The sequence below is a fragment of the Sarcophilus harrisii genome, chromosome 2 (assembly GCF_902635505.1).
Source record: "Sarcophilus harrisii chromosome 2, mSarHar1.11, whole genome shotgun sequence".
Classification (NCBI taxonomy): Eukaryota; Metazoa; Chordata; class Mammalia; order Dasyuromorphia; family Dasyuridae; genus Sarcophilus; species Sarcophilus harrisii.
In genome coordinates this window covers 359,933,181-360,064,483 of record NC_045427.1, presented here as the reverse complement: position 1 = coordinate 360,064,483, position 131,303 = coordinate 359,933,181, and the positions used below count along the sequence as shown (strand labels likewise).

General features: G+C 35.6%; 1 protein-coding gene across 2 annotated transcripts; it reads left to right on the top strand.

The window, feature by feature from the left end:
* Positions 1-9,861: 9,861 nt before the first annotated feature.
* On the top strand, positions 9,862-49,998 carry DLK1 (delta like non-canonical Notch ligand 1). 2 transcript variants are annotated; one of them, XM_031953245.1, is made up of 6 exons: positions 9,862-9,925; positions 10,919-11,020; positions 12,179-12,239; positions 14,558-14,688; positions 30,473-30,614; positions 47,729-49,998. In XM_031953245.1, exons 2-6 carry the CDS (start codon positions 10,951-10,953, stop codon positions 48,477-48,479), a joined length of 1,155 nt encoding a protein of 384 aa, XP_031809105.1. In that variant the 5' UTR covers positions 9,862-9,925; positions 10,919-10,950; the 3' UTR covers positions 48,480-49,998. The 2 variants fall into 2 exon arrangements, with proteins under 2 accessions (XP_031809105.1, XP_003756597.1); XM_003756549.3 differs by lacking the exon at positions 9,862-9,925 and adding an exon at positions 10,639-10,825.
* The last annotated feature ends 81,305 nt before the right edge of the window (positions 49,999-131,303 follow it).

The window sequence follows — 131,303 nt, the reverse complement described above, 5'->3', positions numbered from 1 at the left end:
TCTTGAGCCTCATCTACAAAATGAAGAGGTTGTATTAGATGATCCCCAAGACCTTTGCCAGCTCCAAATCTATGATTCTGTAGCATGATGATCTGGAAAGTTATTTGAAAAGCTAGTCCAACACTAATACATTGTTCGTGAAATTGTGAATACATCCAGCCATTCTGCAGAGCAATTTGGAACTATGCTCAAAAAGTTATCAAACTGTGCATATCCTTTAATCCATCAGTGTTTCTACTGGGGTTATATCCCAAAGAGATACTAAAGAAGGGAAAGGGACCTGTATGTGACAAAATGTTTGTGGCAGCCCTGTTTGTAGTGGCTAGAAACTGGAAAATGAATAGATGTCCATCAATTGGAGAATGGTTGGGTAAATTGTGGTATATGAATGTTATGGAATATTATTGTTCTGTAAGAAATGACCAACAGGATGAATACAGAGAGGCTTGGCGAGACTTACATGAACTGATGTTAAGTGAAATGAGCAGAACCAGGAGATCATTATATACTTCAACAACGATACCATATGAGGATGTATTCTGATGGAAATGGATTTCTTCGACAAAGAGATCTAACTCAGTTTCAATTGATCAATGATAGACAGAAGCAGCTACACCCAAAGAAAGAACACTGGGAAATGAATGTAAACTATTTGCATTTTTGTTTTTCTTCCCGGGTTATTTTTACCTTCTGAATCCAACTCTTCCTGTACAACAAGAGAATTGTTCGGTTCTGCACACATATATTGTATCTAGGATATACTGTGACATATTTAACATGTATAGGACTATCTGGGGGAGGGGATGGAGGGAGAGAGGGAAAAGTCGGAACAGAAGTGAGTGCAAGGGATAATGTTGTAAAAAAAAGTTACCCAGTCATGTGTTCTTTCAATAAAAAGTTATAATTATTAAAAAAATGAAAAAGACTAAAAAAAAAAAAAGCTAGTCCAAAGCACTGATCTATGACAGATTTGATCTTTCATCTTCTCTATAATGCTTACAAAATTTATCACCTTTACCTCTTCTGTTTGAAAATACAAAATAATCCAATTACAAGGAACCTCAGAGGGAAGAATAAGGAAGTAACACATCAAAATACAGGACACAGCTAAGGCAGATATAAGGAAAATCTCACTTCTGGATAATCATAATAACACTAGAGAAAAAGAGAAAGCTAATAAATTTTATCTGCAATTTTTGAAACTTAGAAAACGAGCAAAAAATACAAAATCATTTTCATGACATGGAATAATAAAAAACATAATTGCACATGGAACTACAAATCGATCATGTACAACTTGCTATTCCTTTTAAATATACAATAAAGTTATAGTGTAAATTCTTTTTTTCCTTCTTTTTTCCCTTTCCCTACTTTAGAGATAACCACCATTAGAAACAATGTGTGTGTGTTACACATTTATATATATGTATATATATATATATATATCAGTTCTTTCTCTGGATGGAGATAACATCTTGTTTCATGTATCTTTTATAATTAATTTGGGTATTTGTAATAGTCAAAATAACTTATTTGCTCAAGCCTTTAACATTATTTTGCAATAAGAGAGCAGAACTAGATTAATAATATGAAAACAGAAAACTCAAAAAAATTGATATTAGGAAGATAATCAGATACTACTATACCAAATTACATGGCAAATAGTCTGAAAACCTAAACAATATAAATGACTATAAACATACAAAATGCAAAAAAGAACCAGAAAAAAATAACTTTAAAAATTTGATTGAATGAATGAAAGATCATGAAGTGCTTTCTATGTACAAAGTGTTTGTGTTAAATGCTAAGGATAAATACAAATGAAGACAGTCTGCTGAAATAGCTTATATATAAATAAGTGGTAGTCAAGGAGCAACATTTTGTTCCAGAAAGTTAAAGAGATGGTATGTGAGACCATAGATTAAGTAGACTGAATAATTACAGAGCTGATTTGATCATAGTTATATGATCTGTTATATATTACTGTGAGTAAGCTTCAAGTGTCTGGAGTTGGATTTGAATTCAAGTCCTTCTAATTCCAGAGCTAGTGCTCTATCCATATGAGTGAATGTAAAAAGTAATTGCCATTGTTTTGGCTAGAAATCTCAAGGGTCTTCCCCTCTTGGAGGGCTCCTTTTTTTCTTTTTCCTAGATCAAAAAGCTATTTTGCCTCATTTCTTTCTTATCTAGCCTTAATTACTGAGTGGAAATTTTCTTAGTCATACTAAGACCTGTTAAAGACCTTATCTTACAAAGTTCTCCCATTGCATCCAGAGCCACCTCTAATCATTTTGATCTATATCTGGCCACTGGACCCAGATGGCTCTGGAGGGGAAAGTAGGCACAACCCTCCCTCACTCAAATCCAATTCATTTGCATGTCATGACATCACCTCCCTCTTGTCATGATAGACTTTGAGAATGAAGAACAAACAACACTAACAACAACTACTACTACTATCACTACCACTACTACTATTACTGCTACTACTACTAATGCAACTATGACAACGTAATTTATGAGTAGGGAGTAATGGGAAGGTTCATGTATTTCAGCAAAGTGACTTGGAGTATATGTCCAGGAAGTTTGGAATAAAGTGAAACATGGCTGTGGTCTGGCTGACAGAATGAAACAGGTAAGGCATTCACTGATCAGGACATTGGGACTTTTGGTCACATGTTTTAAAAAAGAAAGAGTTAAAACCTCTCAGTCATGGTCTTTGATCCAGGTGTTAAGGCAGCTGTCAAAAAGATAGCTAGGGAATAGAAAATAAACTGAAACATGGCCAGTGCCTTCCTGAAATAGTTGGCCAGGTGAGGCACTAAGCTAATTTCAGAAAGATAAATTCAGCATTCTATATATGAATGCCCATGGGAGACAATTACCCAAAATGTCAGATCAAGTTAATTCTATCAAACACTTAAAAAAAACTCTATGCAATATAAACTATTTAAAAATTAGCGCAGAAAAGCATTATTCATTCAACCACATTTATTTAATAGACATTGTTTTGAATAATGCCTCTCTGTGCTAATTTTTAAATAGTTTATATTGCATAGAGATTTTTTTTTATTTAAATGTGGTTCTGATACTCAAACCAGGAATAGAGTACAGACCAATAACAGGAATGGATATTAAGGCAAAAATATTGCATGAGACACTGGCAAAAATTATAATAATTAGCTAAAATTATTCCTTATGATCAAGTTATATTTATTACAGAAATGTAAGGATGATTCATCATTAGGAAAATAATTGACATAGTAAATTACATTATCAATAATTCAGTAAGGTTTTATTAAGAATTGTTAACATCAAATTAGGACAACTAGTTGGCTCAGTGGACAGACCATCAGGCTTGGAGTCATGATGACTCATCTTCTTGAAATCAAATCTGGTCTCAGCCACTCACAAGCTTTGTGATCCTATTTGCCTTAGTTTCTTCATTTGTAAAATGAGTTGGAAAAGGAAATGGCAAACTGCTATAGTACTTTTGCCAAGAAAATCCTAAATGGGGTCATGAAAGTAGAACGCAATTGAAATGACTTAACAACAAGTATGTTGAGTACTATACAAAGTTCTGGGGCAGAAAAACAAGAAAGTAATAATTCCTCTTCTTAGGGATTATTATTCTTTGGAGAGACATATGTATACATGTAAGAGTATACAAAAATAGATGTTAAAAAGATACTTGTAGCAAGGAAAGCTAGCAATAACCTTGGAAATAACAATGACTAGCATTTCTGTAGTACTTTAATGTTAGTGAAGTACCATAATATCTTATTTCATATAATCCTTACAACAAACCTGTGAAGTAGGTGCCATTATTATCCCTCTTCTACAGATGAGGAAATGGAGGCATTCAATGATTATGTAATTTGCCCAGGGTTAGATACAATTTGGGGCATAGTTTTACATTGTTCTCTAGAATGGTTAGACTAGTTCACAACTCCTCCAATAGTATATTAATGGTCCTATTTTTCCACATCCCACTCCAGTACTTATTTTCCTTTTCTATCATATTAGCCAATCTGATAAGTGTGAGATGGTACCTCAGTTATTTTAATTTGTATTCCTCTAATTATTAGTGATTTAGAATTCCCCCCACCCCATATAACTCTTGGTAGTTTTAGTTTATATCTTTTAACTATGTGTTGTTAAGTGGTTCATTTTCTTTTCTTTTTTCCCCATTTTTCTTTTCTTTCTTTCTTTCTTTCTTTCTTTTTTTTTTTTTTTTTTTTTTTTACAAATTTGGATAGTGTCTAAAAGAAAATGTTAAATGAGTAAATGAGTAAAACTATAATAATAGGAGACCTTAATTTAATCCCTTCAAATCCTGGTTTTAACAACAACAAAAAATAAGAAATAAACAATAAAAGAGGTTAAAGACATGAAAAGCATTTTACAAAAAGTGGATAAGATAAATCTCTGAAAAAATACCCATTGGGAATAGAAAGGAATATTCTTATTTTTCATATACAGTACCTTCACAAAAATTAACCATGTAGGAGAGCATAACAACTTCACAAAAAGTACAGATAAGAAGAATTATTAAGTGAATTCTATTCTGATCAGAGATGCAATAAAAATTCTTCTTTTTTTTATTTTTTATTTTTTGCTAAAGCAATTGGGGTTAAGTGCTGGGGACTTGCCCAGGACCATACAGTTAGGAAGTGTTTAGTGTCCGAGGCCAGATTTGAAGTTAGGTCCTCCTGACTTCAGGGCTGGTGCTCCATCCACTGTGCTACCTACCTGCACCACAATAAAGATTCTTTGAAGCAAAGATTAAAGATCATTTGGAAGCTAAATAATGTCATCATAAAGAAAATGTGGGCCAAAGAATAAATTATAGAAATAAACATTACTTTCATTAAAATAATGACAACATTAAAGCAACATAACCAAAATTTGTGGAATGCAGCCAAAGCAGTATTTTGGGGACAATTTATTTCTTTAAACTCTTTTTATTAATAAAAGTAAAAAAGGTGACATGCTATTAAAAAAAGAAAAAAAACAATTAATAACCAAAATAGAATAGAATATAGAAATCCTGAAAATCAAAGAGATTAACAAAATAAAAAACCACATACATTAGATTCATTAATAAAAAGGAGGTGTCTTTTGAAAAAAAAAAGAAGCTAGATAAGCCATTAGGTAATTTGATTAAGAAAAAAAGAAGATAATCAAATCACCATATCAAAAATGAAAAAAAATTATTGGGAGCTATTTTACCAAACCATATGGCAATAAAATTAGTAGTCTGACACTGATTGATATTTTCAAAAATATGAACTTCCCAGTTTATAATAAAAAGAAATGACCCCATATGGGGGGGGGGGGAGAAATAGCACAAACCATAAATGAATTTTAAAAGGGAAAACAATCATAGGAAGATGGATTTGTGAATTATATCAATCATTTAATTTTAGTATTAAACTCTTTGAAAAATAGATAAAGAAGAGATCCTTTCAAATTCTTTCTGTGATGCAAATTTGGTTTTACTCCCTAAATCAGGGAGAGTCAAGACAGAAAAAAAAATCTAACCAATCAAACAATTTTCCAAACTATAGAAAGGATTGACAGATAGGAATGGGGTATAAGATGGTGGAGGGAAGGGCAGAGAATAGAATTATTGAAATAGGTCATATTAAAATACTTTAAGCAAAAATAATTCTATAGACAAGTATTCTTGGAATAGGAAAAGACTTTAAAAAATACTAGAAACAAATGGGGAAAACATAGATTTCCTCACTTGAAATGTGAATGGAACAAACAACCCAATGATGGATATGATAAATTGAAAAAATATTTAAAAGTAGAAGCTGATTGGAGTATCAGATAGAGATCTGGTCTAGAGCCAACAAAAATTGCATTCAACTCCCATCCCAGATATATACCAGCTCTATGACTCTGGAAAAATCATTTAATCTCATATGGTCTAAGCAACTCCAAGACTATAAATTTCAGAGAATGTGCCTAAAATGCATTAGCACCAAGTTTCTTCAAAAAATAATTCTCTAAAGCAATGAAATCACAGGTCCAGTTCCTAAGAAGCTATTTCTTCCTATTTCTTTCTAGAGATGAAGGACCATGGATGCATAAAATTCAGATCTTTTCTGTATATTAACTTTTCTGAACTTTTTTCCCTTCTTTTTCATAAGGAATGGCTCTTTGGGGCAGGATATAGGAAGGCTTACAGTGAGAAATATAGATGATATAAAATATTAATATATTTTATATCAATAAAATCTTATTTTAAAATGAATCATGACAAATTAAAATGCAAATGGCCAATTAAGGCTTTTGGTTTTAAGGCAAGTGGGTTGGTGGTTCACCTTGGACTGAGTAAAACCAAATTATGAGAAGCTATTGTTTGTGTACTAAGAGAATCCAATACTTGATTCTGTTGAATTCTTCTTTGTGCATTGATTGAGTGGCTGTTATTCCAAGCATCAAGGTAAGGCCTCCGGAGAGAAGGCATACAAAGAACATCACCATAGGAACTGATGCCTGAAAATGTGGAGGCACAAATGCCAAGAAGATCTAAAAGTAGTGACATATTTGCTGAGTGACAGAAGGGTTGAAGAGCATTTTTAAAACTCTGAACATTTTTTGTGATTCTTAGTTTGCAGCAATGGTAACCTTTAGGTAACAGGGTTGATAGGGAAGAAAGGGTAGAGAGGAAAATTACTTAGCTGCTCATTTTAATTTCCCCTGGCTGAGGTGGGGATGTTAATATAATATTCACTCATAAATGCTTAAGTACAATCATAATTTGACACAGTGGATTGAGTTCTGGGCCTGGAGTCAGGAAGACTTTTTCTTCTGTTCAAATTCAGCCTCAAACACTTCCTAGCTGTGTGACCCTGGGCAAGTCACTTAAACCTTCCTGCTTCAGTTTTCTCACCTATAAAATGAGCTGGAAAAGAAAATGGCAAACCACTCCAGTATCTTTGCCAAGGACACCCCAAACAGGATTATGATGAGTTGGACATAACTGAAACAAATGAATTTCAACAATACAATTATAATTATGGAATGTTAGGGTTGTATGAGTTTTAGAAGTTATTGGGTATAATCTTCCCATTTTTTTCCAGATGAAAAAGATGACTTAATTTCAAGGAAAATTAAATCATTTGCTCGAGGTCATAGGTTAGATAGCAGTAATACCAAGACTTGAACCCAATTTTCTCAAAAGTTGGTAGCTTTTTTTCACTATAACATAATTGCAGACTTATGTCTGAGAGTCTGAGAATGATTGTCTTATTAATGTTAAAGAATGCCTAATTTTAACCTGAGAGAATCTCTTAGGTCCCTATCTATTGACATTCTATTATTTTAAGTCTCTTAACCTGAAGAGATTATATTTCATGATCTTGATGATCTCTTAGCCCTAACACTGAGATCTGTGATTCTATTCTACCTTATTCATTCTGTATTTATCTGTTGTTGTTCAATTATCACTTTTGAGGAATTTGATTGTTCCTTATTAAATTTTGAAGTGCATTTTGAGGCACAGAAGGCAGGTAATAACATAAGGAAAAGCTTAAAGTTCATAATGATAACTCTGAGTCATAGAGAGAAGGTTGTGATGCTTGATATATTAAATAAGGCAGGGAAGTATGATAGATTTTAGAAAGGTTTCCATTAAAATTTCTAAAACAATGCCATATACATGGTGTTTAAACATGTTGGTTTAGGTTATTTGCAAGATCTATTTATGTGGAACAGGACATTTCCCAATGATGCCAGACAAATTAAGCATTACAATATTTATATTTAAAATATATTAGATGGACAAGGGATGATTAGATTTTTGATCTCTTTCTATTTTCTGTATCTTTCTCTAATGAATTTTCCTTGTTAAGGCATGTAAATAAATTTTCATAGGATTTCCTAATACTTGGTATCAGCAACTAGATCAAAAAAGTGACCTTTTAAAATTGCAATGATCACTGTGTAATTATACTTGTGAATTTGACATTAATTTCAACTCCAATGTCAAGCAACAAAATGAGAAATCTAATTTTGACTTCCATTGGTTGAAGCCTATTTTGCTTGAAATCTCATGAAAGTGTAACATAGGAAGTTCAGAATATAAACTTGTTGAGATGATCCTTCATTCTTCAACTCTAGAATACTATCTTTTTTTTCCTTTCTTGAAACTTTCTGGACAAGCAAGAAAGTGGAGAGTGTATGGAAATCAACACAATTGATCCTCCCCAGTTTCAAATTCATTTCTCCACAAGGAACTGGGTATGTCTAGGAAGTCAGTAAGAGGGGCACTTATTTTTTTGTACCCTAGGGAACTATTCTGTAATGCATGCTGATGGTCTATGATTCTTCCCTATGAGAATTTGGACAAATTTATATCCATATACACTTTTTTCATGTCATTTCAAACTTAAATGGTATTTCTGTTTGAACTGCTAATTGAATGCTCTCAAAAGGTGAAGCCTAAATTTACCCAACTGTCCAGTTTTTTCCCCACTAAGGTGCATGTCCCTATTCCCACTCTCCACAACACTCCATCAAAAATTTCACTTACAAATGCAGTCTTTGGACTCTGAAGTAGATCTCTCTGGTCCACATCTTTCTGATGGAGACAGCTCTGGACCCTGAACCCAAAAAGCCTTGGGAATAGTAGTGCTTTCAGCCTAGTGCCTCAGCCATCATCCTGGGAAGCAACTCCTGTGGAGATGCAATCTTACAACTGCTGTTGCAGGAGCTACAGCTACATCTACTGAAGACCCAGCAAAAACAAAAAGTTCTTGTCAACCAAGATGATGGCATTGTCAAATGATTCAACATCAGGAAATGTTATGATTTTTATCAATGAACTTCTCAATAAAGCAGTATTAGCATCTACTTTGGTGTTGCAACCAAGGGCTACTAATGTTTTATTTAACTTGCAGGTGAAATCTGTTGTCTTCCCATTAGAATAAAAGTTTCTTGAGAATAGAGGTATTCTATGCTTCTATTTATGTATCCTGTATTTAGGCCAATTCTTCACACATAATTAATGCTCAATAAATGCCTTTTTGGATAAAGGATAATGCTTTATTTGTTAATTAAACAGCTTCAAAGTATATCTCCAATCTGGGCACTTGAAAAGACATTGAGATTAGTTACCCACAGGAGACATGAGATAGAGTATTTTTTGAAGAAAGGAGTTATTTGTTGTTTGTTTTCCTTTTTGTTTTTCCATTTCTTTCTCATAATCACAATCAGAAATTCTACCTCTTTCTTTTTGATACCTGCAAGTCTGAAGTCTCCTACTCTTAGAATTGGTAATAAAGAATACGTACAATCTAGATACCTCTTGTTTGAGTTCATGTAACTATTATACAATAACAGAATTTCAGGTCCTTTTCAACTGTGACATTCTATATTGTATAATTCTGGGGTGCCTTTCAGCTCCCACGATCTCTGCCTCAAAATACTCATCCCCATCCCACCTTCACCTATCTAGAAGGTGCCTGGAGTAATTCTAGTTGCTTTTAGCATTGTTTCTTTGGATCCTCTTTCAAAGTAGAAATCTCTCTCTGTCTCTCTGTCTCTGTCTCTGTCTCTGTCTCTCTGTCTCTCCCTCCCTCCCCTCTCTCTCTCTCTCTCTCTCTCTCTCTCTCTCTCTCTCTCTCTCTCTCTCTCTCTCTCTCTCCTCCTCTCTCCTCCATTCTTCTTCTCCCTCTCCTTTCCCTTCTTCTTACCTCTTCCCCCTTCCTCCCTCACCCCCTTTCTCTCTCTCTCAGTTATTCCAACATAACTCAGCTGATCAAATCAGCTAGGAAAGTGATTTCTACTGGGAGAAGTTAAGAGAAGGATAAAGTATCCTGAAGTGCCATTGTGTGCCTGGACGGTGAGAGGGGGAGAGATAAGGGACTATGAGGTGGGCACTAAGGAGAACAAAGAATCAAAAGCCAAGGTAGGAAAATGCTTACAAATTAAATTTTCCCAACCCAGCTTCATAAAACTGACCCTGAACACATTAACACATCTAAGGGCTTCAGGTAACTGGTAGAAGGGAAGAGAATCCAGGTTAAACAATTAAGGTGTGTTAACAATTAAGGTATGTATCTGAACACATCCTAGCTTTTGGGATTCCAGACTAAATTCCGTAATCCTAAGGATTAGGGAGAAGTGCCTGGGCACCAAATGCAAAATACATTTTTTGTATGTGGGAAGGCAGGAGGGATCACAGATACTCAGGAAACAAGTGTGGACCCCCTGCAGGGGCCGGAGCTTCTCTCTAATTCTAGGGAAGACGATCATTAGGAAGCGGAGTTTACACAAAAGTCGAATTCCGGCTCTGCTCCTGCGTGCCTATGGGTCTTTGGACAAATCCTTCAACTTTGGGCCTCAGTTTGCCCATATGTGAGATTGTATTGTTTCCGAAGCTTAAATTTTCGATGTTTTGATTTTAAAAATGAGTGTTGAAAGCGGAAAGCTTTAAGGTCCTGGGGCACTCAATCCGGACTGGCCCACATAGTTCCGCCGGCTTCCCCAGACTGAGGTATGGCAGCCACCTTCTTGCCCCGGGACCGAGGGAGGAGAACGGAGTGTAAACTGGGGCTGGGCGGGGGCGGCTCTGGCAGCGGGAGGGCGACCGGCGGGTGGGGTTCCCTCAGCTCGCTCTGCTCCATGTTTCTCTCAGTGCAGGCAGACTCAGTTTGCTAGGCTGGGCGCGCCACTGCACCCTGGGGCGGTCGCGGAGGGACCCGGGTGATCAAAGGTGGCTGGGACGGCAGGTTTTATACTGACTCAGGAAACTGTGTCCTTCGGGAAGAGGGATCCTAGAAGGCTGGACAGCGCCAACCCCTCGTTGGTAAAAGCATCTGGGAGATCGGGTGGCCGTTATTAGCTACTCGAGAAGGTGGAGTCATCAGGCTCATCGGATACTCTTTTTCCCCTTCCGCAGCCAGTGTCCAAGCAACCCCCTCTGGTGCTGTGATGTTCGCCCCGGAATCCTTGCTGCTATTGTGCGTTCTTGGGTCACCTTTTTGCTTCTTCTCTGCTCTAGGTAAGGCATCTCTTCCAGCCTCTTCTGCTTTCCCTTCTGCTAAACTCCCCCAGTTTAGATCTCATCTCATAATTTCTTAGGTGCAGAATTTGTGCGCCCCGAGGGGAAAGTACTCTTTCCTCTGCATTTCTCTTAGGGATGTGCCTCTCCTTCCCCAGTACTCTTTTGGCGCTATGCTCTCTTCACCTTCTGCTGGTCTGGAGGGCTTCCTTTTGGGAGGGCACCACTCTTCTAGAGAAAGTCTTCCTGGGGAGGGATGTGTAAGGGTGCAAGGTATAGGTACTATCAAGAAATTTGACGGCTAAGAATGAATTCAAGGCCCAGGGCCCAGGGCTTGAAGCTTTAGGCTTGGACAATTCTGCTGGGACACGCATCCCTAAACATCAAAACTTTGCAAACATATCAGGTTCCTGACATGTAACATTCTAATCCTGAGCAGAATGGGGATGCAATATTAAGTCCCAGTTCTTTGAGTGAGCCTTATTTGTCTGTTTGTGAACAGCTTTCTTCCTCCCAAGGCTATAGGTACTTTGAGATCTCTAATCAATATAGGTATCTATATTTTCTGTTTTATCCAAAGGAGCCAGGTTTGGGGTGTTTTTCAAATAATAGGAACATATTATGTGCAGATCATTCATGAATGTAAGAAACCCCTCAAATAAAACAAAGGAAAACAAAATAAAGTGCTTTTGTCTTACAATAACATTGTAAATTAGACCATGTGTAGATTTTGCAGACCTCCATTTTACTGATGAGGAGATTGAGGATCTTAGAGGCTAAAAACAATGCGTGATCTGGTGATCTGGGACTCTCACCTACATTTCCAGGTTCCCAGATTATTGTGATGGTTGCATAGTCAAGTCATGCCAGGGAGCCCAGCAGACAAAGGCCCATCATGGATTTTATAGTGACATAATGATATTTTTAAAGCACCTTTGGGGACCAATAGAGGGTTTTTGAAAGTTAAATTTCATTATTTTACCAGCTAAAAATAAGGGTTTTCCTCTGATTCTGTTTGTGGACTATTTGACCTTTTTAAGACCCAAAGGTAATGTTTTTGCTGCCTTAATGAGACCTATCAAGCTCCTCCGATAAAAATGCCAGTTTTCTCTATCTCTTTTTGTTTTCTGGAGTTCATGGGTACTTTCTGTATTCTAGGCCTGGAATGTGAGGTCAGCTGTCACCCGGACAGAGGAATCTGTGACAAGGACCAGTGTAGGTGAGGAGAAAGGGATTGAGACGTGGGTGGTCTTTGGGGACAATATTGAATATATGGTTAAGATTGAAAATCAAAGATTTTCTACAAGGGTTCCTCTACTCCCTGCTCCCTTTTCCCTTCCTCTAAATACCTAGTTTCCCTCACTGAGTGGTATATCACTCAAGGATAAACTGACTATGAGGTCAGTCCTTAGTGGCTTGATGATACATTTTGCAGATATTTATATATGGCTAATGTTATTTCCCTTGATAAATAGCACGTTAGGTTCTTGAGGTCAGAGATGTTTCATTCTTGTCTGCATTCCCAATATAGTGCCTAGACATTGAAGGCATATAATAAATGTTTGCTGTTTGATTGATTAGTGATTGGCAGGTGAATTCACCATTGAGAGTTGTCTGACACACTAGAATGGGGGAGTCCCAAAGCTGCTGCTCTCAAAATAATCTCTGCCCCTTTTCTGGCAACTAGAAATGGCAGTTTAATGATTCCAAGTGTGGGCTCATATTAGACAAAGAGCTATTAGGTATGCACAAGTTCTTCAGTTAAAGAGGAAAAAAAAAAGGCTTTCCATTTTGGCATTTTGCCTTGGGTTAGACTAGATATTTTAAGCTTCTTATGGGTCAAATGGTTTTTCCTCCCACCCCAATGCCTCATTTTAGTATGGATGTGACCCTTGGTTTTTAAAGTCTATACGTGCAGAATTAAAGCTTGTTTTTTTTTCCAAGTTGGATAGTAAGGGCTTTTAGCAGAAATATATATCTATCCTGTAAGGACCAGCCTTATTTAGAGAGGCTCACCATCATAAAATTGGGCACCAGGTGCTGACTTTTTTAGTGGGACAAAGCCATCAAGGGAGTAAAGGGATTCTTATCTACATAGCTGGAGACAGCACCCACAATGAATAAAATCACTTGTTCCTCAAGTATTTAAGTATTTTGAGAATATGCCTTTTTATTTATTTTTAAAATGTTTTACTGATTTTGGTTTTGTTTCCACCTTAGTTTCAAAGTATATCCTTTCTCTTTTCTCTAACAATGGAATTATTCCTTGAAACAGTGATTTAAAAAGAAAAAGATATATATACTTCAGCAAAACTAGCCAATATCTCAACCAAATCTAACAATATATGTAATATTCCACACCCATAGCTCCCCACCTCTGCAAAGAAAGGAGTGAAGTTCATTTTTTTTTTTTTTACTTTTTCTGTGGGGACAAATTTGATCATCATGATGACACATATTTAATTATAGTTTTTGTTCTTCTTACATAGATTTTTGTAGTCATATAGGTTGTTTCCCTGGTTCTGTTTACTGTGCTTTGTATATGTTCATATATTTTGCCATACTTATTTGAATTATTCCTATTCATCTTTTGGCACAACAGTGCCACATGAATTATGTTTGCTTGTTTTTTAGCCATTCTCAATCAATAGGCTTCTGCTTTTCTATTATTTTAACCCAAAAAGTATTGTTATGAATATTTCTATGTATATGGAAAATACATTTTTATCTTTGGCTTCCTGAGGATATATAACTAGTAGTAATTTCTAGGATTGATCAAAAATCAAAACTCCAGATTGCTTTTCAAAAAAAAAAAAGGCACATTCTTGTTCCTTTTATTCTGGAAGGATTAAAACTACATTTCCTCTCTTCTTTTTTATTTTTGCTTTCAAAATGGAAGTTGTATTTATTTTATTTAAAAATTAAAATGGATTAGAGAAAGAGCGATTTGGGAGTCTTACAGGTAACTCAATTATAAGAATGGGTCAGGAATCTAAGAGAAGAGGTCATAAAGTAGTAAGATAGTTATATCTAGATAGGAAGCATTGAGAGGACCAAGTAGAGAAGAGTGAAGTTGCCTTTGGACAGACCTAAGACAAGGTAGCAAGCGATGGACACCTGTATTTATCTTCCACTTTCTATTTTATAACTGGGACTTGTGTCAAGTCCCAGTTTTTTAACTTCACTATCTCTTGGGATCCCCATTTACTTTCATCATCAATCAACAAGCATTTATTAAAGATACTGTGTTGGCCCTATGCTAAGTAAATGCTATGCTTTCAGAGGTACTCCTGTCCTTAAGGATCTTATTATTCTACTCATAATGACAATAGAAGTTTTGATCTTCAGTATTTTTCTTTTTTCTCTATATTTCTATGATTGCTTAGATGTCCTCCTTTTCTCTTCTTTCTTTCTTTGCCAGTTATCTCTTCTACTTTTTTTCCTAAATGCTGAGCTGGATGGAATTTCAGCTTAATTATATCAGGTAATGTCTTGACTAATTTTGCTTTCATCTAAATAAACCCTGGATTCTTGCAGGTGTCGACCTGGTTGGCAGGGACCCCTGTGCAATGAGTGTGTTTCCTTTCCTGGCTGTCTACATGGAATCTGTTCCCTGCCATGGCAATGTATCTGTGAGGATGGCTGGATCGGAAGTCTCTGTGATATAGGTTTGTGAATGCAATATTTTTACTTTTTCAACCTGATAAAGGCAACAGTCTATATAGTTCTTCATGATTTAATGGACAAGTTCGCCATCTACTGATCCAAGTGAGCTAACAGTTTTGTAGGAGATGACCCACTTCTGCTTTGCATAGGACTTTGTTCAACATCACTGTGTGCCCAGGACTGTGCTAGATATTCTGGATAAGACAAGAGCATTTTTAGAATCAAGCAGTCTTCTTTTTGAGGAGCTGTTATTGAGGTGTTGATAAGGCTGATTTTATAAATGATAAAATTATGAAGGTATGTGAATGTAAGTGGGGTAAGGGGGTACATGAACATCTAGGAGCAGGAAAGGATGGGGGAGATGACAGAGATTCAAAATCATCAGGCAAGACTCTATGAGGACACAGATGAGGTTTGGATCAGTTTAGGTACTTATGAATACCTACAGAAAATGGCAGAGGTGACTGTATTAGATGTAGCCCCTGGGTAACTGGATGTAACAATGGATAATATTATATTTGCAGTCAGGAAGACCTAATTTCATATTCCTACCTCAAACACCTAATAGCTAGCTATCTGACTTGGACAAATCAGTTAACTGGTCTGCCTCAATTTTCTCAATTATAAAATGGGGATAATAATAGCACCTATGTCACAGGGTTGTTTTGAGGATCAAATGAGATATTTGTAAAGAGTTTAGCACAGTGCCTGGCATATACTATTTAATAAGTTTGTTCCCTATCCTTTTTTCTTTCTCTTCACTGCCTGTATGAGTTTGGTTTAGTCATTCAGTCTCTTAAATGATGAGCTGGTCTTCAGGACCCTTATTAAATGTTACCTTGTCCTTGATTCCTTCCTAATTTATTTGCAATGGTTCTCCTCTTTTTATAACTTTGTAACTCACTTATGCACTTACTATGTTCTGTTTTGTATTATACATGCATATATTGTCCTTCCCTCTTAATAGATTGTAAGTTTAATGAGGCAAGAACTGTCTGCCTCCTCTTTGTATCCCCTATAATCCTTTTCATATAGTAGGCACTTAATAAATGTTGTTTGTATTTCATTTTCAACTCAACTCAAATCAAATACTTTTTCTAAGATGCATTTCCTAAAAGAATAGTCTTCTTTAGTTGAACAAACTAAAATTATTAAACATGATCAAATCAATTTGAACTAACAGTGTCAGAATTGTAAAAAGACTGCTACAGATATTCAATTTAAAAATGTTTGTTATGTATCTCTTGTGTGCTTGTCCTATACATAGGAGGTACCTAAGAAATGTAAGGCAGGGCAAAAACAGCTCAGGGATTAATTAATTAATGTTGCTTATTTTTCAGTCATATTTGATTCTTCATGATGCCCTTTGGGGGTTTCTTGACAAAGATATTGGAGTCTTTTGCAACTTCCTTCTCTGGTTCATTTTACAGTTGAGGAAACTGAGTCAAACAAGGTTTAGTGACTTGCACAGGATCACACAACTATTAAGTATCTGAGGCCAGATTTGAACTCAGGTCTTGACTCCAGGCCCAGTGCTCTATCCACCATGCTACCTAAATGCCCTTCTGTAAACCTATCAGGAGATGTTAAGTTCTAAAATGGTAGTTCGTTTCTTTGTAGAAAGACAAGGCACTGAGAGATGTTATTAGGACAATCACTCGGTCTCAATTTTCCTATCTGTAAAATAAAGAGATCACAATAATTTCTAAAATTCTTTCTTCCCTCTCCTGTATTCTATAAGAGTAGTCAACTAATGCGTAGGCATGCTCCAGGGCAGTAGAGTGATGAACAGTAGGTTACAAAATGGCCTTTAGTAAACCTATCCAAACAATCAATTGAATTTGTGCCCATAAGACATTGAATGCTGGAGTTAGAAGAGACCTTTGACATAATGTCAGAGCTGAAAAAAAGGTAAAAATAAGGGGAAAGGGAGGAAACATGCATGCATTAAATGTTTACTATGTGCCAAGAACTGATAAATACTTCACAAATGTTATCTCATTTGATTCTCACATCAACCATGCAATGTAGGTCCTGTTATTATTTTCATGTTATAGTCGATGAAATTTGAGGCAAGAAGGAGTTGTGACTTGTTCAGAGTCAGTGACTGAGTGAGATGGGGTTTGACTCAGGTATTTCTGACTTCAGACCCATTGTTCTATGTACTGAGCAACCCAGATGCCATAGAAGGTCAGAGCTAGAATAGACTTCAAAATAGGAGAAAAATAACTAGAACAATAAAAATAGCTCTCTTTTCAATAGCACTTTAAGTGCTATTGAAAAGTATTTTCCTCACAACTTTGTAAAGTAGGTGGTGTGAGTATTACTCTCCTAATTTTACAAATAAGGAAATTAAAACTCAGGCTTAATATGACTTGCAAAAATCACAGAGCCAAGAAGCTATAGAAGGGAAATTAGAACCTAGCATTGTTTCTATTGCACTACAGTTGGGAAGGAACTTAGAAAACAAATTCGCAAAGCTGGAAAGGACCTTGAAGGTCCCTGGTTTTCTAGAAGAAGAAACTGATGTCCAGAGAGGGGAATGCCATTCATTGAGTTATGTAGAGAGATTCATTATTAGTATCATAAGTATCATTCATTACTAGAATGAATGTTTCCTGAATTCAGAATCTGAAGCTTTTTTCATTCATCTGGCTGCATCAAGTGATTGGTTTCCTATTGCTGGTTTCTGGATGAGGGAGAATAAGAAAAGACTTCATACAGCAGTAAGGTAGTACCTGAATCATTGTTGCTGTTCATGCCTCTTTCTTGAAGAGACCATTGACATCACAGGGGTAATGTCTTTAATTGTTCATTAATTGAATTTCATTGAGCAATGCCATCAGCCTTACTCTGTCCTCCAGAATCACCAGAGTCCAGAACTTCTTCTTGAAGAATGAGAGGCACTCTTTGAAGCACAATAGAAGAGGGAGAGGTGGATAAATGTCCAGTATAAAGGCAGAAGATGCAATGCCATGTGCTAAGAGTATCATTTTTCTTTTTTATGAATTTGATGGTTTAGTAACTCATAGGGTCATGGATACAGAGTTGAATTGATGTTAGAAACCATCAAACCCAACCTGTTTATCTTCCAAAAGAGCAAACTAAGGACATAAGTGTCTGAGGTAGGAATCAAATCAGTTCTTCCTTACTCTTAGGCCAGGATGCTATCCATTCTACAATGCTTCCTTTCAAATGCAACCTTTAACAAAATTTCCCATAAGGATGAAGAATTGTTCTTGTCAAGGTGATTGTTTTAGAGCTGGTCTATAATTCTCTAATTATTCTATCTTTAATTAATTCCTTTGAATATGGGAGTTTGAAAATGCACTGTGCTCTTTGTGACTCAGATCTTTCCAGAGTGAAAACAGCAACTAAGGTTGGTATACTAGATTAAGTTGCCATGGTTGTATTGGAAGTTAAATCAAAATTCTGTTAAAGATCTGCCTATGCGATTAAAATCCATTTCCTTGAGGACATTTTGTTGATGATCACATCAGCAAATATTTCCTAGATAGCAGTTTCACAATTAAGCAAATGTATTTTCTTTTTCCTTTTTTTGTTTATTGTTTTTGTTGTTGTTGGGATGGAAGGCGAAGTAAAGATTGTCACTGTAATCCCTTCACACTCTGATTCTGAATCGAAGACTCTAGGACTATGAGTGTAAATACTTCTAGGCTGAGTAGGGTATGGGGGGGCAAAATCTAAGTTTTGGGGTCAAAAGATTGTGGTTTAAATCTCAATTCTGTGACTTTGGATAAGCCCCTGAATTTCTCTTGGCTTCAATTTCTTCATCTAAAAAATGAATAAGTTGGAATCAATGATGTGAGAGATTTCTTCCTACTCTAAATCTATCATCCATTGATTTATGATTCTAGCACCAAATAAAAAACTATCCATTTGATTTGCTATGGTATGTGATAATCATTTGAATTAAACATTTGTTTAATGAGCAACTAAGACTAGATCAATTTACTTTAGGAGTTTATCCACAGACCACTTTTGGCTTATGTGCCACCCTTTCCTTAAGGGTGTTGCTTTTTAATAGCTTGGACACTCTTATAAGCAGCACTAAACATACAACAGAATCTTTTATTCTCTGCATTTCTTAGTCAGCTGTGTGACACATGAATCACTGTAGACAAATTTTGTCAAAAAATTGGCTGTTAAATTCAGAACAGCCCATGGCACTCTAGACCACCTCCCTGCTTTATCCCCAAGTAAATAGCCTCTGTGTTCATTCCCCCCCACCCCTTTTTAGCTCCCTTTTACATATATACTGTCTTCTCTCATTAGAGTATAAATAAGCTCTTTGGGGCCAGGAAATAGATTTCTTTTTTGCTTGTATTTTTATTTCTGGCTTAGGAAAGTACCTGACATACAGTATGCAATTCATAAATGCTCTTATGTTGTGGTTGTTCTTGTTCATTCTTCATTTTTGAAGAGGACCAATGGTACCACTGGATGATGTCTTGATTCAAGCATGAATTGGATTTAAGTGAGGCAGAATTGCACAATGTTGTCAGCCTCACTCTCTCTTCCTGAGTCAATAAATAAAATCTAGTGGTAAGACAAAATTCCATTTTATCTGTCTATTCGTCTTTCTATCTATCTATCCCTCTGTCATCTGTTTTCACTGAGATTATTTTTGATGCATGCATGAAAGTGTCAAAAAGATTTTATTTTATGGCAACAAGAAATCATGTGTATGGTTCTGCAGTTGCTTATGTCTTTTCAGTCTTTCCTTCCTTTCTTCTTTCTTTCCTTCCTCCTTCCTTCCTTCCTTCCTACCTGTTCTTCATATTAGCACTGCTTTACACGGTATATTGGGTATAAGGGTGAATTGAGTCCAAATGTTGTAACTCTTATCTAATTTAAGAATAAATCTGCATAAAAATGCTGAAGGGTCTGTTTTGTTTTGTGTTTATTTGTTGTCAGCATGAATGAATAACTGTTTTCAGAATAATCTAGTTTAACTCTCTCTTATACACAGCTTTTTACAGGCTCACATTCTTCCTAACAGCCTTTTGAGGTTTGAGGAGTTAATATTGTTAATAATCCATTTTTCTTCCTATTCTGTGTTTTGTAGATGAACTTGTAATGTAAATTCACACTGCTCTTGGTTACTACATCTTTATTCCACATGGACATGGAGATTGTTTATTACTGTTAAAGTGTTTTAATAATTCGTTCTGCAACAATTTTATGTAACAACCATTTTTTGCATCAATCAATTTCTTTTGGAATTGTTAATAAAGTTTTTTTTTTCTTTTATCTACATTTCAGTTTTCAAAAGCAGGTCACCTGCTATAGTCACACAAGTCTCTTCATCTCACTTTAATCCTTTCTTCTATTTTGGTATTTACTTTGTCCTTTCCTCCAATGAATAGATAATCTGATTGCACAGAGCCATGTCATACTGAAATGACTGTTATATGTGTAGCTTACTGCTTCTGGTCTGTTAAAATATCGTTTATCGACTTAAGGAACTGTTTGACTAGAGCAAAATGAAACCTTAAAGGCTTTCCTCAAAGTGCCAGAACTATATAAGATTCAAAGATAGACGTGACAACAGAGATTACTCTATTCAACAATGTGTCAAGTATAGCTATCAAGAAACATATCAGACAGGGAGCTATTTATTTGCCAAAGGCGTTCACTAGTTTTATGGAAGAAATCCTATGGAAATTCCAAATTAAAAAAATAATAATTTTCTATTCATGCCAAGGTAATCTGGAGAACCTAGCTCTACCTAGCTAACCTTGTACTAATTGAGTTGAGCCTCTAAATGTGACCAACTTTTCTTTGTGAAATAGACACTAATGTCATATATGATAGGAAAAGGCTTGCAGCCCAGATTGTGACATGTAATCTATAGGTAGCATGCCAATTTGGCCCATCAATATGCGTTTCAGGAACTGCAGATGGATAATGAATAATGAACTGGGCCAAAAATTAAGCAGAAAGAAACTAGATTAGATCCCATTTGGGAGACTGTACAGCATTCTGAATGGTCCCAAGCTTCTCTTTGGCATACAAATCCATTTTTAAACACTAATATGTACTCTTTTCTTGGTGACCCAAAGGACAACACGGATGTATGTATGTGTGTGTGTGTGTGTGTGTGTGTGTGTGTATTATAAAGCAAGAAATGTATACAAGAAATGGTATAAGAGATATCATCAAAAGGATGTATAGCTAGAAGGAGAGGAAGGTGCCTGTCCATGCAGTAAAAGTGAGGGACTGACCGTCTATGCACTCCAATTACAATCACAGAATAGGGAATGACCCATAGGATGACTCCTAACCAAACTGGTTAGACCTACAATGGAGGATGTCTGGGAGATGTAGAAAAAAGTTGACTAGGATTGGCAGTTATGTGTAGACCACAGATTCATAAAATAATCAGTTTAGAAATGGAAGGGATCTTAAATCTAATTTCCCAGTTTTACATATAAGAAAACTGAGGGATAGAAAGGTTAAGTGATGTTTCTAAGACCCCATATGTAATATATATCTAACATGGGACTAGGAATAAGGTCTTCCTCATGCCAAATCCAGAATTCTTTCCACTATCCATATCACCTCTGGCCTGTGATCTTTACTATTTTGGGGGATTACCTACAGTATGGAAGTATTATATACAGGGATGTAATAAAACATGGCTATTATGTGTAAGATAAAATTTATGAAGATCAAACTTGGATTCCATCCAGGGGAATTAATTACCAATGTCTTAATCTTATTAGAAGAGATTTTTTTCTTCTGCAAAGATTGTCCATAGCAGGTGTTAGAATTACAGAATCATAGAAGTTTTGAGTTGGAATGCCTAGCATGATGCCTGGCATGGAATAGATACATAAATGCTTATTGATTGATTTATTGATTGACTATATAATCCAATCTATGTCCAAGAAATGTTTTTATGACAACATACATAACTAGTCATTCAATCTTTGCTTTAAGACTTTCATAAATCTCCAGGGAAATCCATAATAATGTTATCCATATTAGAAAAATTCATATTACAGGAAGAAGAACTTTTTTATTTTCTCAGGCAGACTATTGCACTTTTGATTACCTTTAATTGTTAAGAAATTTCTTTAATAATGAAGCCTAAACTGCTACCCATTGCTTCATCTTTTATTCTCCTCAGTCAAAAAAATAAGTAGATTTGGCATGATTATTAAACTAATGAGAATTTGATAAGGCCACTAAAAGAGTGTAGAAAGAAGAGAGAAGAATTCAGGATAGAGTCTTGCTTTATAGCCACAGTTACAAAGTGGGATATGGTTGATGATTCAGCAGAGAAGACTTAGAAGGAATATAGGAGACAAACTAAGTTAGAATGATTTAACTAAAAAAAATCCAAAAACTCCACCCTAAAATAGAGAGAAGACTTCAGAGTAATTAGAAATTTTAGAGAAAATTCAGAAGAGAATAATATCAAAAAAATGTAGAAGAAAGAGTGGTCAGCAGTTTCAAATTCTGAAGAAAGATGTAAGAATTGAAAATAGGCACTAGATTCAACAAGTAAGACATCACTGCTAACTTTGTTTTTTATTTTTAAAATATGTTTTATTTATTTATTGTTTTCCCCAGTTATATTCAAAACAGTATTTTTTACATTTGTTTTTAAGATTTTTGAGTTCTAGGTTGTTTATCCCCACCCAAAATTAAGAAACAGCATGTGAAGTTATGCAGAAAATTTGCATAACAATCAAGTTGTGGAAGAAAATATAGATCTCCCACTCTAATGAAAATAAAAACCTTCAAGAAAAATTAAGTTTAAAAATAAAGAGAGAGATAGAGTACTAGAGAATGCTTCAATATATAATCAGACTCAATTAGTTCCTTTTGTGAGTAGGATTTTTCATCATAAGTACTTCAGAGTAGTGTGGATGATTGTACTACTATTTACAACTGATCATTTCAGACCATTGCTGTTACTTTGTAAACAGTATATTTCACTTTGTCCATGGAGGATTTTCCAGGTTTTTTTTTTTTCCTAAGAGCATCGTGTTTCTCATTTTCCAGAGAACAATAATATTCCTCAGAGAAACTTGCTTCAAATTTTTTTACAATTACAATTGCTAATTGTATTTCCCCCCCACTTATTCTCTCTGTCCTTTCAACCTGTCCCTCCTCAAAATTGTTTCGCTACTGATCACTACCTCTCACTACACCCCTATTGAATATATATATTATTTCCTAGTTGAACCACTTCTGATGAGGGTAAGGTTCACTCACTCACTCTCTCCTTTCCCTCTTTCCCTCCATTGTAAAAGCTTTTTCTTTGCTCTTTTTCATGGCAGATAATGTGCACCATTCCACTTCTCCCTTTCCCTTTCTCTCAGTACATTCCTCTCTTACCCCTTATTTTCATCATTAAAAAAACCAAAGATGTTTTCCTTTCATATTCAATTTACACCTGTGCCCTCTGTCTATATATACTCCTTCTAACTGCCACTATAATGAGAATGTTCTAATGAGTTACAAATATCATCTTCCCATGTAAGAATATAAACAGATATAATTTATTATATTACTTTCCTGATTACCTCCTTATTCTTCTTCAGAGTCCTGTATTTGAAAATCAAATTTTCCATTCAATTCTGGTCTTTTTTTTTATCATAAGTGCTTGAAACTCCTCTATTTTATTGAATGACCACTTTTTCCTCTGAAGGATTATACTCAGTTTTGCTATGCAGGTGATTCTTGGTTGAAATCCTAGCTTCATTGCTCCCTGTAATATCATACTCCAAACCCTCCAGTCTTTTATGTAGAAACTGCTAAATCTTGCATTATTTTGACCATTAACATTGCTGCTGATTCAGAGGTCTAACCTTGCTGAAGCTGAGGTCTGATATGGAGCTGAGGGCAACTTGCATTGGGATTGTGCTGCTGGGGTCTCAAACTGAGGTCCCACTCTGGTTCCACAGACCTTTTCTGCTGACTTTCCAGCTCCTCTTTGGTATTTCTGGGCTGAGAGGTGTGGAAGCCACCAGTACTGCACTGATTAGGTCAGGCCCAGCCATTTATTCAAATTTATATCTGAGCAGGAATCTTCTTTACATTAACCTTTGCAAGTGATCATCCAGGCTTTGCTCAAAGACCTCCAAACGAGGGGAAACTCAGTAGCAAATGAAATAGATCTTTCCATTTTCAGAGAACTCTACTGTTTGGAAATCATTCCTTACTTTAAACCCCAATCAGCCTCTCAGCAGCTTCTCCTCATTCTTCCTATTTGTATTCCCTAGAGACAAGTAGAATATCAAATTCCTCATTCACATAATGGTCCTCCAAATAAATATATAAAAAAATTCCCCTCTCTCATCTTCCCTTCTCTTCTACATGCTTAGCATCATTAGTTCCTTCAGTCAATCACTTAATCAATTAAGCAATAATTAATTATTAATAATTAAGAAATTAAGGCTTTTTTCTAGGTCTTGGGGCTACAAATATAAAAATAGATAAAAAGGACTAAAATGCATCAATAGCATGAGTTGGATGTCCAGAGAAGTGTGAAAGGCATCATCAGGTAGAAAAATAATCTAAAAAAGATATAGACTGGTTATCCAGTGAGAGTCAGAAATGGCAGGGGTCCAACTGTTACACAGCACTGCTAAAATGAAATCAATAAAACATAACAAAATGGAACAAATGAAGCAAAGGGAGGTGTTCAGCATTATAAGTAAGTACTATGTGGAGGATTTATAAGAAGACATGGACAAAAATTTCAGGAGGATAAGGTATGACTAGGTTGTAATTTGTTCTTGTGCTAATTATAGATCAATTGAATTATTCCTGAAATAATATAATTGTTTGGTTATTTCAATTATATCCAACCTTTGTTATCCCATTTGGGGTTTTCTTGATATAGATCTTGGAATGATTTGCTTTTACTCATTTTACAGATAAGAAACTGAGGAAAATGGAGTTAAGTGACTTGCCCAGGGTCTCAACTTAGTGTCTGAGGCCAGATTTGAACTCAAGAAGATGAATCTTCCTGACTCCAGATGTGGTATTCTATTCACTGAACTGCCTAGCTGTCCTGAAATAATATTAAATGTGTTTAACATTTAAATAGGGATTTGACAAGGTGAAAAAAGGGAAGGTGATTGAAAGTTTATTAATCTAAATTGGAAGGTTAGTGGCTTTCAGGAAACTGACTTCAAATTGCATTTAGATCAGAACTCTTGGAGGGACATTCATTCATTCATCCATGTATATATATATATATGTGTGTGTGTGTGTGTGTGTATACACAAATAAATGTTTATTTGTTTATTTACACATATTCTGTCCATCTGCACCTAAAAGAAGAAGTTCTCAAGTCATTCATTGCATTTCAGAACTTAGAGATTAATAAGATAAAATAACTTTTATATTATGAAATTACTCCAGGGGATGATTTTAGGTTAAAATTTTGAAAATAGATGGAACAGAATATAGCAAATTGTTTTAAGTACCCTTTTAAGATGTATACATTATTCCAAGTCTTCCATCAGCACAATAAATTACAGCAATGTTTAGATCGACTTTGGTTGCTGGGTGAGTGAGCTGTTACCCCTCCCATCCCTACTCTATGTTTACCCTATAACTGACCAGATATGATACCTATCCATTTTGTTTCCACAGGAAATAATCCCCAAGTAGACAATACAGAACACAAGGCTTAACTGACCATAAATACGACCTGTTTACTTGAGCCTGAAGGGCTGATTTCCACAGAGAAATGGATAAATAATCATTATATTTTCTTGTGTTGAACACTTACTCAACCTGCCATTCAACTATGCTTTTATTGATAATTTTGCTCCCTTTTTGAGAAACAAATGTTTGTGGGAAGATGCAGTCATGGAAGTATGGCACAATATTGCCTAGTAAACTTTAGCTTTCCCTTTGCCAGCACAATTTGAAAAGAGAAATAAAAACAGCAAGCAAAATGTGTCAGATAGAGTTGTTTCCCATATCCTTATTTTTCAATTGTTAACATCTTACCTTTCCTGTCAATGTTACTTAGTTATATATTTTGTGTTGATCTTTCTTGGTAGGTGTTGTCTACTCTTTCTCCTTCAACTGACTTAAAAATGATGCAAGTCTTTTAGAATAGAGAGTGTTTTGCTTTTGTTATTATACCCCTAGCTGATAGCATGATGCTTAATAAATGTTTTTTTGAATTAATATCTTTTAGGGAGTTTTGTAAACAGTTACAAAGTTCTTGTTAATAGAGTTGCACATCCTCAGTTTAACTGACATGGAGCCTCCTTTACTGACTCACCTGACTTCTAGTCTTAAACTAGATAAACTTCCCCTTTCTTCCTTCCTTCTCTTCCCCTTCCCCTTCTCTTCTCCTTCCCTCCTCCCTATTCCTCTTCTTCCCTCTCCTCTTCCACTTTTCCTTCTCCTTTCTCTTTCCCCTTCCTTTCCCCCTCCCCTTCCTTTTCCTCTTCCTTGTCTCTTATTCTTCTCTTTCCCTTTCCTCCCCTCCCCTCCATTTTCCTCCCTTTCCTTCCATTCTCCACCTGCCCCTCCCTTTTACCTTCCCCACATCCCCACAGAAATACCTGCAGCTCACAAACTGCAAACTCTCCATGAAGATATAAAGAATTGACTTTTAAAAAATAATTTTATCTTTATGGTTACCTTTTGTTGAACTTTTTTTATTCTCTAGAATGTCCCTCTCAGACCTCAACTTGGTGATGTATTCCTTGTAACAAAGATTAAGAAAAGAAAGATTAATTAATAAAATTAATGAATGAATGAAAATTAAAAATCACTTCAGCAAAACTAACATATCAACCATGTTTGATCGTTTGCACAGTATTGCCCATTCAAATTTATACCCCCAGAAATGAAGGGGAGTTTCATTTCCCCAACTTTCCTCTAGTACCAAACTCATTTATAATCGTTCTTGTTTCACTTCATCTGTTTCAGTCATGTCTGACTCTTCATGACCCCTTTGGGATTTTCTTGGTAGAGATACTAGAGTGGTTTGCCCTTTCCTTCTCCAGCTCATTTTAGAGATAAGGAAATTGAGGAAACCAGGATTAAGTGACTTGTCCAGAGTCACACAGCTAGTAAGTGTCTGAGCTTAGATTTGAACTCAGAAAGACCATAGTGGTTCCCATGCACTTTGTTGCCACCTACCTGCCATCATTAAAATCAGTTATACAGCATTCATTCAAATATATGTGTTAGTGTGTACATACATACTTTCTGTTTGCATTGTTATCATTATATATAGTTTCTTAATTGTGTTTACCTCAGCCTGTATCAGTTTGTATTTTGGCAGGACTTTCTGAATTTTCAGATTCATTGTTTCTTAATGGTTCAGTGATATTTCTTTATATTCTCTTACCCATAATTGTTTGACTCTGCCCAACTGATGGGCACCTACTTTGTTTCTAGTTCTTTGAGACTGCACAAAAATGTGTTACCTTGGATATTTCAATGTAAATGGGGTAATTCTTTTGTCTTTAATCTGGAGGAGAGCAAGAATGTCTGTTTTTTTTTTTTTTTTTTACTTTATTTATTTTAAAAACAAAGCTTATATTCCAAATTAGATCCCTGGAAGGTTGACCCAATTCTTAATACTCATGATAGTATATTAGTTTGCCTATCTCCCTGCAGCTGCTCCTTCCAACACTGACTCTCAATAAACATTTATTAAATGCCTACTCTGTGTCATGCACATGCTAAATGATTCTTTCCATCTTTTGTCATCTCTCCTCTTGTCATCTGTGTAATCTTGTGCATTTCTTTTTTTATTAGTGATTTGGAGTAATTTTGCATTTGATTGTCAATAGTTTGCTATTCTTCTTTTGAGAATTATGTAAAGCCCTTTACCATTTTGTTATTGAAGAATGGCTAAATCAACTTCCATATATTTAGCTATTTTCTTTCCCTACCATTCACACTGACTTCTCAGCACCAGATCAATCATTCTGACTGCTAGGGCAGCTCAGTCCAACTTGTTCCTTTATCATCTCTAGTGGTAAATTTTTAACCACCATACTTCCCATGAGTATTTGCACTAGGCCATTTCTTAATTCATAACCAGTAGCTCTATGACACACTCTAGCTTTGGGCAAAATCCATTTCCTCTTTCCCAGAATTCTCAGACTTATCAGAAATAATAAATTTAAATCCTATGAATAATATGATGATATGACTGAGAGAGACCCAGATATTATTTAGTTCAGTCTTTTCACTTTATAGATGAAGAAAATGGGACCGAGGGAAGTAAGTAACTTTCACTGATTGCTCAGTGATTTCATGGCAGAATTGAGCCCAGAAACATTCAAAGAATGTCAAATCTTAGAGTTTATCTAGCTCAACTCTTTATTCTACAGAGGTGGGAGAGGGGGACACTGGGGCCCAAATAAGGAAAATATCTTGCCCAAAATTCAAATACAAGTCTTCCAGTCCAGGACTCATTCCATCCCACAATGCTAAATTTCTCATTTTAAAAAATATGTTTATTGATTGAATGTTTCTATATTTTAGGCTATTTTGCTGGCATTTTTATGGGGATGGGGTGGGAGGGGTGAACTAAATTTATGAATTCAGTGGTTTACAGGTACTCCACCAATTGTTGTAGGCTTACAGGGTTGGGGGGGGGTAGAGTAACTGTGGTAGGTACATTGAGAAGACAATAAGTCTTTTGCATTAGGAGACCAATGAGGCAGAGAGAGCATCTGGTGTATGAAACCTCTAGACATTATAAGAGAATGTGAAAAAAAAATTCAAAAGAAAAAGGAGGGAGAGGGAGTGGGGGGAATTTGGAACACAAGGTTTTGCAAAGGTGAATGTTGAAAACTATCTTGCAAGTGTTTGGAAAAATAAAATATTATTTAAAAATCAATAAAAAAAGAAAAAGAAAATAGGTCATAACAGTGGTAAGAGAGAAAATTAACACGAGAAGAATTAAACAACAATGAAATTGTAATTGCCAGCTCAAGTCTACCTGTGCCAGATAAGTTATTAATGGGAAATTCAAATGGATGGGATAGATTATAAAAAATAAGAAAAGGAAGAAGTTAGTATAAACTGGATTTATCAGCAAAAGTTTCATGGAAGGCACAGCTGAACCTTGCATCGTCAAATCTCAGTGGTCCATATAAAGCTTATACTGAATTGCTTGCTTTCTCAATGAGGGAGAGTGGGAAGGAAGAGAGAGAATTTGGAACTCAAAGTTTAAAAAAAATGTTAAAAATTCTTTTTGCATGTAATTTGGGGGGGAAATAAAATCCAAAAAATCAAAAAACAAAACAAAACAAAACAAAACAAAACAAAACAAAACTCAGTGGTGGTTAGGTCCTTATGGGTCATCAAGTCTGACTCTTACCCATATCAGGAATGCTAGCATGAAGGGAAGAGAGAATTTGGCTTAGTAGAAAGAAGAGGGGATTGGCCTTTGAGATTTTTAAAGTAATTTGAACTCAAATTAGAATGCAGGATAATGGAATATATTTTGAAGATGGTGTGTAAATAACTTTAGCTAGGGTAGAAGGCAAGACAATTTTATTGATCTGATTATCAAAAAAAAATTCTGTATGGAAATGTCTACTTTCAAGACTTTGCTGAAGGTAGAAATCCTGACTGCAATGAATGATTGCCTGATATTAGTTTATTTTTAGTTTGTTCTCTTAGTTCTGTCTCCAGCTCCTTTGTTCTAGCTTCTACTGTTTTTCCTTGAACTCTGTTCTTTTTTTTCTAGTAAATTTATTTATTTTTAATACACATTGCTTTATGGATGAGAGAAAAATCAGAGCAAAAGGGAAAAACCATGGGAAAGAGGGAAAAAAAAAACAGAAGTGAATACAGAATTGACATATTCCAGTCTCCTTAATTCTTTTTCTGGATGCAGATGGCATTTTTGGTCAAAAGTCTATTGGGATTGCTCAGTGATTTCGTGGCAGAATTGAGACCAGAATCATTCAAAGAATGACAGACCTTAGAGTTTATTTAGTTCAGTTCTGAGAACCAAGTCTTTCATAGTTAATCATTGCATGTGCTCACTGTTATTGCATTATATTGTACAATGTATTCCTGGTTCTGCTTGTTTCACTCGCATCGCTTAATATAAATCTTTCCAGACCTTTCTAAAATCAGTTTGTTCATCATTTTTTTTATAGAGCAATAATATTACATTACCTTCATATACCCCAACTTGTTCAGCCATTTCCCAATTGGTGAGCATCTACTAATTTTCCAATTCTTTGCTACTACAAAAAGAGCTGCCATAAACATTTTTGTACATGTGGATCCTTTTCCTTCCTTTGAACCCTGTTCTTTATGCATCTCTTTCTGCTCTCCCACACTTGCTGCTTCCTTGTTTTGGGGGCTGCTTCCTTTGGCACAACACAAACTCGAAAGCCATTGTTTTTGATAAGCCTTGGACAGGTTGTTTTTGTTTATATTTTGACCTTGAAGAGGCAATGACATCAGGGAGGTAATGCCATGACATGCAAATCAATCATTTGATTGAAGTGAGGAAAGGCTGTGCAAAATTACCAATCTTACTTTTTCCTATGGAGCCATCTGGGTCTATTGGCCAGATATAGATCAGCAAGACTGGAAAGGATCCTGGATGCAGTGGGAGACCTTGGCCTAAGCTTTTTGAGCTTTGAATAAAAGTATAAAGGAATCACCCAGAATGGGGAAAACTCCATAATAAGTGCGTAAAAATGAACAGCAGGATGGTGGAGCAGAGCTTTTGGGTGGGAGGATTTTCCAGATGAGAGGGAATAATATTGAATATGTTGAATATTTCCTTAGATCTCCAATTGTGTGCTGCCAAATCCTGCCACAAGAATGGGACATGCACTGGCTCTGAGGAAAGTGGCTCCAGATGTTCTTGTGCCCCAGGCTCTTCAGGAAGAAACTGTCGTTTTAAGGAAGGACCTTGTGTAATTAATGGGTAAATCTTCACTTTCAGCAATTTATGAATGTTCTAGGTAGTTTTCATTTCTCATTGCATAAAGCTCTTTTTAGTAAAAACCTGTTTCAGATGGCAGGAATTTCTTTAGGGACTTCTTTTCTGAAATAGGAGAAACAGGGTTAAAGGTATTTTGAGTCACAGTGTCTTACAATGTCAGAGGTTGACGACAGTAAATAATCATATAACATAGAGTATAATAAAGCCAAAAGGGACTTTGGAATGTCAGGGTTTGAAGGGAACTTAGATTATGAATATTAGGGATCAAAATAGCTTTAGAATGATAGAAAATGGAATATTATAGCCAGAAGGAGCCTTAAAACCACAAAATATAGAATGTCAGAGTTGGAAGGGGATTTAGAACAGTGGTTCTTAACTTGGGGCCTATAGATTTCCATGTTCCACATATAGATTTTAAGGGATACATGAATTTGTATGGGAAATGATTACATCTTTACCAATATAGTTGATTTTCTTTGTAATTCTAAGTTCTTTATTTCATGAATATAAAATATTAATCTGAGACATCATCTATTGACTTTACCAAGGTGTCAAAAATGTTCATGCTGCACAAAATGGTTAAAAACCACTCATTTAGAGGATAGCTCATAGACTATTAGAACAAAAAGAGGCTTTGAATTATTAACTCTTAAAACTAGATAGAGCCTTAATATCATAGTATCTGGAGTGTGAGAGGGCTCAGAACTATAGAATTTTTAAGATGGAAATTTCCTCATAATCACAGAATTATATGTTTTAGAATGAGAACAATTTCACTTTCATTGTACAGTTAACAAACTTGAAGACCAAAGAGGGGAACTGATTTGTCAAAAGTCATATTGTTAGTTAATGAAAAACAGATGCTAGAAATCCAGCTGTCCTGATTCCAAGTTCACTGTTATTTCTAATTCACAATGCTTCTGAGTGACATCCAGTTTCCTTTAAAAACCACACACACATATACACACACACACACAAAAAAAAAAAAAAACCAGGTGAATTTTGCCTTGCTATGACACAGCCCAAGAATATCAAGAATATTAATATCCAGTGTCTTTGCCAAGAAATCTCAATCTGAGGTCCCAAAGAGTTAGATTATATACAACTAAAATGACCAAACAGCAACAATCACAACAATTGGTCAGACTATTTTATCCTATTCAAAACCATTGTTGTGATCAGCTTAATGTGGTTGACAGTGGAGTGAGTATTACTTTTTCTTGTTTTGTGTCCTCAAGTAAATAAGATATATCAGAACAAATTAAAAATGATAATACTCCATCTGCTGGTAAATGCTTAGGGGCAGATGGTGTTGACTAGCTTAACTAGCTAAAGTGAACAAACTCTGAATGTATGTGAAATGAACTGAAGCTATGAGTGCTTTTATTAGACATTAATTCCACATCATAACAAAACTGGAAGCAGATCTTTCCAGCTCTAGGCAAGGACTTCATCTTACTTCTTGTTAGCTCCAGGTTACACAATAATACTGCATATCACTGTAAGATAATTGTGAGAAATTGTTTCATTTATGAACACAGGTTAAATCAAAGAAGATTGAGAGTTTAGGAGTTATTTAATATCAAAAGAGTAAAAAGCTGAAAAACTTGAAGACATTAAAAATCTACCTAATAATTAAATGGATGGCTACTATAATTCTGGTGACCTTAATGATTTTGAATGGGCATACTTGGTATCTCACTAATAAAGCAACCATACTGAAACAGAATAATTATTGTCTTCAGTTATCATGAATGAACACATAAGGTATAGTTGGTACTATAGTTGTATCTTTTTCCTTTATTTTTAAAGAGGACCAGTGATATCACAGATGACATTTTTGACTTGTGTGTGAATTGGATTTGAGCAAGGCAGAATTATAGTTTCCATATTCACTCTCTCTTCCTAAGTCATTAAAGACCAGTGGTAGAACAAAAGTAAAGGTTCTGGGATACTGTGGATGGCTTTGGTCTCTTCAATGTCTGACTAAACTCTATGTACACCAGAGAGCCTGCTTAAGCTGCCTTCATGATCACTGGAATAAATTGTTTTCACTTGACCCATTTTATTAGGGAAACTCTTCATGTACTGGTTTAGACGTCCCTCTAATTCACCGACAGGTTTGAGACTTGCCAGGTACCCTGAACCTGATTTAGCCCTTCTACTATAATGGTTTTATCATGGTGAGGCTACTGAGCATGTTACAGCTTTTTGGAGTTACAAATGAAAGTTGGGTGGTGGATACCAAAGATGGATGAGCAGCTCTTAGGAGAGCTAAGTAAGCCCTTAAACCACAGGCACTAAGAGTGTGTGTTACAATAGAAAGAACTATAGGAAAAAATGGTATAACTATCTAGGAATACTACTCTTTTTAAAAAATAGTATTTTATTTTTTCAGCTACATGCAAAAATAGTTTTCAACATTCACTTGGCAAAACCTTACGTTTCAATTTTTTCTCTCTCTTCTCCCCGAGGCAACAAACTGATATAGGTTAAATATGTGCAATTCTTCCATAGTTCCACATTTGTCACGCTGCACAAGGAAAATCATATTAAAAGAAAAAAAGAAACATCAGAAAGAAAAAGAAAACAACAAAAAAGAATAAAAATAATTCAATACTTCAGTCCACATTCAATCTCCTCAATTAAATCTGAAATTTTGATAATTTCAAAAAAACCAAAGCAGAAAACTCTTCAAAAAAGGAGGATGGGGATAATTTAGGATCATCTCTCTGATCAAAAGAAGCTGGATATAATAGATGAGTGAGTTGTGTCAAACACAAAACAAAAAGCTTATATGTTGTAGGACCATAGATTGTGAGCCAGAAGGAATTTTAGTGATTATATAATCCCACCCTTTCATTTTATATTTTCATTTTATAACAGTGACCCTAAGGCAGGTCCAGAGAAATTAAATAACTTCCTCATTGTCACATAGGTCCCAGGATTCAACCCTATGTCCTCTGAGACCAAATCTAGACCTTTTGTCATTATACCATGAGAACTCCCTGGGAATTTTAATAATAATAATTAGTTGTATAAATTATAGGGATGTGGACTTCTTTGAACACCTAAGAAATGGGAACTAGTGGTCACCATACTTTCCCCCAGATATGTTTTGGCCACACCCTATTCCAACTCCCAAGCACCCAAACTAAACAACAGCACAATGTCAAGATGAACAAATTATAACTGTTCACATCAATCAGTCAAGTCAATCAATCAATCAACAAATATTTTTCAACACCTTACTATGTACCAGAAACGGTGCTAAGTTTTGGGGATATAAAAAAGAATGAAATATAATTTCTACTATCCTACCCTCAAGGAGCTTTTATTCTAATTGGGGAGGGAATATATACATGTGTAAGAATATATACGATATATTAAAAAGCAGGCATCCATCTTCAAGTCTAGTCTAACATTCTACCTTCTACAAGAAATATTTCTTGATCCTTTTTAATTCTGGTGCTTTTCCTGTGTTGATCATTTTTTATTTGTCCTTTATATAGCTTGTTGGTACCTGGTTAATTGCATATTGTTTCTACCATTAGAATGTGAACTTCTTGAGATCATAGATTAGGTTTTGCTTATCTTTGTACAATGCCTGACATAGAACAAGTACTTAGAAAATTTTAATTTCTGAATGAGTGACAAGGTCATTCATTCTAGAGTGCTAGGCATGAATAGCTAGGGTGGACAGAAAAGGCCTTTTGCAGAAGGTAGTGATTGAATGAATCTTTAAAGGAAGCTACAGTTTCTCAGAAAAGGAGATAAGGAAATCACAGTCAGTGCTCAGGCAGGGAGACAGAAGATGGACGCTGATATGTAGCAAGTATGGAGTGAAAAAAAAACTAGAAAGAAAGAAAGCTTTTAAAAAGCTTTATATTAGGGAGTGACAAACTTTTTGAATAGGGGGACAGTATGGTCAGATGTACACTAGAAGAAAATCACTTTGGCAACTTTATAAAAAATGGATTGGAGAGATGTGAGATTAGGAGATTAATTTGGAGGCTATTGCAATAATCCTGGTGAGATGGGATGATTAATTGAGGTTATGACTTTGTGAATGGATGGAAGGGGACAAAGATGAGAGATATGATAGAAATAAAAATTATAAGATTCATTAACAAGTTTTATGTGTAGGGTGAGTGAGAGAAGGATGACAATGCCTTCAAGAGTAACAAGAAAGTTCAAAAGAGGAGGGTTTTTTTGGGGGGGAGGAGAAAATAATGTGGTCTGTTTGACACCTGTAGAGTTGGAGATCCCTGCAGGACATCTTCTTCTACATATCCAAGAATCAGTTGATCATCTGGTACCTAAGTTAAAGTAAACAATTAGGACTGGATTTGTATATTAGAAGTCATCTTTATGGAGCTAATTAAACCTTTAAAAGCTGATGAGATCACCAAATGAGAGAATTTACAGAGAAAAAGGAAGATGGTTCCAGAATAGAAATTGAAAGTACTTTCACAATTAGTCGACATGACTAATTGAAAACCCAGTTAGGGAGACTAAGAAGAAGCTGTAGCATAGGTAGGAAGACAAGCAGGAGAAAGTAATATATCAAAATCCAGAAAGGAAGAATATATAGGATACTTCTGGGATGGGAATTTTAAAAAAAGGTTATTTAAAAAAAAAGATGTCAATTAAAAAATCCCTCGTAATTTTGGTGAAAGTGTTGCAATTTAATCATGAAAAAAACAGATTGAAAAGGGTATATAGAGGGAGGAGAAGAAGAGGAGGTACCAAGTATAGAGGACTTTTTCAAATTTAGATAAGGAGTGGAGAGATATTGACTAATAGCTAATGGATTGATTTTTTGGATCTATTTGGATATAAAGGTGATGTTAAAGCAAAAGATATCAATAACTTTTTTTTAAATGGAACAAAAATAGATTGTATGAAATTAAAAAGAAAATTGGACTTCCAAGCTTTATCCCCTAAATGGGAGTATGGAGGCAATTAAATGTTCCCACAACCTCATTCTGTTTTTTTAATCTTTTTATTTTCAAAATATATGCATAATTTTCAATATTCACCCCTTGGAAAACCTTATATTCCAATTTTTTCTCCCTCTGTTCTTTTTACCCCTTTCCTCATACAGCAAATAATTCAATATATGTTAAACATATACAATTTTTCTATATATATTTCCAACAATTGTCATGATGCTCAAGAAAAATCAGATCAAAAAGAAAAAAAATGAGAAAGAAAACAAAAAGCGAGCAAACATCAAAAAAGTGATTGTGATTCACATGTAATCCTCATACTCCTCTTTCTGGATGCTGTTGGCTCTTTCCATCTCACAACTATTGGAATTGGCCTGAATCACCTCATTATTGAAAAGTGATTGTGATTCACATGTAATCCTCATACTCCTCTTTCTGGATGCTGTTGGCTCTTTCCATCTCACAACTATTGGAATTGGCCTGAATCACCTCATTATTGAAAAGAACCATGTCCATCTGAATTGATCATTGTATAATCTTGTTATTGTGTACAATATTCTCTTGATTCTACTCACTTCATTTAGCATAGTTCATGTAAGTCTCCTCAGGTCTTTCTGAAATCATCCTGCTGATTGTTTCTTATAATATTCCATAACATTCATATATCCTAATTTATTCAGTCATTCTTCAACTGATGGGCAGCCTCTCAGTTTCCAGTTCCTTGCCACCACAAAAAGGGCTACTACAAACATTCTTGCACATGTGGGTCCCTTTCTTTTTTCATGATCTTTTTGGAATACAGAACCAGTAAAGACATTGTGGATCAAAGGGTATGCACATTTTGATAGCCTTTTGAGTATAGTTACAAATTGTTCTCCAGAATGTTTGATCAGTTCACAACTCCACCAACAATGTATTAGTGTTCTAGTTTTCCCACATCCCCTCCAACATTTATCATTATCTTTTCCTGTCATCTAAGCCAATCTGAGAGGTGTGTGGTGGTACCTCAGAGTTGTCTTAATTTGTATTTATTTGAATGATAGTGATTTAGAGAATTTTTTCATATGACTAGAAATGGTTTTAATTTTTTCATCTGATAATTGTCTTTTTCTGTTGTGACCATACCTGGTTTAGGTATCAGCACCACCTGGCCTCATTCTTAAATTCTAGAGATAGCATTTAAAGTACATTTAGAAAAAGTCATATTTGAAAGTGGTCCTTATAGCCCTTACATTTTATTTCCTAGACAGACGTCCATTCCCCATTCCCACTTTTCTTTATAGATAAATAATTTTTTAAGTAATCTGAGTGCTGTACAAACTGGTAGTATTAAAACAAGGTGCCTAGGAGGCAAGAAGACCACTGGTACTGAGAAATCCATTAGCTTCTTTCTCACTTTAGGGCATTCCATAATCAGTATAAAGAAGCAAAGAAAGTAGAACCTTTAAGACCTACATGTGCAAAAATGTTTGTGGCAGCCCTTTTCATAGTTGCAAGAAACTGGAAACTGAGTGGATGTCCATCAGTTGAAGAATGGCTGAATAAGTTATGGTATATGAATATTATGGAATATTATTGTTCTATAAGAAATGATTAGGAGGATGATTTTAAAGAGTCCTGAAAAGACTTACATGAACTGATGCTAAGTGAAATGAGAAGAACCAGGAGATCATCATACATGACAACATCAATATTATGGGACGATCATTTCTGATGAACATGACTCTTTCTAACAACGAGATAATTGATGTCATTTTAAGTGATCTTGTGATGAAGAGAGCCATCTACACCCAGAGAGAGAACTGTAGGAACTGCATGTGAATCACAACATAATATTATCACTCTTTTTGCTGTTGTCCACTTGCATTTTATTTTCTTACTCATTTACTTTCTTTTTTTACCTGATTTCTCTTGTCCAGCAAGAGAATTGTATAAATATGTTTATACATATTTTATTTAACATATATTTTAACATGTTTAACATATATTGAACTGCTTGCTATCTAGGGAAGAGGGTAGGAGGAAGGAGGAGAAAATCTGAAACACAAAGCTATGCAAGGATCAGTGTTGATCTAAGATCAAATCAGTCATATTGAACCATGCTAAATTAGATAATTATTGTCTCTATCAACCCTAATGGCTTAACACTTTGTAAAGATTCCAACATCTCTTTTCTTTTGATTTAGAACATAGGCGATCATAACCTCCTTGACTTCTTAAGGAGGTGAGAACTCCAAAAAGGTGATCACGCCTTCCCTGACATCTCAGGAAGGGAGATGAAAATACCAAAGGAATAGAAAATCAAATCAGATTAGGGGGTTTCTAAAGGGGCTCACTTGAAACAGGTGAATACAACAAGATATGAAACAAGGTGTACATAAATCCATCAATATGGGAGGCATTACACATAGTTACATAAGCACATAGCAATATAACACAGGATAGTAGTAATGTTAACAAATAACATGAATCAACATGAAGAATTTACACATGTCCATAAGTCCTAATCCAAAAGGAACCCATTGCCCATTAATTCATGTGCCAGGAATTCAATAATTCCTGTAAGTTTGAAGTAAACAATTTTTCATAACATGAATCAACATACAAAATTATACATCTCCATAACTCCTAAAAATGGTCCCAAAGAAATCCATTGTCCATTAGTTAATGTGCCAAGAATCCAATAATTCCTGTAAGCTCTGAAGTTCTGCAATAGTCTCATCAACAATTTTTCATCTCAAGGAATGCAATGATTCTTGCTGGTTTTTCAACACCTTGAAATAGTCTCATCTTGTGGTAGAAATCCAGTGATTCATGAAGATTTTAAAGTTATTTTAACAGTCTCATTATCAGCCATGCTCTTTCAGTTTCAGATGTTTCTTGAATCTTCTCCTTTGTTTTGAAGAACTTGAAACGGTCTCTTCTGTTTACCACTTTTGGGATTTCTCTTCATCACCTGGTAATTACATTGGATCTGTTTGCACTGGACACTGCCCTGTTGGGTTGAAAAATCTCTGTACTCTCCAACTGTAAGCCTGATTGCTTTTCTGTTGATTAATGACATCAGAGTCCTGAATTTCTAAAGACTCTTTGCATGTAAACTCAGCTGCCATCATGCCCCACCTGTCCTTTGATTGATACTTGGGAGCTGAGCCCTGCCTCTTACTTCTCTGGGTCAATCTACATTCCGAGGCCCAGTGAAAGCCTCGATTGCATTTTGGACATGGAGTTTTGGGTTTTCTCTCACCCTGTCTTCTCATTCTATCTCCATATCTACAATGAGCTCTCAAATGTCCAACTTTTCCACACTGAAAACATTGACGAATTTCTCTAGAAGTCCCTTGCCAAAAGGGACCCTGTCTTTCCATGTTCCTCATAGTTTGGGTGTAATAAGCATTTGTGCCCACTGTGGCACAGCGTCTTATGATCTCCTCTAAAGGACCATCTTTGTCTAGTCCCCATATAATTCTTTTGCAAATCTCATTGGCATTTTCCTTAGCCAGATGTCTCGTCATTATTTCTGTAGCAGCATTATCTCCAATGGTTCTGATTACAGCTGTTTGCAAACGTCCCACAAAATCTGCAAAAGGTTCATTGGGACCTTGCTCCATTTTTGTGAAAGCTTTATTTCCATCTTTCTGTCCAGGGAGAGACTTTCAAGCTTTTATTGCAGCCTTAGAAATTTGCTCAGACACTGTTATGGGATAATAAATCTGTTCTGAATTCTCTGCATACTGACCTTCACCAGCTAGTTGGTCAAAAGTGATTTGTCCAATAGTTCCTGTTTGCCTATTGTATTGGTCTTGAAACCTACATATAATTCATGATACTCTGAAAGCCACAACAGATTTTGTCCAGGTTCTAACCATGTTCTTGCTATGGATTTCCAATTATTTGGGGTTAAGATTTCATAGGACAAATTATCTAGTAACATCTTCACATAAGAGGATGCAGACCCATAAAGAGTGCAATCCTTTTTCAAATCTTTTAAGTTTTTCCAAATTAAAAGGAGTGTATTGTCTTTCTTTTTGACCTGAAGGGTCAAGCTTTTCAATCACAGGATATGCATGTATAAAATCAGATATATCTTCGCCTTTATTTTTTGCTTTAATTCATGCTTCTTCTAATCTTGTCATATTCTGCTTCACAGGAGAAGCTGACTGTGTTTCTGCTTCTCTCCCTTCCCCTTCTTCCTCCACCCATGAGGGGGGAGGGTCATGAGATGAGGAATGATCTAATTCCTCCTGATGTGAAGTATCACACTCAGAATTGTACTTAACTCCATTCTTATCTGAATTTTCTTGTTTATCACCTAGTTTAGTTAGCACTTTCTTCTTTTTCATTTTAACACTTAAATAACTTCTTATATCCAGTTGTATAAAATTATATGTATTAAATATGTCTTTAGAAATTGAGTTAGGGCCATTTTTATTACAGAATTGACAAAGATCCTCTCCTACTAAGTTCCATTCATCTAGATTCAATTTTTTCTCCAGAGAGAAGCAAGGACATGTGTTCTTAACAGTTTGTAAAAGTTCAGTGATCTGCTCCATAATTATAATCAAACCTTGGCTTTCCATAACTTGGCTGATGCTCTCTAACATTTTCCTTGTACAGAAACAGAAGGCTGTTTTCTAAACATCTGTCCCATCTTAGCTGAAATTCTACTTTAACTTTTTTAAACAAAATTTCTTTGTTGTACTCACCCTAATTTCTGGGTTGAGGAGACTTTTCCACTCGATCAGGGTCACAGGATTTTCCACTGAAATCAGTATCAGAGGCTTTTCTACTGAAATCAGGATCGGAGCTTTTTCCACTGAAATCTACTAAAGGGCCTGTCAGCCCCATGTTCAGGGCGCCAAAATGTTGGTGTTCTTTTTCCAAAACACAGCCAGGTGATAAAAGTTCAGATCTTTTATTGTGCCCTTCTATATAGCCCGGTTAGCTCAGGCCTATCTCTCTGCTTGGTTCCAAGAGATCTTGCAGTTTTGTCCTTGGCTTCTGCCTCTGCTTTCTTCAGCCTCTAGACAGCACCAAGGTAGAAGATGAAAATGAATCTTTTTTGCCTCGAAGATAGGGCTTGTGGGCTTCCTCCCAGAGTGCTCCTCTCCAACCCCAGTCAATGTTCCCAAGAAAACTCTCTCAAGCTCTAAGAGCTTCCTGTATATATATGATCTCCCAAAGGTTAACTCCTCCTTCTGGAGAGAGAGGGATTCTGGGTTATCTCCCAGAGTGCTTTCTGACCCTAAGGGAGGTGTGAATTCGGATATCTCATACTAAGCCATACTAAGCCCTGAAATCTCCCAAAAGTGGAGTTCACTCCATTGAGTAGTTAGATACTTATGAGCTCACAAGCATCATTTCTGTCAGTTGTTCTTAGTACCTTGTTTCAAGTTCTGGCCCAAGATATCTCCTTCTAAGATCAAATCAATCATATTGAACCATGCTAAATTAGATAATTGTTGTCTCTATCAACTCTAATGGCTTAACACTTTGTAAAGATTCCAACACAGTGTTATCAAAATATCTATGCATTTGTTTTGAAACTAAAAAGTTTTATCTAAAAAAGAAAATAGAGCCTTTATTCTTGGCTTTGGCCCTTTGAAAGACTCTCACAACTTATCACTAAATAGTGAGTAAGGACAGAGGAGGAGTATCTCTGGATACTGGACTATCAAGGGCAGTAAAACATCATTTAGTTAATCAAACTGAATTTATTAATCCCTTGCTTTGTTCAAGGTACTTCTAGGAGCTTCAGATGCAAAAACCAGTTGTGAAAGAATAATGTCACCATCAAGAAGTTAACATATCGAAAGGATACAACATGTTCACAGCTAAGTGAATAATGGGTATGTTTGGTAATTGGATATATGTAGAGTATATACAATAATTTCAGGGGTAGGTATGCAAACAACTGGTAAGTCATGAAAGGTCTCTTGAAGGGTGTAGAACTAGAGCTGAGGAGGGAGTGAGAAGAGAGCTCATTCATAAGAAAAAACCTATGCAAAGGCATAGAGGTAAGAAAAAGATTGATTTATATAGAGAACATCAAAAAAGATATTTTGTCTGGAATGCATGTGACAGGGAATGATTTGTAATCAGCCTGGAATAGTATGCTAGAGATAGGATTAGGAAAGGTTATGAAATAAAAGAGGGGATTTAGGTATAAATCTTGTCTCAATACTTATGCATATGACCTAAGCAAGTTATTTAATTTCCCTGGGTCAGCTGTAAAATGAGGAGGTGGACTAGATGACTAGGTGGACTAAGAGGAGACTAACTTCTGAGGGTCTCTTACTCTATGATATTAAATCAAAGTATCAAAGTAGAAGGGATGATAGAGATCTTGTCATACAACTCACTGATTTTTTGATGGAAAAAATAAAGCCAAGAGGAAAACTGATTCATGCAGAATTACAAAACATAGATAGAACTTGAACACAGGTCTCCTAACTTCAAATCCAATTTTGTTTTGTATTCTAATTCCCTGAAACTCAGTTCTTTATCTGCAAAATGGGGATACTATTTGTCAAGCAGGGTTCTTTATAAGTGATAATTACATAAATCATGATTTTTAATTATATTATTCATCAACTAGGTTAAGGCACCTGGCCACATGGATCCTTAATCTGTTGAATTTATAGTCCAAGTTATGATAACCATTCCCAAACTGGCTGATGCTTAGTAAAGGATACTTTTATGAAAGGGGTAGAGCTTTCTTTCTCTTCCCTAGGTTTTTCTTTTCCATTTTTACTTCTTTTGCTGAACAGCTACCATGAGAGTTTCTCCCTGAGGAAGCATAAATTGGAATAGATTTTTCCCCATGATCAATCCTTGTTGACTTAGCATCTTCCAGATGTGTCAATAATACAGAAGAATGACTTAAAAAATGATCTTGCCATGTAACATAGCAGGACCAGGACTGGGTCTGGACTCACAAGTTCTCTGTTCTGATTTTAATTAGATAAGTGTATCAGGAGAAATCACCTCTCTGAAATCTTACTTATTTTTTCAATTAAGTGAGGATAACAAGGTTTGCTGTGAGGAAAATATTTTATGAATCTTATGGGATTGTTTTTATTTCATTTTTGATTTTTCTATCGCTGATACTTAGGCCAATGCCTGACACATAGTAAATGTTAGTTGATGTGACTATAAAAATGTGATTGTTATATATCCAGTTCTTTCCCAGCTCTCCTTGCTTTTCCCTCTTTGCACTGTGCTGAGTAAATGACAGTCTGGAAATGAGGGGAAAATGCATATTCCATCCGTTTAGTTCACATTTAGCCAGCAATGGTGATCATGTCATTGATTCCCTCTGTGTCTACGTCTCTTCCCTTCTTCTCAGTTTCTTCATTTGTAAATTAGAGATAATAACTCCTATTCTCCCTTCCTTACTGGGGTTGCTATGAGGAATATATTTTGTAAGAATTCAAGTGGCATAGAAATATGTTATTTCTATTATTATGTATATATGCACATGTGTGTATGCATATATGTATATAAGTGTTTATATATGTGTGTGTGTATATATATGTATATATACACACACACACACATACACAGACATTGGTATGAACTAATCTGTCAAAATATAGCCTAGGATGCTTGAAATTCTTTAAAAGGACAATCCTTATGCAGAAATCATATTCCTTTCCTTTAACAACAATTTTCTTGTCTTATATGGGTATAGTTCCTCTCTTTTACAGAGCTTAAAGGATTGAATAGATAACAAAGGCAGGATGCCTTTTAAAGGAGTTATGTTAGACACTATTTGGGTTCTTTTAGAGAAAACAATTTCACTTTAAAACAGCACATTTCTCTCATTGGATCTTCTCTTTAATAAGTACCCTCAAAGAGATTCAGTATCTCATGAATTCACATAGAGAGCATTTTTTAATAAAAGGGTTTTTGGCTTGTAATTCTTTAAGAGCCTTAGCAATATGTTCATTAATGTATAGTAATAATAATCACTCCCTCCACCCCCATAGGGATAGGAACTAGACTGTGATTTCACTGATATATGGAAGTGCCAGATGGGGAAACTTTCTGTACTAGTGTAGGTTGGCAGCTCTCTACAATTTATAGTCTTTGAGATTTGCCTAGAGCATTGAGAAACAAAGTGACTTGTCCAGCCAAAAACAAAAACAAAAATAAAAAAACCCAAAACCACAGCTATAACAATGCCAGTACTATTGCTAACAGCAAATCTACTACTACCCACCATCAAATGATGGTCATAATATAATGTACTTACTATTCAGTCCAACACATAATTGTTAAATATCTACTGGGGTGGCTAGATGGTGCCATATTCATAGAGTTCTGAACCAGGAGTTAGGAAGACTCATTTTCCTTAGTTCAAATATGACTTCAGATGCTACATTCTATATGACCCTAGGCAAGTCACTTAATCCTGTTTGCCTCACTTTCCTCATCTGTAAAATGAGTTGGAAAAAAAAATGGCAAACCAGTATAGTATCTTTACCAAGAAAGTCTCAAATTGGATCATGAAGAGTTGGACATGACTAAAAAACAAGTGGAACAAAATGCAGTTCACTGGCTTCAGTACTCAAGATAAAAAGATGAAACATTAAAAAGCAATGTGGTATAGAGGAAGAAGTATAAGACTGACAGTTAAAACTTGGGCTCAGATCCAGACTGACACTTGTTAAATGTGTGACTATGTACACTGTGAGCCTCAGCTTCTTCATCTGAAAAATAGGGATAATATAAACATTCAATACTTGCCTCATAGGGATCTAATCGTAAGGTATTATGAAAATATAGTTATAATTCAATGAATGTGTGCTCTCTGTTCAAGAGAGTGAAAGGGGGTTGAACTGTGTTAGATTTGGATCCAAATCCTAACATTTGCTAAATGGTAATTATGGAAAAATCACTTAAGAAATTGTAGTTCAGTGAGTCTGTCAGATAAGAAGAGTGACAGCTATACTACCTACCTCAAAAGGTTGATAGAAGTATAAAATATATGTAAATATTTATTAAAATGCCTTACAAAGATTAAAGTACTATACATGTCAATTACTTCTACCCCTGTAATTTGTACTTAAGTTCATATTATTACAATATAGTTCTCCTCAAGAAACTTATACTTTGTCAAAGAACCAGAAACTGAGTGGATGCCCATCACTTGGGGAATAGATGAATAAATTATGGTATATAAATGTTATGGAACATTATTGTTCTATAAGAAATGATCAGCAGGATGATTTCAGAGAGGCTTGGAGAGACTTGTATGAACTGATGCTGAGTGAAATGAGCAGAAACAAAATAACATTGCACACAGCAATAACAAAATTATGTGATAATCAACTGTGATGGACTTGGATTTTTCCAATAGTAAGGTGATTCAGGGTAGTTCCAATAGACTTGTGATGGAGAGAGCCATCTGTAGCTAGAAATAGGAATGTGAATCACAACATACTATTCTCATCTATTTGTTGTTATTTGCTTGCTTTTTGTTTTCTTTCTCATTTTCTCATTTTTTACTTTTTAATCTGATTTTTCTTGTGCAGCATGATAATTGTGGAAACATATATAGAAGAATTGCACATTTTTTAAACATATATTGGATTACCTGCTGTCTAAGAGAAGGTTGGGGGGAAGGGAGGGAGAAACATTTGGAACACAAGATTTTACAAGGGTGAATGCTGAATACTATCTTTGCATAAATGTTGAAAATAAAAAGCTGTTTATTTAAAAAGAAGCTTATACTTTAATGGCTGGGAACATGACAGGTACACAAGTTTCTATGTTAATAGTTAGAATAATATAATAAGATCATAGGAGAAACAACCAAAGAATGATGATACGTTTGGGGAGAGATCTCTTTTACAGGTAAGTAATAAGTATCAGGAAAGACTATCCTGAGCAGGAAGCTTTTGAATTTGAATTTGAAGAAAGGTAGGAGAACTTTGGCAGAAAGAGCTATGGGAGGACTAGTCTTATTTAAGCATTTAGTAAAAAGCAATTGGCTTCTGTGATAAAATTCTGACCAAGCCAGGATAATATTGGTCATTTGTGATTCCCCTCTGAAGCCTTATTTTATCATTAGAAAAAAAAGAGAAAGACACACACACACACACAGATACACAGGTAGAGAGGGGGAGAGGGAAAGGGAGAAGGAGAAAAGAGAGAAAAAGAGGGGAAAGAGAGTAGGGAGAGAGGACAGGAAGGAGGGAAGGAGAGAAAGGGAGAGAGAAAGAGAGATAGAGAGAGAGAGAGAGAGAGAGAGAGAGAGAGAGAGAGATCACTACTAGAATGAGGAGGAAGCCTATAGTCTTGCAGTACAGCTTCCATATTGTTCAGAATTTGGAGCTGCAGTCATCAATCCAGTCTTTAGATCTGTGGCTAAATTCTCTGGGTTTGAGTTCTGACTCTAACACTCTCTCCCTGTATGTTGTTAATTAAGCCATTTCCCATTCATGACAGTGATTTGGGTTAGATATTCTCATTCCTCATGACTCTGCTCATACTAAACTTATAGTTCTGTTCTGCTCATCCATCTTCCAAAACTCAAACAACACATTGCCTGTTTACCACAGACCCATATTTCCCCTCCATTCCCTTGGAGAGAAGTATCTAAATACTGAAGAGGCTGAACATACTAAATTTCTCTCATAGGTACATGTCTATGTTTAGTATGGTTACTTTTGTCCTAACTCTTTTACTGTGGTTAAAAAAAGATGGGGGGAAGAAAAAACAGAGTCTAATATGATGGGAGATCTGGATTTTAATCCTGGTTATGTCACTTATTGCTTTTCAACCTTAGAAGAAGTTGGTTAATCCCTCCAAACCTTTCATCTATTTGTAGGCAATGCTGCCTGTTCCAGTTCCCTCCTTCTTTATTATAGAGTTAGCAGAATGTGAAAAGAGTGTGTTGAAATCATCTCGTATCAACTCTGGAAAGCTGATTGTTAAATCTTTAGAGGGGGCATTTGAACCTCAGAAATCAACAAATGCTACTAATCAGAATTTGATATATTGTTTTGTTTAGACTTAAAAATGTGATAGAAAAAAGGTAATGATGCAGGTTAAACTTAGAAGTATGTTGTGCATTTCCCTCCTCAAGAGACCTGGTTGTTAATTATTTACCAGAATACACTTGATTGACTATGAGTATGGAACACTGAATATAACATCAGATATTTTTGGGCCTGTTGGTAAGGTTTGCTGTGCTATTTCCCCGCTTCTTACGTTTTGGTTCTTTGTTATAAGTGATGGCATTCTGGAAAACTAACGGCTGAGGAATATATTGGGAAATGTAGGCAATATAAAAATAAAATTCTAATACATTGCAGAAGAGAACTCTAAATAAATCATGCCAAATTCTTTCTTTCCTCTCCCCTCAAAAATATCTGCCCTATATGTCTCTTGGAGAACATGTAACCAGGCCATAAGATGATTGAAGAAACTAGAGATATTTAGAATGGAGAAGACTTAGAGAGGACATGATAGTTTTCTGCAAACATTTAAAGTGCCGTCCTGTAAAAGGAGGATTATATTTTTTCAGTTTGGCCCTAGTGGACAGAATGAGGAATGATGGATAGATGCTGGAGAAAGGCAGATTCAAGCTTGATAAAGGAAATCTTTCTCACAGAGAACTGGTCTACTTCTGGGACAGTGAGTTCCCCCTTTCCTGGAGGTTTTTCAACAGAGATAAAGACTACTTGTAAGGAATTGTTGCAGAGGGAATTGTTGGGGAATTATTAAAGGGTTGAATAACTTCTCATTCTGGCATTTTATGATTATGTGATTCAGGGCAATCTCTGAAAAATGAAAAGAACTATTTGCTGTTGTTTAGTCATTTCAGAATGTGACTTCATTTGTTTTGTTTTATTTTTATTTATTTATTTATATTAGCAAAGGAGTTCCAGCTCATTTTACACCTGAGGAAAATGAGGCAAGTGATTGTCCAGGGTCACACAGCTAGTAAATATCTGAGGTCATATTTGATGCAGGTCTTCTCAACTTCAGACCAGGTTTTCTATTAACTAACCATCTAGCTGTCCTGAAAAGAACCATACCAACTTTCTATGTGATTGTTATTAAAATATACAAGATTTACTTTTCCTTAATATCTTGTAGCTTCCTTTCTCACCTGTTCATTTTGTGTTCTAGTTCTCCCTGCCAGAATGGAGGAGCTTGCATTGATGAAAATGGCCTTGCCTCCTATACCTCCTGCTTGTGTCCGGAGGGCTTCTCTGGCAACTTTTGTGAATTGGACATGAATAGCTGTGTCCCTAATCCATGTGAGAATGGAGGTGTGTGCACAGACATCGGTGGGGACTTTCGCTGTCGCTGCCCGCTGGGGTTCATGGACAAGACCTGCAGCCAACATGTGGTGGACCACTGTGCCAGTGGCCCCTGTGAGCATGGGGGTACCTGTGTCCCTCATGCCAGAGGAGGTTTTGAATGCCTCTGTAGACCAGAATTCTCTGGCCCTACTTGTAACCATGGCCACCCGAACCATAGCCACCCAGGAACCAAGACCAAGAGGGGTCCTGGGCTTCCTGACCAATTTTCCCCTGAGACTCAGGGTAGGCTTGCCGCTCATCAGCCCAACCACAGAATGCTGAAAATCACCATGAGGGAGTTGACTAAGAACAGTAAACCTCTGCTTAATGAAAGCCAAGCCATCTGCTTCACTATTCTGGGTGTTCTGACATGTCTGGTTGTCCTGGGCACCATAAGCATCGTGTTCTTCAACAAGTGTGAGATATGGCTCTCCAATGCCAAGTACAGCCGTCTCCTTCGTAAAAAAAAGAACTCACTTCTCAGGTACAGCAATGGTGATGAGCATACCATTAACATCATCTTACCTGAGAAAATGAATCTGAAATCCTACAGTCAGTGCCTGAATGAGATATGAGCCCTCCCCAAAGCCTTCCTCTGTGGAGTCTAGGACATATGGTTTATTTTAAAGCTTGTGATTGACCTTACTATCTTGTGTGCTGTGTAATTAGGAGAATAGCTTTGTATCTGTGTGCATATTGTATTTATGTTGTGAGGGAAAGTTTTAGACCCAAACAGAGATGCTCAGAGAATGGATCTGAATTTACTAGGGAGGCTATCAATGAGATTCTGCAAAAATTTTAAGTTATTCCTTTCTGACCAAAAGGGAAATGATACATTGGCAAATTATTGCTCTACCAATTACTGCCTCTGTCATCTCAGATAAATTATTTCTTCTCTCTGAGCTTTAATTCCCTTATTTTTAAAATAAAAGGAATTGGATTAGATGATCTATATGGCCTCTTTTAGTTCATACCCCTATTCTTGCTTCTTTTACATCCTTTCCAGTTCACCATTTAGTTGATTGGTTAGTGAAGTAGATCTGCTAATTCAGAATGAAGAATTACTTCATAAGTACTAAGAGTCCATTGAGGAGAATACACCTGGTAATCTTATTCTGGGCATATGTTTTTTCCCATGCTTATAATTTCAATAATTAAGGTGTTTATGATCTAAGTATATAGGAGTATGTAAAAGTGCATTTGAGAGTCTAGAATAATGGGAAGATTAAGTTCTGAAGACTTTGGTTCTACTTTCAGCTCTGCAGCTTACTTTCATGAACCAGCTCATCTTTCTGGGACCATTATCTCTTCACTTGGAAATTTAAGGAATTTAGATTAAAAAAACACTCAAACTATAAAATCCCATAATTTTGCAATTTTTCTTTAAATGGACAAAAGTATTTCTGACGACAATAGATTTAGTCTACATGAGAATTAAATATAACTCTTGTCAATTGTATTAATCCTTCCTAATTTTTAATCAAAATGAGTTAACACTACCTGTTACATAAGTTTGGCCCTCTCCTAAGAGACAAATTATTCTGCTTGTATCAGAATATGAATATGTGAATTTTGTCAGCAACTGCTGCAGTAGATATATTATTCAGAAAATAAAATGGGAGAACTTAGTTATTTATAATTTATAGCCATATCATCCCACTGCTTTATAACTTCCTTAGAAATACTTATATATATTGAGTGAAATGATGTTGTGGGAGTTAAAATAGTAAGATGAGTTTTTATCTGAACAGAGTCATAGTATTCTTTTATAATCATATAGAGGAGGTATGATGAGGTATTACTAAATGATGATCACTGGAACAAACTGTGGTAAGATCTCAATGGACATTTAACATACAGAGTACCTCAAGGAAATGCATACATGAAATTTGCAGCTCTAACCAATTCCACTAAGATCCTTCTAGAATATGATGAATGGATTCAATGCCTTTGTTTTCAGGGTTATATAGACTCTCCTCCTTATTTCTTGTTGTGTAACAAATAATATGTATATGTATTGTCAAGCAACCTTTTGAGTCCAAATATGAAAGTTCAAAAGACACTTCCATTGAACAAGATGATCATTTACTTGTTTGAGAAAAATCAATTCTTAATTTGTTTAAAAAAAAAAACTAATTATATTTTAAAATATCTTTTTGTTAAACTAAAAGAAATTATCTAATCTTCATCTATTTCAGATCTCCCATTAAGATGTCTGGCTAATAGAAGAATTACTTGTATTCAGATATAAATATTTCATCTTCAAGACAAATTTGAATATGAAGATTTAGTTTTATTGGTTAAATTTTTTCCATGCACTTTTTTTTCTCAGTAGCTCTAGTCTCTGTTATCTAAAAATTCAGTGAATATTTGAATAAGTAGGTCTAGAGATAGGGGTGGTTAAGGAATTAGAAGGTATGAAATCCAAGCCCGGCATAACACCACAAGTTTTGTGACCTTGGATGAGGCATGCTAGCTCTACTGAGCTGAACTGATTGCCTTACCTGTCAAATGCAGGGATTAGATTATGGTGTTCTGACATAAAGTCTTATTATTTTAGTAAAATACATACTATGATAAAGGAATCAGTTCATCTTGGAATTCCTCTTCACTCTTTTCACTTGGATTAAGTCTTCCTGCATTTCCCATAGGCTAGAACAATGCCAATTCTCTCTCCTTTTAATGACAAATTACTTCATCTTTATCCAAATCTGAGATTGAAATTTCAGCAGAAAAATTATTTTAAAAATAGTGAGTCTATTTTCCAAAAGGCCATCATCATTTAAAAAATCCTCAATAGGAAGAAAAGGGAATTTTCTGCAAGATTAACTTTACATAAAACAAAATCTAGCTCTAAAGAAGTAATCATAATAATAGAGTGTACCAAGATTTACAGACTGCTTTCCTCATAAAAGCCCTCAGAAGGAGGCAGTGTAATTTATTTTGCAATTGAGGAAACTGAGATCCAATACAACTTGTTCCAAGTTGCATAAATAAATGTTGGAGGCAAAATTCCAATCAAGCTTTCCTGTTGCACACCTACTCTTGGTATACATGCTGCCTCTAGTCTGAATGAAAAATAAGTGTTTTCCTAAGGTCGTCTAAATATTCCTAAATATTTCTAAAACATCTAAATATTTATGTTATTAAATACATTGCTGAACATGATAGGGAAAATTAGCATTATTAAAAATAGTGGGGGGGGGGGGGGCAAAGCCAAGATGGCAGAGAAGACACATGTGTCATTCTAGGCTTCCCTTCTATCCTCACTACTAATTACTATATTCAGCCTCAGAAATAATGCTTGACTAGTGAAATCCACAAATATTGGGAGTAGAGCAGATTACCAGCTGAAGGTAATCTGGAAGATAATGACCAGAAAAGGTTTGTCCTGATCAGCAGTAGTAGGCCAGCATAGGCAGGGAGGCAGAACCAGAGAAGACGGGGATAGGGATGGTCTTTGTGCAGGTGGAGAATTTGCAGGGAGGACTCTACCACAGGTTGGCTGCTCTGCTTTAGTCGCAAAGCTATAGATCAGTAGAGAAGTTAAAGCTAAAGGCAGAGTGTACTCCAAAAAATGCCAGAATCTAACAGGATCTGGCTACACCTACCCAGCACTGGAAGTGATTCAGCACAGACCACAGCACAGCTGTGCAGTTGCATTCTGCATGGGGCTTTTGCCTGGGGCAATCACACTTCTGATCACCAGGGAGGCTCTGACCAGAGCAGCCACAAATCTGCACAGCAGGAGGACTCTGCCTGGGGTAATAGAACTTCCACAGCAGCACAACTGTGCTTCCCAGGACAGAAACACTTCCGGTGCGGGGCTCTTCCCGGGACAGCCTCTGATCTGGGCATCAAAGTTCTGCCAGGGGCAGTGACACTTTCACTGCTCAGCTGCTAGTCCTAGGGCAGCCTCTGATCCACACAGTGGGGCTCTTCTCAGGACAGTAGTACTTTCACAGTGTGGTCCCTCTTCCCAGGGCAGTGACATTTCCGGTGCTGGGCCCTTCCAAGGGCATTTCTGCACCTCGACTACTCTTAGCAGCCCATTTGCAGGACAGCTATTGTCCATGTATCTATCCCTGTTCTGCAGAGGAAGCTGGTAACCTCCTTGCCCTGAAGGCAGACCCTAAGGGCTTAAAAAAATGAGTAAAAAAGCCAAGCATACACTAACCATTGATAGCTTCCATACAGAAAGAGAACAGGTTTTCAACCCTGAGGAGACTAATAGCAGACAGTCTCCAGACAAAACCTCAAAGGGGGATGTAACCTGGTCCCCATCACACAAGGCTCCGAGAAGAAATTATAAAAGATCTTAAAAGAGAGTTAGAAGAAAAATGGGGAATGGAAAGAGAAGCTTTGCAAGAGAGCACAGAAAAAGCATATAATTCACTTAAAGAAAAATTTGATGAAGTGGAAAAAAAAAAACCAATTTCCTGAAATGTGAATTGTAAAAAGTAAAGAACTCCCAGGGAGTGCAGGGAAACACAATTTGTGAATTGGAAAAGATAAAGAACTCCCAGGAAAGTAGGATTTGTGAACTGGAAAAAGAAAATAACTCAGTAAAAAAAAAATTAGTGAAATGAAAAAAAAATTCCATAGTAAAGCAACTCATTTAAAAACTCAATTGGATATATACAAAAAGAAGTAAAAAAAAAAAAAAAGCTAATGAAGAAAATAACTCATTAAAAATCAGAACTGAACAATAGAAATGAATGATTTGTTGAGACATCAAGAATCAGTTAAGCAAAACCAAAAAAAAGAAAAAAAAAAACAGAAAAAATGTTAGATATCTACTTGGGAAAAAAAACAGACCTGGAAAATAGATCTAGGAGAGATAATCTGAGGATTATTGGACTTCCTGAAAATTATGATGAGAAAAAGAGTCTAGACACTATTTTACAGGAAATCATCAAAGAAAACTGCCTAGAAGTAATAGAATCAGAAGGTAAAATAAGCATTAAAAGAATTCATCGAACACCTTCTGAAAGAGACCCTAAAATAAAAACTCCAAGGAATATTGTGTCTAAATTTCAGAACTATAAGACTAAGGAAAAAATATTACAAGCAGCCAGAAAAGGACAATTCAAAGACTGGGAAGCCACAGTAAGGATCACTCAGGATCCAGCTGCTTCCACATTAAAGGATCAAAGGGCCTGGAATATGATATTCCAAAAGGCAAAAGAACTTGGAATGCAGCCAAGAATAAACTACCCAGCCAAGCTGAGCATTTTCTTCCAGGGAAGAAGATGGACATTTTATGAAACAAATGAATGCCATCTATTTCTAATGAAAGAATTAGAGCTAAACAAAAACTTTGACCTTCAACTATAGGACACAAGAGAAACACAAAAAAGTAAAAAGAACTCTTGAGAACTGTATTTCTCTTAAGGACATACATAAAGAGTGCATGTATAATTTGATTTTACTGATATAATATAAAAAAGGGAAGTAAAAATGGAAAGGGGATAGTATCAGAAAAAGGGAAAATGGGAGATAAAAAGAAGGAAACTATATCCCATGAAAAAGCAAAGAAAACCTATCATATCTGAAGGAATTTAGGGAGGTAGAGGAACATTGTGTGAATCTTACTCTCATAAGATTTGGTCAAATAGAAAATAATTGACACATTTGGTTTACAGAGAAACTTCTCTCACTTCATTAAAAAGTGGGAGAGAAAAGGGAAAAAGAAAAAAGTAGTACGGGAAAGCTATAAGAAAGAGGAAGGGATTCAAAGGGGGTAGGCTGCGTGAGGCAAGTGGTGCCCATAAGTTTAATACTTTGGGCTGGGTAAGGGGGTAAGGAAAATAAAAGCATAATCTGGAGATAATAAGATGGCAGGAAATACAGAATTAGTCATTTTAACCATAAATATGAATGGGATGAAATCTCCCATAAAATGGAGGTAGATAGCAGACCGTATCAAAAGCCAGAATCCTACAATATGTTGTTTATAGGAAAAACACATTTAAAGTAGGGTGATACATATAGAGTAAAGGTAAAAGGCTGGAGCAGAATCTCTTATGTTTCAAGTAAAGTCAGTAAAGCAGAGGTAGCCATCCTTATCTCAGATCAAGCAAAAGCAAAAATTGATCTAATTAAAAGAGATAAGGAAGGAAACTATATCTTGCTAAAGGGTACTATAGACAATGAAGCAATATCAATATTAAACATATATGCACCAAGTGGTATAGCATATACCTTCCTAAAGGAGAAGTTAAGAGAACTGCAAGAAGAAATAGACATCAAAACTATAACAGTGGGAGATCTCAAAATTAGATAAATCAAACCACAAAACAAATAAGAAAGAAGTTAAAGAGGTAAATAGAATATTAGAAATGTTAGTTATGATACATCTTTGGAGAAAACTGAATAGAGACAGAAAGGAATACACTTTCTTCTCAGCAATTCATGGAACCTATTCAAAAATTGACCATATATTAGGACATAAAGACTTCAAAATTAAATGCAGAAAGTCAGAAATAGTAAATGCATTCTTTTCAGATCATAATGAAATAAAAACTACATTCAACAAAAAGCTAGGGGTAAATAGACCAAAAAGTAACTGGAAACTGAATAATCTTATTCTAAAGAATGAATGAGTGAAACAGCAAATCACAGACACAATTAATAATTTCACCCAAGAGAATGGCAATAATGAGACAACATATCAAAATTTTTGGGATGCAGCCAAAGCGGTAATAAAGGGAAATTTTATATCTCTAGAGGCTTGCTTAAATAAAATAGAGAAGAAGATAAATGAACTGGGCTTGCAACTTAAAAAGCTAGAAAAAGACCAAATAAAACCCCCCCAATCAAATACTAAACTTGAAAATTCTAAAATTAAAATGAGAAATTGATTAAATTGAAAATAAAAAACTATTGTATTAATAAATAAAACTAAGAGTTGGTTTTATGAAAAAACCAATAAAATAGATAAACCTTTGGTATATCTGATTAGTAAAAGGAAAGAGGAAAATCAAATTGTTAGTCTTAAAAATGAAAAGGTAGTACTTTCCACCAAGGAAGAGGAAATTAGAGCAATAATTAGGAGTTACTTTGCTCAATTTTATGCTAATAAATTCGAAAACCTAAGTGAAATTGGTGACTACCTTCAAAAATATAGGCCTCTCAGATTAATAGAGGAGCAAGTAAATTGTTTAAATAGTCCCATTTTAGAAAAAGAAATAGAACAAGCTATTAATCAACTCCCTAAGAAAAAAATCCCCAGGACCAGATGGATTTACATGTGAATTCTAGCAAACATTTAAAGAACAATTAATTCCTATGTTATATAAACTATTTGAAAAAATAGGGAATGAAGGACTCCTACCAAATTCCTTTTATGACACAGACATGGTACTGATACCTAAACCAGGTAAGTTCAAAACAGAGAAAGAAAATTATAGATCAATCTGCCTAATGAATATTGATGCAAAAATCTTAAATAAAATATTAGCAAAGTGATTACAGAAAATCATCCTTAGGATAATACACCATGACCAAGTAGGATTTATACCAGGAATGGAGGGCTGGTTCAATATTAGGAGAACTATTAGCATAATTGACTATGTCAATAACCAAATTAACAAAAACCATATGATCATCTTAATAGATGCAGAAAAAGCATTTGATAAAATCCAAAAATCCATTCCTATTAAAAACACTTGAGAGTTTAAGGATAAATGGACTTTTCCTTAAAATAATCAGTAGCATCTATTTAAAAGCATCAGTAAGCATCATATGTAATGGGGATAAACTGGAACCATTTCCAGTAAGATCAGGAGTGAAGCAAGATTGCCTACTCACCATTACTATTCAATATTGTATGAGAAATGCTAGCTTTGGCAATAAGAATTGAGAAAGAGATTAAAGAAATTAGAGTAGGTAATGAGGAAACCAAATTTGCAAATGATATAATGGTATACTTAGAGAACCTCAGAGATTCTACTAAAAAGCTATTAGAAATAATTCACACCTTTAGCAAAGTTGCTGGATACAAAATAAACCCATATAAGTCATCAGCATTCTTATATATCACTAACATCATCTGGTATTAGCTAAGAAATAGATTAATTGATCACTGGAATAGGTTAGGTTCAAAGAGCAAAATAGTTAATAACTTTAATAATCTAGTGTTTGACAAACCCAAAGACCCCTGCTTTTGGGATAAGAATTCACTATTTGAGAAAAATTACTGGGAAAATAGGAAATTACTATGGCAAAAACTAGGCAACTGACTCACACTTAACACTGTACACCAAGATAAGGTCAAAATGAGTTCATGATGTATCTATAAAGAATGAGATTATAAATAAATTAGAAGAACATAGCATAGTTTACCTCTCAGACCTGTGGAAGAAGAAGGAATTTGTGACCAAAGAAGAACTAGAAGATCATTATTGATCACAAAATAGAAAATTTTGATTATATCAAATTGAAAAGCTTCTGTACAAACAAAATTAATGTAGACAAGATGAGATGGGAAACAATAAACTGAGAAAACATTTTTACAGTTAAAGGTTTTGACAAAGGCCTCATTTCCAAAATATATAGAAAATTGACTCTAATTTATAAGAAATCAAGCCATTCTCCAATTGATAAATGGTCAAAGGATATGAACAGAGAATTTTAAGATCAAGAAATTGAAACTATTTCTAATCATATGAAAAGGTGCTCTAAATCACTATTGATCAGAGAAATGCAAATTAAGACAACTGTGAGATACTACTACACACCTCTTAGATTGGCTAGGATGACAGGAAAAGATAATGGTGAATGTTGGAGGGAATGTGGGAAAACTGGGACATTGATACGTTGTTGGTGAAATTGTGAATACATCCAGCCATTCTGGAGAGCAATTTGGAACTATATTCAAGAAGTTATCAAACTGTGCATACTCTTTGATCCAGCAGTGTTACTACTGGGCTTATAACCCAAAGAGATCTTAAAGAAGGGAAAGGGACATGTATGTGCAAAAATGTTCATGGCAGCCCTCTTTGTAGTGGCTTAGTGACTAATTAATTTTCATATAGTGCCAACTATGTTTCAGGTATTATGATAAATGTTTTATAAACATTATGTCACTTCACCCTCAAAACAACCTTGGAAGGAGAATGCTATTGTCATATCAATTTTACAGTTGAGAAAACTAAGGAAAGTAAAAGGTAATGATTTGTCCGAGATCACACAGCAGTAAGCATTTGAGGTCACATATGAATTCATGTTTTCTTGACTGCAGGTGCAGTGGTCTATCTATTGTGACATCTACCTGTCTATTTTCCTACTTTATATGTAACAGCATAGCAAAGCAGCAGCAATTATATTCCCATATTAAAGATTTGCAGTAGGAAATGTCTCATAATGAGCAAAAAAAGTCACTAGATTTCATGGATGTTCATAAGTACCATTAAATTGTCTCCAGGTTCTTCTTGTTAAGCAAGCATCTACTATTTCTGTAATTCCTCTTCATGTTCTGAATATCCACAGAAAGAATCTAGACTTGGAAGAAATCCCCAAAGCCATATAGTTTAGGCTCTTTATTTTACAGATGGGGCCCAAGGGTCCAGGGAGAGTAAGTTATTTGCCCACAGATAGTGTTAGAAGTGGGGTATAAGCCCAGCTTCTCTGAGTACTCCTATGTTATTACTCATTTACTGCCTATTTAAGAGTATGGATGGAAAGTGAATAAAAATCTAGTGTAGTAGGAGGGGGAAGCCCGGGCTCTAGATTCCTAGATTCTCATCCCAAGTCTTTCCCCATCAGCTACTATTAATTTGGTTGAGACATTTAATGTGTCTGGGGCCTCATCCCAATCCATCAAATGTACTGAATGGTTTTATAGGATCATAGTTTAGAATTGGCAAGAAATTTAGAGGCCATCTGTTTTAACCCCCCCTCTTTTTAAAGATGAAGAAACTAAGGTCCATGAGGAACTTGACCCCTTACCTCAGAAATTTTAGAATTATGTCTAATTTTACATCAAAGAAAAATCATCTGTTTTTTTAAACTTATACTTAGCCTTTGTCACATTGATTAAACCCTTCTGTATTTCCTAAAGCTGGGAGACAGCTCTCTTTTTTCTTAGTGACATGTGGAATGAAGAATGTGTGAATGAGGGTAGCAACTGCTTCAGTAGGAGTATCATTCAAAATAAAATACAGAAATATATTTTCATGGACACTTCTTGCAACCCACTAAAAGATAAAAAATGTGAGTCTTCTAGAAATTTTTTCTGTCAAACTGAAACTATCTCCCCTATTAAGTATATGAAATATAACAATCTTACAAACTTCCTGAATGTCCTTCTAAAATTTAATGGGAAGTTATTTTTCTTCCCTCATGGGTGCAGCATTTTTATATTTTGTGTTGAGGGTAGTTAAACATTCTAATAATACATCAAGTGAACATGAAGTGCTCAAGACTCAGTAAGGCCTTGGAGTCAGATCTTGATTTAAGTCCCACTTCTTACATATACTGACTGTAATCCTGGGCTACTTACTTAATTTATCAGTGCTCCCAGGGAATTTTTAAAGATTATATAAATTAGGGAAAGTAAGTGTCACTGTGGATAGAGCATCTCCAGGAGGAGCTGAGTTCAAATACAACCTTAAACACTTAACTAGCTGTGTCCCTGGGCAAATCATGTAACCCAGATTACCTCCCCCACAACCCTCTGAGAAACACTATACAAATTTCAGAGCAGATATGCATAGACAGAGGGATTTTTCTTTACCAATGTAAGCACACACATTCCAGGAACATTATCATTCAAAATAAATGTAGAAAAAAGAACTACTAATTTTATTTTTAATGAGTATATTTTTGAACTAAAAACAAAGTTTCCATTGAGCCACTTTGGAACGAATATTGACAAATTAATCAACTTTTCATATGTGCCTACTATGTGCTAAGCACTGTGCTAAGTCTTGTGAATACAAAAATAGTGAAAAAACAGTTTCTGTCCTCAAGGAACATACAATCTAATGGAGTAGACAACATATAAACAAATATACTAAGCAAGCTATACATAGGATAAATCAAAAATAAATAGAGGAAAGGTGATAGAATTGAGAGGTTAAGGGAACCTTCTTATAGAAGGTGGGATTTGAGTTGGGACTGAAAGGAAACCAGGATGGTCAGTAGATGGAATTGAGAAGGGAGATTGTTCTAAGCATGGTAACAGCCAGAGAAAAGGTCCAGAACCAAGAGATGAAATATATTGTTCAATGAAACAGACAAGAGGCCAAAGTCACTGGATTGAAGAGTTTGTGGTGGGAGTATCGTTTAAGAAGATTGGAAAGAATATAAAGGACTTTTAATGACAAATTGAAATTTTTGTATGTGATCCTGGAAGTAATAGGGAGCCACTGGAGGTAAGTGTGTGTGGGGGGGGAAGAAGGAAGGAGAGACACACAGAGAGAGAGGCAGACAGAGACAGAGATAGATAAAGAGAGAGAGAGAGAGAGAGAGAGAGAGAGAGAGAGAGAGAGAGAGAGAGAGCTCTAATCAGACTTGTATTTTAGGATAATAACATTTGTTACTGAATAGAGAGTGGATTGGAATGGGAGCACCTTGACACAGTCAAACTCACCAGCACACTCTTGCAATAATTGAGGTGTGAGGTGATGAAGGCTCAAATTAGAACGGAGAAAGTGTCAGAGAGAAGAGAGCTTATAGGTGTGGCAACAGATTGTATATGGAGGGTGAGAAATAGTGAATATCAAGGATGAATTCTAGTTGCAAACCTGAGAGACTGGGAGCATGACATTATAATTGAGAAAGTAGGAAGTGAGGAGAATTTAGGAGACATGATGAAGAGTTCCATTTTGGACATTCTGATTTTCAGATCTTTACGTAGAATTGATCATCAGTAAGGTCAGTGGATCTTGGAAATCTAAAATGAAGTTTTATTTGTCAAATAATGCTTGGTAATATGCTTGAGAATCAATTCTAAACTTCACTAAAGAATTTACTGCTTAAATGCAATAAATACACTTGTTTTTCTCAATATGTATCATTCATGTCTTCCTGCTGTACACATGTTCAGAAATCATATGGGGAATGGAAGTGGAGTCACCATTTGATAGAAGTGGCATCCTAGAACAGGAGAATTAGCATCCCATGGGAGGACTGCACTAGCAAGGAATTATGCAACATGGATGTCTTTCAGCTTCAGTTTCATTATCTGTAAAATTAAGAGGTTGGTTAAATTTAATGATCCTCCATTTCTAAAATTCTGTGATATATGAATAGAATGCCCATCCTAGAATCATATTTAACTTCTATCATTTAGATAAAGTCTTCATGCATTTCATTAAGCAAGGTGCATCTTTGGGCCAGTATATATGCTAATTTACTCAGTTTGTGATCAGTATTTTAACTAGCTACTAGAATAGCATTACAAAAAGGGAAAAATGGATCTCTTTTCAGAGGCTTGTGAGGATTATATATGCTGATTTTATAGGAAACTTAAGCTGAGTCCTTAAAGTAAGTTATTTGAATGAAATATGGGGGTTATATTTATAGATATTTACCATATTAAAAATAAAACTAATTTAGAATTTGTAGATACTCTGAAAGGGTTTCAGAAACCTCCAGGCTTCTTTGGATCACACTTTGAGAACCACTGAACTAAGCCAATTAAAGGAAGCCTTTTCAACTTTTCAAATCCAACTTCTAATCATCTCCTCCTACTCTCTCCTTTTCTTTTATCCCAAGTTCCTTAAATCTTACATAACATATTTTTGACTGAATATTTGTGGTGTGATCATTGCTATTGAATTGAATATATTTAAGATTTAACAATCAAACATTTTATTTTGTTGAAACTGGGTTGTGTAAAATTTTGATCTCAAATGAGAAAGCTCATCTAATAATCCAAGTAATCCATGAGAAGAATTAATTTAATACAAAATACTATTGTTGCTACTATTTAAATGGAAAGGAAATTTTCTATTGGTGCATTTTTTTGATCTCCTATTTGGGTGATTTATTACACAATATCTATTGTAATCATAGATAAAGTTTTGCTAAGAAATGCTATGTTAAGTACTAAAAGTTACTTGCTTTCTTGAAGTTCTAAGGACCTTCTTAGACTTATTCTATATACTCATAGAATTAGAGAATGTCAGATCCAGAAACAATCTTTAGGATCTTCATTTTACCAGAAGGAAATTAAGGCCTGGCCTGGTCAGTTGGCTTGCTTGAGGCCACATAGCTAGTAAATGGATAAAATCCAAGACTTTAAAATCCTAATCCTCCTTCCATTATGCCATTGGTTCAAGATTTCTCAAAATTAATAATCACAAGCACATGCATGGAGGGCAAGAATATTCAGGTGATATAGTCTAGTATATAGTGGAAGGTATGCTTAGAATACCTTAATTCTTTCCCCAACTCTACTCTAGTTGTCATTAACTCTCAGGGTGGGTTAGGGGTGAAACTCAATTTAATTTTCATGTATCAAGTGATAGCATTGAATTAAATGGCTTTCTGACTCAATTATTGATTCCATGAAAGAACTTGAATCTGGTCATTGAGATGAAGACTTCTTGGATTGTCTCAAAGCAAAGAACATTATAATATTTCTTGCCCCTTAATGAGAGATCTCTGGGTTTGTACTAGAAGAACTTGCTTCTGGATGCCATGTAGTACAGTGGAACAAATACTGACTTTGGATTCAAATCCTGTGTCTCCCATCCATATACTCTTAGGTCATTTATTTTTCCTTGGGCTATATTGTATTCCATATATAAAATGAGGACCATGGAGTAGGTGACTTCCAAATTTCTTTCCAGCTCTCAGTCCATGATTCTTTGGTTATTACAACAATAACAACAACAACAACAACAACAAAACATGGGGGCAGCTAGGTGGCGAAGTGGATAGAGCCCTGGCCCTGACCAGCAGGCGGACTTGAGTTCAAGTCTGGTCTTAGACACTTAACATTTCCTAGCTGTGTGACTCTGGGCAAATCACTTAACCCCAATTGCCTCAGCAAAAAAACAAAAACATGGACATCCCTTAGTTGGACTACTCTATAAAGTGTTGGGTCTACATTCAGGAAGACCTAATATGGCCTCAGACACTTATTAGCAATATGACCCTGAGCAAGTTAAATAACCCTGTTTGCCTTAGTTTTCTTATCTGTAAAATGAGCTGAAAAAGGAAATGGCGAACTATTATAGTAACTTTGCCAAGACAACTTTAAATGAGGTCATGAAGAGTTAGATATGACTAAAATGACTAACAGCAACTTCAGTAGAATGATTTTCCTCAAAGTCTGAGTCTTAATCATTGGAGTTAGGCTACAAAGTCCAAATAAAAAGCATGGTTTATTATCCTTGCTAAAGCACTTACAGAATTTGTTGCTTAATTTTTTTTTCAGATTTTCAGTAATCTTGTTACTATATTTCATGTTGAGTATGGCTAAAATTATATATAAAGAAACATATATGTATGTTTGTGTATATTTTGATTTATATTGCTGAAAAAACTTTCATGTGCAAAGAGGAGAATCATGGAACAGTATAAGTAGAATTTGGATTAAGCTAATTTGATATTTTTTAAAAGAAAAGGGTATCAATCAATTATTATGCAGAAGAAAAGTTATCATTGATGGAAGTGGATTTCTTTGACAAAGAGAAGATCTAATTCAGTTCCAGTTAATCAATGATGGACAAAAGTAGCTACACCCAAAAAAAGAACACTGGGAAATGGGTGTAAACTGCATTTTTGTTTTTCTTCTCATGTTATTTTTACCTTCTGAATCCAAGTCTCCCTGTGCAACAAGAGAACTGTTTGGTTCTGCACACATATATTGTATCTAGGATATACTATAACATATTTAACATGTATAAGACTGCTTGCCATCTAGGGGAGGTGGTGGAGGGAGGGAAGGGAAAAGTTGAAACAGAAGTGAGTGCAAGGGATAATGTAAAAAATTACCCAGGCATATGTTCTGTCAATAAAAAGTTACAATTAAAAAAATGAAATGTCATCATTGTCCTTTTGGACTCTCCCAATAGTGGGAAAACTTGGCAAAATAGCTCTTGTAAATTTAGAAGGAAAGTTTACTTTGCAAGAAGGTCTTTGTAAACTTAGATGCCCTTATCGGTTGTTGATGTCCCAGTGCCACCTTAAATGTGATTCTTCATTCTTTTCTACATGTTTATCAGGACAAAAATTCAAATATTCATAATTTAAATATTCAAGGAAAGAACATAGAGAATGCAAAATAGGAGGACTCATTAGGACCAAAATTGTAATCTCATTTCTAGTATTAGTTTATCATAGGACCTTTGGGGAGTCACTTTAAGTACTCCCTGTCTCAATTTGCCCAGTTTTCATAAGAGAAAAATTATTCTATGATCTCTGTAACTATTATAAACCTATGATTTTTTATGAAGATTTTTTATGACATGCTTTGTAATCAAGAAGGATTCATTCTTTCTTTGATTTACAACTAGTCCCTGTCATATGAATCTGCCAATCAGATTACACTTTCATTTATTTTTCACTGTTATTAATGCCACCAGCTGCAATCCTTATTAGGGAAGATTAGTTAATTTTTGAAATCTTAATTTGAGATTTGGTAAAGCAGTTGACTCTGTAGGATCTTTATGAAGAGAAAAGCTGCATTGAGACTTATGAAACAGCAGAAGCAACTCACAGAATAGAATACTTCTTTACAAGATGATTTCATTGCAAAACGAATTTGGTGCCTCATTTCACCTCACTTCACTAAAGTTTCCTATTTTAAAAAATGTGGGAGTTTAATTATATTATTTCAAAATTTCTTCTAGCTCTAAATGTATTCTTTGTCAAAATTCTGCCAGGATGAAATTTAAGAGGCAGGCTGGTACAAATGAAATATAACTAGTTCTAAATCAGCCATATACGTTCAAATTCTACTGTTAATATTTATTACCTGTGCAACTCATTTAACTTTCTTGGGCCTCAATTTCCTCATCTGTAAAAAGAAGAGTAGATTGTTTCTCAGGTCTCTTAGCTCTCATATACTAACCAATGATCCTGTAATAATTAATGTCACTGAAGTCCTTTCTGAGTCTAGGCCAGTAGCCTCAAATTCAAAAAGAAATGGATCTCTGTTGGTTGCATATCAATTCAAAAAACCACAAATTAACATTATCTATTTTATATTATATTTTTATTTCAATATTTCTCATTTACATTTTCATCTGGTTTGGGTTAAGGAATTTTTCTCAAGTTTTCTAAAATTTGACATTTATGTAGATAATTGTGGCCTTCCAACTCATTCTTATACTTGAAAGCTGATATCATCACTAGAGTTTTCATTGAAAATATAAAGATAGGGGCGGAGCCAAGATGGCGGAGAAGGCACACGCGACTTTCTAAGCTCTTCTCTTACCCTCTTTATCAATATTATATCGAGCCTCAAAAATAGTCTTGACTGCTACAATTCGTAAAGATAAGAAGTAGAACAACTCACCGGCCAAGAAAATCTGCAGTCTCGCCAAAAAAAAGGTTGGTTCCCGGGCCAGGGGGGAGATCAGCACAGACTGGGAGAGAAATTAGGTTCTGAGGAGAGCCTCAAACCGAAAGTAAGAGCACAGATCTCAGCACAAGCGCACAGCCCCGACCTGCAGTACGGGCTTTTCCTTGGGGCAGCTGTGATCCTGCACGGCAGGAAGACGCAGCCCGGGTTAGCCTCCAATCTGCGCAGTGGGGGGCTTGGCTTGGGGCCATAGAGCTTTTCCAGGGCCGATTTGCATCAGGCAGAGACGCTGGGCAGAGTTTGCGGCGGTCTGCAGTCAGCTGCTAATACTCACAGTCCCACAAGAGGCTCCGGCCTGGGGCAGTGACACTTTCACCCCTTAGTCTCTAGCCGAGGGCAATAGCTAACCCACACAGCCCAACTGGGCACTTCGATAGCTCGGTCGGCCAGTGCTGAATCCACTTCCTGTTGGGGGAAGGGAAGACTCTCACTCAGAGCACTCCCATACCTTGGAGCCAGAAATCTGTTTACATCTCTCCCTGCTCTGCAGAGGAAGCTGGTAACCCCCTTGCCTAGGAGACCTACCCTAAAGGCTTTAAAACATGAATAAAAAGATGAAAAGAACAATCGACAGCTTCTATGCAGAAAAAGAGCAGGTCAGCAAACCTGAAGAGACCTCAAACAGCAAAAATGCATCAGACTGTCCTCCTTTACATGATGCTCTCATAGAAGAGACCATTAAAAGTCTCAAAAGAGAGTTAGAAGATAAATGGGGAAAGGAAAGAGAAGCCTTACAAGAGAGCAACAACTTCCTGAAATACGAATTGGAAAAGTTAAAAAATTCCCAGGAAGTGCAGGGAAACAAAATTGGTGAATTGGAAAAAATAAAAAAATCTCAGGAAAGTAAGAATTGTGAATTGGAAAAAATAAAGAATTCACTAGAAAGTAGGATTTGTGAATTGGAAAAGACAAAGAACTCGCAAGAAAGTAGGATCCGTGAATTGGAAAAGACAAAGAACACGCAAGAAAGTAGGATCTGTGAATTGGAAAAAGAAAATAATTCACTAAAAAAAAAAATTAGTGAAATGGAAAAAAATTCCACAGACCAAAACAATACATTCAAAAACTCAATTGGACATATACAGAAAGAAGTAAAAAAAGCTAATGAAGAAAATAATTCTTTAAAAATTAGAACTGAACAAATTGAAACTAATGATTCATTGAGACAGCAAGAATCAGTCAAGCAAAAACAAAAAAATGACAAACTGGAAAAAACCATGAATTATCTACTTGCAAAAACGACAGACTTGGAAAATAGATCTAGGAGAGATAATCTGAGGATTATTGGACTTTCTGAAAACTATGATGAAAAAAAGAGCCTAGATACTATTTTACAAGAAATCATCAAAGAGAACTGCCCAGATGTAATAGAATCAGAAGGTAAAATAGGCATTGAAAGAATTCATCGAACACCTTCTGAAAGAAACCCTAAAATAAAAACCCCAAGGAATATTGTGGCAAAATTTCAGAACTATCAGATTAAGGAAAAAATTTTACAAGCAGCCAAAAAAAAACCATTTAAATACCGAGGTGCCACAATAAGGATCACCCAAGATCTGGCTGCCTCTACATTAAAGGAAAGAAGGGCCTGGAATATGATATTCCGAAAGGCACAAGAACTTGGGATGCAGCCAAGAATAAACTACCCAGCTAAGCTGAGCATTTTCTTCCAGGGAAGAAGATGGACATTTAATGAAACAAATGAATTCCATTTGTTTCTGAAGAAAAAACCAGAACTAAACAAAAAATTTGATCTCCAAGCATAGAACTCAAGAGATGCAGAAAAGGTAAAAATAACTCTTGAGAATTGTATTTCTGTTGTGGATATACAAAAAGAATACATGTATAATTTGATTGTACTGATATAACATAAAAAAGGGAAGTAGATATGGAAAAGGGATGATGGCAGAATAAGGTGGGAAGGAGGGATAAAAAGAGGGAAACCACATCCCACAAAGAGGCTAAGGAAACTTATCATATCTGAGGGAATTTAGAGAGGGGGAGGAACATTGTGTGAATCTTACTCTCATCAGAGTTGGCTCAAAGAAAAAATAATTGACATTTGTTTTAGAGAAAATTCTCTCTCGCCTCATTAAAAACGGGGGAGAGGAAAAGGGAAAAGAAAAAGAGTAATAAGGGAAGGAAGGGGGAAAGACTCAAAGGGGGGGAGGGAGGGATTATTAAGAGGGTAAACATCGTGATATAAGAGGGGTACATAAGTTTAAAAGGGGGAAAGAGGGTTGGGGGAGGCAAGAATAAGTAAAGCACAATCTGGGGTTATTAGGATGGCAGGAAATACAGATTTAGTAATTCTAACCGTAAATGTGAATGGGATGAACTCCCCCATAAAGAGGAGGCAGATAGCAGACTGGATCAAAAGTCAGAACCCTACAATATGTTGTTTACAAGAAACACATTTAAAGCAGGGGGATACATATAGAGTAAAGGTAAAAGGCTGGAGCAAAATCTATTATGCTTCAGGTGAAGTCAAAAAAGCAGGGGTAGCCATCCTTATCTCAGATCAAGCAAAAGTAAAAATTGATCTAATTAAAAGAGATAAGGAAGGAAACTACATCCTGCTAAAGGGTAGCATAAACAACGAAGCAATATCAATATTAAACATATATGCACCAAGTGGTATGGCACTCAACTTCCTAAAGGAGAAGTTAAGAGAGTTGCAAGAAGAAATAGACAACAAAACTGTAATAGTAGGAGATCTCAACCTTGCACTCTCAGAATTAGACAAATCAAACCACAAAACAAATAAGAAAGAAATTAAAGAAGTAAATAGAATATTAGAAAAATTAGGTATGTTGGATCTTTGGAGAAAATTGAATGGAGATAGAAGGGAATATACTTTCTTCTCAGCAGTTCATGGAACCTATTCAAAAATTGACCATATATTAGGACATAAAGACCTCAAAATTAAATGCAAGAAAGCAGAAATAGTAAATGCTTTCTTTTCAGATCATGATGCAATAAAAACTACATTCAACAAAAAGTTAGGGGGAAATAGACCAAAAAGTAATTGGAAACTAAACAATCTCATCTTAAAGAATGATTGGGTGAAGCAGCAAATTATAGATACAATTAATAATTTCACTCAAGATAATGACAATGATGAGACATCATACCAAAATTTGTGGGATGCAGCCAAAGTGGTAATAAGAGGGAATTTTATATCCTTAGAGACCTACTTGAATAAAACAGAGAAAGAAAAGATTAATCAATTGGGCTTCCAACTAAAAAAACTAAAAAAAGACCAAATTAAAAACCCCCAATCAAATACTAAATTGGAAATTCTAAAATTAAAAGGAGAAATTAAAAATATTGAAAGTAAAAAAACTATTGAACTAATTAATAAAACTAAGAGTTGGTTCTATGAAAAAGCCAATAAAATAGATAAGCCTTTGGTAAATCTGATTAGAAAAAGGAGGGAGGAAAATGAAATTAGTAGTCTTAAAAATGAAAAGGGAGAACTTTCCACCAATGAAGAGGAAATTAGAGAAATAATAAGGAGTTATTTTGCTCAACTTTATGCCAATAAATTTGATAACCTAAGTGAAATGGATGACTACCTCCAAAAATATAGACTTCCCAGACTAACAGAGGAGGAAGTAAATTGCTTGAATAGTCCCATTTCAGAAAAAGAAATAGAACAGGCAATTAAACAACTCCCTAAGAAAAAATCCCCAGGACCAGATGGATTTACATGTGAATTTTACCAAACATTTAAAGAACAATTGGCCCCAATGCTATATAAATTATTTGATAAAATAGGGAATGAAGGAGTCCTACCAAATTCCTTCTATGACACAGACATGGTACTGATACCTAAACCAGGTAGGCTGAAAACAGAGAAAGAAAATTATAGACCAATCTCCCTAATGAATATTGATGCTAAAATCTTAAATAAGATATTAGCAAAAAGACTACAGAAAATCATCTCCAAGATAATACACTATGATCAAGTAGGATTTATACCAGGAATGCAGGGCTGGTTCAATATTAGGAAAACTATCAATATAATTGGCCATGTTAATAACCAAATTAACAAAAACCATATGATCATCTCAATAGATGCAGAAAAAGCATTTGATAAAATCCAACATCCATTCCTATTAAAAACACTTGAGAGTATAGGAATAAATGGACTTTTCCTTAAAATAATCAGCAGCATCTATTTAAAACCATCAGTAAGCATCATATGTAATGGAGACAAACTGCAACCATTCCCAATAAGATCTGGAGTGAAACAAGGTTGCCCACTATCACCGTTACTATTTAATATTGTATTAGAAACGCTAGCTATAGCAATAAGAGCTGAGAAAGAGATTAAAGGAATAAGAATAGGCAATGAGGAAGCCAAATTATCACTCTTTGCCGATGACATGATGGTATACTTAGAGAACCCCAGAGATTCTGCTAAAAAGTTATTAGAAATAATCCACAACTTTAGCAAAGTTGCTGGTTATAAAATAAACCCACATAAGTCATCAGCATTCTTATATATCACTAACAAAATCCAACAGTCAGAGTTACAAAGAGAAATTCCATTTAAAGTAACTACTGATAATATAAAATATTTAGGAATCTATCTGCCAAGGGAAAATCAGAAACTTTATGAGCAAAATTACAGACCACTTTTCACACAAATTAAGTCTGATCTAACCAATTGGAAAAATATTAAATGCTCTTGGATAGGGCGAGCAAATATAATAAAGATGACAATATTACCTAAACTAATCTATTTATTTAGCGCTATACCAATCAGACTCCCAAAAAACTATTTTAATGACCTAGAAAAAATAACAACAAAGTTCATATGGAAAAACAAAAGGTCAAGAATTTCAAGGGAATTAATGAAAAAAAAATCAAATGATGGTGGCTTAGCTGTACCAGATCTAAAATTATATTATAGAGCAGCAGTTACCAAAACTATTTGGTATTGGCTAAGGAATAGATTAGTTGATCAGTGGAATAGATTAGGTTCAAGGGATAAAACAGTCAACAAATATAGCAACCTAGTCTTTGACAAACCCAAAGATCCCAGCTTTTGGGATAAGAACTTACTGTTTGATAAAAATTGCTGGGAAAATTGGAAACTAATATGGCAGAAACTAGGCATTGATCCATACTTAACGCCGTACACCAAGATAAGGTCAAAATGGGTTCATGACCTAGGCATAAAGAATGAAATTATTAATAAATTAGAGGAACATAGGATAGTTTACCTCTCAGACCTGTGGAAGGGGAAGGTCTTTATGACCAAAGCAGAACTAGAGATCATTACTGATCACAAAATAGAAAATTTCGATTATACCAAACTGAAAAGTTTTTGTACAAACAAAACTAATGCAGACAAGATTAGAAGGGAAGCAATAAACTGGGAAAATATTTTTACAGTCAAAGGTTCTGATAAAGGCCTCATTTCCAAAATATATAGAGAATTAACTCTAATTTATAAAAAATCAAGCCATTCTCCAATTGAAAAATGGTCAAAGGATATGAACAGACAATTCTCAGATGAAGAAATTGAAACTATTTCTAGTCATATGAAAAGATGCTCCAAGTCATTATTAATCAGAGAAATGCAAATTAAGACAACTCTAAGATACCACTACACACCTGTCAGATTGGCTAAGATGACAGGAAAAAATAATGATGATTGTTGGAGGGGATGTGGGAAAACTGGGACATTGATTCATTGTTGGTGGAGTTGTGAACGAATCCAACCATTTTGGAGAGTAGTTTGGAACTATGCTCAAAAAGTTATCAAACTGTGCATACCCTTTGATCCAGCAGTGTTACTACTGGGATTATATCCCAAAGAGATTATAAAGAAGGGAAAGGGACCTGTATGTGCACGAATGTTTGTGGCAGCCCTTTTTGTAGTGGCTAGAAACTGGAAACTGAATGGATGTCCATCAGTTGGAGAATGGCTGAATAAATTGTGGTATATGAAAATTATGGAATATTACTGTTCTGTAAGAAATGACCAACAGGATGATTTCAGAAAGGCCTGGAGAGACTTACACGAACTGATGCTGAGTGAAATGAGCAGGACCAGGAGATCATTATATACTTCAACAACAATACTATATGATGACCAGTTCTGATGGACCAGGCCATCCTCAGCAATGAGATCAACCAAATCATTTCCAAAGGAGCAGTAATGAACTGAACCAGCTATGCCCAGAAAAAGAACTCTGGGAGATGACTAAAAACCATTACATTGAATTCCCAATCCCTATATTTATGCACACCTGCATTTTTGATTTCCTTCACAAGCTAATTGTACAATATTTCAGAGTCTGATTTTTTTTTGTACAGCAAAATAACGTTTTGGTCATGTATACTTATTGTGTATCTAATTTATATTTTAATATATTTAACATCTACTGGTCATCCTGCCATCTAGGGGAGGGGGTGGGCGGGTAAGAGGTGAAAAATTGGAACAAGAGGTTTGGCAATTGTTAATGCTGTAAAGTTACCCATGCATATATCCTGTAAATAAAAGGCTATTAAAATATATATATATATATAAAAGAAAATATAAAGATACAGGTATGTATGATATTGTTTGGTTGTTGAATCAAGTTTTGAATCCAAATTTTTTGGATCCAATGAAAAATCCAAAACATAACATGATCAGAATTTTTTTTTCTTAAAGGAATATTTAGCTTTCCAAATGAAAGTTTCCTTCAACACCCTTTGAATTTTTCCTATGTGAGTCGGACTGTCTAGCAAAAACAAAACCAAAAAATCTTATGAAATAGTTGTAGATATTTATCTTAATTAATATCCTTTAATTAACCCAAGGGCTAATCACAGTTTCTTGATATTGGGCATTTTTTCAGATTATATATCTTTGTTTCTCATGCTCAAGAGGCCCAAGCCTCAATAAATCAACACTACAAAGATACTTGATCCTGTTTGGTGTGAGTTCTCTGTCCACTTATAGATTACAATCCCTTCTCATTTCATTATGTAGTTTAATGAATTGTGAAAGAATTAAAATGTTACTTTCAGAGTCTTCATGAAACTAATGCTCTGAAAATGCTTTGTCAGGCTCATAATCAAAGCTTTGGTAGAATCACTCTAAGCTTGTGTTCTGTCTGCATAGCTTTCAAGGTTCAAATATCATCTGAAAACCAGATTATTATATGTATCTGAAAGCCAAACTATTTTGGAATAGTCTTAGAAGTTCAAAAGTTACAAATTCACATTAAAGCCATGAACTATAGAAATATTAGGCACCAAGGCACCAACAGTTTCATTCCAAAACATAGAATAATCTTGTTAGTTTTAAATCTAGGTTGACTACTTACTTCATTCACTCATTTGTTCCATTATTGACATCACTCTATTCTATCAGTCATCTATTAAATGTTTACTATATGTAAGACATTATGTTAGGGACAGGAGATAAAAAGAAAAAAAAGAGTCTGTCCTCAAGGACAAATCTATTGAATTACAAAACATGTATATAAGTATAGACCATAATAACTCAGTAATGTAAAGGAAAACAATCAAAATTCACATGAATGTAATGAATAATCTTGATTGAAGAGAACTCATAATAACAGCTAGTATTTACAGAGTACTTTTTAAGCTCTTGAAGCACTTTACAAATATTACCTCATTTGGTCCTCACAATACCTCAAGAGGTATATACAACTGTTCTCTAATTTTAGTGTTGAGAAAATGAAGCAAATAGATATTAAGTGACTTGTCAGAGTTACCTGGATTTGAACTCTCGTCTTCCCGATTCGTGATCAATCCATTATGTTATCTAGCTGCTGAAGAAATATACTATCTTCATTAGAGATATGACAAACTATGGATGTAAAATGTTAGACTTGCTGTCAGACGGCATAATGTTTTGGTTTGTTTTGCTTAATCTTTTTTATTTTTTGTTTTTGCTATAAGGGAGGGTGTAATGAAGGAAAGGTTATGGAAAATTGATAAAGATGTTTGGACAAAACGAAAGAGAGAGAGAGAGAGAGAGAGAGAAACAGAGAGAGAGACACACAGAGACACAGAGACACAGAGACAGAGACACACACAGAGAGAAGTATGTACCTATCTAAATCAGAGTCCTGGAGGGCAAAGCAGTAATGATGATATGGAAAACATGGACTGCATTAATCATAAAACAGGCAGGAGGAGATAGAGAGAGCACCATTAAGAAAGTTAAAGGAGCAAAGGGTGCCCAAAAGAGGGAACGGTCAAGTCTGAAATGGATTTAAGTCCTCAATTTAGAATTAGTAGAACTTGGTTCAGATTTTGGTTCTGATACATACTGTTTGACCTTTGGCAAGTCCACTTTTCTGCCCCTTCCTTATGTGTTAAATGAGAATATTGTTGTTTAGTCATTTCAGTCATGTTTGACTTTTTGTGACCCCAGCTGAGATTTTCTTGGCAAAAATAATGGAGTTGTTTACCATTTCCTTCTCCAGCTCATTTTATAGATGAGGAAACTGAGACAAACAGGATTAAATAAGTTGTTCAGGGGTACACAGTAAGTGTCTGAGGCCGGATTTATACTCAGGAAGATTCATCTTCCTTTTTCTAAGCCCAGAGCTCTAGTCGTTGGACCATCTAGCTACCCCTATTAGATGGGAATAGTACTTAAATAATCTTTTTCATGGTTGCTAATGAAAAAAGTACCTTGTAAACCTTAAAGTGTTATATGAATGTGAACTCCTGGTGTTAGAAAGATTAATAATATAGAAAATTATTCTGGGCACTGAGACATACAAAGATGAGTAAAACATAGTCCCTGTTCTCTTGGAGCACTGCAGGGACATAACATTTGCATAAAATGTTCAGACATACAAATAAGTTAGTGACAGCATTGATTATTAATTCCCTTCTGTGATACATATTTTAGACCATCCATGACTACTTTTTTTGTAGGATTCTTGTTTCCATCATTCCATAAATCCACTCATCATACTAGAGGGAACAACATAAAAAACTTGTTGATGTGAAAGCATAGTAAATATTTCAGGGAGACAAAAAGTGGTCTGATGTGTACAGAAGCAAATAATATTAAGATAAAGCTGGAAAAGTAAAATGATGCCAGCTTGTTGAGGGCCTGAAATTAAAGGCAAAGAAATCTAACATCAAGTCAATTGTCAACAAGGAATTATTGGAAACATTTGAACAGAAAAATGACATAATTAGATCTACATATAAGAAAAATTGTTCTGACAAAAATTATATAGTGTGAAATATGAATTGGGAAGTGGTGGAATAAAGGTAGTGCTACTTTTAATAAGATTGTTGAAATAGTCCAGGCCTTTGGTAATATTGATCTGTAAAAGGCAGATGCAGGGGGAATAGAAAGGAGGAGATAAAGTCAAGAGGTATTATAGAATTATAATTAATGTGCTATGTTAGCTTCCTGACTTCAAGAGGAGGCAATAACTCTAATAGAGTTAGGTGTTAGGCATACAATATTCAAAAAAGAAAACAAATCTGTCTTTGCCCTTAAACATTTTACATTCCATTGAAGGTAATTAAAATCAGAAATTGGGAGACTGAATTGTGCCATAAGCAAAACAAAAAGAAAGAAAGAAAGAAAAAAAAAAGAAAAAGAAAAAAAAAAAGAAAGTGAAGAGGAATAACTTTAAGAGGAACAATGACTCAGTTTTGCACATATTGGCTGAAATGCTTGGGAGAGGTCCAAGCAAGATGTCTAATAAATAGAGATAAGAATATTAATCTTGAATAAGAATTCAGAAGTAGAAATAGAAAATTGTGAGTCAATTGCATGAAGGTGATAATTGAGCTAGAGGACTTATGGATATTGACAGAGGATAGAATGAAGAGAGAAAAGAGGGTTAAGGTTAGACCTTTAGGGAAATCTGAAATTAAGGACTTGAGACGAGTATATTTGAAATCAGGGGAATATAGTATTTCTTTTTTATTATTATTATATCTTTTTATTTACAAAAAATATGCATGGGTAATTTTTTCAACATTGACCCTTGCAAAACCTTCTGTTCCAAATTTTCCCCTCCTCCCCTCCCATCCCTTCCCCTAGATGGCAGGTAGTCTAATACATGTTAAATATGTTAAATTTTATGTTAAATATAATATAGCTATATATATCAATATATCTATATCTCTATATCTATACACATATTTATACAGTTATCTTGCTGCAAAAGAAAAATCAAATCGAGAAGGAAAAAAAAAATTGGGAGAGAAAACAAAATGCAAGCAAACAACAGAAAGAGTGAGAATGCTATGTTGCAGTCCCACACTCTGTTCCCATCCTCTCTCTCGATGTAGATGGCTCTCTTCCTTACTGGACAATTGGAACTAGTTTGAATCAACTCATTGTTGAAGAGAGCCATGTCCATCAGAATTGATTATCTTATAGTTTTCTTGTCATGTATAATGATCTCCTGGTTCTGCTCATTTTACTTAGCTTCATTTCATGCAAGTCTCTCCAGGCATCTCTGAAATTATCCTGCTGGTCATTTTTTTTATGGAACAATAATATTCCATAACATTCATATATCATAATTTTTTCGGACATTCTCCAATTGAAGGGCATCCATTCCAGTTTTTAGCCATTACAAAAAGGGCTGCCACAAACATTTTTGCACATACAGGTCCCTTTCCCTCCTTTAAGATCTCTTTGGGATATAAGACCAGTAGTAATACTACTGAGTAAAAGGGTATGCACAGTTTGATAACTTTTTGAGCATAGTTCCAAATTGCTCTCCAGAATGGTTGGATTCGTTCACAGTTCCACCAACAATGTATCTATGTCCTAGTTTTCCCATGTCCACTCCAACATTTGTCATTTTCTTTTCCTGTCATCTTAGCCAATTAGAGACATATGTAGTAGTATCTCAGAGTTGTCTTAATTTGCATTTCTCTGATCAATAGTGATTTGGAACACCTTTTCATATGATTAGGAATAGTTTCAATTTCTTCATCTGAAAATTGTCTGTTCATATGCTTTGACTATATATCAATTGGAGAATGGCTTGAAGTTGAGTCAATTCTCTATATATTTTGGAAATAAGGCTTTTATCAGAACCTTTGAATGTAAAAATGTTTTTTTCAGTTTCTTGCTTCCCTTCTAATCTTGTTTGCATTAGTTTTGTTTGTACCAAAACCTTTTAACTTAATATAAGCAAGATTATCTATTTTGTGATAAATAATGATCTCTAGTTCTTCTTTGGTCACAAATTCCTTCCTTCTCCCTAGGTCTGAAAGGTAAATTATGCTATGTTCTTCTCATTTATTTTTAATATCATTTTTTTATGCCTTGATCATGAACCCATTTTGACCTTATCTTGGTATATGGTGTTAAATGGGGGTCAATGCCTAGTTGCTACCATATAGTTTCCAATTTTCCCAGCAGTTTTTGTCAAATAATGAATTATTATCCAAAAAGCTGGGCTCTTTGGGTTTCTCAATCACTAGATTGGTTTTGTCAAACACAAAATTGACTATTTTGTCCTGTGAACCTAACCTATTCCACTGATCAACTAGTCTATTTTTTGCCAATACCAAATGGTTTTGATGACTGCTGCTCTATAATATAGTTTTAGATTTGGTGCAGCTAGGCCTTTTTTCATTTGATTTTTTTTTCATTAATCCCCTTGAAATTTTTTGACCTTTTGTTCTTCTAGTTGAATTTTGTTGTTATTTTTTTCTAGGTCAGTAAAATAGTTTCTTGGGAATTTGATTGGTATAGCACTAATTAAATAGATTAGTTTAGGGAGTATTCATCATTATTATAATCACTCAAGCTATCCAAGAGCACTTGATATTTTTCCAATTGTTTAGATCTGAATGTGTAGAAAGTGTTTTTGCTTATATAGTTTTGCTTATATAGTTCCTGATTTTCCCGTGGCAGATAGATTTCCAAATATTTTATATTATTGACATTTTTTAAATGGAGTTTCTCTTTGTATCTCTTGCTGTTAGATTTTTAAAGTTAGTGATGTATAAGAATGCTGATGATTTATGTGGATTTATTTTGTATCCTAAAACTTTGCTAAAGTTGTGGATTATTTCTAATAGCTTTTTAATTGATTCTCTGGAGTTCTCTAACTATATCTTCATATCATCTGCAAAGAGTGATAATTTGGTTTTCTCATTACATACTCTAATTCCTTTAATCTCTTTTTCATCTCTTATTGCCAAAGCTAGCATTTCTAATATAATACTGAATAGTAATGGTGATGGTAGGCAATCTTGTTTTACCCCTGATCTTATTGGGAATGGTTCCAGTTTATCCCCATTATATATGATGCTTACTGATGGTTTTAAATAGATGCTATTGACTATTTTAAGGAAAAGTCCATTTTTTCCTATACTCTATAGTGTTTTTAATGGGAATGTGTGTTGGATTTTATCAGATGTTTTTTTCTGAATCTATTGAGATAATCATATGGTTTTTTTAATTTGGTTTTTGGTATAGTCATTTATGCTAATAGTTTTCCTAACATCGAACCAGCCCTGCATTTTTGGTATAAATGCTACTTGGTCATGGTTCATTATCCTGGGGATAATTTTCTGTAATCTCTTTGCTAATGTTTTATTTAAGATTTTTGCATGAATATTCATTAGGGACACTGGTCTATAATTTTCTTTCTCTATTTTCATCCTACCTGTTCAGGTATCAGTACTATGCCTGTGTCATAAAAGGAATTTGGTAGGAGTCCTTCATATCCTATTTTTTCAAATAATTTACATAATATTGGAGTTAATTGTTCTTTAAATATTTGGTAGAATTTACATGTAAATTCATCTAGTGAAGGGGATTTTTTTCTTAGGGAGTTGATTAATAGCTTGTTCTATTGCTTTTTCTGAAATAGAACTACTAAACAATTTACTTCCTTCTCTGTTAATCTGGGCAATATATATTTTTGTAGGCATTTTTCCATTTCACTTATGTTATCAAATTTATTGGCATAAAGTTGGGCAAAGTAACCCCTAATTATTGCTCTAATTTCCTTTTCATTGGTAGAAAGTCCTCCCTTTTCATTTTTAAGACTAACAGTTTGAGTTTCCTCTTTCCTTTTTCAAATCAAATTTACTAAAGATTTATCTATTTTGTTGATTTTTTAAAATAAAACCAACTCTTAACTTTATTTATTAATTTAATAAAATTTTACTTTCAGTTTTATTAATCTCTCCTTTTATATTTAGAATTTCAAGTTTGGTATTTGATTAGGGTTTTCTAATTTGCTATTTTTCTAGCTTTTTTTAGTTGTAAGCCCAATTCATTTACTTTTTTTCTCTATTTTATCCAAGTATAGATATAGATATAAAATTTCTCTTTATTACTGCTTTGGCTGCATCCCACAAATTTTAGTATGTTGTTTCATTATTGTCATTCTCTTGGATGAAATTATTAATTCTGTCTATGATTTGCTATTTCAACCACTCATTCTTTAGGATGAAATTGTCTAGTTCCCAATTACTTTTTAGTCTATTTTCCCCTGGCTTATTATTGAATGTAATTTTTATTGCATTGTTTATGTGAAAAAATGCATTTACTGTTTCTGCCTTTCTGCATTTGATTTTGAGCTTTTTGTGTCCTAATATATGGTCAATTTTTGTATAGGCTCCATGAACTGCTGAGAAGAAAGTGTACTCCTTTCTGTCTCCATTCAATTTTTTCCAAAGATCTATCATACTTAACTTTTCTAGTATTCCATTCACCTCCTTAACTTCTTTCTTATTTATTTTGTGGTGTGATTTATCTAGTTCTGAGACAGCAAGGTTGAAATCTCCCACTATTATAGTTTTGATGTCTGTTTCTTCTTGCGACTCTCTTAACTTCTCCTTTAGGAAGTTAGATGCTATACCACTTGGTACACATATATTTAGTACTGATATTGCTTCATTATCTATGGTGCCCTTTAACAAGATATAGTGCCCTTCCTTATCTCTTTTAATTAGATCAATTTTTCCTTTTGCTTGATCTGAGATCAAGATGGCTATGCCTGCTTTTTTTTTACTTCACTTGAAGCATAATATATTCTTCTCCAACCTTTTACCTTTACTGTATATGTATTACTCTGTTTTAAATGTGTTTCTTGTAAGCAACATATTGAAGGTTTCTGGCTTTTAAACCAGTCTGCTATCTGCTTCCTCTTTATGGGAGAGTTCACCCCATTCACATTTATAGTTAAAACTACTAATTCTGTATTTTCTGACATCTTAATCCACCCAGATTATACTTTTCTCTTTCCTTTCTCTTTTTTCTCCCACTTGCTTCAAGCATCCCTCCCCCTTTAGAATCCCTCCCCCTTTAAAATTCCTCCTCCTTTCTTATATCTTTCCCCTACTTTTTGTTTTTCCTTCTAATTAGCATACCTCTTGCCTTTTTGCCTTTCCTCTCCCACTTTTCAATAAAGTGAGAGAAGTTTCTCTGTAAATCAAATATGTCTAATATTTTCTCTTTGAGACAAATCTGATGAGAGTAAGATTTACATAATGTTTATCCCCTTCCCTTCTTTCCCTCAAATGTAATAGGTTTCCTTTGCCTCTTCGTGTGATGTAATTTCCCTCATTTTCCCTCCACTTTTCCCTTTTTTCTGGCACAATCCCCTTTCCACCTCTAACTCCTTTTTTATATTATAACAGTAAAATCAAATTATACATGCACTTTCTATGTATACCCATAACAGAAATACAATTCTCAAGAGTTCTTTTTACCTTTTTTTTGCTTCTTTTGATTCCTATATTTGTAGTCATTTTTTTTTTTTTGTTTGTTTGGCTCTGGTCTTTTCATCAGAAATAAATAAAATTGATCCATTTCATTGAATGCCAATCTTCTTTCCTGGAAGAACATGCTCAGTTTAGCAGGATAGTTTATTCTTGGCAGCATTCCAAGTTCTTCTGCCTTTCAGAATATCAGATTCCAGGACCTCTGATCCTTTAAGGTGGAAGCTGCTAGATCCTGGGTGATCCTTATTGTGGCTCTTCAGTATTGTTTTCTTTTCTGGCTGCTTGTAATATTTTTTCCTTGATGTGATAGTTATGAAATTTAGCCACAAAATTCCTTGAAGTTTTAATTTTGGGATCTCTTTCAGGAGGTGTTTGGTGAATTCTTTCAGTGGCTATTTTTATCTTCTGATTCTATGATATCAGGGCAGTTCTCTGATGATTTCCTGAAAAAAATATTGTCTAAGCTTTTTTTGTCATCATGGTTTTCAGAGAGTCCAATAATCCTTAGATTGTCTCTCCCAGATCTATTTTCCAGGTCAGTTGTTTTCCTAAGTAGATATTTTATATTTTTTTCTATTTTTTCACTTTTTTGGTTTTGCTTGACTGATTCTTGACATCTCATTGAGTCATTCATTTCCATTTGTTCGATTCTGATTTTTAGTGAATTATTTTCTTCATTTTTTTACTTCTTTTTGTATTTGTCCAATTAAATTTTTAAATGAGTTGTTTTGTTCTATGGAATTTTTTTCTGTTTCACAAATTCTGTCTTTAGAGAGTTATTTTCTTTTTTCCACTTCACAAATTCTGTTTTCCTGTGATTTATTTACCTTTTCCATTTCACAAATTCTGTTTTTCAGGGAGTTGTTTTCTTTTTCCATTTTGTCAAATCTATCTTTTAATGAGTTATATGCCCTTTCCAAACCCTCTTGCAGAGTTTTCCTTTCCTTTCCCTATTTTTCTTCTATCTCTCTTTTAAGATCCTTTTAAATTTCTTCTAGGAGAGCCTTGTGGCTTCATCTGGAAACAATCTGCTTTTAATATCCTCAGGGTTTGAAATCTGTTCTTCTCTTTCACCATGGAAACTATCTATAGTTAGAATTCTCTTTGCCTTTTTATTCATTTTTAAAAAAGAGTTGGGATCTACTTTTAGGGTAAGGAAGGTTTTCCAAGCTTCCTCTACAAGCCACAGAAAAGTGGCAGCAGAGTAACAGCAACTACACTGGGATCATACTGAGTCACTCCTGGTGCTGGATGGGCATGGCCAAGTCCCATGAGACTCTGTCACTTTGGGTTTACTATTTACCCTTTGTGTTTGTGTTGGATGTTTTATAACTTCTCTGCTGATCTATTGGCTTGCAATCAGGTCAGAGTAGCCAACACTGTGGTAGAGTCCTCCCTGTAGATTTTCCAGTGCACAGAGTCTGTACCACCCTGTGGAGACCACACCCTGTCCCAGGTCTGTAGAATGTGCCTGATGTCTTGCACCTGGCCACCTCCCTTTGTGCCCAACCGAAACAGATCTTTTCTGGTGATCTTCGAAATTATCTTCTGCTGGTCATTTGCTGCATTCCCAATATTTGTGAATTCTGCCAGTCTAGAACTAATTCAGAGGCTGAATTTGCTAATTAGTTGAGGGTCATTGAAGAAGGTCACAAAGAAATGTATGTCCTCTTCGCTATCTTGGATCCTCCTAAAAGCTAGAGTATTTCTAAAACATAGGAAGGAGAGAGAATCTAATTAGGAGAGGGTAGTTAAAATTGCAGAGACCTCAAAGAGGAGATAGGCCATTGAATTTGGTGATTAAGAGGTTATTGTTGATGTCATTTTTACTATTAATATCTACTCTTTCAAATGAGAAGGAAAGGAATGGAGTAGGTGATAATTTGGAATCTTATAAGCCAGGAATTTCATGGTATTCCCTCATTTGGTGGTGAATTCCATTTCAGCTTCCAATGACTTAATTTTGTGCATACTTCGATTTGTAGATCATGATCATCCCATGCCTTTATGAGCAATCTTTATGATTTACTGTAGCTCCTCCAAATTCATAACTTGGTAGCCAACCTTCAGGTAATGAACTTTTTTGTACTTAGCTAAGATAGTCCTCAGTCAATCAAGTCAGCATGTTAACAAACATTTGTTAAAATTCTAAATACCAGACAGTATTCTAAGAACTGGGGATACAAAAGAAAGGCAAAAACATGGCCTCTCCTCTCACAGAACTTGCATTCTAATAAGGGTTCAGATATATAAAGTTGATAGAAAAGGAAAGTGACAAATGTTGGGAAGGATTATGGGAAGGTAGGTATGGAATATTGGTGAGGGGAGTTGTGAACTGATTCAGGCATTAGGTATAATAATTTGGAACTATGTCCCAAAAGCTGTTAAACTGTGTATACTTTTGACCAAGTGATATCAAAAAAGTGGAAAGGAGCCCATATACAAAAAAAAATAGTAATTTTTTGATGGCAAAAAAGACAGGAAATTGATAGGATGCCCATCAATTGGAAAATGGCAGAGCAAGTTCTGGTGTGTAAAAGTGATGAAATACTATTTTGCTGTTAAGAAATGATGAAGAGATATTTTCAGAGAAACTTGGGATACTTATATAAAGTGAAGTGAGCAGAACCAAGAAAGTAATTTATATAATAATGTCAATATTCTAAAGACAAATAACTTTAAAAAACTTAAAACCCTGTTCAATCATCCATTAGCCTCATGATGACACATTCTACCTAGTTCCTGAAAAAGAGAGGTAATAGAATCAGAGTACAGACTGAGATGTATGTTTTATTGGCTATGGCCAATGTGGAAATTTGTTTTGTTTGACCATACACATGTTATCATAAAGACTTTATTTTTCTTGCTTTTTTAATGTTGGGTAGGTAGTAGAAATGTGATAAAAAGAAAGAAGACTTTTGTGGATTGAAAAAAAAACTCAATTAAAAAATATTCCAGTGAGGGAGGAAAAAGTGGCATAGGATAACATGGAGTACAGAAGCATTTTTAGATTAACAGGAGTGGAATAAAGTGTATAGATTAATGGGAATGGGATAAAGAGGGAAGAAAAGGGTAGGGAGAGAAGATGAAGGGGGAATCCATGGGTGGGGAGGGAAGTTAAGTAATAGCAAGGCAAGTTAAAGGGCAGAATTAAAGTAGAAGAGTTTTCAGGGATAGGAAATAAGAGATATACACAGACACTAAAACAAGAATCAGAAGTAGACTTTATTAGAAAAAAAGTAGGGCTAGTAATCACTGATCTTAGACAAAACAAAGATTCAATCAAGCAAGAAATCTACATTATATGCCAGCATATTAATATTGTTTTAGATGCATTATTACATATGGAAGAATGCATATGTATATATACATATATATATGTAATATTCATTTGAGTATGTGTGGGTATATATACATATAGATGTATGTGTGGGTAGAGATGAATAAATAAAAATAAATATATCATCTATATCCATTTATCTTTCTATATACAGAGAGAGAAAGGTATATATATATAAATATATCTGTGTTTACCTATAGCCTGCTTAGGGGAGGTAGGGGGTAAAAAGAGGAAAAAAGAATAAAATCAAAAGTGCACAGCAGAGATCAAAAGAATAGCCTGCAAAGAAGCAAAGAAAAGAAGGATACTCATGAATATAGTCTCTCCTATTATTATATATATTTTCTTGAAATGGAAATGTATTGTTATATATTTTCAATCTTCCCTGATGTTCTTCTGGACACATGACAATATTTTTTTTCCTTTTCTTTCTTTTTCTATTCTTTCTTTTTCTTATTTTGAATTTAATTCAATAAAAAATAAAAGAAATATTCCAGTGGGAGAGACAAGATGCAAATAACTATGTACATATACGATATATATAGTTTAAATGGGAAGAGAATATGTAGGGAAAGGACTAGCTGGGGGTGAGGAGTGCATGGAGAGGGGAGACTTCTTGTAAAAAGAAAGGCTTCTTGTAGAAAGTATGAGTTGAATCTGAGTTGAATATTTAAAGATGTAAACCAAAAGGCAGATGTGAGGAAGGACATCATTCTACTATGAGCCATAGCCTGTGAAAATGCATAAGGATAGAAGATAGAGTGTTATGTTTGAGGAACTGTCAGTAGGCCAAGGTAGCTGCAGCCTAGAAGAGTGAAAGGTAGGAAATGGCATGGGATTCATTGCCAAGCTTGTATCAGGAACCTTTCAGTTTCATGGGACCTATCAGAGCTTATATACCATTGACACAGCTTGCACATGGCCAGTGAGGATCACAGTGACTCACTAGGACTCCAGAAGAGGATTCAAATCACTTGGTGGTTAGAGCTCATTGTTAATCTTGCCCCTGAAACTAATTGGCTATATGATATTGGCAATTAAAAAAAAATCTTATGCTTCAGTTTTTTTCATTGCAAAGTGAGGGAGTGAGACAAGGAATCTCAAAGTGTCTTTCTAATTCTGACAGGCTATGAAATACAGTGTCAAGAACTCTGAAATTAGAATTATGCACTGACTTTGAGTTCAAATCCAAGCTGAACCAATTATGACTTGTATTATGTTGTGTGGTGTTCTCTTCTTTTTTATAATATAATCTTTCTTTTTGGGAGCAGGTTTCTTGGGGAGGTTTTCTGGAGGCAGCCTTAGTTTCAGTTCAGCTCAATAATCACCTCAAACACAGCCAGGAGTTAAAATGCAAATCTTTATTGTCTCTTCCAAAATAGACTGGTTAACTTTGGTTCCGAGAGCTCTCGTTGCTAGTCTTTTGCTTTGCCTCTGCCAGCTTCTGCCTCTAGCTCAACTCTGACTCCTGGCAATCTCCTGAACTGTCTGACTTCTGGCTTTCAATCTTTTTAAACTGACTTCTCCTGACTGAGCTCAGCTCCTTTTTATACTCTTTTAGAGGTGTAAACTCAAAGGTTGCCTTCTCCAAGAGTGGGATTATGGGAAGTGTGAATTCACAAAGTTACAAAGTTAACTTTGTGTATCTCCCATACTTGTGACTCCAATGTGTTAGCTCTAATGTGTAAACTCTCATAAAAGTGTGAGCTCTAATGCGTGAGCTCTAATGTGTAAACTCTTAAAGGTGTAAACACAAGCATTATTTCTATCAACTCTAATGACTTAACACTTTGTAAGGATTCTAACAATGTTGGGCAAGTCATTTCTCTTTGGATCTTAATTTCCTCACCTGTAAAATGAGGAGTTGGGTTAGATGGCCTCTTAGTTCATAGATTCTATGAATTATATATACTTTATGTACAGAATCACCCTGTGACATATTTTAAATGCTTGGAAGTAAATGTTGAGGATTTCCTAATGGAGACCTGGAATGTTGAATGATGATAAACATATTCCTAAAGCAAGAATTGCTTTGTTCCCCATCAGTCTCCTCTTTGGATGCAAGAAATTGATGGGGTGGGGGTTTGATGGCTATAAACCAAAGGGCTAAACACTCCTGAAAGGGACTGAATCACATTAAAGTGTAATTAGGAAATATTTAACAAAATACATAAATACTTAACATAGCATAGATAATGTTAATTTGTAGTTTTCTAAGTCAATATGCTGTCAGTAAGTATCCACTTTCTGTTTGAGTTTGATGCCCCTGACAGGAACAGATGGGATAAAAAGACCAGATTCTCAGCTCCCAATTTCACTTTATTCTTTCCAAGTAGCAGGATTATATTGGCTATACTATAAATCTTCCCAGCCAGAGTAAGATGAAATAGAACCCAATGCCATTTTCTATGCTTATCTCCAGACTTCTCCAAGTGCTTGACAAGTAGATCTCACCAGATTTCCAAACCTGTAATTTCTTTTCCCATTTTTTGGCTGGAAGAAGGGAGAGTGAAAGTGAGTTTTTTCATAGCTTGGTTGGAAAATACTTTTTTGCAATGTTATTTTGTTTTTCTGTGCTACTGTTGAGTTATTATTTCAATAAATCAGAACCTTTGAAAAGTAATGCAGAGATAGATATGGGGCTCCAATATGTAGTGAGGCCCACATATGGTAAAGGAACTGTCAATGAGTGGTTCAAAGGGAAGCAGAATACACATCTCAACCCCTTTTCCCCAAAAGACTTTCATTCCAGCCAAGAGGTGAAATAGGATGTTGGGAACAGAGGTCATTCTCTTGTCAGAGAGAGGATGTACTGGGCTGGAAATTTCTATTTGGTCTTTAAATATTGTTTTTCTAAAGTCCAGCTTCTTAAAGGGTTTGCTATCCAATATGAGGTCTCATAACTGAAGGTGGGGTGTGTGAAATTATGATTTATTATTAATAAATGTTTGATATACATATCAATTTTATATACATCTAAAACTGGGATCACATAAAAATTTCTTGGGCAAAAAGGGTTGCAAGTGGGAAAAGTTTAAGAAACCATGATTGAGGGATATGACTAGATTTGAGCTAACTTCTGATTATTTTGTTATTTTTTAGGGCAATGGTACATTTAAAAATTAACCTCTTTCTCATCAAATACCAGTTTCACAACCTACACGTGTAGAAAATAGCAAAGAAACCTATCTATTCAAATCAGTAGCAAAACAGAAATCAGAGAAGGTATACATAGGAGAATACACACACATACACACACACACACACACACACACACACACACACACACACATATATATATATATATATATATATATATATATATATATATATATGTTAAGCAATACAAAGTGAAATAGAAGCGAGATATCTCAGCTCAATCAGAGGAAGTGTCCTGGATCTCACCCAAGGAAAACTCTTCCAAATCTCTAGTGTAACAAGCTGGAAATTGGGACATGATAGATGATGATGGCTTCTTTCTTGTTTTTCCAAAATCTTTGCAGTGGGGTTCTCCACTTCTAGAAGCCAGAAGTGCCTGAAGTGACTCAATTTAAACTTGATGAGTTTCAAAGAACACTTAAAGCTTGATAGGCTCTCTTCTTGGGAAGAGTCTTAAAAGGGATTTAAAGGGACTAGCCTTGAAGAATCCCAAAGGGGCACTGAGTAAAAACTGGAGCTCCCTCATTTCTCACAAATTCTGCCCTGCCTTTCATCCAGATTAAGGTATTCATATTTAAAAATAATGAGAGTTCCATTCATGGAGCTTTGAAACCGGGTATACAGTAAACTAAGCTCCTCACTGAGAGTGTTTGGTCACGAGTAAGAAGTGACTGACTTCTAAAGCTCAGAATGGATTTCAGACAGAGTTGAAATGAGAGAATTTCCTATTTGGGTGATATTCTGAGTCCTGCCTTTAGATACAGACCTCCCTACTGCAGACTCAAAGAAGCCTGCCAAGTGATAGTTTTCCTGTGTTGTGTGTGTGTGTGGTCTGATCACCCTCTGGTGGACAAAGCAAATATGGCAGTTCCAACTAGTTAATGAATTCTCTGTCAATTGCTGAAAGTAAAGGAAGAAATCCTATGTGGATCGGTAAAACTATCACTCCAGTACCACCTGAACACTATTCCACACTTCCAGTCGATGAAAAGACTGTGGATTGAATTTGGATTATGAAGGCTTGGTTTTTGAGCCTTAGTTCTTCCATTTATTAATTACATGACATCACAAATCATTTTCCCTTCTTGAGTTTTAGTTTCTTCCTCTATAAAATTATTTTTTAAAAAGTTCAATTATATAATTTCTAAGGTCCCTTCCATATTTTAATTTTATTTTATTTCTAGTATTTTAATGTCCTATCCACTTTTAATATTTTATACATAAGAGTCTAAGGTCTCCTCTAGCTGTGTAACTGGGAAAGCTTTTCTGTGTTTCTTAGACCTCTTTGGCAGATGAAGCCTATAATTCCTTTCTCAGAATATTGTCTTTAAATGCATAAAGTAAAATACATAGACTTTCAAAGGAAACCAATTATATTTAAATATAGTCAACAATGAATTTTTTTTAAAAAGTCCATTCATTGTTATTCAGTCATATTGATGTAATATGGCAATGATTTTGTAGTCCCCTAATTTTAGGGGGGGGCTTCTGTTCTGACAATAAATTAGTCATCCTAAATCTTCTGGCTTTGGTTCTGGCTTTGGAATCTGCCTCAGGAAACTCCCATATCCAATCTGTCTGATTTTGTATAGACCAGTCCTCAATTAGTTGCTGACTGATAATCTGGCCAGTGATAATCAAATTCCGGACACTACTCCTCAATTCCTTGCTGACTAGTCAGTGATAATGTGGTCAGTGATAACCAGATTCTGGAGACCAGTTCTCTGGGCCATAGAATTAACTTGTCAATGATAGAAACCTGGATAAATGTATCTCCTTGTTTTTTTTCTCTGTTGAATTCTCTTGGAATTTAATCTGCTTGTAATTGGTGTTACAATTTGTTGGAATCCTTACAAAGTGTTAAGCCATTAGAATTGATAGAGACAATAAACTTTTCCCCTTGACAAGGAAATGGGTTCAAACCTGCTAATTCTTTTGAGATGCCTCAAAACACTGGTCTGTAACCCCAAACTTTTGGGGTCCCTTTCCCAACCTCAACAATATCTGATTCATCATGACCTCATTTGGGGTTTTCTTGGCAAAGATACTGAATGGTTTGTCATTTCCTTTTTCAGCTCATTTTGCAGATGAGGAAACTGAGGCAAATCAAGTTAAATGATTTGTCCAGATTCACTTTTCTGAGGCTAGATTTCAACTCAGCAATATTATTTTTCCCAAATTCAGGTCTGCCACTCTACTGACCCATCTTGCTGCCTGATAAATTAATACACATCAGGTTTTAAGAACTCTTCTCTAAAGGCATGGATGATGTAAAAAGTGTTGAATTTATGAACACTGAACTTGGAATCACAGGATTTGATTTCTTATCCTGACTCTGCCTCTTATTATCTGTGTGCCTTGGGGAAATCCAATGGTAAACACTGTAAACTGAATCTCTATTTTCCTCCTCTATAAAATGAATTCTAGATGACTTTTGCTGTCCAAGTCTCATCAGTCCTAGTCTTATCATTAATTGCAGAACTGCCTGGAAATCATAAGATTCCCAAACTCAAAGGTCCTTATGTGTAAGAAACAAAATATCTTACCAATAACTCAACCGATTCACTGATGAATGCAGGAAAGACTTGTTTTACCTTTTTTTCCCCCCAAAAATGGGTGCCTAGGTGAGTAGACACACCTTTGAAACTCCAAAGTTAGCATTTTGTTTTCCATACTGAAGCACAATTTCCTCCTCTGATTCCTCTTTAATTAGATGTTTTGGAAGTCACTCTACAAGAATCTCCATTCCTCATTATGTAGCCAGTCCCTGTCCTAAAGGAGGAGGGTAATAGAGGCTAAGGGCAGAGAACAAAAGATTCTTTTCAAGTCTCAGACCACTAGCCCTGATTATAAAAGTCAATCCTTGCCCCCAAAGAGCTTACATTCTTTTGGGGGAAGATAAACTCCATTCTTCATTATTACTTGATGTTCTTGTGAGTTTCAGTTTTCTAATTTGTTTCATATCTCCAATTTTATTTTCATAGCTGTGGAAACCAAAATGCCTATTCATTTCTCACATTACAGATAAATTAATATAGTTCCCTCATTTTCCTGAGGTGAAAACTTTTTTAAAAAGCTTCTCTTTAGAAGGAAAGGGACTCAACATCTACAAAGATGTTTGTGGCAGCCTTTTTTGTAGTGGCTAGAAACTGGAAATTAAATGGATGCCCATCAATTGGAGAATGGCTGAATAAATTATGGTATATGAATGTTATGGAATATTATTGTTCTGTAAGAAACGACCAAGATGATTTCAGAGAAGCCTGGAAAAACTTACATGAACTGCTGCTAAGTGAAATGAGTAGAACCAGGAGATCATTATATACGGCAACAAGACTTATGTGATGATCAATTCTGATGGACATGGCTCTTTTCAACAATGGAATGATTCAAACCAGTTCCAGTTGTTCAGTGATGAAGAAAAGCATATACCCTCAGAGAGAGGCCTGTGGGAACTGAGTGTGGACCACAACATAGCATTTTCATGCTTTCTGTTAAAATTTGCTTGCATTTTGTTTTTTTCTCAATTTTTTTTCTTTTTAGATCTGATTTTTCTTGTGCAGCAAGATAACTGTAAAAATGTGTATACATATATTGAATTTAACATATATTTTAACATATTTAACATGTATTGGATTACCTGCCATCTAGGGGAGGGGGTGGGGGGAAAGAGGGAAAAATTTGGAACAGGAAGTTTTGCAAGAGTCCATGTTGAAAAAGCAACCATGCATATGTTTTGTAAATAAAAAGTTTTTTTTTAAAAAAGCTTCTCTTTAAACATTATTGAATCAAAGACTTTCAGAGTTGTAAAGACTTTTGCATAATACCTAAACCAGCTGAACTGAGATTCAGAATGTTTCTTTGCACTCCCTCCTAGTTCACAATAAATGCTCTTTAAAAAGTAATATTTTTGATAAACCAGGTATCATTTCAAAAAATGAAAGAAAACACATGGCCAAAACTTACCTATCCCAAATCTCATATATTGGGACTGTATGAGATAAACTGAGTGAAGACCTCTCATGGGAATATGGCCTTGAGATTTGCAATTATAAATTGAACTATAGCTAAAAAGCTGCAAGTGTTCAATTGTCTTGGATGAACATTCCCCGCCTATCCTCTCCTTCCAGAAATCTTTTAGCATTTAAATACTTCTTTTAAAGGCAAAGATGGCTTTGGGAATTCAGGTAACAAAATTCTTGCATCCAAGAATATCTGTTTATATAGCAGTTCTCTAGAGAAATTTGAATTAAGAGTTTGTTATTAGTATTCTTTTGTTTCCGGGATAGAGTTCTGCATTTAAGAATGTAAGTCTGGACTTCATCAGACAATGAGAGAAAATTCAGGGTCTATTTAATCTTGTGCTTTGCAGTTTGTGCTTTGCATTCCTCTACTGACACCTTGCCTGCTTGGAATTTCCCTTTCTTGTGAGATCTTAATAAATCCCTTTTTGCTTTTTTTATCCTGAGAGTCTCTGATTTTAATTTGGATAAGTGTCACTGTCCCAATAGGATGAAATTTTTGTTTGCAGTAGCCTGGTCCTTTGTCTCAAATGAATGGAGTGTTTTTGTTGACAGCCAGTAGTCTTCTGGTTTGAAATGACTGCCTCTAGGAAAACATAGCTCATATTATCCTTGCATAAATTAATGGCTAAAGTACACATTCTTAAAGAATGCAGTAGTGAGAAGATGGTGCTTTGCTCCATGAAAGAAGGGATTTCAATATGAATTTCTGTCAGTTCTAATTAGAACTAAATTAGAAGACCTCTTTAACAAACAAACCAATTCATAAACCTGGTTGTTGTAATTATTTTTAAATTTTATTTTTCTTTTTTTTTTTTTCTATGGATAGGCATGGAGAAGTGTATGGCTCATTCTTTCATTGCTCAGAAAAGGTGAACAAAGGAAAAAGAGTGGTTCTTAACCAAATGATACACACACACACACACACACACACACACACACAGTGCATACATACACATATATGAATATTGAATAGAGAACCTAAATTCAAGTCTTGTTTGACTGGCTGTGTTGACCCTGTACAAGTTACTGAACTTTTCAATGCCTTAAGGCAATTGTCTAAGATTGAAATTTCTGAAGTTAGTGGAGGAGTATTTCTTCCCTAAGAGGTCTCTATTCCAGTATTCTACTACAGCTTCATTCCAGATGTAGACATACTAGCAAAATTATGATTAGGATAATGCATAATCTAATTAATATAATAAATATTCTTGTCTATGGTTTTATGGTGAAATAATCTTCAATTTTCCAATAAAATTGGTCTTTTTGCTCTAATAATTGTCTTGGGTAGGTGAAGAGTCATAGAAAATCATTGCCCTAAGAGCAGCAAGACTATTGTCAGCCCCTCAGGTGATTGTCTCAAGCAATTGAAATTTTAATATGAAAAAAAAGAATAAAGAACATTGTTGCTTTTAAGAAAAATATTGATGGCAATAAACAAAACCAGGTGGATCCTGAATGCCAGGAGAGAGGATATAACTTCCAGCTGGAAAAAAAAAAAACACATATTAACTGAGAAGGTTTTCCTTTTTTCATTATTTCAGGGACTATCTTTGTTATTTTGGAAACAGAGTTCAGCCTCTTTACAGAGATGGAAATTTAAATTCATATAAAACAATTACACAAGAATTGTTTTGGTGTTTTGCATACTGAGATGTTTTTTTATTCAGATGTATCACCAGATAAATGCAAGGGCTGGAAAAAAAACCCAAACAGTACCTGAGCCTGTCCCTGAAGCATAAATATTGTCCTAAACAGTCCTGGCAAGTTTTCATCCAGTCTTTTCTTCAATGCTTTCAAAGATAGAAGCACTTCCTCAATGGTGCTTTACTAAGGAAAGAATCTTTTGTAGGTGACTTTAAGAACATATTTTGTTGTGTCATTTCAATCATTTCTAAGTCTTCGTGATCCCATTTTGATATTTTCTTGGCAAAGATTCTGGAATGATTTGTCTTTTCCTTCCCCAGCTGATTGTATAGGTGAGGAAACTGAGGTAAACAGGATGAAGTGATTTGGTCAGGGACATACAACCAGTAAGTGTCTGAGGCTGGAATTGAACTTGTAAAGATGAATTTTCCTGATTCCAAGCCCAGGTATATAAACACTGAACCATTTAGCTGCCCAAGAATATATTCTAGGTTAATTCTTTTTAGTTTCTAACTTCGATTATGTGTCATAGCAGAGAGAGAGAAATTTAGAGCCAATAATTCTGTATTCAAATTGTGTTTCAGATATTTCCTAACTGAGAAACCTCAGTAAGTCATTCATTACTACAAAGCCTTTGCATTTGCAAAATGGGCCTAATAATGAGTACATGACCCACCTCACTGGTGATTGCAAAGAACTTGCTTTTCAGATTGTGATGCAGAAATGTGAATTATTATTTCAGAGATGGACATTTCCTGATTCTGTCTCCAAATCCATATTTAGAGATGACAGTTACCTATGTTTTAACTTCTTTGACACTTGGATAAATCTGTGCTCTTCTGAGTATGGGCCTGCATTCCAATAGTGCACAATCAAAATCCACAAATGCCTTGTCCATCCTATGTATGTATGTACATGTATATGTATACACACACACATATAAGTGCATCCATATACACATACAAATAATTTGTCCATTTATTTGTCTCTCCCCTCTCTTTCTCTCTCTTCATCCTAAACTCCCCAATCCTACAATGCCCCCCCCAACACAAAAATAAAATAATTTGTCTATATCTTCCCATAAATCCACCAAAAGGGATCCATAAATTGTGTGAGAAACCTGGTGCAGAGTGGGGTCAGGTGGGAAAAAGTATCTTTAACTAAGTGATTCTCCATCTTATCTCCTTCCATGACACTAACTGTTAAACTTTCCTTGACATTTTCCTTTGTATTCAGGACACTACTTAAAGGGACCTATCAATATTTTCTCCTCCATTCAGGATCATACTGGGCCCTCAGTTAGCCTATGGTTTTTGATCTTTTTTATTGTTATTAACAGTAGGTCTGACTCAGGCTAGCTTCCTATTAATTCAGGTTTAATGTTGGCTTGAAACGAGATATTAATAGATCACTTGAGAGCTGACTGAACTGTAGCATAGGAAAGATGGATATTTGATTTGGAAATATTTTTGTTGCAAGCTGCATTTTATTTTTATTCTTTCTTATAATTTCTTATAATTCAAAACTGATTTGTATCTTTGCTCTAACAAGCTGATGATCTCTAAAGTAGAAATGACAGCCATACTGATAGCTGTTTCATATATTATATATAATCAGTTTCATTTTTTGTAATACTTGGTGATTGCTATGTCTAATGCCTCCCAATCCAATTCTGGAGGAAAGTAATCAGGTATTTCACCATAAGATTCCTGGATAGTCTATAACAAGGCTTCTTAAATTGTGGATTGTGTAACAATGGGGAATGAGGAGGTTTGCAAAATTATGAGTTATTATCAATAAATGTTTACATTTTATTCCTATTTTATGTACTTATTATCTGAGGTAATGTAAAAGTTTCTTGGGCAAAAAGGGATGGCAAGTAGAAAAAGTTTAAGAAGCCTTTTGGCTTCTTTATGGCCTTTTGCCTTTCTTAATATAGAGTCATATTTTCCCTTAAATCAAGCCTAAATTTGCTTCTTTATAGCTTCTACTCATTGTTCAGGTCTTCTGGATTCAAAACCCAACAATTATTGTTTCATTCTCTGACTCTTTATGATACCATCTGAATTATGTTTAGCAAAAATATTGAAGCAAAAAAAAATGATTGCCATTTCTTTCTCCAGTTCATTTTACAGATGAGAAAATTGAGACAAATAGTGTTAAGTGACTTGTTCAGGGTCATACTGGTAGTTAATTGTCTGTGAATGTATTTGTACTCAGGTCTTAACTGATTTTAGGCCTGGTGCTCTAGGCACTGAGCCACCTTAATTGCCCCTATTAGAGTTGTCAAATAGTAAAAATAACTTTTTTTCCCCCTGAGAGATGGTTAAAGTGGATGTTGTATGATCATTTTTTGAGAGAAGTTAAAATGGAGATTCCTTTGTGGGATGGTCCAGATTAGATGGCCACTGAGATCTATTCATTCTAACTTGTATTCTATGATTCTATGATTCTGAGTATAGCAGTAGGAGACAATCAACTATGTTATGAAATAAGAAAACTATGTTTCTTTTTTCCTTTGGACACATGCTAAAAACCATCTTTACCAGATCTCTTTTTGGCTCTTCAAGGAGAATTTGTGAGCCATACTTCCATCTAGTTGCAACTTCCTCTGGACTTCTGGTTTCAGTTATAGCAAGAATGTCAACACTGATAGGATTCAGTTTTCCTTATATGAGATTAAGTCAGCCTTTCTGTGGTTTTTGCCCTTTACTCCTTATCCTTCCCCAGGAGATTCAGAAAAACAAGCCCTCCCTGTGAGAGCCTTTCAGATACTTGAAGCCAAGGATCATGTTCCCACTAAGTTTTTTCTTCTCTGGAGAAGCAGCACCAGGTGGTGGCTCCTCAAGAGAGGAAATTCCTTTCCTTTTTAAAAAAAAAATTAATGCATTATAAACATGGTATATATCAGAAAACATATTGAAAAACAAATAAGATAAAAAATCCCACTGTATATGAAAATAACTCCCATTAAAAATATGTGCATTAACTTTAACAGCTAAACAACTGTGATTTCCTATTTGTCCCTCTTAAAGACTCTTCTCACTTTTTCTTTCTCTTTTTAAAAAAATTCACTTTCTTTTTTGTATATTTTGTGTTTTTTTAAGTATCAGCACAGTGATATGTTAATTAGAGTGATTTGTCAGTATCAACATTGTTAGTTTCATTCAGTTTTCTTTATCCTGCCTTAATTCTGCAAAAAAAACTTCCCATATTCCTTTGCATTCATGGCTGTCACATTCTATTACACTCATATTCCACAATTTTTTGGAATTCTGCCATTTTTCAATTGTTGGACACATGATTTATTTCTAGGATTATGCTATTATGAATAATGTTTCTCTGAATACTTTGTACAGATAATTTTTTCCCCTTTCAATAACATCCTTAGGGTATACTTCTGATAATGGGATCACTAGGGCAAAGGCTATAAGCAGTTTTATATTTATAAAGAGAGAGAGAGAGAGAGAGAGATTTATACCAGAACACAATACAAAAGTCTTGAGAACTTTCTACCTGATATCATGAGAAGGATTTGGAGTCAGAAAACCTGGACTTAGAATCAAATGACCTGGTTTAAACTTTTAGTTCTTCAATTTTCTTCCCTTGTGACCTTGGGGAAGCCTTTCCCCTAAAGCAAGAATTAACCTGTTGTGTGATCTTGGTTGTCTCTTCCCTCCTCTTCCCAAGAACACAAGAGAAAACAATCTTTGAAGTCCCTTCTAGCTGTAGATCTGTTATCTTGTGAAACACCTTGAAATTATTATCTCTATTTCATCTATGCTCTATCTGATATCAAATGCCATATTACTGTTCTGAGTGAATCTGATCCTAGAAATTGCTTTAGTGAATCTATGACTAGAGAATAATTGTGGTAGGAATGATATTAAAAACAGCACAAATGACTTCATTTTGTTTTTTAGTCATCATTTTGTAAAGTTAAGTTTCAGCTGCTTGTAAGTCATCTGATTTTAAGTCACAACTTTATTCCCCATCATCACTGTCACCCTAGAATATCCCTTTATCTCTCACCTAATTATCTCCCTTTGTCCCCTACCAATAAGAAACCTGGCACCATAATCACTTCATCCTATTTTTCATCCCTCTAAAATGTATATTAATTAGGTGAAGGTCCTTGCCTCTAATTTCTAGGAAGTTGTATTTATTTTGAAAAGATAAATATGGTCAAACTTTAACTTTATAACTTCTACTCATTGTTTTTATTTCAACCCTCTAGAATAATACAAAAACAATAAGTTCAATATATTTTCCACATATAGGCTTTTCAAATACATAAAGATGGTGTATGTCTCTTAAGTCTTTACTTCTCCAGGCTAAATATTTTGAGTTTCTTCAACCTATATGTATATGGCATGTTCTTTAGTCATCTCTACTCATCTTTACATCCTAGTTGCCCTATGCTGAATGTATTCTAGTTTGTACAATGAACAAGTGACTTTCATAGGATTAAACATTTTAAATATAACCTATCATAGTATTAGGAGGCAGCTAGGGAGCTGCTCCAGCATTCTTTGTAAAGAAAACCCCACATAAGGTCACAGAAAGTTAGAAATGACCGAATGAGATGGCTCAGTGGATAGAGCACTGGATTTGGAGTTGGGAATACCTGAGTTCAAATCTGACCTCAAACTAGCTGTGTAATTCTAAGCAAGCCACTTAACCTGTTTGCCTTATTCTGCTGGAGAAGAAAATAGCAAATCATTCTAGTATCTTTTCCCAGAAAATCTCATGTAAGTCATAAAGAGTTGGGTGCGACTGAACAACAACAATGATTGCATTGCTTTTGGAGAGTGTGACAGATTTAACTAATTTGAGCTTTCAATTCACTAAAATACCTGAATATTTCTTCATCTTCTTATTTTTTAATTATAACTTTTTATTTTCAAAATATATACATGGATAATTTTTGACATTCGTCCCTACAAAATCCTGTGTTCTATTTTTTTTTCTTTCTCTTCCCTCCCTTCCCCAGTCGACAAGTGATACAATCTATGTTAAACACATGCAAAAATTTCCACAAATATCATGCTGCACAAGAAAAATCAAATCCAAAAGGAAAAAATGAGAAAGAAGACAAAATGCAAGCAAACAAATAACACAAAGAGTGAAAATGCTATGTTGTGGTCCATACTCAATTCCCCGTCCTCTCTCTGGGTGTAGATGACTCTCTTCATCACAAGACATTGGAACTGGCCTGAATTATTGTTGACCAGAGCCATGTCCATCAGAATTGATCATTGTATAATCTTATTATGGTTGCCATATATAATGATCTCCTGATTCTGCTCATTTCACTTAGCATCAGTTCATGTAAGTCTCTCCAGGCCTCTCTGAAATCATCCTGTTGGTCATTTCTTATAGAGCATTCTGTAACATTCATATACTATAACTTATTCAGCCATTCTCCAATTAATGGGCATCCACTCAGTTTTCAGTTTCTTGTCACTACAAAAAGGGCTGCCACAAACATTTTTGCACATGTGGGTCCCTTTCCCTCCTTTATGATCTCTTTAGGATACAAGCCCAGTAGAAACACTGCTGGATCAAAGGGTATGTAGAGTTGAATAGTTCTTTGGGTATAGTCTGGATAGTTCTTGATTAGAATCTATATTTAGTCCCATTTCCCCATTCTGAACTTGTGAAATTGATTTTTATAAAATGTAGAACTTTATTATTCCAGTATAGTTTAGGTTCTCCTATTAAAGTCCTATTAAACCTATGATGATTTGGAGGTGACCCTGAATTCTCAAAGACTATGTCAGTAGAGCACAAGTGCCAGATATTAGCCTTATGGAAGGGGTTTGACTATGTGCCCATGGCCAACTCCTCTCTCTTTCTTGGTTAGATATGTCATTGATGATTTTAAAGAAATAAGGTTTATTTTAAAGCTGGAAGGGATGCCATACGTCCAATCTATCAGGTTAATTTAAAACTTATATTTATGTCATCATCTCTTATTTGTTCATAGCAGCAGCAGGTCTTTTTAACGGTTTGTAGTTAATTTGTATGGGCAACTAGTTGGTGCAGTGAGTAGAACATGAGGCTTGGAATCAGGAAGACTCGTTTTCTGCATACAGATTTGACCTTGGTAGATGTATGACCCTGAGCAAATCATTCAACCTTGTTTGCCTTAGTTTTCTCCTCTGTCAAATGAGCTGGAGAAAGAAATGACAAATCATTCCAGTAGCTTTGCCATAGGGTCACAAAGAGTTAGATATGACTGAAACAACTGAACAATAACAATAACAACAAAGTTCATTTTTTGGCATAAATTTAAAAAAACATACAAAACCTAGAGCTATTATTTAAGATAGCTTTTGAAATGCCCCACATTTATTTAAATTCCATAGAGCTTATCACTGGGTTCTCAGGCTTATTATTGATCTTCTGTTTTAAAATAGAATTAGTGTGATCTAGGCCTTAAAAATTCAACTTAGGCATATTATTCTAACTCCATTGGATATAACAGTTCAAGAACCACTTAGAATGATAGCTTTAGATTTTTTTTCTGCAAGACAAGAGACTAGATGTCAGAATGGGAAGGGCCTAAGAGCCAAAGAGCATAGAATATTAGAGGATGAAGGGGCCTTAGAGATTATTTAGTTTGACAGTTCTTATTTTTATATAGCACATAAAACTTTATAAAGCATTTACTTCCAACATCCTTTTGTCCAGTGCACAAAGGCTTCATTGAAGAAAATGAGCCTCACAGATGTCAAAAGTCTTAGCCACAATGGTCCAATATTTTAATGACAGAACAGGATAAGAACTCCTGTATCTTTGGGTTCTGATTTCCCCTTCCAGTCCACTTTCTGCTACATGAGATTAAATTCCTGGACTATTGCCAGTCACTCTTTTGTTTCACACATTTGGATGCTTTTAAAAAATGATTTAGTAATAAATAGAAAATCAAATAGAAAAATAAGAAAGGGAGAGGAGAATTGGGCAGGATGGAGCAAGAGCCTGGTCTCCATCCAGTTTCCCCTTGTACCTGTGGCTGAGTTGGAAGGGGTTGCCTGTCCTGCTGTTGGCACTAGCCAACTCCAAATGTTGTGCCATCTGCCCCTCTGAAGGAAGACTTGTAGAAGCTTGGTATCCACAAGGTGGCACTATGTGAGCATGCAAAGCATCCCATGCAAGCTCTTGGGAAAGAAGACCTCAGCATCTCTCTTCGATCTCTTTGAAACTTAAGAGGAGTGGTATCTTCTTCTTTAACCCCAGCAGCATAGCCAAGACCCACTTGTGGCCCATACATGCTCCACTCCTTTGGAGACTCCTCCCTTCCCCACCCCAATGCACCCAGGTTCTCAGTTCTTGTGGTGTGTGTGTGTGTGTGTGTGTGTGTATACATATGTGTGTGTATGTATCTGTGAGTGTGAGTCTATGTATGTGTATATGTGTGATGTGTATGTGTGTGAGGATGTGTGTGTGTGTGAGTGTGTGTATGTGTGTGTGTGTGTATGTAAGAGTATGTGTGTGAGTTTGAGTGTGAGAGAGAGAGAGAAAAAAAAGCTTTTCAGTATAAGATAGGGACTGATAAAGGACATGTCTTCTCCAGACTCACCAAAATGCCTAGTAACAGGAAATAGACCTTTGTTCATTTTTAATATCATTCTAAGACTAGGAAATCATCTCCTTGGTTAGGAGGTTGGTTTGGATAAATCACTAAACTTTTGACAACTCTAAACTTTTTTTCAATGCCATCATTCTATGACTACTGTCATATCTTAGAAGGTCAGATCTGGAAGGAACTATAGAGATCATCAAATAATAGGATTATTGGATATTAGTTTTGCTGTTAGAAGGAGTCTTATAACTCATCTAATCCCCTCATTTTATGGGGGAGGAAATAAATTCATGGAGATAGAGTAATTTGACAAAGATTTTGTAGGTAGTTAGAACTAGGAATACCCTGCCCTCACCCTGACTTTAAATCTAGCATCCTTTCTTTCCATTCACCACCAGCTGTGGTGAATCCTGCCAACAATCTTAAAGATGGAAAAAAATGAGCCCTACAAAGAGGAATCAGTTGCTCAATTATGCAGTAAGTTAATGATTCAGTGGGAACTAGAAATCTTATCTTTTAACTCTTCAAGAAAAACTATTTTAGATACATTCTAAACTGAGAACTTGTGCTGATGTGAAGAAGATTATCAATGAGAGAATATAAGTGACTGATAGTTTGCTTCAGTCATGGGTCTGAAGGTCTCTTATTTCCATATGTGCAGAAGCGATGCAATTCATGCTCATTTAATGAAGCAATGGGCCATTGGAGTTGAGGGACTCATTTGGTCATTACCAAGTATTTATAGCTCTCTGGAGATTCTTAAGTTGAAAAATAAAATCTTTTAGTACAGAAAATACCAGTATATTAAAGGTTTCATCGTAACATGGCTATTCCTGCATCCCAGAGTAGAGTCCTGCAATGTTTTCTTAACCTAGTTACATTCATACACTTATGGAATTTCAGCTGTGGTGTAATTCCATCTCTACTTAAAAAAGGGAAGTCCTTTATAAAACTACTTTCCCTGCGGCAATAAATCACATCATACCAATCATAGAAAGAGGCAAAGAATTCCCATCCCCTTCCTGCCTCTACGCTCTCCCTCCTCAATAAGAAAAGAAAAGAAAAGAAAAAAGTTTGTACCTGGGAATGACTGATTTAGAATCAATGATATCTTGGGGTCCTCTGTCTCTATATAAGGAAAAGAAGCAATGAGGGCAGGGGAGAAACAGAGACAAAAAAAGACACACACAGAGAGCAAGACAGAGAGACAGAGACATCAGAGACAGAGAGAAGGAGGAGGAAGAAGAAGAAGAGGAAGAAGACAAAGGAAGGGCAGGGAGAAGAAGAAAAAAGTGTTACAGAAAGAGAAAGAGAGGGAGAGAAGTAGGGGGTAAAGAGAGAGACAGGGAGACACAAGGAGAGAGAGGGGAGAGAGAAACACACAAAGAGACAGACACTCTGATAGAGAGAGATACAGAGACAGAGAGACAGAAACAGAGACTGAGACAGACAGAAACAGAAAGACAGAGAGACTGAGAGAGAGAGAAGAAGGAAGAGGAGGAAGAGGAAGAAAAGAGGAGGAAAGGAGAAGAAGGAGGAGTGAGAGGAAAGGAAAAGAGAGGAGGGAGACAGGGACAGTGATAGAGAAAAGGAAGGGAGAAGGAAGGGGGAGAGAGAGAGAGAGAGAGAGAAAGAGAGACAGAGACAGAGACACACACAGAGAGACAGAGATACAGACAGAGAGACAGAGATACAGAGACAGAGAGACAGAGGGAGAAAGAGTCAAGGAGAGACAGAGACACAGAGAGACAGACAGAGAGATACACAGACAGACAAAGACAGAGACATAAAAAGATGGGTCAGACAGAGAATAGGAGACAAGAGCTGGGCTGTATGTAAATGAATTATTTAGAACAGAATCAGAATCATAGAATCTCAGTGTTAGACTCTCAGAGGTCATAAAGTTCCACCTCTATTTGGATGTATAATGTTCTCTAACAAATAAATGATCAGCCAAGGTTGCTTTGAAGATCTACAATGAAGAGGGATATACAACTTTCTGAGGCAGCCCAATCTATTTTGGGGAGCTCTATTTCTTTGAAAAGTTTTCCTCACATCAAGCTTGAATTTACCTCTTGTTACTTCTTCCCAGTCTTACTGCTTCTACTCTCTGGGGCCAAACAGAACAAGTCTAGTGCCTTGTTCATGTGAAAATATATAAGTCCTTTAATTATTTGAAGCCAACTATGATGTCCTGAGGGCAGCTAAGAATGAGTAGAGTGCTGGGCCTTGAATAAGAAAGAACTGAGCTCAAATATAATGTCAAATACTATCTGTGTGACCTGGACAAACCACTTCACCTCTCAGTTTCCTCAACTGTAAAATGAAGATAATATAGCATCAATTTTGCAAAGTTGTTTTGAGGATCAAATGAGATAATATTTGTATTTAGCACTATACCTAGCCTATATTAGGAGCTATATACAATTATCCCTACCACATCATGTGGGTTAAGACCCTTTTTGATCTAGAAAATCTGCATTTTCTAGAAGAGAAGAGATCAGAATTTTTTTTCTTTTTTCTTTTATGGGGTATCTCTGTGTCTGCCTCCCTCTTCTTCTTCTGCCTCCCTCCTCTTCCTCTCTTTCCCTCCTCCTCCTTCTTTCTCCTCCTTTCTCCTTCTTTCCTCTTCTCTTCTTCTTCATTTTGTCATCTACTGGCCTTCATGTATCATCTGTGACTTCTGTAAAACTCCCCCAAATTCCCATTTAATTTTTTATTCTTATCTATGATATATTGAAATTGGGATGGGGAAAGCTGTGATGTGGAAAGTTAATTGAAAATGTTTATACTTATAAGTCTCTCTCTCTCTCTCTCTCTCTCTCTCTCTCTCTCTCTCTCTCTCTCTCTCTCTCTCTCTCTCTCTCTCTCTCTCTCTCTCTCTCTCTCTCTCTCTCTCTCTCTTTCCCTCCTTCCCTATATATAGAATAGGTTGGGGGAGAATTATATTTCTGACATTGGAGGTGGTAGTTTGTATGTTTGTTCTATCTATAGCTTTGAAGTAAATATTTCTTTGTAAAAGCTAATCCCACTGTTAAGTAGGAACTGAGGTTCAAAATCTTTCCTGACATTGAGAGAATTCAATTTGTAGGGACCGGAGCTAATGGCAAAGAGACTAGACAAAATCTCTTAATGGTATTAGAAGTGTACTTCCTTGGGGGAGGGGTAAAATGTAATATACCTGTTTTTTAGGCAGGATAGTCACTGCTATGTAAGTATAGAGAGAATAAATTCAAAATAAATTTAAAAAGGTGTTTAAGAGTGGGCATTAGTATTTAGAGGGATCAACTAAAAGATTCTACAAGGAGGGGAATAAAGAGAAAATGCATTCTAGACATAGGGGGTGGCCAGTAAAAAGACATTGAATAGAAGCTAGAGTTTCAGACATAAATAACAGCAAGCAACCCTATTAGGTCATATTATAGAGAGCTGTAATGTGACAAAGAATGAAGAGTCAAGGATAGAACTGAGCTTGCAAACCTAGAAGACTCAAAAAGATCTTGGTGTACTTGACATAAATGGGAAAGTCTGGAAGAAGATTGATTTCTGTGAACTAGGTAATGATTTGTTTTTAACATATTGAGTTTGAGGTGTTTATAGGATATTGAATTTGAAATTATCATCATATCATCTATAGTTCCTATATGTACTTGGTCATGTGGGACTAGAATGATTGGGACTGTAGATCTGGGAATCATCAGTATAGAGATGATAGTCAAACCCATAGGACTGATCAAGTCATTGAGATTGTAGAGGAGGGCGAGGTTAGAGCTTTGGGGGACACCTTCAGTTAGGAGGCATCATATGAATGATGAAGCAAGAAATGAAATTGAAGTATTTAGGAGGAGAGGGTAACAGCTGTCAAATACTGCAGAGAAATTAAGAAGGTTAAAAATTGAGAAAAGAACCTATTTCAACAATTAAGAGATCAGTGGTATGTTTAACCTATATCAGATTGCTTCCTGTCTTGGAGAAGGAGGAGGGGGTTGGGGGGAGAAAGAAAAAAAATTGGAATACAAGGTTTTGCAAAAGTGAATGTTGAAAACTATCCTTGCCTGAATTTGGAAAAATGAAATACTATTATTTTAGAAAAAAAGAAATGTATGTAGTAAAAGTGGATAGAAAAATAAAGAGAAAAAAAGATGTCAGTGCTAATTTTTGAGAGAACAGTTTCAGTCGAATGATGAGCTTGGAAGTCAGATTGAAAAGTGCCAAGAAATGAGAGAAGACAAAGTGGAGCTGGACTGAAAAAGGAGAAATATAGAATACTAGTTTTAAGGTTTGATGAATAAAAATTCAGAGACAAAGTTCTTGGGTAATTAATAATTTATTAATTAGGTCAACCAGCAATTAATAAACTAATAATCAGTAGATTCTTTTGGCAACCAAAGATGACTTGTGGAGACCTCCAAACCCTTAAATAACCCTTTTGAAAGTGAATTCCCTTGACAACTGAAAAATCAACTTTGATTAGTGGACATTTAGTGAGGAGGTAGGTTAAAAGTCTTAAGTGCCTCCTGTTGAGAATGTAGCTTGATTATGAGGTTGAGGTGTCTCCAGCAATTTGGATAGAGGAACTTTCTTTTTCATGAGCTAGATCACGCTAAACTTTAATAGAGGAATACATATATAGGGGCTCCTTTGCCTAGGGTAAATACTGGTCTAGATTGGATTTTGTTTATACTCTAAACAGAAATTAGGTCTCTAGCTGGGTGTAGTCTTGCCCAAGAGTATGTTTTTTGAGGGCTAAGAGTAATTTTATCAATTAGTCATGCTCTTTAGAGACTGACTTTAACAAGATCTAGGCCTTAATTAGGAAAAAGATCTGGATCAGAAATTAATAATTGGTTATTAATATAGTAGCATAATAATAATTTCTTTCAAAGATCTACCTAGTAGTTTTATTTACTGGTAGAGTCTCCTAAGCTAGTTGATGGTTCAGTGGACAGAATACTGTGCCTGAGTTCAAATCTGGTCTCAGACACTAGCTAGCTGTGTGACACTGGGCAAGTTACTTAAACTTTTTTTTTTTTTTAACTGTTTGTCTTACTTCACTGAAGAAACAAATGTTAAACCACTCTGGTATCTTTGCTAAGAAATCCCAAGGACAGTATAGGCATGCTGTGGTCCATGCAAAAACATACAACTGAATAACTAAACACCAACAGAGTTTTCTCAGGATTTTGTTTTTAATGGGGGAGGGGGCAGCTAGGTGGTGCAGTGGTTAGCGTGTCAGCCCTGAAGTCAGGGGGACCTGAGCCTCAGACACTTAACACTTCCTAGCTGTGTTATTTTGGGCAAGTCACTTAACCCTAATTGTCTCAGGAAAAAAAAAAAAGAAATGGGGGACATGTTTATAAGCAGAAAGGAAGTAAATAATAGGGAGAAATTAAATACTGAGGGGCTGTGTGTATGTGTGTGTGTGTGTGTGTGTGTGTGTGTGTGTGTGTGTGTATGTATTAACAAAGGATATGGAACTTGGTTGGTCTTTTTAAGAAGAGCAACCCCATTATCAGATATTGAGTAAGGAAAAATTTGTGGGTGGTGAAGTTAAGGGATTCTGAGATGAAACAAAGAACACTGGACCAGTGGTTTTTATTTCCCCAGAAAAATATGAAGTGAGGTCTTTAACTAAGAGGAATGTGGAAGGGAGGTATGGGAGGTGATTAATTAGCTTCCTTGGCTCCCACATAGTACTGCTGTGATTCCTATTGAGCTTGCAGTCAACTAAAACCTTCAAATATTTCTTAGAAGAACTGATAACTATCCATGCCTTATGAAGTCTATCCAACTTATGAAGTTCAGACTTTTGAACCCAAATGCAAGACTTTACATTTATTGCTGGTACATTCTGTCGAACTTGATTTAACTTTTAAGATTGTATGCTATACAGCATAAGTTTGATAAGCATGCTACCAATGTCTTTATCCAAAACAATAAGAACATTGTCTTTCTTTTTTTACTTAATGATATTTTATTTTTTCCAATTATATATAAAATTAGTTTTCAACTATTTTTCACTTTTGTAAGATTTTGAGTTCCAACATTTTTCCCCTTTCCTTAACTCCCCCTTCCCCAAGTCAGCAGGCAATCTGATATAGGTCATATATGCACAGTTGTTTTAAACATATTTCCATATTAATCATGTTTGAAAGAAAAATAAAAACAAAAGGGAAAATCATGAGAAAGAAAAAATAAGTAAAAATAATATAGTTTCAATCTGCATTAAATCTTCATAGTTTTCTCTCTGGATGCAGATGGCATTTTTCATATCAAGTCTATTAGAATTGTCTTGGATCACTATATTGCAGAGAAAAACTAAGTCTGTCATAGTTGATCATTACATAATCTTACTGCTACTATGTACACTATTCTCCAGGTTCTGCTTAATTCACTCAGTATCAATTCATGTGAGTCTTTCTAGGCTTTTCTGAAATTAGCCTGCTCATTATTTTTTATAGAACATGACATTCAAATTCCACAGCTTATTTAGCTATTCCCCAGTTTCCATTTCCTTGCCACCACAAAAAGAGCTGTTACAAACATTTTTGCACATGTGGATCTTTTCTTCTCTTGTATGATCTCTTTAGGATACAGCTTCAGAAGTGACATTGCTGGATCAAAGGGTATATATAGTTTGGTAGCCCTTTGAGGGTAGTTTCATATTGTTCTCCAGAATGGCTGGATCAATTTACAACTCTACCAACAATGCATTAGATATTGGAAATATCCCCTCTAACATTTATCTTTATCTTTTCCTACTATCTTAATCAATCTGATAGATGTGAGGTGGTACCTCAGAATTGTTTTAAATTGTATTCCTCTAATCAACAATGATTTAGAACATCTTTTCATATGATTATAGTTGGCTTTAATTTCTTCATCTGAAAATTACCTGTTTATATCCTTTGACCATTACCAATTGGGGAATGACTTGTGTTCTTACAAATTTGATTCAATTCTTTTTATATTTTAGAAATTTACCAGAAACGCAGCCTGTAAATTTTTTTCCCCCAATTTTGAGAAAAATTTCCCTTCTAATCATGGCTGCATTGATTTTATTTGTAGAAAATCTTTTCAATGAAATGTAATCAAAATTATCCATTTTGCATTTTATAATGTTCTCTATTTTTTCTTGAATCATAAATTTTTCTGTTCTCCAAAGATCTGCTAGGTAAAGCATCCCTTGTTCCCCTAATTTGCTTATAGTATTATCCCTTAGGTCTAAATCATGAACCTATTTTGACCTTATCTTGTTATAAAGTGTGAGATGTTGGTCTATGCCTAGTTCCTATCATATGATTTTCCAGGGTTTCCAACAAGTTTTATTAAATAGTGAGGTCTTATCCCAGAAGCTGGAGTCTTTGGGTTTATCAAACTATCGATTACTATAGTTATTGAATATTGTATCTTCTATACATTACATATTCTACTGTTCAATACTCTGTTTCTTAGCCAGTATGAAATGGTTTTGATGACTACTGCTTTACAATATAGTTTTAAGTCTGGTGTGGCTGGTATGGTCACCTTCCTTTTCTTGACATTTTTGACCTTTTGCCCTTCCAAATGAATTTTGTAATTATTCTTTATACCCTATAAAATAATTTTCTTGTGGCAATTTGATTGATATGGTACTGAATAAGTGGATTAATTTGGGTAATTACATTTTCAACAACACGGGATCTCTAAAGTTCCCAGAGATCCCCATTGGAGATGTCTTTTCAAGCAGATATTGTTCAGTCATTTCAGTTGTGTCTAACTCTTATGTGATCTCATCTAGAGTATGCTTGGCAAAGATACTAGATTGGTTTTCCATTTCCTTTTTCAACTTATTTTATAGATGAGGAAACTGATTCAGAAAATTTAAGTAACTTGCCCAGGGCTACACAACTATTAAGTATGTGTGCTCAGATTTGAACTAGTATCTTTCTGACTCCAGGCCTGGCACTCCAACCACTAGGGACCTCATCAGTTATGACTACAGGCCCTGGATAAACAATTAATCCCATTCCATTTAAATCTATTACTATTTAATTTCATCTCTTCATTTTATCTACAAAACTATGTATGAAATCTTTAACCAAATGTTTTACTAAAACTTAGGAAAACTATTATTATGACTATATAGTATATCTATCTACTTATCTATCATCTATATTAGTAACCTTCTCTAAAAAATATAGGTAGTTTGGCATATTTTCAGTTTCATCAAGTTATGTTGACTTTGTATGATCAACATTTTATTTTTCTAGCTCATTATTATCATAAATAATACTTCAAATTAAGTTCTTTAACCTCTATTATATAGATTCTTCTCTCTTCCCTTTGTGAAAATTTGGTCAACACTGTACCTTCTTTAGCCCTGCACTGATGTGAATACCTTTTTAATTGTTCCTGATCTTTCAAAGATCACTTAAAATGGTTTGTATCTTTTACTAGGTAGGATGGAGTTTGTCTGGACTTATTACCAAAGCCATCTAGGTGTTTTGCTATTACTATACTTATTTTCATTTTTAATTTCTCATAAGTCATTTTTGTTCTATATTTTTCCAGCAAACAGAAGAAAATAAAAATTGAGTAATTCTACTTTCTTTCCATAGATTGTTATAGTCCTATCCACCTTGATAAAGGGTTCTGTTTATTCTTTGGTCCTCCTCTTTTCCTCAGTACATATAAATAAGTTATTTTTTGTTACTCCTGAAATTCCTTATCAGCCTTAGCTCATTGACATCCAATCTTTCTTATAAGAATGTGCCTTGTATGGCTGTAATGATAAAAACCCAATCTTTATATTTAGGATCTTCAGGTTCTTGTTCAAGAATTCATAATACTCAGCAAAACTTTGTAGATTCCTTTATAAGTCTCATTTGTAACCACATGAGTCAATAGAAATAGGTAGTTGTCCTTAGAAATAAATTCCTATACTCCAAACTTACTTAAAGTAAGAGCCTTAATAGTTTTTTTCTTAATAGCAGTTTCTAGATCAACTCTCCTAGTCACAGTTACTCACATCATCAACATTTCATATTTATAACTTTTGGATAGTCACATCAAGTGAGATCTTAGCATTTTGCTCCTTGAACTTTTGTCTTCTATTTCCTTCAATTAAAGTTCTTCTCCTTCATCTCATTTCCCTTCATCTTAAGTTCTCCTTTTTGATACCTTTTCTTCTTTTTTCCTCAAGCCCTTTTAATTTTCCCCATTCAAATTTTGATATCTTCCTGTCTTCATAACTCTAAGTCCCTCCGAAGTCCCTCATCTTCACAATTCCTCGCTTTCCTCCTCCTCCTCTTTTTCCTTTTCCTCTTCTTCTTTTTTCTTCTTCTCTTCTTTTCTTTTATCTTCTTCTTTCCTCTTCTTCTTCTTTCTTTTCTTCTTCTTCCCTTTTTCCTATCTCTCTTCCTTCTACTTCAATTTAGATGTTCCTTTTCTCTTCTACACCCAAACTTAAGGGAGGAGAGAGAAGAACTGATCAGTAACTGAGGAGTCAAAGGAAAGCTAGATTGGGTGTTCCAGATGTAAAAAGAGGATGAAAGAAAAAAAATTGAATGGTATGAAAAAAAGAATAGGACAGAATTTATGTCTTGCCTGCATTTGTGAAAGGAGTCCAAGAGGAGCAACATTTATTTCCTGAACTAAAGGGAGAGGCGGCCATAAGCAAGAATTAGCACAACATTAACAGATCAACTCCTACAGATCTTGGGTTAGAAATATCTCCCTACTTCTGGTTTTTCCATTAAGTTGTGCCTAGTCAAACCAATAATTTCCTCACTTTTCTTATTTTCCTCTTCATCTTAGGAAATGTCACGATTATTGTACTAAAGGAATCACTTCCTTTCCTCTCAGCATCACTTTTATAATCTGCAAAATGAACCAATTGATTTCTAAGCCCCCTGTTAGTTTCAAAATGAATTTAGCTTATATTTCATATGTTTATCATGTTTAAAGTCTTATAGAGATTTTTGTTCATCCTACAACAACCTATGTGAGGCAGATAGTACAAATATTATAATAGCTGTTTAACAGATAAAACAAAAATAAAAAGGAAGTTCCACTAATTCAATAAACATTTATCCTACTAAACAACTTTTCCAAAACTGGGCAGCAATTGTGTGGGATCTGGTGTTTGAAGCCAATTCTTTTCTCATTCCAAGTCTAACACTCTTTTCCATTTTAATAGGTTGCATTTTTATAGTACTAAAGGTTTTGCAAAGCATTCCATATATTTGTCAGTATCTTTAGTACTCAAGACAATTCTGTGAATTAAGTGCTATTATTATCTCCATTTTATAGGTAAGGAAATTGAGGATCAATCAGAGAGGTTGTCTGAGGTGGGATTCAAATTCATGTCTTCCTAGCTCTTAGTCTGGAGCTCTATCCATAAAGAAATATTGCCTATTAAGAAGAGGAAGACATAGAGGAAGAAGACTCCCACAATTATGGGATTTAAAAGTTGAAAAGGACTTCTACAGTAGGTTATGCCAAATTTTTGATTCTGCGCACAGAGAAATTTCAGGCCTCCTAAAGAACTTGAGTGACAAAGACAGAGGCAGACAAAATTGGATTCTCTATCCATCATCAGGCAAGGAAATACCATCAATTAGGTAAACAGCAGGACTAAATCCTCAACTTTATCAAAAAGAGCATCTCTCTCATTCTCTTCCAAACTAAGTCCTTGAAGATTTCCTTTCATATGTTTTTATTTGGTATAGAAATATCAGCCCTTACACAGATGATCCATTCAAAGAAGAAAATGTTTAATGTTTAAATTTACCCTTTCCAACTTGTAGAAAAGAAGCTGTGGCATTTTTATTTCTTCCTTACTCCCTTTGGAATATGGTTCAAATTATATTAGAATTTTCTTATATATATATATATGTTTGTATGTATACAATATACATACATGTATACATATTAGATAGACACATATATTAGATAGGATTTTTATACATATATTTATATTATATTTTATATCAATATTTATATATGATTATATGTAAGCATTTTTATAATTATTATATTTACATATATTTTACAGATACATGGGATTTTCTTGGCAAAGATACTAGAGTAGTTTTCTTTTCCAGTTTTATTCATGTATGGATTAAGTGGCTTGCCCAGAGTGTATAAGGCCCAATTTAAACTTTCATCTTTTTGAATTCAGGACCAGGGCTCTATTCATTATGCCACCTACTGGTCCTACAAAATGAAACAGTACTTTGTCTTACTTTTACTTATATTTTATTAAAGGGAAAGAATGATGTATAGAAATATACGCTAAACATAAAATATTTGCAAAGTAATTTTGTGAGGGGATTAATATGGAGATTAGTTTCCTTACAACAGAATTGGCATTTCAGAAGGCATAGTGCCTGTATAAGGAAGAAAGTAATAAGAGCATAGGAAGGGTAAGGCCTGCAGACAAGTAGTGTGGAATAGTAGAGATTGTAGTGGATTTGAAGTTTGAGGACTTGGATTAACTATTACCAAAGACAAGTCACTTAATTTGGGTTCTCAGTTCCCTCATCTGTAAATGAGGATGTTGATCTAGGTAGTGGGCAGCTAGGTGGCTCAGTGGCTAATCCCAGGTCTGAAGTCTGGAAGACCTGAATTCTAATTCTGTTGCAGATATTTGCTAGCTGTGTGACCCTAGTTAAGTGACTTAATCTTGTTTGCCTCAATTTTCTCATCTGTAAAATGTGCTGAAGAAGGAAATAGCAAACTACTTCATTATCTTTGGTAAGAAAACCTCAAATGGTCTCACAAAGAACTATATATGAGTGAAATAACTGAACAACAATATGAACTCCCTTTCAGTGTTAAACTTATGAATCAGGGGAGTTAGGGGAGGCCAAAAAAGGTATATTTGGCCCAGGCAGCCTTCAACTGAACTTGTAAAGGTTCTTAGTGGAACCATAGGACTTTAAATTATCATCCTCTTTATAGCAGCAAAGGGGATTTTGATTTGATGGCTGGTCCCTGAGAAAGAAGTAGAAAGTAGGCAGTGGGGAAGAAGAAGTATGCATAGTGCAATAGAACAAATTCCGTATGAATGCCTTTGATGTTGTGTGAAAGGATGTACAGTGGATTTCTAGAGGGCTGGGTAAGTTCCAGACCAGACCACAGATTCTGCTTTTAGCTGGAGTGGAAAGCAAACTGGGAAAAGGGAGAGACAGTAATATATTTTTGGAATTCTGGAATATAATTGGACAAGAAGATTCAAGTAATGTATACCTCCAAGTTAACAGGGCACTGGGGTACTGGGACATGTGGGCAGTACCTTCACATACTTGGCTGATACAAATTCTCCACAGGCAGTGGCTGAAAAGCCTGCTTCTTAGACAGTTGTGATGAACACAGTAGACTACAGACTCTTTAAGTGGCAACAGTTGCAGAACTGAACTGAGGAATGAGGGACCTCTCTTTTGGGGAATGACTATTTTTAGTTTGACTCTTTTGTTGACAGCAACTGGTAAGAAACAGTGTAGCAAAGGCAGAGGCTTTGGGCTCTATGTATCTGAGGCATGTTGATGCATCCCTATGAGAATGAGCTTTGGTCCTTTGCCTGCCTTGGTGTTTGCTCTTTGATTTTAGGCAAAGGAAATTAATTTGGCAGCTCTTGTTTTGTGAGTTTTGAAAAAGTTAAGAGGATGCAGTTCTGGTTGGATGGAGTCTAGTTTTTCAATCAAAGAAGAATTAATATCTCAAGGGGCAAAGGTTCTTTGGGATTCCACCCACTATTAGCTGAAACATTTGGAAATTGATTGCAAACTTTGGCGGGGGCAGGAGTGGGGGGAGAATAGAAACTACTATTTAGAGACTTTTCAGATTGAGCTCACTTTCCCTAGACACTAAGGTGGCATAAGAAGGAAATATAAGAGAGAAGATATTTGTACATTTGTTCCTGCTGTATTTGCAAAGCAAATGATTCTAATAACTTTTAGTTATGAATTTTGTGTTAAGAGTGAAGAGGCTTCTGGAGAGCAATTTGGAACTAGATTCAAAAAGTTATCAAACTGTGCATACCCTTTGATCCAGCGGTGTTACTACTGGGCTTATATCCCAAAGAGATCTTAAAGAAGGGAAAGAACCTGTATGTGCCAAAATGTGGCAGCCCTCTTTGTAGTGGCCAGAAACTGGAAATTGAATAGATGCCCATCAATTGGAGAATGGCTGAATAAATTGTGATATATGAATGTTATGGAATATTATTGTTCTATATGTTTTGTATATTTTTTTGTTGTATTCATCTAGTAGGATGAATACAGGGAAGCTTGGAGAGACATACATGAACTGATGCTAAGTGAAATGAGCAGAATCAGGAGATCATTGTACACGGCAACAACAATACTATATGATGATCAATTCTGATGGACATGGCTCTCTTCAACAATAAGAGGATCTAAATCAGTTCCAATTGATCTGTAATGAACAGAAGCAGCTACACCCAGAGAAAGAACACTAAGAAATGAGTATGGAGCACAATATGACATTTCTACTCTTTCTGTTATTGTTTGCTTGCATTTTTATTTTTTCTTCTCAGGTTATTTTTACCTTCTTTCTAAATCTGATCTTTCTTGGGCAACAAGATAATTGTATAAATATGTATACATATATTGTATTTAACATATTTAACATGTATGGGATTACCTGCCATCTAGGGGGTGGAGGGAAGGAGGGGAAAAGTTGAAACAGAAGTTTTTGCAAGGATCAATGTTGAAAAAATTACCCATACATATGTTTTGTATATAAAAAGCTATAATAAATAAATAAATAAAAGAGTTAAGGGACTAAATGAAATAGGAATTCTAATCACTGGCCCCTAACAGGGAGGAAGAACACAATTGGGGGTACTGGAGTCAACAGAATTAGAGAAAATACCCCTTTCTCAAACATTTTAAAATAGTCCTAGAACTTTGAGGTGAATGTGATTGTCTGGTTCTGGGATTGTGGGATCATTTTAAAAAAATCAATATACCAATATACCAAACATAAAATGATTTTGGATCTTGTATTATTTGAATTCTTCATACAACTGTGTGATTATGAAGATGTGGTCTAATTTAGGAAATGTTTTTACAAAATGTTTTTACAAAAGATTGCCTGTTTTCTTATATTTTCATGCAGGATTGATTCAATATTCATGTAGATCATTCTCATAAGTAATAATAATAAAATAAATTTACATAGAGCTTTAGGGTTTTAAAAGTAATTATTTCCTCACAAAATAGTTTTGTGAACTATTATTACTTTCACTTAGCTAGTAAGGAAAAATAAAACTCAGAGAAGTCTTGTGCTTTGCCAAAGGTCACACAGTAAGTTTCTGAGGTGGGATTTAAAATTATGTCTGACCTGATTCCAAATCTATAACTCTTTTCACTATATTACATGGCCCATAGATTTTTATAAAGATGAGAAAATAAGTGGACTTCTGGAAATGATGACAGCATGAAAATTTCCAGAAAAGCCCAGTTCCCTCTAGACCCAACTAAGGAAGAATGGGAAATTAGCAATCCAGAGAGAATAATAAAAATATGAAAACAGTGTGGTATCTTCTTTTCTTCCTAAATTCACATAACAAAGGACCACCATACAAAATCCACAAATGAAGCCTAATTTCTCCTTTCATAACTCCAGTTCAAATTGTGGGAGGGAGAAAGGCATGGAGAAGAGGATTTCTTTCTTTATGTTTCTATGTAGAACTCAAACCCATAGACTATTTAGAATTGTGGCGAGGGATAGAGCCCAGTCTAGGTCCCATGTTCCAGTTGGGTATAGTAGCAGTGGCAGGGACTAGCTTGCTCAGTTGCCCCATCCAGGATATTGGGAAGGGTACAGATGAGGGAGAACAAATTCTATCTTAGTATCCTTATGTAAGATGGCTGGAGATAGCAAGACTGAGAAACGAATGTCTACAGGATGGATGGCTTTTCTCTGTCCCAAGTTGAGGGCTGTTAGCTCATTGTTGTTATTTTCAGCTTTCCACTTATCTTGAGTTCTACAGAAGTTCTGAAATGTCAACAATTCTAGCAATCACAGAGTCAAAAGAAGTTTGAAAGAAGCAAGGTTTCTCTAGTTGTCCCTACTGGAAAAGCTGAAGACATGAACACGAGGGAAAAAAAATCCAACTCCTAATATATCAATGGAAAACTCTGAGTTAAGGAAACCTTCCCAACTCCCCAGATTACATAAGTAGAAAATTATTTTGGGATAATAATAAGAATAGAATTAATTAGCCATAAGACTCCAAGAGTGATTGGAAGAAATGAATGATGAAGCAAGATATAGACCAATAAAGATAGACCTCAAAATATCCTAGAAAACTCATCCAATAAACTATACTGGAACTGGACTATTATCACAGACAAACTGTTACCCAGAATTGCCTGGACATAACCTTGATGGACTAAAACTTAAGAACAATGTAAACTCTTATGTTGCCACTCCAAATCCTCATAATCTTAAACTTACAAGGCATGAAAAGCTTATAAAATAGATCAAGATCAGGTGGAAATAGGCTGAGATTCAATTTATTCTGGTTGTGCTATGTATTTCTGGCCTAAGACCAAGGATGCTTTCAGTGAGCCTACATACAATGAGCTTAGATCTTAATACTTTCATTCAACTACAAAATGCAGTTATTTTAGCCACCTGTTCAATAGTCTAAAGAGAATTTAATCTAAAAGAATAACAATAAGATTGTGATTTGTCCCAGAACTGTTTCAATATGAACCTCATTGAAAAAGATGAGAAAAATAAGATTATAAGAAACTGATCATTGATGAGCAGTTTATCCTATTGTTGATTTAGGAGAAGTACCATGTTGAGTAGGAGAAAGGTGACTGCTTTGCTTTGTTAAAACAATATCTAGATTTCTAATTCCGTGTAAATGTCACATTTTAGGAAGCACTAGAGCATGTCCAGAGAAGTCAGACCAGGATGGAGAAGGAGTTGGGGTCCATTCAGGGTTGGTTCCTGAAAGTTAATTGTTAAATATTCTGGATGAGCATTTATACCTTGGAAATTGGTGCTCATTACAAATCAAGACTTGATTTCCTGTTTTGTGAACTAGCTAGACTTAAGAAAGTAGGAAAAATATTAATAATGCAGATAATTTTTTACTCTTTCCCTTTACCCATTCACTTACTACCAATGTGACCCCAATTGCTTTAAAAAATTGTTGGTTTTTTTGAAGTTGGTCCCAGAGGGTCAAAGTAGGAACCAGGTGAGAATAACAAAGAGGCTGGCTAGACTCCAAAATAAAGGGGAAAAAATGCTAATGTTTCCAGAATGAAATTAGCTACCTTTGGAGTTGTTGGATTTCACTTTAAGGAGGGTCTTTAAACAGAAACTGCCCATTCGTTTGAAATATCATATAGAATTTTTTCTTGTTCAGGTATAGATTGGACTAAATCAGGGAATTATTTTTCTGCCAAGGACCATTTGGATTTTTATAACATCATTTGTGGGCTATACAAAATGAACTCAAGCAATGGGAGGCTGTTGTACCTAGCTTTTGGCTTGTCAACTCCCGAGATTGCTTTAGTAAATGATTTTAGTATGACCTGCCAGCCAGATGTTCCTTCCTCTGTAGTAGATGTACACAGAGATCCTCTTCTCTCCAAAGATTCTTAGATTATTACTCATGTTTCATTCTGTCAGACATTGTACTCAGCCACTGTATCACCCTGGATATTCAATGTAAAAAAGCTGTCCATCCCCAAATTATCTATGTGATGGTGAGAGACTATGATTATTTATGGAAAGACACTTTGAATTTAGTTTAGGTGCCTGTTCCTGAGCTTCCTTGGTAAAATTTGTCTGGGTAAGGATGTTTTTAGTAATTCTTCTGCCCTTCCTGTCATCAGATGAGTCCTGGGTTCCTTAGTGAGTGTCAAATATTGGATTTCTAAAGAAAATATATACATGACACTATTCCAGTATCTTTCCACTATATTAGGATTGTTTCCTTTGTTGTTTGTGTTTTTGTGTATGTATATATCTATGTGTATGTTTGTATGTGTATTGTGTTTATGTGTATATCATATATGTGCATTTGCATTAGTGTGTTTGTATATATGCTTGTATGTATGTGTGTATTGTGTTTGTGTTTGTTTGTATGTATATGTGTGTTTCTGTGTGTATGTGTATGTGTGTGTTTCAGATTTTGTCTATAGGTTGATAGTATATAGAAAGGATGTACATACTGGAGGCATTATAATTTTGAAGGCATCAAGGAGTTAATTACAAAGCATCTAAAGATGGGAAGAAACCAAAGACATGAAAACAAACCTTGGGTCTTGATTCCCCCAAAAAAGGTAATTGCCCTAAACATTAGGTGAAGTTTAAAACAGAGAGATGTGTGCCTGCCAAAAGTATTTGTTACTGTGTTGGAAGAGGTCCATTGGAGACTACAGGTCAAGGAGGGATTCCCTATAGATGGGGAAGTCATCCAGATGCTCTGATTTTAGATGATGTCTTTATTGCATCATACCCCCCAAGGCATTGTACAGCCTCTTGGAATAGATGTGTAATCACTCAAAGGAGTCTGGCCTCTCTAACCACACAGGAATGAGCAAATGGATAAAGAATATTGGCTGCCTAGATTTCAACCCACATCTGAATGGATACCCTATGGAGCTTTTCCAACAATATGTACATATGGGATAGACAATACAGATGGTCAATGAACTGGGCCCAGAATTGAAAAATAGGAGAACAGCCTGGATTGCTTTTGGAAAACCACAATGCATTTTTATTGACTCTACGCTCTCCATATTATTAAATCCCAGTACTTAGCAGTGTCTGACACATAGTAAGTGCTTAATAAATATCTGTTGATTTTTCAATACAAACATTGTGCTAATGTTAATGTATAGCAGTAATATCTAGAACACTGCTGCTTCCAAAGTAGCATTAAACAAAACATCAGACAAAAGATTTATGAGGAAGCTGCAACATAGAATCAGTGAGAAACTCTGAAGAGGAATAATAGTAAAAGATTTTAACAAGTGATTCTATGTCAGAAAGAGAAGATAGGATGTTTATATGGTGAAATGATGGGATGACAGACAGATAAATATCTAGAGTGCTCCCCTAGTATCTTCTAGATGTTGAGGAAAAGCAAAGCAAGTCTCCAGTATTTTGATTGGATCACCTTTCGTGATATCTTCATAGGATATGGACAAGAGATATTCAGAAGAGGAAGGAATGGCTGTATTGTGATTTTCATGGTTGAAAGGAACATCTACATTGACAAGCTCATGGATTCTTTTGTATGAACATGTTGACAGTGAATTAGAGCACCAACCTCACATTCCACCCCTCTAACTCCAAGAAGCAGCATACTTTTAAGCCAAGACTATTAGTTTCAAGGCTTTTTCAACACTGAAATTGCCTCTAACCAAAAATGTGGATTAACATTTAATGAATTTCTGCCAAGTTTTCCATAGACACATAAACAAATCTTTTGCTTCTCCACCCATAAAATATGTACATTCTTGATTTGTTTTCCACATCCCTTGAGATTTTCAAATAAAATATGTAATATATCTAAAGAGCTGTTAATTCCTCCTCCAGTCACTTGCTCTTAATGGACACAGTAAGTGCCATAGAGAGGTTAGAAAATCCAGGTGAAATAAAAATTAGCAACCAGCAATTAGTATTAACAGGAATGAGGTGCTAAGTGGGGGAGGAGAGTGGGTGGCATAGAAAACCAGAGACTGTTTGTTTTAACAGATTAAAACAGGGCTCAGTTACCATAAAGGCAAAGAAATATAGGGCAGTTGAAAAGGAATTCAAAGGGGCAGAGCAAAATAGGAGGAAAAAAACCTTAAGAATTAAGTGTTCCCATACTTTCCAGACTTATGTGAAATTCTCCGGGCAGAGGTTAGAATCTTTTAGGTCACTGGAATGTCATGTAATAAATTATTGAAGTTGATGGGTAAGGATTGAATGAACTAAAGTAGAGTGATGTGAGTAGAAGTACAATTAATCCACTGATAGAAAGGAAAACCATACAAAGTGATGAATTATAACTAATCTCTTTCTGGAGTACTGATGACAATGTCTGGGTGCAGCATTCTGTCTGTCAACTTGGCTGTTCCAGAAATGGTTTGCATTTACTATCCTGAGTGTCCAGTTCGTATATTGTAAATAGAGCTGGGCCAGGAGACTGGAAGACCTGAGTTCATATCCAGCCTCACATACTTAACAGAGGCAACAATTTTGACAAGCCACTTAATCTCTGCCTGCCTCAAATGAGGATGTTAACAGCACCCCCCCTCAAAGGGTTGTTGTAAGGATAAAATGAGGTAATATTTGTAGAGCACTTTTCAAACAGAAAAGTATGATGTGTTCTAGTTATTGTTATTTCTATTAAAAAATGGAAATACCTTCTAGTCACATTTGAAACTGTTCAAAAATAGAGACCTAGCAGGGGAAAAAAATTGAAATCATATGATAACAAAATAAAGTATTTATGTATTTGTGTGTGCCCACATGTGAATATACACATATATACTCACACACACATATATACACGTAATTCTTGTTTTGTTCATGTCTAAAGTTGTATAGAAGATGGTTTCAATGAGTTTATAATGAACTTATATCCTAATGCTTTTATTTAACTACAAAAATAGTTATTTTATCCACCTATGGAATAATCTGCTGAATATTAAATATAAACATAATAATGTTTTTATATGAATACCATTTAAAATCAAACAAATAAACATGAAATGATTTTCCAATAATTAAAGAGAAGCAGTGTAGAGAAACTTGGCAAAGGAGGTGGCTGGGAAAAGAAAGCTCTTCTGTATAATTATAAGAAGTGGGTATATAATTGTACAGTAGATAAAAAGCTGGCTTTGAAGTAAGAAGAACTTCATCTCAACACCCATTTTTGATAATACACAAATGCACATATATGCACACACATATATATTTATTCACACAACTGTATATGTGTATGTGTGTATGTATGGTAAGCCTGTGAAGACTTCCCCTGGTAGAATGGGTGGTTGAGAAGAAAAATTTGTTCCAGTGGCAATAAAGGCAGGTGAAGCAGATGCTATGGAGCACTTAGAGATGCTATCAGCAGTCAGAGTCTGTTGTGTCCCTGTATAGTGATGACTCTGGATGAGAGAGTGAGGTCTATGACGCTACACAACTCTTTCTCATTTAAATCCAATTTATACAAGAATCAAAAAATACCACCATACCATTTCACCATTTCTATCTATCTCAAAGTCCTGTGGCAATGGGCAAGTGATAAAGTGCAGGTACAGACACACTGGGAACTGTAGTCATAAACCTGTACACAGATGGTCCAGACCATAATGTTATCTTTTCACTGGAAGCAGCAGTAATGCATCAGAACTCTGGAGAAATATACTTGAGGCAAGGATTCTTACAATAAGGTGTTAACTCAGTGGAATTGATAAGACAATGGTTATCTAGTCTATTAGCACTGTGATTAATAGTTCTCTAGTTCAGTATGATTGATTTAATCTTACAACAAATAATGGTTCCATAGTGATATAATGATTGGCTTATACTCACTATTATGAATGGATTTAATTGTAATAGAGTATTTAAAAGGTCAAAGTCAGACCTAGAGGAGGACTCACAAGACAAAGACCCTCTTTGTGGCTGTCCTGTCCTGTCCTTTTTCATTTCTTCACTGAGACCAAGGCCCATGTGAAGATCCCCCAGAAAACTAGCCTAGCCCCAGGTGAAGGAGACAGACTGTGAAGGAGATAATAAAGACTTTGGACTTTATCCCTGACAATTCTCATGGTGATTATTCTGCTGAAACCAAGGCCCTTTCAGAAGACTTCCAGAGAGCTAGCCTGGACATTACAAGCAGCAGTGATATTTAGGAGCCCCCTAGGCAGTCTTTTAAGGATCATACTGCTCACTTCCAGGTATGAGGAAGTGACTGGAAAACTCTTAAAATTGTCTGTTTACCCCACCCTGGTCTGATTACCACAGCAAAAGGAGAGACTATCCAGCTATTAAAATAAAGTTAAAGAAGCCACCCAAAATGTTCACAGGGACTATTTGTGTCTTACCTGTAGCAAAGCTTTCTGAGATCATATTGGTCTGAACAGCCACAGTCAGACACAATATAACTCAACTCTAACATAGTGATGTCATTTTGTTTCTTTTCAAGAATAAAGGACATCAACCAACATATATTACATACCTGCCCACTTGTATCCACACCCACCCACCCACATGCACACAAGCATGTTAACATAGACATATGTACATATGTATATGTACATATAGGCACATGTGCATGTGCATGCATGTATACATGTAAAGCTGTGTGTGTTTGTATATATGCATAGGCATGTTTGTATGTATGGTAAATACATACATGTGCTTATATGTATATGTATGTATATTTATCTCCATCTATATTCTCTATCTATCTATCTATCAGATCCTGAACATGTAGAATTTAAGTTGAAGATGCTAGCCTGAATTGGAAAATAGAATTTCCTTAATTTTCTCAATGAAATCACAAGTTCAGTTCCTATCCCTAATAACAATTGACAATACTGTACTTTAAAATGTACATAGTCATTTAAGCTTCATTACTCAGTAAGGTAGATAATATAGATGTGAATATTATTATTATTATCTCTATTTTATAAGTAAAGAAACAGAGGTTCAAAGAACCTAATTCTTGCATAGATAGTATTTGAAGTAGGATTTGAAATCATTTTTTCTGATTCCATCCTTGTCTGTGACTAGCTACTTAGTCATGTTAAAAGGGCGGATTTAGATGCACTGAAACCAAACAAACCTGAAACAAGATAGGATATAAGAGAGGGAAAGTTCTTAGAGGGAATGTATTTAATAACCTCGTCATTTACAGAATAGGAAAAGTGATCTAGCCACTTAGGAGCAGGGCAAGGACTAGAAACTGAGATGTTTTAAAGAACAGTACATACATATTGGTCCAATTTACTTAGACCTTTTTATTCTAACAGTTTGCTTGATTTCTCACACCCCAATTCATGGACATCTCTCCTTACTTTTTTTCCCTTTTACAAGAATATAAAAAAAATTCAAAGCAAAAGTAATTAAATCTGAAAATCTGTGAAGAAATCACAGCTACTGCTGTAAACACAAATGCAAATAAATATATTTCTGTTTGACTTGCCAACACACTGCCTTTACCTACACGAAGAAACTTGGCAAAGAAAGTGGCTGGGAAAAGAAAGAGCTCTTCTGTATAATTATAAGAAGTGGAGTACCCAAGAAAAACATCAGATAGGCAGGAGCTGCAAACTGAAAATAAAAAAAGAACAAACTCAAGAAGCCTGGAACTGACCCTGCATCTCCCTCTCCCTCTTCTTTTCCCTCTCTATCTCTCTGATTCTGTTTTTCTGTCTCTGTCTCCATCTCTATCTCTCTGTCACCATCTATCTCTGTCTGTCTGTCTCTGTCTCTGTCTGTCTGTGTTTGTCTCTGTGTCTGTCTCTGTCTCTCTCTTTCTCCCCATTTGTCTCTCTCCCTTCTGTAGGTAAAGACAGTGTGTTGGCAATCCAAACAGAAATATATTTATTTGCATTTGTGTTTTCTGTAGTAGCTGTGATTTCTTCACAGATTTTCAGATTTAGTTACATTTGCTTTGACAATTTTCATTTTCTTGTAAAGGGAAGAATGTGGGGAAAAGAAAAAATATTCATGATTTGGGGAGTGAGAAATCAAGCAACTTTAATGAAAAAGTCTAAGTAAATTGAACCGATTTCTACTGCTCTGAGCCTCAGTTTTCTTAACAGTAAAATGAAGGTGTTGCTTATAACCATTCTTTGAGGAAGGCTGTGCACAGGTTATTAACCCCATTTTATAGATAAAGAAACTGATTTGAGAGAAGGAAAGTGGCTTGTTCATATAAGTGACAGGGACAATATTTAAGTCAAGTTTTCCTAATAAAGACCAGTATTCTATGTTCTCTGTCTTGTGTTCTCTTATTCTAAGGCCCTTTCCAGCTCTGATATGATTCTAGTTTTCCCCCTCCTATCCTCATCATTTGTGACCCATAGACATTTTCTCTGATGAATTCCATGTCATTTCTAACCCCATTTATAGAGCATCAACATCTGTCTACAGCAAACCCATTCAGTGACGCCAGTGGATTTCCTTGAAAGACAAACAGCAAGGGACCAGAGAGGGAGACCACAGGAACTAAACTCGTCATTAGGCCAACTCTCCTGCCAAGCTCTCTTGGTCTTCTGGCTTGGTCTTATAGTGGGAACTTGATTAACAGTGAGGGGAGTTCTTAGAGGAAAGGATACTTTTACTCTCTGTGCTGTCACTAGCCCCATCCATTGAGCTGATTCAAACTTTTGCAGTGGAAAGAACACAAAATCTGTGACACATCATAGGGACCTAATAATTGCTTCTGAGCTGATTGATTGACACATTCTCTTGGTATCTTCCCACAGCAAGAAGGTATGCTGATTTGAATGATACGAAAAATATTGGGAGGGGTTTGGATCCCTGTAAACCCCTGTTCTAAAATCAAGGTCCTCTTCCTTTTTGCTTTCTACTCTGGTGTTCTTTATGCAAGAGGTAACTGGTACCTAGAGCAAATTCATTTGGACTAGGGACTATGGGGAATGGGTATCAAAAGTATGACCACTCCTTTGATTGGTTTAAAATAGATTGGAGAGAAAGATTATTTGGGTTTAAAGAGGCTGAGGAGCTAATTGGCTAGGGTATTTGAAAGGGTCAGGGGTTGGGCTGGAGAAGATTAAATTAATTATTAAACTTATTGGGGAGAACAGAGAGTGATCTATAGGTCCCAGATGACATCAACAAGCATCTGAAAAGAATGAAATGAGGTTTAAAGGATGGGTGCTGAGTGATAGTGGCAAAAAGAAGGGTCTGAAAATCAACAAGTCAGTTCAACAAGCATTTAAGTATTTATATATGCAAGATACCATACAAAGTTCTGGGGATACAAAGAAAGGCAAAAATATTCTCTAGTTTCAACAAGCTCTTAAGACCTCTTCCTGCATAACAGGGCATGTGATAGACTGTCTTGGAAAAGGTGCAAGAGATATGACATGTTTACCAGGAAACTAGGTTAACACAAACATTAGCAGATGAAAGAGATTTAGGAGAAAACGGAGTTTGTGAACAGTAGAATATTAAGGGTATCATAGAAACAGAAGACAAAAGAAGATGGGAGCTGGGGAGAATGGAATCTACCACCAAATGTTTTCACTACTCTCTTTTTTAGTCTTTCTTTATCCATTCCCTCCTCCTTTCTTCTCTCCTTCTATCATTTCTTCTTTTTCTTGTTTCTTTTGTCCCTCCTTTATTCAGTTTCCTCAACTCGTTTTTCTTAATTCCCTCTTTTTTCTTCTCTTCCCCTTATTTTTTCTTCTTCTTTGCTCCATTTCCCTTCTTCTCTTCATTAATTCTAGCCTCTCACTGCTTAAATATGATGACTAATCATAGCCATGGGTGGGGATGGGAGGTACTAAGCATCACCTTTATCAGTTTCCTCCCTCCCTCCCTTCTTCTTCCCTTCCTTCCTTCCTTCCTTTTTTCCTTCCTTCCTTTCTCCTGCAAAGTAAACATTGGAGCACCATTTACAAATGTTAGCCATTATTTTAGCCTTCCACTTGCTATGGAATGTTGCCTCTTTAGCTAAAATATAACTAATATAGCATTAACAAGTGAGCAGCTCCTTTTGAAGCTACTAAATGGCTTAGTGATAGCACCTTGGCCCTAGAATCAGGAAGACCTGAATTCAAATGTAAACTCAGATACAAGCTAGCTGTGTGATTCTGGGCATGGCATTTAATCTTTGCCTGAATCTACTAGGATTCTACTAGAAGGAAATGGAAATGACAAATTACTTCAGTATCTTTTCTATGGATAGCACTGAATCATGAAGAATCAGATATGATTTGAATAATAACATCAACATGAAAGTGAGCATATGAAGAGAGTGGAGAAAGGATGTTTTATCAATATTATGCACAAAAGAATAATGGTAGAAGAGCACAGAGCTGCAAAGGGTAGTTGGGTTTTGATGGACCATGGAATAAAGAGACAGGAGGAGGCAAGGATGAGATAAAGCTTCCCAGAGAGTGATGAAGATCTGAAATATCAGGTAGAACAGTTTAAACTTGAGCTGGTGGGCTCTTTTAAAGATGAAACTGAAGAATTCTAAAAAAATGAATGTTTCTGTATATACCTCTGGGATTATGTTCCCCTCTTCTTTTCCCCTGAAATTCTCCTGCTCTCTGCCCTTCTGAGTTGCCTCTTCTGCCTACATCAGTACCCAATCCCATTTCTCTTCTTCTGAAAAACAATCCACCGCTCTCTTTACCAAAACAACCTGTTCCAAGCAGCCTTCCAGTCAGAGTGACCTCTTGCTATCCCATCTGTCTTGCTCTCTCTTATCCATCTGTTTTCTTTCATGGTGTACTTTCTCCTCCATGCCCTTCAAACATAAACTACTAGTGCAGAGACTGTGTTCTGTGTCCCTAGCTCTTTCATAGATTCACTTTTAGTAACCACCTGTGATGTACACACACACACACACACACACACACACACACACACACACACCACCTGAATAGGATAACAATAACTATGAGATAAAGATCACTTTCCATTACTTTCTCAGAATATGACTTGAGAAGAGAAGGAGAGAGACCTGGGAAATGAGACTAATCAGAGAAATTTCAGGCTCGATGGTATAAAGAAAGAGCACCTGAGCTAGAATCCAAGGGTTTAAGGCAGGGGTCCTCAAACTTTTTAAATAGGGGGGCAGTTCACTGTCCCTCAGACTGTTGGAGTGTCGGACTATAGTAAAAACAAAAACTTTGTTTTGTGGACCTTTAAATAAAGAAATTTCATAGCCCTGGGTGAGGGGGATAAACGTCCTCAGCTGCTGCATCTGGCCCTCGGGCTGTAGTTTGAGGACCCCTGGTAAGGGTTTGAATTCCAACTCTGAAAGTTATGGCTGAAGTGATCTGGGACAATTGTTTCATTAATTTGCATCTTGGTTTGTTCATTTTTTAAAATGATGGTTTACAGGATTTAGAGCTGGAAGATCATTTAATGAAGCGCATTTCTCTGATAGAGAAGGCTTAGAGAAGAAAATTGACTTGCCCAATATCATGAAGGTAGAAATTAGCAAGAGTAGGAGGAGCCCTCTTATTTCTAAACTTGTATTCTTCATTTAGCTGCTTCCATGGCAAGAAGGAACATTTGTTGATTCAAGGGCAGGTTGTACTAGATGGGATGACCCTTTGTTATCATGTGTCCTGTGATGCTGAATCTTGTGTTGGCCTCCATCCTCTCTACTGTTTCTTCCAGTCCTAGATTGGGTGAATTGTGATAAAGATTTGATAATCATATATGGGTGTATTTATGTGTGCATGCATGTTATGTATGTTCAGGTTTTTCTTGGGAGAGATCATGGAGAAACTCCTTTTTTATCTCACTATCACCTTCTGCCTTTAATTTTGTTGGTGGTGGAGGGGGTAGAAATGGAAAGGTAAGAAGTGGAAAGTAAATTCTCCTCTGTAAGAGAAAGTGTATGGTGGAGAAAATGTTCAGAAATCAGCATTTTAAAGTCATGCTGAGCTGCTAATGAGACAGAGGGAAACATTTCTCTCCATCCACTTATGCATCTACAGCAAAATAGAGGGGCTGTGGAGGGGGAGGGAAATAAAGGATGGTGGTAAGAAAGCTGAGTCTTCCCCTCTGCCCTAGCCCTTCTTTCCCACACCTCCTTCTGTACCTCCAGGTTATGGAAACCTCATCCTTTCTGAATCTGACGCCACACCCCGCTTGACCTTTTTCTCCAGTCCTTTGCTCCTTCCTGGGCTACTTCAGGCCTCTTTTCTTTTCAGAACAAGAATGACCAGCACATGTGCCCTGCCATGAGCCCATTCAACTCTTTATGAAACCAGCAAATAATCAATGCCTACTTGGGTGGTCAGGAAACCTGGAAAGGGAGGGGGAAGGGGATTTCTCCCAGTGTTGGCTCTGAGCCTCCAGGGGTCTTTGCCCCTACTCCCACCCCCCGGAAGCCTCCAGTGCCATTCTCACACTCCAGAGCAAAGGAACAATGGCCCAGCTACCAGCTTGAGAAATTGGCATCATTAGAAGTAACCCTTTATAGATTGCACTGCAGGCAGCTTTGTATAATCTCAAATTCCTGGGCTAAGCGCCATTCAGATATTCTCCTATGGAGGTTGATATGTCCCTCTTTATTCCTTGCTCCAGGCAAGACTACATAAAATGACTTGGGATTATATCCTTCAAGGGAATGGTTTTATCAGGAGACTTCTGACCTAGGAGCTGAGCACTGGGTTTAAGTCACTAACACTATTCATTTGCTGTGGAAAACACACAAGTCATTTATTTTCTCTGGCCTTGGTTTCCTCATCTGGAAAATTTTCTTGTTAGATTACATGCAGTCTCTTTGACAGAGTTTGAAGAGTACTTTGTGTAATTCTGATTCTGTGATCTTTAACATTAGAAATGGACAGTGAGCTGGCCTCAGAGTCACATGTGACTGCAAGTTCTTTCTCTGATCAATATTGGTTGAGTCCCCTTAGGCAAGTCACTTAATCTCTTAGTGACCCAGTCAACAGAGCATATAAATTGGGGAGAAAATGCATCTGTGTCACAACAATCTATGAATGAATTTTTATTCCTTACACTGATGAATCACAGGTTCTAGCAAAGCAACAACTCTTGCAGCCTCTAGGGACCTCTGTTTCAGTAACGATATTGTTGTGAGTAAGACCTCTTTAACCTTAGACACCCGAATCCTGTGGAAGCAGCCAACTAGGGCAGTGGAGAGTGCTAAAGTTGGATTCAGGAAGTCTTGAATTTAAAGCCAAATACAGATACTCACTTCACTAACCTTTTTCGGCCTCAATGTCCTCCTCAATAAAATGGAGATAATACCACTTTACTTCTTGGGAAATGAGGATCATTAAGAACTTAGCCAATCTTAAACTGCTAATATACATACATGCTAATTAGCTATTATTATTTCAGCTTTTTAATAATAAAAAGAGAGGTTTTTTTTTTTTTTACCATTGTGACTGATCTATTTTCTCTTACTTCAAATAGAAACCAGTGATTATATCTGATTTAACCTAAAGATATGAAAATGATAAAGATTAAATTTCCTAGTACTCACAATTTGAAAAAAGTAGAATTCTTTTTTGAAATTGTCCTATGAATTTTTTCTTATTAGAATTTTATTTTTTTCCAATTAAGGAATGTTCTTTTAAAAAGGCTTTGGAAAAGGCATACTCTGTCATAGTGTATGCCCTAATTCTTGGTTTATATAATAGGATCCTCATATATAAAGAAAATATAACAGATGCCTCCTTGAGCCAGGGGTATGTATGTTGCCAAGTGCCCCATTTACTTATTGTATAAAGGAAGGCCTCTGGCAGAGCACAGAACCATAGATTTAGAGCAGGAAGGGGCTAGAGAAATCACTTAGTCCAATCCCCAGATTTTATTAAGTAGGAAACTGAAGCTTCCCAAAGAAGGGGAAGTCCCTTGCTTTGCCAAGGCCACCCAGGTAGTAAAGAACAGAGTATAACTAGGGATTCTAGAACCTGGGACAAGTAGAGAGATGAGGGGAAGAGATTTCACAAAACTGCTTCTGGGAAAACCATTTCTGGGGCAGGACCAGGGGGAGGTGAGGGCAGGGAGTCACCCACCTGAGCTCATGGAAATTCAACGTCTGTTCTACACTAACTTTAGTCTTTGCTGTGCTGTTGGTGGCTTTTGTGCAGACTACTGTGGTTGGGTGCTTTCCCACCAGGGAATCTCTCAGAGTCCAGCCTTACCTCAGGAGGAGGCAGGAGAGAGGGCAGGCAGGAGGGAAATCTCTGTGCTTTAGTCTGTCCTTGGAACGGTCCATCACAGTACTGAAATGTGAGTGCTAATTAAATGCTTCAGAGATTAAGCCCATATGGTGTGGCCTGACTACCACCAATCGTATGGCCAGGGGATAAATCCAGTCCCCTCTGTCCTTCTCTTTCATCATTAAATACTCTTATGTCATCTTGTACCCCACTTCATAGCTCTTCATCAGCTGTCCCTCTAAGCACTACAAATCTTGGGTGGCAAAATGGAAAATGAATGCATTCCAGAATGTCAGTGTGACTTTTAGCAGCATTAGAGTAGGAGTGGAAAGCCGGATAATAATAATCCTTGGTAACCCAAGCTTGAGGTTTGCAAAGTATTGAATGATGATAGGACAAGAAGGCAAAGAATTCAAGGATAGCAGACAATGTGTGGTGTATTGGGTTTATTATGTGGTCAAGACTGAGCAGGGAGAACAAGGAAACCAGAGAAAATGAGATTTTGGTCATTCTTCACATAAAAAACTTAACTCTTCCCTTTTTCTAATATGCAAAATAACTTACCTAGGAAAAAACACAGGATGTCTCAATCCCTTTACATCTACAGATGGATCACTCTCTCTCCACCCTGGTATTCTATGAGAACTCCCCACCCCATCTTCATTTAAAAAAGCATAACGTTTTTAAAATTACTAGTGATGCTACAATAAAATGTTCTAATTATTGTCTTATTTTTCAGAATGTGTTTGTGTTTGTGTGTGTGCGCGTGTGTGCACGCGCACAAGCACACATGTGTGTGAGTTATGTGTGTGTGTGTGTGTTTTTGAAATTAAATAGTAAACTTTTGCCACTATATATTTTTGTCTTTACAGAGTGGTGTCTGTCTGCTGTCAAGACACAAAATAAATAGAAAATTACATACACAAACTAGAGAAAAACAATTGAAGGGGTACAAAAACTTCAAGGATTGGCAATACTAGAAAATTAGCATCCTCAGCTGTATCTGTTCCACACATGTGCACCTCATTAATATTGTTCTTTAAATTTGGACTCACTCTTCCCAGGGATTTGGGAGGTATTTTGTGGTAGAGTATGTGACAGGATGTTGGAGGAAGAGATATTTTGTAGCTACTGGTATTAACGAAGGCTCAGATCAAGTAATATTCTTAATAAATGCTTTTTTTTATGAGCTCATTGTTTTTAAGGGGGTTGTGAATTATAATTTTAGAATGGTAGGGCCTATAGGATACACTTTTGAAATCCAACATAGTTATCTCCCTGAGAATCCAGACCACAAACCTCTAAGTGCTGAATTGGGGAGGGATGGGAGGGTGGAGATAGTAGGCAAGAATATATTTATGTTTCACACAATCTGTCAATATGTCTCCATTCAAGAAAGAATTCTTTTATGGACATGACCTTCCAATTCTGACCCCACACTTTATCTGCACTGTTATTGACATTCAAACCAAGGCGTGTACAGAGAAAAAAAAATCACTTGTTAGAGGCAGAAACTGGGCTCTAGTGTAGGCATCTTGGTGAGTCCACTGAACTTGGAAAAGCTATATCTTTAATTAGAAAGGTCCCCTTTTAGGACCAAACTTGTGACACTGAAATAATGAGACTTGTGTGAATGACACAATTTTATCATCCTCTTATTTTAGAACTAGAAGAGATCATTCTTGAAATTACCTAGTCAAACCCTGTCATTTTAAAGAGCAGGAAACTGAAGCTCAGGAAGTCAAATGGCATCTAAAGACACAGGAATGAGTAAATATTTATTCAGTTCTAGGCACTGTTATAAGGACTAAGGAGACAAAGAAAGATAAAAGATACTCTAATGGACAGATAAATATAAACATGCAACATGTAAGAAAAATGTAAGATATATGTAAGATAAATGCAAGGTATATGCAAGAAAAATTGGAAATTAACATAGGGAAGAATTAGAATAAAGGAGGATCAGGAAAGCCTTCTTATCAAAGACAGGATTTTACTTGGATTTGAAGAGGGGCAGGGAAATGAGGAGGCAGAAACAGGAAGGGAGAACCTTCAAGGCCTGGAGAAAGCCAGTGAAAAATATCCAGAGTTGGAAAATAGCATTTCTTCTGTAAGGAAAGTCAAGAAGGTCAATGTCATTGGATTGAAGATTACATGATGAGGGAAGGTTCATTTTACAGATTGAGGAACTGAGGCAAACTGGGTTAAGTAACTTACCCAGGTTCACACAGCTAGTAAGTGTCTGAGGCCAAATTTGAACTCAAGAAGAGGAGTCATTTTAACTCTAGACCCAGCACCCTATCTACTGTATCACTCAGCTGCCCTATCTGGCACAAAATAGGTGCTTAATAGAGGTCTGTTGACTTGACTTGGTCATTCAGCTTTCACTTGAAAACTTCCATTGACATGTGACTTTAACTTCACTTTTGGGTAGCTATGTCAGGAAGTTATTTTTTTGGATCAGAGCCTAAATCTGCCAATATCTCTCATGCCATGTTTGTGGAAAAGATAGAGAAATCAAGGCCAAATGATTGTATAGTTAGATAGATGTAAAACTGGTTTAATGATTGGACCCAAAGAGTCCATAGTTCAATGATTCAATGTCAGATTGGTAGGAAGCCCACAGCATGTGTCCCAGGGATCTGTCATGTTGCTTCTATCAGTGGGTTCAATAAGTTTTGCTTGTCAAATTTGCAGACAACTCAAAGCTGAGGATGTGGAGAAGATTAGGGGTAGGTCACATGATGGAGAAGAGAATCAAGATCCAAATTACTATCAGCCTATGTTAAACTGAATATAATAAGATGAAATTTATCAGGGACAACTTTAAAGCTTTAAATTTAAGTTTAAAAAATTAACTCTACAAGTACAAGATGAGAAAATTAAGACTAATTCATTTTAAAAAAAAGTTTTGGGATTTTAGTGGATTGCATATCCAATATACATTAACAATGTGATATGGCATCATTAATACTAATAAAATTTTGGGCTGCATTGAAAGGCACAGTGCCTTGGACTTGGGGCATGATAGGCCTGTAATTTGGCCTGCTCAGGTCACTTATGGAGTATTATGTTCACGTCTGGGTATGAGGATTTAGGAAGGTCTTTGATAAATGGGATAGCAACTGGAGGAGCGCAAGAGAGAGTAAAGAATTTTGAATCCTGAGTATCAGTTGAAGGAATTGGGAATGTTTGCTCGGGGAAGGAAGAAAAATTCAATTGCTATATTTAGATATTTGAAGAGTCATTATGTGGAAATAGCATTAAATTTTCAGTTGGAACCTGGAAGACAGAATTTAGAACAAATAAAGGAACAAAGAGATTGATATACCCTTGCTGGCAACTCCTTAGTAATCTGAATTCTCTGTAAGTGGAATAAACTATCTGCACTATGGTACAACATTCCTTCTCTTGTCCTTTCATCATCGAGTCTTGGGATAGATCAGGATTTTCTTCTGGCTCTTTTGGTCCTTTTTACTTTTTTTGTTTCTATCCT

What these genes read in the sequence shown, in the direction of transcription:
- DLK1 (XM_031953245.1), top strand. Translation starts at nt 10,951, where the DNA reads ATGTTCGCCCCGGAATCCTTGCTGCTATTGTGCGTTCTTGGGTCACCT. An exon ending in CGGAAGTCTCTGTGATATAG is followed by an intron (nt 14,689 to 30,472) that starts GTTTGTGAATGC and finishes ATATTTCCTTAG; the next exon opens with ATCTCCAATTGTGTGCTGCC. An exon ending in GGACCTTGTGTAATTAATGG is followed by an intron (nt 30,615 to 47,728) that starts GTAAATCTTCAC and finishes TTTGTGTTCTAG; the next exon opens with TTCTCCCTGCCAGAATGGAG.